Source organism: Macrotis lagotis, chromosome 2 (genome assembly GCF_037893015.1).
Source record: "Macrotis lagotis isolate mMagLag1 chromosome 2, bilby.v1.9.chrom.fasta, whole genome shotgun sequence".
NCBI classification, from domain to species: Eukaryota; Metazoa; Chordata; class Mammalia; order Peramelemorphia; family Peramelidae; genus Macrotis; species Macrotis lagotis.
In genome coordinates, this window is record NC_133659.1 from 150066604 (window position 1) to 150210782 (window position 144179).

At 35.6% G+C, this 144179-nt stretch overlaps 1 protein-coding gene across 1 annotated transcript; it reads right to left on the reverse strand.

Annotated features, from left to right (window-relative positions):
• Positions 1 to 48762: 48762 nt before the first annotated feature.
• On the reverse strand, positions 48763 to 103031 carry KCNK1 (potassium two pore domain channel subfamily K member 1). Its single transcript, XM_074222996.1, has 3 exons — positions 102662 to 103031; positions 51397 to 51792; positions 48763 to 49624 (listed from the first exon to the last, which is right to left on the reverse strand). The coding sequence occupies exons 1-3, from the start codon at positions 103014 to 103016 to the stop codon at positions 49365 to 49367; spliced, it is 1011 nt and encodes a 336-aa protein (XP_074079097.1). The 5' UTR covers positions 103017 to 103031; the 3' UTR covers positions 48763 to 49364.
• Between the last annotated feature and the right edge of the window lie 41148 nt (positions 103032 to 144179).

Here is a 144179-nt window from a genome sequence, read left to right on the forward strand (position 1 = left end):
GACTCAGATCAAATGCCACTGGTGTTTTTCTCCTCTGGATCAAAATCCTGTGCTGCAGTGCACCTCTGACCAGGAACTAAGAATCTAGGCCAGACCCGGGGGACTGGTGTGGACTACTGCAAGTACAACAGTTAGCTACAGCAAAAGACTGGACAATAACTTCTGTCAGCTAGATTCTCCTCCCACCATTACTAATACCCCATTGTTTAGATCAGAGATAGGATTCTCCCTAGGTAGGATATACAGACTCATGTAGGATATAATCATGCCATCCAATAATATCCTTCCTTTTCTCTCAATGGAGAACATCTTCACCTTGCCTCTATTCCTCCTTTCCATAAGGAGAGGGGCATAAGAAGGGGTGTCACTTACAGAATCAAGGGGAAGTTATAGGTATAGATTCCTGACTAGAGAATGAACAGATAGGAGAGAGATGGTGGAGATGAACTGGTCCAGTGTCTCTCCTTCTATCTTCTCTTCTCCCCTGGAGACATGTGATGTCCTGCTGTATCTTCTGAATCTGTTCCAAAAGGTCCTCTCCAACTTAGATGACTTGTTGGGATCTTCTCTTCTGGAAAAGAAACTGCTTAACATTTTACTCAGATCAAATCACATGTTTTCATCACAAGACAATGAGATTCTGAAGCTTATTACAATGTACATTTTGCCTTGTTCACTAATCATATTGACATATATTCTTCACTTTAATACAATAAACTTCCATTAGCATTTTACTACATGAGTAAACTCCCAATCACATTTACTGAAGCTTGTAACATATACATTCAACAAACATAGTACAAAAAGTACCCAGCATATGATTTAAAAATAAAACAATCTTAACCTTGTGCTCTCAAGGACCCAAACTCATTTAACCAAAATGAATTTTTTTCGAAAATGTTCCCAAATATGCTCAAATAGTTTTTCCTTTTCCTGATACACTTATCTGACTCACATTCCTTTCATTAAACTAGACCTTGAAACTATAATTATCTTAAATTTCTCATTCTTCTTCTTACCTAAATATCTCCTTTAACATAAAAATTAAGGAAACTTAATTCCTATCTTAACATGTAGCTGATAAATATCTTTAATAAAAATAAAAAAAACATGTAGCTGATAGCAGGTATCAGAGCCAACTCCTAACCTATCTCTTACTATTACATCCAATTCACCTAAAACTTCATTTTCTGGTTTGCTTAGTAACTATAAAGATCTAGGACATTAAAGAAAGATTCCTTTATATATATATAATTATTGAATTCAGTATCCAGACAGAGGTCATGTAAGTAGTCAAATGTATTAGGCCATATTTATTCTTTCAGGTGAGATATTATTCAAATGTCATTTTGGGGAAATCAAGTCAAATGGGTCCAACTTCAGGCCATACTAAGAAGCCACCCCTTTCGTTACACATCACCTGACATCTTTAACCCATTGGCTTCCTTGTCTCCAAGAATGTAACACTGACCCAGTAGCATTTCCTTTTGTTGACCATCCTGGTATCTGACATTAAAAAAGAGAAAACTTAATAATTACCTTGCTGTGTGGCCTTGGGCCAGTCACTTAACCCCATTGCCTTGCAAAAAAAAAAACTAAAAATAAATTAAAATTAAAAAATAAACATGCCATGATCTAAAATAGTTGTTTTACCTAATTAGAACTTCCAGTGAATACAATTCACTAAATTCCAATTATAGTCTTAAGGGGTTCCAGTTAATGAAACCCCTACATAAAGCTCTGAGTGTCCTTCCTGGGTCTTTGCCAAAACCAGGTATTCTAACTTTGACTGGCCCTACCAGCCTTGTCTCCTACCTCATACAACAGGCATCCTTTTGTCTGAAATCATATATACTCTATATCTCTATAAAGATGGTGTATCAGATTGCCCTAGAATAGAGAACCCTCCTTCTAGCCTACTATATTTTACAATAAAAAAAATAAATGTCTCCTTTTTCCAGGAGATTGCCTAAGCTAAATATTGTCCCAGAAAAATCTCAAATTATCTTTCTTGTGTTTATCTTTCTCATATTACTTAGGTGCTTTTACTCACAGCTTTGGAATATATGTGTATTATACATATACATACATAGATATGTGCGTATATTACATATATATATATATATATATCCAAAATATTTCCAATTCACATATATAGCTAGAAACTTCTCTGCATAATTTTTCTAACTACTAGTCATCTTTTTTTTCCTTTTAAGTTTTTGTAAGGCAACGGAGTTAAGTGCCTGCCCAAGGCCACACAGCTAGGTAATTATGAAGTTTCTGAGGCTGAATTTGAACTCAGGTACTCCTGATTCCAGGATTGGTGCTCTATCCACTGTACCACCTAGCCACTCATTACTAGCCATCCTTAACATACAAATTATTCTTTTTGTTTTTGCAAGACAATGGGGTTAAGTGACTTACCCAAGGTCACATTGCTAAGTAATCATTAAGTGACTGAGGCCTGATTTGAACTCAGGTTCTCCTGTCTCCAGGACCGGTGCTCTATCCACTGTGCCACCTAGCTGCCCCCTAACATACAAATTACTCCTCAGAATTCTTTAAATCCATTAGAACATCTTAGCCAACTTTAAATTTCCAACATGTGTTGTTAATTCCAATATAACAAAACAGCAAGAAGAATAAGACACAAATCACTAGATTGTACAAAACAATCCTTCCATTATTAATTATTCACGAACCCACAGATCTATCCCAGAAGGAGGTCATAATTTTTGATATTTCCCTTATTGTCCTTCAAAGCAATCACATGTCAATCCCAGGCTTTAAAAATTCAGTATTTAAATAAGAAGAGATAACCAAATATTACAAATATAATCTCTTTGCAGTTACAAAAGAGTATCACATAACTGATAAATACTCATCAATAAGTTACTTTACAGTGGGACCACATCAGCTGTCTGTAGTTACCAAGAGAGAAATTCACATTCATGACTTCTTTAAAATTGAACATACATTGTTAATTTACAATAATCATAAGATTTTTATTTAAACATCACATCCCCCTTAGAACAAAAGCAAAAAGAATTTCCCACTATCTTTACACTTTTGTCTTCCAGACCTCTTTACCTAGAACCTCTCAGAATCCAATCTCATATATATGTTACATTTAAAAACCCCAATAAAATTCTTATTTATGCTATAAATACTAGGTACTATTAATACATTTTCTTATTTTCAAATAATATATTAAGTAAAATTTGCTTATATATATATGTATATATATATATATATATATATATATATATATATAATTCCCTTCCACCAACATGGGATAAGACAAAATTATTATAAACTTTCCTCCTTTACCAACAAAAGACCTTATGAGATTGTTGATAATGTATTATCAATATCATTTAACATTTTTCATCACAGTATCTCCAGGGGCAGCTAGGTAGTACAGTGGATAAAGCACCGGCCCTGGAGTCAGGAGGACCTAAGTTCAAATCTGATCTTAGACATTTAACCCCATTGCCTTTCAAAAACAAAACAAACAAAAATGTCTTTATAATATAGTATAATTCCTCAAACATAGAAGTCAATTATTAAATATTTGTTGAGTTGCATATGAAGTATAAGAATTCAGTTCAACATGAGTTTAAAGACGACTGTACATAATAAAAGGAAAATGAGAGGCACTCTGTCAATGATAGAAAAAAAGTGAAATTTATATTATTGAAAATAATTACATTTTTCTGACACAATAGTAATGAAGCACTTTAACATTCAATCCCATTTAATTCTCCTTTCTAATAACACTTTGGGATGAGGCTAGAAAGGGTACATACAGAGAGGTAATCTTGAAGTCAGAAATGCTGCGGTCAAGAGATACTTATTGTATATATTGACTGTAAGACCATGAAAATATCTGGGAATGAAATCATGGTCATCAACAAATATATAAAAATTATGTATTGTAAATATTACCAATCTTGGTTTGCAAATGAATGATCTAAAGATCAGAGAGGTTAAGTTCATTGCTCAAAGATATATAGGTTGACTGGACTTGAATCCAGTAAATTTTATTTTAAATCCAGGAGTTTTTTCCTATCCCATGACATTACCAACTCTTATACACTGTAATTTAAAAAAAAAATAATGATTCTTAGAGAAAACATAGGTCTATATTTTCAGTGTTCAAATATATCTTATAATGTAGAGAAATAATATAGAAAACTAAGCTAACCATAAAGAAATTCTGAGAAATAAAAATGTGAAGAGAATATATTCCAGGAATAATAGTAGACTTGCATGTACACTTAACTATGAAGGATAGTTTGTAGCTCAGTTTGGCTGGAACATAGTTCTTGAAGGAAAATGAAATCATTCTTGAAAAGTTAATAGGAGTCAAATAGTCCATGAATTCTTAAATATAAGCTTAAGAGGGTTATCCCACACCTTCAATCCTAATCAACAAGTCATTCTTGAAGTGATACTTTTATTAGCTAAGTACATCTCTGTGATAAAATTACAGAATTGATCAAACATGCATAATTCCTCAGCATTTCAATTAAACCAAACAACCAACCAGTTAATATTCCTCTTACATATTAGTCATGTTTTGTTGTGTAAACACATTCATATAGATGATCGTTCAGATTATAAATTATAGAGGATTAGTGCTCTCCTGTGTGGGTAGATGGATATTTTTATTTTTATGCCCTAGATAAGCAACAAAGGTATATAGGAAATCAAAGAAAGTTGTGTGGTTAATGTTAGTAAATGCAGATAGGAAAAGAGCTCAATTTATGACCAAATAGATATTTCAGGCCTGGTGACTATCAAGAACTTTTCAGAAGACAATATAAGAGACAATCCTATGGCATAAAATTTTTCATTAATTTGTCTTCATCCTTGAATGCTGATATTATAATAATACCATGTTTTCTCTCTTTGTTTCTTTCTGGCAAGGAAATGGGGTTAAGTGATGTTATAAATGAAAGAAAAACCTGCTAGAGTGAGAGAAAATTGTAGATTTTATTCACGAATCCTACAGGATACAGGTGCCTCACTTAGTGTGAGCCATGAGGTGGGCTTATTGCAGCAGGTATTATATAGTCTTCAGAAACTCTTTCCCCTCCCACCTGGATTTTCATAGGCTCTCAGAATTTGAGTTATAGTTTAAGAGGTCCACCTATCCCATGATATGTCCCTAATATGATTCCCCCCCCCATCATAAGATGCATGATATGCTGATGAACCCAACCATCACAGGGGGTGTGTGGGATAATATTCAATTACCTAGTTTCACAAACCAAATTGCATCAGGTCAAGATCTCTAGGTCACTCTTGACCAGTTAAGGACTAATTTCTTCTAATCTTGGGTTTGAAATTTTTGGAATGGGATTAGGAAAACTCTCCCAGTTTTGTGAATGACTGGGGCCATTCCCCCTTTGTAATGGATTTCAAAGGGACCCCTCCACACACACCCTGTGAAGACCAACGATGCCCTCTATTACTCACAAGTGACTTGCCCAAGGTCCCAGAATTAAGTAGGTTTTAAGTGTCTGAGTCTGGATTTGAACTCAGATTCTCATGCCTTAGGGCCAGTGCTCTATCCAGTGTCACTTAGCTGCCACATGAACTGTGTTTTCTTAACTCCGTATTTGGTTAAGCTGAAGCCAATGTTTTTAAAAAACCCTCAGAACAACTTGTTTGTTGAGGGGGAGAGGGTTGATTTGGGATTGGGTAGGAAGAGGAGGAGGGGGAGGAGAATTAGAATAGACTCAGCTTAAATGATTTGCCTTTCTTTACTACCACTAAATAAGAGGTGGGACTTGAACAGGTCTTCATAACTCCAAGGTCATCTCTATATCTGCTATGCTATGTTGCCTTTCATATAGATATATCTTTTTGTATATCTTTCTACCTTTGAAGTAACAGATCTATATTAAAAACCTTCTGGAGGAAAAAAGAGTGAAAGAAAGAAAGAGAGGAAAGAAGGAAGGAAGGGAAGGACAAAGGGAGGGAAGGAAGGACGGAAAGAGGGAAGGAGAGGAGATAATGACTTCCTTGAGTTCAACCTTAAAAAAAATAATTTAATTAAACATGCATTAAACTCCAGAGTTTGTTCCTAATGAGGTACAAACATTAGCTTTTAAGAGTTTGTTCTCTGGGCCACTAGGTGGTGCAGTGTATAGAGCACCAACCTTGGAGTCAGGAGTACCTAAATTCAAATCTGGCCTCAGACACTTAATAATTACCTAGCTTTGTGGCCTTGGGCAAACCACTTACTTCCATTGCTTTGCAAGATCCTTAAAAAAAAAAAAAAGTTTGTTCTCAACAAAAATGGTTAACATACATGTTTACCAATATTTCTCTAAGTTAGGTGATTCCACAGGTATGTGATAGGGCCTGGCTAGAAAACCAGGCCCCAAAATGGAGATATAGAGAAGGATTCTTATACAATTCCACCATTAGAAGGCCGGTTCTGAAATTCTACTTTCTGGCTTTGTACATCAAGGGAGTAGATCTCAATTCAAAATGGTGTGGCCGGTGTTCAGTATCAAACATTCCATTTCGCAATTACGGTAAAGACCTCCACAAAGCAATGTGAATCTTCCCTTTCCAGGATGTTAGTGCCACCCAGTAACCAATGATACAATGGAGATTAGAGGTCAACTGAAGAAAGGAAGAAAGGGAGGGAGGAAGAAAGGAAGGAAGAGAAACAAAAGAATGAAGGAAAAAAAGAAAAGAAGTTTTAAAGAAAAAACATTTTCTCTTATTTTTTTTTAAAAAGAGAAATAGAATAATGGAAAGATGATTTAAAAACTTACATTGAAAACATTCTATATATTTAATCTGCCCTCCCATCTTGTTAAATTTAATGTTTAAATGTTTTCTTTTACATTTTTTAGTTATGCCTTTAGAAAGAGATTTTTGGAACAAATATCAATATGTCTCTAAGATGAGTAAGAACTGTGGCTAAGGGAAGTCTTTGGATATGGGGGAAAAGTTTTGGAAGGAAGGAATGAGGAAGGCACAAGGGAGTTTCCAAAAAAAAAGCAACCCTGATTAAGACAGAGAGGCTGTTAAGTATTAAGAAAGCCTTTTGGACTGAGAAAGTTGTCATAGAGAGTTGCATACCAACCTGGAAATACCCTTCATGACTGCCATCTCTTTTTCCTCTTTAGCCAACTTGAAGAAAAGATACAGTCATTTTTAGATGATTGTATCACAGCTTCCATCGCTTGAATATATTAGAATAACTAAAACCAATCCTAGTAGTTCATTCATTCTCTTATTTACTCAAAGAAAAAATATTAAGCACTTTTGTGGCAAATACTGAGTTATATCTTAGAAACATAAAAACTAAAATATCCTTGCTCTCAGCCAAGTTACATTCTTTTGGGAGAATCGGGATTTTAGGGGGGGTCAGCATACACATAAAGAAGTCAATACAAAACAATTTCTAAAATGATTAAATTCAACAAGCATTTTATTAAAGCACCCCCTGGGAGTAAAGCACTGTGTTGCTAATTATGGATGTATTAGTTGGTCTTTCATTCTCAAAGAAGACCATGAAATCAGCTAAGTAATGCAATAACATGCAAGGGATTTGAATTTCAGGGGGGTGGGGGTAGGAAAGGGTGTGTGCAAAGTCACCAGTCTCACTTTCTCCTCTAGTGTCACCTGGGTGACCAGATATGGATCAGATTACCCTGGATGCTAAGAGGGATCTTGAGACCTTGGTCTTTTAAAGCTAAGGTCTTTGTCAGGTCAAAGTTTGACCGAGACAATGACCATTCATCACATAGGTGAGGTAAGAGAGAGATGAGATCAGGAGGCCAATAATGATTGTGTTTACTTACTACAAAAAATAAATTAATTAATAAACTGTGAAAGGGCAAGACCCTCAAGGTTTCTCAGTAATTAAGGCAGGTAAGAAAAAAATGAAGTAAAAAAAAACCCCTCTTTTTTCATTAACAAAAAATCATTCAGTGGAGGAAGACCCTGGTCTTCCTGGTCAAAACAGAAATAATTGCTATTTACATTCATTCTGAGTCAATCTGGACCCAAAACAATGACCAAATGGGCTTAGCTAGAGAACCATAGTTGGTCAATCAGGGAGAGTCAAAGTAACTTGCATCTTGTAAACCCCAGATATGGATTGGGACAACTGGAGATGGCTTTTTTACAGATAATTATCTTTCAAGCTCTGGGGATATAAATAAGGTGGGGGGGAGATGGTATTTTCCCTCAAGAAGCTTGTAATCTAATGGAATAAGACCACACAAAAGGAAACTGGAAAATTGGAGAGCGGGCATAGTTGGAGAGAAAAGAAGGAAGGATAGATCTTTGGAATTATCAAAGAGGGGCATCTTGTTTTGCAGAATTCCAGCTAAGTTGCAAATAGAAAGTGGAGAATAGCACTAGCAACTGGAGGAATCAAGATAGAGCTCAGGTAGGACATGACACTAGAACTAGAGAGGAAGAGATATAAAATATCCTGTAAGATGATTAGCAAGTAGGTCTTTATGACTAGAATGCAGATCATGTAAAGGAAAGCACATAAATGTAGAATTTGTAAGAAGTTGTAGGTAGAATGTGAAAAGTTTCATATACTAAATAGGAATTTTTTTTCCCCTTAGAGGCAACTGGGAATCACTGGAGCTTCTTGAGTACAGAAGTGACACAATAAGACCTAGGTTTTTGGAATATGAATTTGGAAGCTATGAGGAGGATAAATTAGAACAGGGAAAGGGGAGGCCAGGAAATCAACTAGTGGTTTACTTCAATAGTCCAGATGAGAGGTGATAATGAATAAGCAAGTATAAAGTTTGAGATGGAGGGACTAGAAAGGTTGTTGACCTTGAGTGCTACATTGGGCTGAAATCATCCCAGGGTTGCTTTGGAAGGAGTCTGACTTCCAAATAAGAAACTTTCTAAGTCTGGTAAATCTATGCCCATGTATCTTTCAAATTTGGATACAAAGAGCAGTATGAAAAAAAATTGAGAACAAAAGGTAGGTAAGACTTGTAATATTCAGAAAACATCTTCCATACCTGGATGAGTAAGCCAAAGTACCAAATTATATTTACCTGTTCACTTCTCATTCCCGGTAACACCATCCCATAGCTCAAGAAGGAAATAAATCCCAGGGACTTCCTGACATAAGAATAACTAAAATTTATATTGCACTTTAAGGCATAAAAATGTTTTTATATACCTTATCTCATTTAATTCTAACATCTCTGAGATTTGGAGATGAGATAACTGAAGTTTGGTTAGAGAGAGATTATATAGACACATAAGTAGTAAATATTTGAAGTAGAATTCTAACCCATCTAACTCTTCATTATATTAAGTCCAGAACTTAGTCCATTATATTAGAGATATCAAATTTGCAGACTGGCTTTATGCAACCCACAACATTTTCAAGTAATACCCTACCCAAATTAATTCTGATCTAATTTTAATGTGTTGATACATTAATATAAAATATATATATATGTATGTTTACAATTATCATATAGGGATGTTTCTATATCTGTAATTATTATATATTTATGCAATTATAATTTATTATATTGTATATAGTTATAGCATATTATGTGCCTATATATAATTGATTATGTGTGCACAAGTCTGTGTTTTCTAAGTGGTCCATAGACATCCTTATGCATGGTGTCTCCTGTTTGTATTTGAAAACTATATCACACACTCTGAGAAAACTGTCTTTTGGAGGAGACTGGATAGTGCATACCAAAAAAAGAAATTTGAGCAAGAATGATCCATATTTCAAATTCATCCTATGAGCTATGTATGTAATGTAGCTTTCTGTTTGACAAGGTAAATTCACTCCTCCTGCACCTGATAAAGGTACCTGAATGTAGACACTTCAGTTTAACTACAATTCATTATTAATAAAAAAGGTACCAAATTGTGTCTACATGTTTATTTCTCTAAATTATATTCTCTGTGTGAATTCTTTTAATACTAGTTATGTATTATTATTATTTTTTAAAGAATGAATAGAAAAGTATACTGATCTCTCTTTTCCCTTCTGTCTGTCTGTCTCTATCTCTGGCCCTGTGCCTCTTTCATTTTGTGTTTCTTTGTTTCTGTCTGTGTCTTTCTGTTTCTGTCTCTGTCATTCTGTCCCTCTTTCTCTCTAGCCCCCCAAGGAGAGTTAGCTCCCTCCTTATGTATTTCACTCATCTCTACCCTTAAAGTTCCTTCCATCATGTGTAATTCTTTACTTTAAAAAAACAGTTGTGCTACTGATTTGTTTTTACTTCACAGTCATTTTTTAATATACTACTTCCTCAATGTTTTTCTTCTAACTAGAACCTAGGTCTCCCAATCTAGTGCCTTTTCCATTAGATCCTACTACTACATCTCTACCTGAGTAAGTGGAGAATCAGATACAAGAGAAATTTCTGCCTACTTTATAAGTCCTGTCATCTTTTACATTTTGCATATTAGTTGCCTGGATAAAGTCAGTGATTAAAATGATGGTGTCTACTAAACCAATTCTAACACGTCAGATGGAGGAATGAGAAGGAAAAGATGGAGCAGATAGCGGAGAAGAGGTTTGTCCAAGTGAATCAAAGGCTCTTTTGGAAAAGCTACTACACTTTATGTTAGGTTTTATACCTTAGTTTAATTTACTAGAAGATTTCCAAAGGAATTTTAGTGATTTGAGTCTGTGTGAACATAACTGATGATAGCCCACGAGGACAGTTTCCTCCCTTGTATAGAATTATAAATTCAGCTAGGAGACACAGTGGAAAGAGTACCAGGTCTGGAGTTAAGTGGACTTCTCTTCCTGAGTTCAAATCTGGCTTCAGATCCTTACTAGCTATATGAACCTTGCTACATCACAACCCTCTTTGCCTCGATTTCCTCATCTGTAAAATGAACTAGATAAAGAAATGACAAACCACTCCAGTATCTTTGCCAAGAAGATCTTAATGAAGTCATGAAGAGTCAGACAAGATTGAAAACTAACTAACTTAATTTATAAACAATTTAAAAATAATTTCTATTAAATCAGAGTCTCTGGCTTCCCTCTTTCCATACTTCTAAAGACACTCTCAGAACACAATTAAAATTGTATATTCTTATCAAGAGAAAATTACATATCTTTAACAAGATAACCCCAAAAGAAATCACAAAGAGGTTGGATACAATTGAACAGAAAGAAATTCAGAAAGGGAAGTAGAAACTATAAAAAGAAATAGAAAAAAAAAGACCTACCAGCTACATGATCTTGAATGGCATATATTTTTAGATTGAAATGGTAGGTGGGATCTGTAAGGATAGAATGCTACCAGAAAGTCTGGGAACCCTTATCTTTCTTTCTTCCACATAGGCCTATATGCCTTTCTATATATTCTGTTCATGAAGTTAATTCAAATGGAAGGGCCACATTACCATTGTGTGTAACAGACTTCCAGTAAAAAGTAAAGATGTGGAAGTTATATGAGTTTCAAACATCCTACAGAAAGAAATATGGATGCATCTCCAGATGTCAGGACTCTGGAGCAGTTATGTCTAACCCATGGTCCTTGGGTCACATGCAATCCTCATTGACCATTCACGTGGCTTGGTACCCATTGATACCCATTTTCATTGGTAATATGGGTTACATTGTAGTCATAAATACTTGACTTCAGTTGAGATAAGAACATTGAACACTTTTGTTGTCATTTTTGATTTTATGATCCTCTTCTTTTCTGGACTCTTCTTTGGTCTCCCCAGACTCCTCAAGAATAACTAACTCATCCCCTATGCACTCTACATATCTCTAACCATTAAAGTTCCTCCCATCTTATGTATGTCTTTACTTTTTAAAAAAGTTGTCCTGTTGTCTTCTGTTTTTATATCACAGTCATCTTTGGATTTACTACTTCTTAAACTCTACATCTAAGGATCAATTCAAATGCTATCTCTTACTTGAAACTTTCCCTGATACTCCCTTCTACATTCTCAGATGATCTTTCTTTCCCATTCCTCTTACCTGTGTCAGTAGTACTTTTACTTGACCTCTCTATTGTGCATATCACATTAATTGTGATAAAAGTTAACTTACATTTACATAATGAATTTATACAATTTCATTTGTATATATTGTATATTTATCTGTATGTATATATAAAGCTTCATAGACATCAATTAATTTATATTTACAGGCTATTAAAGTTATAAAATGAGCATATAAAATATAAATGTAAATAAAAGCTATCAAAGTTTAAAACAGCACCCAGAATTTTTGGAAATCCTGTATTTTTAAGTTATTTTACATACATTATTTCATTTAATCTTCACAACCCTAAGACATAGTGCAACTATAACTCCCAATTTATAGATATGGGAAATTGACATTTTAAAGAAGTTGAGTCGGGGCAGAGAGACAAGATGGTGGAGTAAGGTGAGGATTTGCCTGAGTTCTTCCCCAAACACTTCCAAATACCTTCAAATGATGACTCTAAACAAATCCTAGAGTGGCAGAACCCACAAAAAGACAGCCCAAGACAACTTAGAAGGAAGACAGTAAAGGCCTGTTGCAACAGGGTGAGGGTAGAGCACAGTCCAACATGGGTCACAACAAAATAAGAGAAAGCCACTGAAGGGAGCCACTGAAGTTGTCAGGAGAGTTGTGACCTTCTTCATAGGTCCAGGTCAGAAAGAGTGTTTATAGTCACTTACAGACCAGAGGACAAGTCAGGAGAGAAGTAAACATATCTATCCTTAGATCATACCACCTTAGAAGACCTGAAAACTTATAGGTCCCTAAAGGCATCTTTGAAAACAGCTACACAAAAGTCCTGAAGCTTGGGAGAGTGCACCCTCCACCATGAAAGCAGTCTACTTTAACAGAGTTAAAAGACAAGTAATAGGCTGGGAAAAAGAGAAAACAGAAAAAAATTGCTAAAAGAAAGTCACTATGGTGACAAGGAAGAGCAAAACACACTGAGAAGAAAACAAAGTCAAATATCCTTCATCCAAAGCCTCCAAGAAAAATATGAAATGGCCTCAGGCCATGGAAGATCTCAAAAAAGATTTTGAAAATCAAGTAAGAGAGGAAGAAGAAAAATTGGGAAGAGAAATGAGAGTAATGCAATAAAATCATGAAAAATGGGTAAATAGCTTGATAAAATAGATAAGGAAAACACCGGAAGAAAATAAAAACCTTAAAAAATGGACTAGGCCAAGAGGTAAAAGAGGTTCAAAAAGTCAATGACAAGAAGGATGCCTTAAAAAAGCAGAACTGTTCAAATGGAAACACAACAATTCACTGAAGATAAAACTTCTTAAAAAGTAGAATTGGTCAGAGGGGAGAACAATTGTAAAAGCTCATTGAAGAAAGTAATTCCTCAAAAAATTAGAACTGAGCAAATGCAAAGTAATGACTCTATGAGAAATAAAGAACAATAAACAAAACCAAAAAAATGAAGTAATAGAAGGCCATGTTAGAATAGAATAGAATAGAATAGAATAGAATAGAATAGAATATCATATTACTGGAAAAACAACTGATCTGAATAATAGATCAAGGAGAAATAATTTTAAAATTAATGGATCACCTGAAAGCCATGATCAACAAAAGTCTAAAAATCAATGTCCAAGAAATTATCAAGGTAATTCACCCTGATATTCTACAACCATTGGGTGAAAGAGAAATGCAAAGAATCTATCAATGAGTTTCTGAAATAAATTTCCAAATTAAAATTCTCCAGAATATTATATCCAATTTTCCCAGCTCACAGGTCAAAGAGATAATTTTGCAAGCAGCCGGAAAGAAATAATTTAAAAATGGGATGAACTCTCCCTTAAAATGTAAGCAAATAGCAGAGTGGATTAAAAATCAGAATCCTACAATATTCTGCTTACAAGAAACTCATTTGAAGCACAGAGATACATATAGAGTAAAGGTAAAAGGTTGGAGCAAAATATATTTTGCCTCAGCTGAAGTAAAAAAAGCAGGGGTAGCAATCCTTATCTCAGACAAAGCAGCAGCAAAAATAGAAAGCATTAAAAGAGATAAGGAAGGAAACTTTATCCTCCTAAAAGGTACCATAGACAATAAAGTCATTTCAATAAAGAATATATATGCACCCAGTGGGACAGCACCCAAATTCTTAGAGGAGAAGCTGAAAGAATTACAGGAAGACATAGACAGCAAAACTCTACTAGTGGGAGACCACAAGCTCCTGCTATCAGATCTAGATAAATCGAATCATAAAACAAAAAGAAAGAAATTAGGGAGGTAAATAGATTGTTAGAAAAATTAGATATGGTAGACTTATGGAGGAAACTGAATGGGGATAGAAAGGAATATACCTTTTTCTCAGCAGTACATGGAACTTATACAAAAATTGACCATGTACTAGGACATAAAAACCTAATGATCAACTGCAGAAAGGCAGAAATAGTGAATACATCTTTCTCAGATCACAATGCAATAAAAGTCATATGCAATACTGGGCCAAGGAGATATAGACCCAGAACAAATTGGAAACTGAATAACCTCATTTTAAAAAATGAGTGGGCCAAAAAACAAATTATAGAAAGAATTAACCATTTTATCCTAGATAATGATAATGATGAAACAACATACCAAAACCTATGGGATTCATTCAAAGCAACTCTCAGGGGATATATTATAGCTCTAAATGCTTATATGAATAAATTGGAGAAAGAGGAAATCAATGAACTAAACATGCAACTAAAAAAATTAGAGAAAGAACAAATCAAAAATCCCCAATCAAATACCAAATTAGAAATTCTAAAAATTAAAGGAGAAATTAATAAAATCAAAAGCAAAAAAAACTATCGAATTAATAAATAAAATCAAAAGTTGGTATTATGAAAAAACCAATAAAATTGATAAACCTCTGGTCAATTTGATTAAAACAAAGAAAGAAGAAAACCAAATTGCTAGTATTATAAATGAAAAAGATGAACTCACCACCAATGAGGAGGAAATTAAAGTAATAATTTGAAATTATTTTGGCCAACTCTATGCCAATAAATTTGATAATCTAAGTGAAATGGATGAATATTTACAAAAATATAAGTTGCCCAGGTTAAATGAAGAAGAGATTAAATACCTAAACAACCCTATCTGAGAAAAAGAAATTCAACAAGCCATTATTGAACTCCCTAAAAAAAAAATCTCCAGGGCCTGATGGATTCACAAGTGAATTCTACCAAACATTTAAGGAACAATTGGTTCCAATCCTATATAAACTCTTTGGAAAAATAGGGAAAGATGGAACTCTGCCTATCTCTTTCTATGAGACCAACATGGTACTGTTACCTAAACCAAGAAGAGTTAAAACAGAGAAAGAAAATTATAGACCTATTTTCCTGATGAATATAGATGCAAAAATCCTAAATAAAATCTCAGCAAAATGACTACAACAAGTCATCACAAGGATAATACATTATGATCAAGTAGGATTTATTCCAGGAATGCAGGATGTTTCAATATTAGGAAAACTGTTAGTATACTCAATTATATCAATAACAAACCTATCAGAAACCATATGATCATATCAATAGATGCTGAAAAAGCTTTTGACAAAATACAGCATCCATTCCTATTAAAAACACTAGAAAGTGTAGGAATAAATGGACTGCTCCTTAAAATAATTAGCAGTATCTATCTGAAACCATCAACAAGCATTTTATTCAATGGGGAGAGGCTAGAGGCATTCCCAATAAGATCAGGGGTTAAACAAGGGTGCCCATTATCACCACTACTATTCAATATTGTATTAGAAATGTTAGCATCAGCAATTAGAGAAGAAAAAGAAATTAAAGGAATTAGAATGGGGAAGGAAGAGACAAAACTCTTACTATTTGCAGATGACATGATGGTCTACCTAGAGAATCCCAAGAAATCATCTAAAAAAACTACTGGAAACAATTAGCAATTTTAGCAAAGTTGCAGGTTATAAAATAAACCCCCATAAATCCTCAACTTTCCTATATATGTCTAGCAAGAAACAGCAGGAAGAGCTAGAAAGAGAAATCCCATTCAAAGTAACCTCAGACAGTGTAAAATACTTGGGAGTCTATTTGCCAAGACAGACTCAGAATCTTTACGAAAACCATTATAAAACACTTCTCACACAAATTAAATCAGATTTAAATAACTGGGCAAATATCAACTGCTCATGGATAGGGAGAGCTAATATAATAAAAATGACAATTCTACCAAAACTAAACTACCCGTTTAGTGCCCTACCAATTAAAATTCCAAAAAATTACTTTAATGAGTTAGAAAAAATTGTAAGTAAATTCATATGGAGAAATAAAAAGTCAAGAATTTCCAGGAGCTTAATGAAAAAAAATGCAAACGAAGGTGGCTTAGCACTACCTGATCTAAAATTATATTATAAAGCATCAGTCATCAAAACTGTTTGGTATTGGCTAAGAAACAGAGTGGTGGACCAGTGGAATAGACTAGGTGTAAAAGTAGGAGAGGATCATAGTAATCTGCTGTTTGATAAACCCAAAGAGTCCAGCCATTGGGATAAAAACTCCCTCTTTGATAAAAACTGCTGGGATAATTGGAAATTAGTATGGAAGAAACTTAGATTAGACCAACACCTCACACCCTTTACCAAGATAAGATCCAAATGGTTACAGGAAATAGATATAAAAAAATACTATAAGCAAATTAGAAGATCCAGGACTAGTCTACCTGTCAGATCTATGGAAAGGGGAATAGTTTATGCCTAGGGAAGAATTGGAGAACATCACTAAAAACCAATTAGATAGGGGCAGCTAGGTGGCACAGTGGATAAAGCACCGGCCTTGGAGTCAGGAGTATCTGGGTTCAAATCCGGTCTAAGACACTTAATAATTGCCTAGCTGTGTGGCCTTGGGCAAGCTACTTAAACCCATTGCCTAGCAAAAACCTGAAAAAAGAAAACCAATTAGATGATTTCGATTACATTAAATTAAAAAGCTTTTGCACAGATAAAACCAATGTAATCAAGATCAAAAGAAAAGTAGTAAATTGGGAAACAATCTTTACAACTAATGATTCTGACAAAGGACTCATTTCTAAAATATATAGAGAACTGAGTCATATTTTTAAAACAAAAAGCCATTCCCCAATTGACAAATGGTCAAAGGATATGCAAAGGCAATTTACAGATGAGATCAAAGTAATCCATAGCCATATGAAAAAAATGCTATAAATCATTAATTATTAGAGAAATGCAAATTAAAGCTTCTCTGAGGTACCACCTCACACCTCTCAGATTGGCCAGTATGACCAGGAAGCATAATGATCATTGTTGGAAGGGATGTGGGAAATCTGGGACACTGTTACACTGTTGGTGGAGCTGTGAACTCATCCAACTCTTCTGCAGAGCTATTTGGAACTATGCCCAAAGGGCAAGAAAAATGTGCATACCCTTTGATCCCAGCAATACCACTACTGGGTCTATACCCTGAAGAGATGAGGAAAAAAGGGTAAAAACATTACTTGTACAAAAATATTTATAGCAGCCCTGTTTGTGGTGGCAAGGAATTGGAAATCAAGTAAATGTCCTTCAATTGGGGAGTGGCTTAGCAAACTGTGGTATATGTATGTCATGGAACACTACTGTTCTATTAGAAACCAGGAGGGATGGGATTTCAGGGAAGCCTGGAGGAATTTGCATGAACTGATGCTGAGTGAGATGAGCAGAACCAGAATAACACTGTACACCCTAACAGCAACATGGGAGTGATATTCAACCTTGAAGGACTTGCTCATCCCATCAGTGCAACAATTGGGAACAATTTTGAGTTGTCTGCAAAGGAGAGTACCATCTGTATCCAGATAAGGAGCTGTGGAGTTTGAACAAAGTACAAGGACTATTCCCTTTAATTTAGAAAAAAAAACAGATATCTTATTGCCTGATTTTGTTACCCCTAAGAATTCTATTCTCTTTAAGGATATGATTTCTCTCTCATCACACCCAAATTGGATCAAGATAAAACATGGAAACAAAGTAAAGACTGATGGAGTGCTATCTGTGGGGTGGGGGTGGGGGAGGGAAGCAAGATTGGGAGAAAATTGTAAAACTCAAATAATATCTTTAATAAAAAAAGAAAAAGAAAAAAATAATAAGTACAGGTCAAAGAAAAAAAAGAAATAATTTAAGCATGATGGAGTCACAGTAAGGATAACGCAATGTTTAGCAGATTTATACTCAGGATTAGAGGACTTGGAATATGATATTCCAGAGGGCAAAGGAATTAGTATTACAACAAAGAATCACCTACCCAAGAAATTTGAGTATAATCCATCGGGAAAAATGGATATTAAATGAAGTAAAAAACTTTCAAAAATTCTTGATGAAAAGACCAAAGTGAACAAAAAATTTGTCTTTCAAATAAAAACTCAAGAGAAGCAGAAAAAAGTAAAGAGGAGAGGGAAATAATAAGGGATTTAATAAGGTTAAATTAACATTTTTGAATGGGAAATGATACTGTTAACTCAAAGGAACTTTTTCATTATTAGGGCAGCTAGAAGGAATATATAGACAGACAGCACTAGTGTGAATTGTATATTAGGGGAGGATATTTAAAAATTATAATCAAAGAGTGAGAGAAGAATGTACTAGGAGAAAGAGAAAAGTGGAGATAGAATTAGTTATACTGGCTCACATAAAAAAGCCAAGAAAAACTTTTTCAGTGAAGGGGAAGATGAAGGAGGTCAGGAAAAATAAATGAACCTTATTCTCATCAGAATTGGCTTAAAGAGAGGTACCACCTCACACCTCTCAGACTGGCCAATATGTCCAGAAAGGACAATGATCAATATTGGAAGGGATGTGGGAAATCTGGGCCAATAATTCATTGTTGGTGGAGCTATGAACTCATTCTACCTTTCTGGAGAGCAATTTGGAATTATGTCCAAAGGGCAGTAAAAATGTGCATACCCTTTGATTCAGCAATACCACTACTGGGTCTATACCCTGAAGAGATTATGAAAAAGGATAAAAACATCACTTGTACAAAAATATTCCTAGCAGTCTTGTTTGTGTTGGCAAAGAATTGGAAATTGTGTGAACTTTCAATTGGGGAATGACTGAAAAAATTGTGGTATGTGTATGTTATAGAATTCTATTGTTCTATTAGAAACCAGGAGGGTTGAGGAATTCAGAGAAGCCTGGAAGGATTTGCATGAACTGATGCTGAGAGAGATGAACAGAACCAGAAAAACACTGCACACCCTAACAGCAACATAGGAGTAATGCTCAACCTTAATGGACTTGCTCATTTCATTAGTGCAACAATCAGGGACAATTTTAGGGTATCTGCGATGGAGAATGCCATCTGTATCCAAAGAAAGAATTGTGGAGTTTAAACAAAGACCAAAGACTATTATGTTTAATTTTTTTAAAAAATTATATTATTATGTAATTTTGTTATCTCTTATTTTTTTCCTTAAGGATATAATTTCTTTATCAACACATTCAATCTTGGTCAATGTACAGCATGGAAACAATGTAAAGATTGTCTTCTATGGGGGGTGAGGGGAGGGAAGCAAGATTAGGGGAAAAAATTGTAAAATTCAAAAAATAACAAAAAAAGAAAAAAGAATTGGCTCAATCAGAAAATAATATGCAGACTCAATGTAATATGGAAATCTGTTTTACCCTATAGGAAAGTAGAAGAAGGGGATAAGAGAAAGGGGGAGGGTGAGAGAAGGGGAGGGGGTAGTCAGAAACAAAACACTTTAAAGGAGGTTAAAAAAAGAGAATAGAATAAATGGAGAAGGGGGAAAAGGATGGAGAGAAATACAGCTAGCAATAGTAACTGTGAAAAAAATTTGAAGTTTTTCTGATAAATGCCTCATTTCTTAGACATAGAGAACTGAGTTAAATTTATAAAAATAAGAGCAATTCCCCGATTGATAAATGATCAAAGCATATGGAATTTTCAGATGGAGTCATCAAAGTTATCTATAGTCATATAAAAAATGCACTAACTCACCACTGATTGGAAAATGCAATGAGGTACTACCTCATATGTATTAGATGGGCTAATAGCATATGACATGTTGGAGATGACTTACAGTTGGCAGACTTGTGAACTGATTCAACCATTATGTAGGACAATTTTGAACTATGCCCAAAGAGCTATAAAACCATGAATATTCTTTCCCCTGGCAATGCCACTACTAGCTCCATATCCCCCCAAAAAAACCCTAAAAAAAGGACCTATATGTACAGAAATATTTATAGAGCTCTTTTATGGTGGCAGAGTTGCAAATTGAAGGGATGTTCATCAGAATGCCTGATCAAATTATAATATTTGATTTTGATGGAATGCCATTTTACTATTCTGCTATAAGAAATGATGAGCATGATGATCTCAGAAAACAAATATAAATAAGCAGATGCAAAGTGAAATGTACTGTGTACCAAATAGCAGCAATAGTGGAGGCTAATCAGCTATGAATAATTAAGTTATTCTCTGCAATGCAATGGTTCAAGACAACTCTAAAGGACTTATAATAAAAAATGTTATTCATCCCCAGATAAAGAACTGATCATGTTTGAATACAGATTCAAGTATACTTCTTTTATTTTTTTAGGGTTTTTTTGGTATATATTTTCTTCCATAACATGACTGTTATGGAAATGTTTTTTATGACTACACATGTATAACCTATATCAAATTGTTTATCTGCTTGATTAGGAATGGTGGAGAGAATAAGGGAAAGAATTTGGAACACAAAGTTTTGAAAATGAATGCTAAAATTTGTTTTTATATATAAATGAGGGGAAATAAAATACTATAAAAAATTTGAAAGCCTTCACAAAAATACAGATCCAAACAAAAAACAAAGGGATTTAGTCCCATGCTTAAGATACTACTCAATGATAGGGCCTGGGATCCAAATCAGTTTTTCTGACTCCTCATCTATGTGCATGTTTATATATTTTCAAATAACAGAAATTTATAAGACCAAAAGTTATTCTCTAATACATCAGTGGTCAAAGGATATAAACAATTCTGAAAAGAATAATGGAAATCTATTAATAATTATTTGTCCTTATCACTAATAAAAATAGAAATACATTTTTAAATTTTGAGATTTTATCTCATATCTTTAAAATTATCAGCAATGATGAAAAATAGTACAGTTATCCCTTCCACATAGCTGGGGTTAGGGAAGTGATGCCACCATTATCTGAAAAATCTGTGTAAAAATTTATGTTCCCCTACTTCATACCAGAGAAGAAGTCTGAATTATTATGGTACTAAAAATAATATACCAATATTATACAGCATTATTAGTATATTTTATGTATTTCTGAGTTTCTAAATCTTTTCTGTGATCCCTACTGGCCTTCACATGTCATTTGCGACTTCTGCAAAACTTCCCCAAAATTCCATTTATTTTCCATTTAATTTTATTAATATATTGAAACCATAATGTGGAAAGTCTTGATGTGAAAGGGATAACTATTATAGTTGACGTTGGAAATATAGGCACATTAATACATAGCTGGTAAAGTTGCGGTTTGCTTCAACCACCCTGGGAGTCAAATTGCAATTATGCAAAGAAAGTGATGAAAATTTCATACCCTTTGGTCCAGAGACCCCACTATTAGGCAAATAACCCAAAGAGATTAAAGATACTAAAGACTTTCTTTTGCTTTTCTTTGTATTGCCAGTGCACAATGGCTACCTAGCACAGAGTAGGCACTTAAAAATATTTATTGATATGCTGTTTGTCCAAATATTTATAGCTGCACTTTTTGAGGAAAAGAAAAGAACTAGAAACAAACCATGTGACCACTGAGTGGAGAATGACTAAGTAAATTTTGGCAAATGTTTGCAATGAAAAATTACTGCTTTATAGGAAACAATTATAATAGTGATATAAAAACAAACAAACAAAATTTTAAAGGACAGCTCTCCTCTAGGAATATGGGTGAAAAGCAAGATTTCCAGGCTTTGTTTGCGATCGGCCATCTTTTATCAAATATTTTTAGCACTGACCCAAATAAAGATTTTTGAGAATGAGTTTCTCAAAATTGTAGATAACACAAACCTGGGAGGGGTAGCTAATTTGTGATATGATGAAATTGGGATCCCAAAAGATATGTACAAATTACAATAAGTGGACTTGAGTTAAGAAGATATATAGATAATTAAGTTTTGCATTTAGATTGAAAAAATAAATTAAGAACATCTGAATTGGTTGGCAGGGGGAGTGGGGAGATGACAGAAATAGTTCAGGTGAACTGCAGGACTATAAGTTCACAATGAATCCACATAGTAATATAGTAACTAACATCCAAAAAGGAGGATGTTACAGTCCTACAATATTCTGCTTTAGTCTGATCACATTGGTAGCATGCAGTAAAAGCTACTACTATCATCCATGCAAGAAATGGAGTAATCTCAAAGGATAGTAATCAGGTACAAACTTTCCACCGAGGTTAAGTACATAGATTTATTCAGCAGAAGCCACTTCCTATAGGGCTAGATGTGCCTGCATTGTATTGGAGAATGCCTGCAAAAGGGACCAGATGCTTGCAAAAGCTTCAGGGAACACAGCTGCTCACAACTATCATTATGCATCCGTGTGCCCTTCATGTTTGTGTTAATAATGAGGCAGGAAAAATACATTCCTATATTTTGGAATCTGCAAGATGAAAGCATGAGTTAGGACTCTGTAGCAAGAGAAGTATTGTCTAGAAAAGGCTATCCCATCAATCTGTCCTTCAGTTCTTCATTCAGCTTTTAAATATTGTATCTTCTGATCCAAGATAACTCTAAGAAAAATTCATGAATAATTTCCCTAGAGAACACTCCCACTGTTTACCAATCATGATGGAGACTATGACACACCGTGGAGGATCAAGTAGACAACAGTAATTTAACCATAAATTACTAATAACTCTTGGAGGGGAGTTATCAAAGGAATAGCCAACTACAGGACATTACTCTAAATTTATCAATATATGGAAATATGCTTAACATAGTTATACACATATAACCAGATGAGATTACTCATTGTCAAGGGGAAATAAGTTCACAATGAATCCACATAGTAATATGGTAACCAACAATGTTACTAATGTTATATATATACATATATAACTAAATCAAATTGCTCACTTTCAAGGGGAGGGGGAAAAGGAAGGGAGAGAGGGAGGAAAATGTGGAATTTAAAATCTTGCAAACAATGAATGTTGAAAACTATCTTTAAATGTAATTGCAATTTTTTAAAAGATTCATATAAAAAAGTAAAAATAAAATCTATGCTAGGCTGACTTGTTCTTTAATATCCTTTTTTACATATCTAAGAAGGGCACCTCTTTTTTCTTTGAAACTTGAATAAAAGATAATGGCAGGTTCTAATGGCAATAAAGCTATCAGAGCTGGAGGCAATGGTGCATTTGCCACTGTCATATGCACTAAGTATTCCTATCATGTCAAAAATACTATTATTCCTTGCCATTCCTGTAGCTAACATGTTCAGTTTAGCCATATATCAACTAAACATCTAGATTTAGAAAGGGGCAGAGGGAAGAGGCCTCACTCTGCTAGTGTTTTTGTAATATACTAGACTTTTCATCTTTCAAAAAGAAGTAATTTGGGGTGGCTAGATGGCACAGTGGATAGCATACTGGCTCTGGAGTCAGGAGGACCTGAGTTCAAATCCTGCCTCAGACACTTGATACTATGTGACCTTGGGCAAGTCACTCAACCCCATTGCCTCACCCCCCCTGAAAAAAAACCCCAAAATGCAGTAAGTCATTCAGAAATTTATCAATTCATTTGTTATATAGCTTTCATGGAACTTAAAAGTACAAATTCATCACAGCTATATTGCAATCAGGATAGTTTAGGCAATGAAAAGCAGAAGAGCCCCCTCCAGCCCTGAGGAGTGAACTGCTTGACCCAGCCTAGTGAATGACATAACATGGCAATTGAGACAGAATGCCCTATAAGCAAGGGAGCACCTCATCCATTGACTGCTATGTGAAGAAAAGAAATAGGTGTTAGAGATGTTGGCAGCAATTACATTGAGCCCTCTTTCCCAAGGGACTGAGGTGGTAGAGAGGAGAGTATGTCCTGGCTCAAGAGGAGGAGATGATTGTATTTTAGACCTTGCTGTCTTTTCACTAGTTATATGTTTTTTTTATAAAAGTTTATAAATGAATTAAATCATAGTATTCATTATAAATGGCATTTACTAATAACATTAGGATAGAAATCACTAGTAATTGATATTGAAGAGAATGCACTAGAATGGGGTCTCAAACTTATAGCATTGGAAAGATCCCCTGAGGAAAATTTCTAAAATCCTGGGGAAGGAAGATATAGCTAGTTATACAGGTTAGGAGATTAAGTTCAGAGTCTTGACACACATGTTATATATGTCTAGTAAATATTGATGATGGGTTGATTGGATGGCTGATTGATTAAATGTGCCAAGGGAGACTTCTCAGCAGGATACAGGAAAGGAAAAAATGGTGTAATGGAAAATCAATGGATTTGGAGTCTTATTTTGTGAGACTTTAGAAAATTTATTTATTCTTTGTGGGCCTTAGCTTCCTCATTAATAAAATTAGTTTGAGCTTTGTGTCCCATGATTTTTTTAGGTTTTTTTTTTGTAAGGCAAACGGGATTAAGTGGCTTACCCAAGGCCACACAGCTAGGTAATTATTAAGTGTCTGAGACTGGATTTGAACCCAGGTACTCCTGACTCCAGGGCCGGTGCTTTATCCACTAAGCCACCTAGCCACCCTCTCCCATGATTTTTTGATGTAAAGAGATCAACCAATCTCATCAATGTGAATGTTCCTTCTAGTGATATATTTCTCTTGTCCAAATCCAAAAGTTCACCACTGGGGGCCTACGAAATGTCCTGGAGCCTTTTCTCATTTATTCTTGTTTTTGACATCTCAAAGATTTGAGTGAAGTACATGGACCCTTCAACTGTTATCTAGAACTCTCACCATTTGACCAACCCATTTTCTTTTTCTATCATATTGGTTTTATTATATCTTTAACTCCTTTTCTTCTTTGTGATTCTTTTAAAGTCATATGTTAGGCAGAGCCAAGATGGCAGAGTAAAGGCAGGGACTGTCCTTAGTTTTTTCCCAAACCCTTCCAATGCCTTTAAATTATTGTTCTAAACAAATTCTAGGATGACACATGGAATGAAACAATTTTTCAGCCCAAGACAACTTAGAAGATCAGAAGGAAAGTCCCAAAATGAATTGATTTGCCATGATAGGAATAACATTCCTTAACATTTGAAGTTTTGAAATGCTACTGGATAACCAAATAACAAATTGACAAGGATGTTGTCAGGTAAGGGTAGAATTAGATGACCTCTGAGATGCCTGCCAATTCTAAGACACTACAATTTGGTGGAAGTATAGAAACATGAGTTAGGGAATACTTAATTGACTTACAAGAAAGTGATCCTTTGTTTAAGATTTTGATTTGTTATCTTTCCATACAGGAACCCTAAGGATGGAATCTAAAGAAACTTTGATGAAAATCTTTATAGTTCAACCACAGGGGTTTTTTTATTAATATGCTCATAGAATTAGCACTATAAGGAACTTTAAAAATCACCAAGTCCAAATTCCTTTATTTTATAGATGAAGAATCTGAAGACCAGAGAGGTTACTCCTCCTTTAATGGGTTTTGATGACAAATTTCTTGTGTTTAACCTTCAATTTGCCTGACAGTTCCTTCTCAAGCTCCCTTGATTACTTATAGTATGTGTGACCCAAGGCTATATTCAGGGCCTCTTATTTTCCCAGCATTTTCTCACTTGTTAACATTTCTGTAAAATGATTCACATCTCTGTATATCCAGTCCTAGTTTCCACCTGAACTTGAGTCCTTTATTATAATTAGATATTATACATTTCAAAGGAAAAGCTAGCAATCTTTATGAAAAGAATGCTGCTCCAATTTTATACTTATCTGACAAGATATGTAACTACAGTCAAGATCATGAAAGACAAGTCAAAATGCTGCTGGAATTAATGGAAACAGGTAAATGGATATTTTGTAGGCATCTAAAATCAAACTCAATCTCTTTTCCATTAAACCCATTCCTTCTCCAAACTTCTCTACCACTATTCTTCCAGTTTCTGAGGTTTGCAGCTTTAGCAATATCCTTTACTCTTTATTCTCCTTCATCTCCAAATATGTAGATATTCATAAAGAAACTGTCTGATCAGTTGCCAAATCTTTCCATTTCTACATTTTATCTGCTCTTATATCTGTCCATTCTCACTATTCGTATAGGCACCACCTTAGTTCAGATGTTTCCCTGCCTCATATCTTTTCCCATTCCAATACATCCTCTACACAGTAGTAGAAATGATTTTCCTTAAGGACAAATCTGACTGTTATGCCCCTGCTCAATAAGTTCCAATTGCTCGCTGTTGCCTTTAGCATGATATAGAAACATGTTTGTTGATTTTTAAAGCCCTTCAGAACTCAATTTCAACCTAAGTCTTATACTACTCCAACTCCCACACTAGATGAAATGACTTCTATTCTTCATAGTTGGAACTCTATCTTGTCTCTGTACTTTTTGCACCAGCTAACTCCCATATCTGGAATGAACTTCATGTTCAACTCAGAGCTTAAACACAACCTTCTCTATAAAACCTTTCTGATTTGCCAAATGCTAGTGTCTTCCCACCTATATTGCATTTATTCTTATCAGCTGACATCTGTATTGTCTGTCTGAACAAATATATACTCAGTGAGAACAGATAGTTTCAATCTTTATATTTATATCACCAACAAGGAGCCAAATGCAGATTGTTCTTCTGTCATGGCTGATTCTTCGTGACCCCATGGACCCTACCATCTATGGGATTTTCTTGGAAAAGATAATGAAATGATTTGCTACTTTCTTCTCTGGATCATTTTATAGATCAAGAAACTGAAGCATACGGGTTGAAGAACTTGTCCAGGATCACTAAGTTAGTGAAGGTCTGAATTCAAGTCTTTCTGACTTCAGAGTCAGTATTCTATCCACTGAGCCATCTAGCTGCCTTCTTGTGCATAGATATGCATAGATAAATGCTTGTTGTTTGATTTCACAATTCCACATATAGGCTCTGGAGCTAGGATATGAACCCTTGGGTTCTTCCTGAATTCAAGAATAATATTCTATCTAATACTCTCTCACACATGATTACTTCTCTTAAAAAGCAAAACTGAGATAAGATACTCAAGAAATGTACTCCCAGATTCTAAAACTCAGCCCATATTGAAATTTTTTTAGACAAAATGGTGACATTAGATTTCTACTCTGAGTTTACTTTTTACTGGACAGGAAGCCTAAATGTCAGAGAACAGAAGTTGGAGTGGGGAATAGTCACTACCCAGGGTGGAGGTATGATTCAGAATATTCAGGATGTGAAATAATTATCTCATCCTCTAAAAATCATTCCCACCCTTTTCTTAGAGTTTACAGGCTTGAATCTACTTTCTCTTCTACCTAGACAGAACAATATTGGCATTGTTTTTTTGGCATGTGGTTTTAATAAAACAATTTCTTCAAGCAAAGAATTCAAGCAAAGCTATTCTTTCCAGAGAATGAATGGTCAAAATTCTCAGTGCCAACCTGGCTCATTAGCAGAATCATCAGTAGAAGATATAAAAGCTTCTTCTTGAGCTGCTGCTCTGTCTGGGGTGGGTTTGCCAATCACTTGTCTCACACATCCAAGATTCCCCACTGCATTTTTCTTTTAAACATGGGATGTGTTCATATTTCACAGGAGCCAAGGCTGAGTCAGAGGAAAATATGTTTCTGAGGAGAAAAAATATATGAGTACACCCACTTCAGAAGGCATTCAGTATCTGAGTTTGGAGGACTAATTATTGAAGATTTGGGGTGCCACCAAGCTGCATTATCTAGTTAGTAGCATATAGAAGGCAGAATATAGGGTTTGAAAAAAAGAAAAGAATTATAGAAAGCTGAACCTTAGGTGGAATCCAAAGTCAAGGAGAACTCCTTATTGATTTCACTTTTTTTAGAAAGGATAAATTTGACTCCACCTGCTTGGTAGCAAGAATATTCACAGTATCATCCCCTTTTCATCCCTGGCTCACCTGGTCACATAGGAAACAAATTGAGTAATAAAGGATCTTTTATTACTAATACTGAGCCCCATTCTGCCCTGAATCTGAGGACATGTACTGATTCTGGTATTATTATCATTTAAAATTCCCTCATAACCAATTCCAGTGCTAACCTTCTCCTGGAGAATTTGCCTATTAGTCCAGACTTCCCTACTCCATCCCTCCTCATTATTACTCTTAAGGAAGCTCTTTATTAACTGCTACAATAATCCTCTCTTAGGAGAATCAAACTCAGATCTGTTGGTCTTCTCATCTAGAGATGCCACAAAGGCATCTCTCGAAAGCCTGAATCCCAATTCCCTATTGTAGGTATTTCAAAATTCTGCCCCTGCATCAGTCAACACACCCAAAACAAAAGCTACTTGGGTAAAACTGATGTTTTCCTCTTTTAAATAATCCATCTCAGCAACCTGTAAATCAACATACAACAAAGTCTCAATGAGTGATTCTAATAAATTAGATCTTCCAACTTTAGAATAGTGGACCCCTTCTGCCCCTTCATAGCAGAGACATAGAAAAGTTTTTCCAAATGATGTGATTTGTTACATAATATTCTCCCCAGGGAAATCTGACACTCTCTAGAGCTCACTTTGTTCTTCATTGTAATACTGGCACCACTTTTTAGCAGCTAATGGGGACCCACTCATTTGTATCAGAACCTTAGAAGGAGGACAAGAGAAAGGGAGGATGGCCCTCTGCCAGAGCCTTGGGGAAGAGGAAGAAATAGTTCTTTCAACACTGCACCAATGGGAATGACTTCAAGATAAGAAATACTCTGGGTCTGTTATCAGAGATTTCCTTAATGTTCTCAGGACACATTAGCACTTGATAAATGTTTTATCTATAAGACTCAGGGATTCTTAAGTTTTTTGTGTCATTGACAATCTGATGAAGCTAAGAACTCTTCTCAGAATATTTTAAATGAATAATTTTTAGGATTACAAAAGAAACCAAAAGTCATTTATAACCTGCCTCCCATCAACCATCTTTATATACTTCTTCCACCTTCCACCTTGCCATGTTCTGTGTTCCAATGACACTGATCTCCTTACTTTTTCTCAAACAAAACATTTCATCTCTCAACTCCAGGCATTTTCATTGGATGGCTATCATTCCTGTAATGCTCTCCCTCTTTATCTCTTCCTTCTGAATTTCTTCAATTCCCAGTTAACACCTCACCTTCTGCTCAGAGCCTTTCCTGATCCCTCCTAATTCCAGTGCCTTTTCTCCATTAATTATTTCCAATTTATATTATATAGAGTTTGTTGCACTTAGTTATTTGCATGTTGTCTACTCCATTAGATTGTGAGCACCTTGAGAGCAGGGACTCTCCTTTACTTTTCTTTGAGTCTCCAGTGCTTAGCAGAGCTCCTATCACATAGCAGACACATAATAAATGTTTGTGGGTTGACAAAAGGTTAACATAGAGATTTTTTTTTCTGGATCCAAGTTTGCTGACTACTTGAAAATCTAAAAATGAGTTCTTTAGAGAATCCTCGACCCCAAGATTAAAGTTTTTGATCTACTTAGAAGAAGCAAAGCAAAAAGGATATTTAAGGATGGTTTTGAACTTCAGTTTCTGAGCATTTCTTTACTCAAACTTTGGCAGGAAACACAGAGCACTTAAAATAGAGCAACCAAGGAAATCTGATTAAAAAAAGTTAAAATGGCTTGTCACTTAAAGAAATATTTCTATGTCCTTGTACACTTCAGGGTCAGGTTCAGGGAGTTGATGAACTGCCAGAAGATGCTTCAGCAATATTTTCTGCCCAAAAGGAAGCAGATGGAATTGATACTTCAACCAGAGAGTCAAATTTTGGCATACCCCAAAAGTATTATATATAGTATATGAACTTTGTGATTTAATGTTATAATCTTATTACTAATATTTTATTTATATTTTTGCATCAAAACTCATTAGGGAAATTCATCTTCAGGTCTCTCTTTCTTTCCTCTCCCTTATTTGTGAATCAAAATTATATTTGTGTCAAAGACATAAGACAGGAATCCTTTACCTAGTTTTTTTTAACAGATTATGTAGTATTAAAATAATTGCTCTTTAAATGTTCTGTAGAATTCACTTATGTATCTATCTGTTTCAGATGGGTTGTTGTTGAGCCATTCAGTTTTGTCCAAACTCTTTGAGATCCCATGCTCTTCTGTCCTCCACTATCTCCCAAAGATTTTGAACTACAAATTTTTCTCCTTCTGTCCCTCCCTTCCCCTCTTCCTAAAAATAGCAGGCAATATGTTATAGGTTAATCATGTGCTATCATGTAAAAAGTCCCATATTAGTCATAGGTGCAAAAGAAGAAACAAAAGGAAAACATTTTTAAAAATAAAATGAAAGAAGTATGATTCAATTGGTATTCAGAGTTCATCAGTTCTTTAACTGTATTATGGACAGCACTTTCCTTTGCAAGTCCTTTGTATATGTCAAGGATCACTGTGTTGTTGATAAGACCTGAGTAATTCAAGAATGATCATTACACTATGTTGTTCATACTGTGTACAATGATTTCCTGATTCTTCCCATTGCACTTTGTAGCAGTTTGTATGAATCTTTTCAGGTTTTCTGAAATCTACCTGTCCATCACTTCTTATCACACAGTAATATTTCATATCATTCATGTACCATAGCACTTCAACCATTCTCCAACGGATGAGTATCCCTTTAATTTCCAATATTTTGTTGAACATATTTTCAGATTGCTCTCCAGAATGGTTAAATTATTTCACAATTCCAACAATTCATTAGTGTTGTACATCTTCTCCAACATTTGCCATTTTCTTTTCTTGTCATATCAGTCCCTCTAACAAGTGTGAAAACATCAGAGTTGTTTAATTTGCATTTTTCTACTCAAAAGTGATTTCAAGAACTTCCTCATATGCCTTTAGAGAGTTTTGATTTCTTCATCTGAAATCTGCCTGTCAATATACCATTTTTAATTAGGGATTCGTTTGTATTCTTATAAATTTGACTCAGTTCTCTATATATTTGAGAAATAAAGTCTTTGTTACAGACACCTGCTGTAAAGATTGTTTCCTGGCTTTCTGCTTTCCTTTTAAACTTGGTTGCATTGGTTTTGTTTATGTAAAAGTTTTTTTAATTTAATATAATTAAAATTATCTATTTATATTTTATAATGCTCTCTATCTTTTGTCTAGTCATGAAACTAACTCATTTAACTTCTTTCAGAATTATAGTAGTATTTTTTGTGATAGCAAATAAATTGAAGGAAAGGACATGCCTATTGACTTGGAAAAGGCTAATTAAATTGTAATATATATTATATCAATGAAATATCACTGCTTTGTAAGAAATAATGACTATAAAGAGCTTAGAAAAGGATGGGAAGATATATATATATATATATATATATATATATATATATATATATATATATGAACAATTATAAAGTAAAGAAATCAGAACCAGCAAATAAATATACATGACTACAACAATGGAAACAGAAAGAACAATAATATTTTAAAAAACCTGAACACTCTTGAGCAATGAAAATAACTAAGTTTGACTCTGAGGAGACATAAGAAATTTTCTTTACATCTCTCCCTTCCAGAGTGTGGGTGTGGAACATTGCAGATACTGTCAGACTTGGTAATATATTGGTTAACTTTGCTGAACTCTTTCTTTTTCTTTGGTATAGGAACATCCCTCTGGTTGGGAGATGAGGAAGGGGTATATATGTAGATTTTTAAAATCAGCAAAAAATTGAATATACCAAACATAATATCATTGGTAGTTGGTGATGAGATCTGTTCTAGGTAGCAGAGAATGTAACAAGGAGAGATTTGCTTTAGAAATGTTCTAGGGATTGAATCAACAAGTCTTATTAATTGATTAGATATGAACAGAGAGAACATGAGAAGAATTAAAGTTAGCCATGCGATTTTTTTTCAAAAAGGAAAAGGGTGAATGTTGGTGCTATTGGGAGCAGAAACATGCCTAAGTAGTAAGAGAATCAACTCTGTTTGGATGAGATACCAGTGGTTTTTACATAGAGGCATGAGTCTTGAAGTCAGTTAAATATGTTGATCTGGCCTAGAGCTCAAAAGAGAGGCCAAGACTATAGATCACATGTAAGAAGACTCATATTCATGAGCTCAAATGTGACCTCAGACACTTATTAGTTATGTGACCCTGGGCAAGTCACTTAACCCTATTTGCCAAGAAAACCCAAAATAAGATCATGAAGAGCTGGACATGCCTGAACAACAACAATAACAGTGCCAAGCACTGTGTCAAACTGTCCATTGTGCCATTAACTACCTCTAAAGGAAAGAATGTAGAGAAAGAAGATCCTGGGATAGAACCAGAAAAGATGAGGAACCAATAAAAAATCAGGAAAAAAGCAATATTTTCCCCCAATTGATAGTCAAAGGATATGAACAGGCAGTTTTCAGATTAAGAAATTAAATTTATCACTAGTCATATGACAAAATGCTCTAATCATTATTGACTAGAGAAAAGAAAATTGAAACAACTATGAGTTACCACCTCACACCTGCCGGATGGCTAAGATGACACAAAAGGAAAATCATCAAAATTGGAGGGGTTATGGGAAAACTAGGACACTAATGCACTGTTTATGGAGTTATGAACTGATCCAATCTTTCTGGACAGTAATTTGGAATGATGCCTAAAGGCCAATGTAACTGTGTATAACCTTTGATCCAGCAATACCACTCCTAGGTTTGTATCACAAAGAGATTATAAGAAAGGGAAAAATGTAAAGGCAAAGAATTGGAAATTGAAGGGATGGCTATCAATTGGGAAATGACTCAACAAATTGTGTTCTATGAATGTGGAGTATGATTGATCTATAAGAACACATGGGGGACAGCTAGGTGGTGCAATGGATAGAACACAAGCCTTTGAAGTCAGGAGCTTACTTCAGACCTCAGTTCAAATCTCAGCTGAGACACATAATAATCACCTAGCTGTGTGACTTTGGGCAAGTCACTTAACCCCATTGCCTACAATTGTAATAAATAAATAAAGTTTGTTATAAAAAAAGAAAAAAGAAATCACAAGTGATCAGACATCAGAAAAACATGGAAAGACTTGTATAAATTGATGCTGAGTAAAGTGAGCAGAACATTATGGACATTAACAGCAACAGTACACGATAATCAAATGTAATGGACTTGTTCTTCTTATTCATGATCAAAGACAACTCTAAAGAACTTGTGATGGAAAATATCCATATGCAAAGAAGGAACTATAGAGTCTGAATGCAGATCAAAACGTACTATCGTCCATTTAAAAATTTCATTTTAAGTTTAGAGTGTTTTCCTCTCATGGTTTTCCCCCCCTTTTCTTCTGATTCTTTTTTCATATATGGAAATATGTTTAACATAGTTATATGAGTCTAATCTATGTTAAATTACTCACTGGCAAGGGGAGGAGGAAGTGGGAGGGAGAAAAACATGGAGCTCAAAAAACCTACAAAAAATGAAAGTTGAAAACTATCTTTGTATATAGTTGGAAAAAATAAATAAACTTATTTAAGAAAGAGCAATTTTTTAACTAGCTGCACTTCTCTGGGATTTCTCTGACTTCTCCACATGCCCCCTTGGAAAGATCATTAAGGAAAGACTCATGATCCTTCAAGTGGTAGATGGGTGATACAGTGGTTAGAGTACCGGCCCAGGAGTCAAGTGTTCAGGTTTTTTATTATATTGTTCTTTCTGTTTCCATTGTTGCAGTCATGTATATTTATTTGATTTCTTCAGTCTATATTAGTTCATATATCTTTCCATCCTTCTCTAACTTCTTTATGGTCATCATTTCTTACAAAGCAGTGATATTTCATTGATATCATATATTACAATTTAATTAGCCATTTCCCAGTCAATAGACATGTCCTTTGTTTCAATTTATTTGCTATCACAAATATATTCTACTATAATTCTGAAAGGAGAAGTTAAATGAGTTATAGCTTCTAGACTAGACAAAAAATAGAGAGTAGATGTTTGGCCTCAGACACTAATTGTGTGTCCCTGGACAAGTCATTTAACATCAATTGTACTCCCAAAAATTGCTAGTCAGAAAGGGATGGAATAATGGGTACAGATGAAAGAATTAGTTCAAACAAAGAACAGGACATTTCCTTCCTCTGCAACCTAAGGAAGTTTGAGAGAATGAGTTATGAAGAGAATTGAGGACAGGAGGAAGGGGTTAATGGAACCCATGTGCAATGACTTCAGGCTTTTTTGGTGAAGTAAGAGTCTGAGTCATCCATTATAAGTGTGTGTGGGCAATCAGGAATGTCAGTAGACAGGAAAGGAGAGAATAAAAGGACTGGAGCAGAAATTATATGGAATGAGATAAGGGTGGAGTAGGATTACCAAACAGCAGCAAAAGCCCAGATGAGATTGTGTATCATGAATTTTAAGAGGGTGATATTAGCTCAGCTTTGTGATTTTCTCCATTGGCGTCCAAGTAGATAAAGTGAATAAATAGTAGAGAGCTTTCATATCTTGGGAAACCTAGGTGGCGCAGTTGATAAAGTGCTAGACCTGGAGCCAGGAAAACTCATTTTTATAAATTCAAATCTGGTCTCAGATACTAGTGTGACACTGGGCAAGTCACTTAACCTTGTTTGATTCAGTTTCCTCATCTGTAAAATGAGCTGGAGAAGGAAATTGCAAACCACTTCAGTATCCTGCCAAAAAAAAAATACCACATGGGGGTCACAAAGAGTTGGAAACAATTGAAATGGGTAACACCAAAAACTTCCCTATGTCCCTTGGATAAAGACTGGGTTTAATCTAGGATATGAATTTGTATTGAGTTTTCGGGTTTTAAAGTCTGGGATAAATACAAGAGTCACTAAGGTCCTTTCCAAATCTGAAATTCTGTGATTCTCTGCTAAATTCAAGAACAAAAATAGACCTCTGCCACCTCATTCCCTTCCAAGCACTCTATAAAATAGCTTCATTGACCTAATTACAGGTCCTGGATCATAGCATTCCAACTCTGGAGTTTTACATTGGCTGACTCCAATGCCTGGAATTTTTGGTGTTCTCAACTTCCAATGACTTCAAGAATTACCTGAATTCCCACCTTTGAGTGTAAAAACTACTGAGCTTCCCTTGCAGATTAATATATATATATATATATATATATATATATATAATATAATATATATATACACATATATACAGACACATAGAATCTTATATGTACCTAGATTTTTATTTCTCATTCCCCCACTCTCACCCCATTAGAAAGTATGTTCCTTGAGATCATTGTTCCTATTACCTTTCATTGTGTCCTTAGGGCTTACAACATATCCTGGAACATAGTAAACTTGATAAATATTTGTCAGTTGACTTACTAGAAAAGGTTCCTACTCAATGAACTGACAATTTCAGTTTGCTTAGGAAAGTAGTAAAATAAATCCAGGGTCAGAAGATAGTATGTGATGTGACAAAATTCTGTGTAGGAGTGACAGGGGAGGGAAGAGGGAACAAGAATATATCTGTTAAAAAGCATTCATCAAGACAGCAGTATTAGAACAAAGGGAGAAATATCTAGAAATGGATGTTGTGCTAGTACATAGCAGATGGCAGGGAGGGTGAAAGAGAGAAGAAAAAAAAATTAGAAACAGTGGGGACAGAGCTTTCACTGGCACCCAAGCAGATACCAAAATGCAAACTGGCACTGCAATAGGATAAGGCTAATAGAATGCCAGCTGATCATAGACAGCTCGCCCCCCCCAAAAAAAATCTCTACCCTGAACTGAGTGCCAATGTGGCAGTAAATCTGAGAAGCAAAATGGGAAGAAACTAATCATCACCTTGGCACCTTCAATGGTAGAAGGAGTAGAAATGGGATAGGTGAAAATGCAGTCCAGAACTTGACATTCACATGAAATAAATACCCTAATATTCAGCCAAGTTGTATACAGAGTAAAGGGCAAAAGGATCAGGGAGCATTAGATATTTGGGCTATTCTGTAGGAAAACTTCAACTCAATAAACATTTTTAAAATATCTATTATAGGGGCGGCTAGGTGGCACAGTGGATAGAGCATTGGCCCTGGAATCAGGAGTACCTGAGTTCAAATCCGACCTCAGACACTTAATAATTACCTAGCTGTGTGGCCTTGGCCAAGCCACTTAACCCCATTTGCCTTGCAAAAACATAAATGAATGAATGAATGAATGAATGAATGAAATATCTATTATATATATAAAAAAGACACTGAGCTAGGTGCTGGGTATCTGAAGACAAAATAGACTCTTCTCATAAGAACTTCACATTCTACTGGAGACAAAACATGGGGATCTATCTTTCTTTAAGACTAGTCTTCTGTCAGTCTCCATTGTTGATATTTCTGTTTATGTTTACACAAAATAATTCTTGTTTTTTGTTAATATTAAGTCTTTCTTTAGAAATTGGCTAGCTGTCTTTCAATGAGTGGTGAGAATAATGGATTTCAGGTCATCTGGAATTTCCAATGTCTGAAAAACATCTAAGGTGACCCCATATGCCACATTAGGGTACACTATGGCTATAATATCACAGAAGAAAGGCAACTTAGAATAGGGGACAGATCAAAGGCTTTGGTTCAGATCTCAACTCTGGAATTTACTGCCTGTATGATCTTGAGAAAATCACCACACCTTCCCAGACCTCAGTATCCTTAATTGTACAGTAAAGAATTTAGATTGGATGTTCTCTAGGGTTTCTTGCAGTTTCAGGTCTTTGATCTGTGATCCTGTGAAAATATGTCCTCTAGTAACAGTATGTGCCTATTAGTTAACATGCCAGGCATTATTTCAGTCAATCCTTTGAATGCAAAACTCCATTTACCAAAATTACATACTGGTTGGGTCCTAATATGTAAAATCATGAAAGTTTAGAAAATTTATAAATATACTGATCGGGTCTAAAAAGAGGTAAGTTATTTCCCCATAGCTACACATCTAGTTAAATTTCCAGACTTGGGAGTCCACAATACTCCACTGCTTTCATGATCAATGAATTTATGCCGTCATGAAATAACAGACTTTTAAAGTTTATAGGCAATTCAAAAATGATACTAACTTTAATGTATATTTTCCCCTCATGAAGAATTAGGAGTATTGATTTCTATCATTCTGGCTCAATTTCAAGATATAGAGGAAGAGAGTCAATCTCCATGGCTGAGATCTCTCTTTCTGCACAAAATAACAATGCTTCTTGTTAATAAAAACTTTTCTCTAGAAATCAAGCAGCTATCAACACTTATTTTATGTCTACTGTATGAAGATTCTCCGGGAGTATTTATATGGTAGATGAGTCAACTATCCCCAGCTTTCAAGGAAATCAGATATACAGAGAGAAACTAAACAAAATAGGAAATGCACATTCATGAATGCATTTAGAAATAATAAGAAAATTGTTCTGATTCTTCTTTCATAACATGATTAATATAGAAATATGGTTAACATAATAATACCTGTATAATCTATATTAAGGGGAAGGGGAGGGAAGAGAGGGAGAATAAAGTAAAACTCAAAACCTTACAAAAAATAATTGTTGAAAACTACTTTTTCATATAGTTGGGAAAGTAAATAAATTTATAAATTAAAAAAAGAAATGACAAACAAAATGTCTATGTAATCAATCATAAGCACGTGTCAATCATTGTCAAGGGCATTAGAGAAAGAAAGATCAAAAAACAATAGTCCCTATCTTTAAGAAATTTGTATTACATACAGAAAGAAATATTTGTTGGTTTTTGTTTGTTTTAATGCATAATGGGAGAAATATTTTTTGAATTAAATTGGGTGGTCAAGGTAGGATCATAAAAATACTTTATGAAAAAGATGACTCTTAAGCAGAACTTTTTGAAGAGATGAAGGTCACAGTCGGACAAAGGAGAAGTTGGTAGCTAAGCTTCCTCCCTGGGGGAATGCTGTTTCAGGTCTTCTTTAGGCAGTACAGAAGATAAGTCCAGGGAAATAATCATGGAACATCCTGTAGCTTGCCAGTTTTAACCTGACTGGAGAAGAGGAAGAGGGGAAGGGAGAGAATAAACATTTTTATACTGCTTAGAATATGGCAAGTACTTTACAATATTGCATATTATGTGGTCATTTATTATAGAAGCAATTAGGAATTATTTTAGGGCTCCAAAAAAAGGGAGTTCATGGTCAAAACTCTGGAGGGTTTTATATATTTTCCTTGAGGAATCCTTCCTGCTTCATGGGAAAGTTCAGACAAGGAGATTTCTGGTTCATCTGCTACTTACTAGGAATATGAGCTCTCAAAAATAACCCAGGTCTTACAAACAAAATAATTGACCATTTTATTAGGATTTTTGACAAGCATTCTTCAGTTTGTCATTTCACTGGAAGTCTAAGATTTGTCAATATAAGTTGGAACAATTAAAAAAACAAAGCCATTTCTTAGATTTTAATTAACTTACTAATCTTTCCAGCCAGGCTAGAAAATACCCCACATTACTAGTTAATGTAGCCTAAACAGAACAGGCTTATTTATTTTCCAAACTCAAAACTGGTCTGGCTTTGATGGTTTGGAATAAGTGAGCCAATTTCAGTCTCCTCACAGAAATATAATAATAGTCTCCAAAGACATCAGGGGAACCATCTGTATCAGACCCAAAATTAATTGCATTGTTTATTTGCATTTGAAAGTCCATTATTTTTCTATACTTGGCTGAACTGTATAGGGTTGCTATAGTGGAAAAAGCTTTGGATCTTGAATCAGAGGAATAATCCTAACTATGGATCTTGATTCCTGCATAGTCTAAGGTAATTTGACCTCTCCCTCAATCTAAAGTTTCTCCTCTTTTTCCAACTCTTTCCCCTCCTCTTCCTCTTCTTTTTCCTCCCGATAATGCTATGGTAGACTAAAATGTAGGAAATCAGAATGTATATAAGTTTAGATACAAATATAAGCTCAGTCAAATTTCAGGTGGCACAATATTAGAACAAAATCAAAGGATGTTTTTTGGAAAGATGGGTACACAGTGGGAATGAATCTAAACTTCTAGTCTGAAGCCAAGAGACGTGTGTGTGTGTGTGTGTGTGTGTGTGTGTGTGTGTGTGTGTGTGTGTGTGTGTGTGTGTTGGGAGGTAGGGCAGGGATAGGGGAAAAAAGAACAAATGGAACCAAGATAACATTAGCACATGAGCCTAATGTAGTCTACTGTTTGAAATAAGTAGAACAAATGATTGATTGGAGTTTCAGGAAGCAGGGAAATGAAGCAATAAGTATCAGTGATTGCCAGGTGGAGACTTAAATGATTCTTATGTGAGAAAAGAAATAGATTTGCCTTTCTTGGACCCAGAAGGCAGAACTCTGAGGGACTGGGTGAAATTTACAGGAAAGGACAATAGGGCACAAATATAAGGGGGGGGACCTCTAATAACATAATTGTCCAAAAGTGGAATGGGTTTCCTTCTTTATCACTGGTTTTCAAGGAAAAGTTAAGAGACTATTCATTAGGAATATTATAGACAAGGCTTCCTGCTTCAAGGTAGAGATGTGATTATATCTCAAGTCCCATTCAATTTTAGGATTCTAAGATTCTATGATCCTAAATGTACTTTTGAAGTCAATAAATGACAGGCTGCAGGCACTTTAGCATTGAAGGAAATGAAACTCAGAATATTGTCAAAGAACCATGGATAGTTATAGCTGTAAGTAACCTTAGCCATCATCTAGTTCAAGTCATTTTACAGATGAGAAAAGTAAAGCTCACTATAATGTCCAAAGGCAGTACTTGATACTTGTGAAGACATGAAGAGAATTAAGGTTCTCTTGGGATTTTGAACCCTGAAGATTGTGTTTCATTTCTTCAATGCCCCCAGGTATGTCTAGGACTATAAATACAAGCTAGGGATGTCAACTGAGGATGAAATTTCTATCCTGAAAATTCCCTGCCATGAAATTTCAGGTCTCAAACTTTTACCACCTTCCCCCAAAAATGTACAGAGAACTGAACAATGGGGAGCTCCAATGAGGAATAAAAGACATAGTGGGAAGAGCACAGGATCTGGAGGAATATGGGTTTGGATTCTGGCTCCAACATTGTGTGATCCTAGGAAAATTATTTAACCTCTCTAAGCCTCAGTTTCCCCACCTGTCAAATGGGGACATTAAAATTGGCTTTATTAGTTTCACTGAGTTGTTCAAAAGAATATATTTTACAAATTTTAAGGTGCTATGAAAATAATTCTTAAAAAGATAAATAAAACTTTTCTGAAGACCCTTTCTTGTTTTCAGAAAATTATTAATCTAGTTGGATTGAATAATCTCTTAAAAAGTCTTTCTTAATTTTTGATTCTGTGAGACATACATGAATAATAATGATACAGAAAGGAAGGAAACAAGTATTTATTAAGTTGATTTACTATATACCAGACACTGGGCTAATATTGTCTCATTTGAAATCCTTACAAGAAGGGATGTAGGAATATTGTTTTCTACATTTTACAGTTGAGGAAATAGAGACAAACAGGTTAGTGCCTTGCCAATGGTCACCCAAATAATCTGGATTCAAACCCGTCTTCCTGATAGCAAGCTCTGAGGGTACCACTTACCTGCCAGTAATATAGATGGCTATTAAGTGCTATTAAATGTCCAGGAGAGAAGGCATTTATTGATTAAAATTGGAAGTTCTTTGATTTTTTTAGGAGAAATCTGCAGTCCTCTAAGTCTCTCAGATTTTACCTGGAAGGTAATTGCTGAGTTCTTTGAAGTGATTTAGAGTGAAGACACCATAATTCCCTCCCAGAGCTACAGAGATCTTTGAGGAGAGGAAGTCATAACTAGAATAATCCCTCTTTTAATTCCTCCCCCTTCCCCTAAATAAATGAACAAATAAATAATCAAAACACAAGGAAATTAGTTTGTAGCCAGAAGACAATACCAATCAAAGAATAATAAGGGTTTGAGGTCAGAGGATCATTTAACTAATAATAATAATAATAATAAGCCAACACATATCAGGTTTGCATATTACAGATGATAAAAATTGACCACAGATTGTATTATGGATTGAAAGTGAAGAACTGGGAGGCACTGAGGCTGAGAAACAGCAAAATTTTAAGAGTAATGATGAAATGTGAATTCTGTTTTGTACACATTAAGTTTGATATATCAATGAGGGGGGTGGCTAGGTGGTGCAGTGGCCCTGGAGTCAGGAGTACCTGGATTCAAATCCAGTCTCAGACACTTAATAATTACCTAGCTGTGTGGCCTTGGGCAAGCCACTTAAAGCCAATCAATCAATGAGGCATCTAATTTAAAAAATGCAAAAGGAAATTAAATAAAAGGACAGGATATATAAATCCTGTAGTCATCTTCCAAAAGATATTAGTTGAACCTATCAGAAATGAAGAAGTTACCAAATGAGATAATATAGAGCAAACTCAAGATAGAGTCTTGAGGGAAAGGAGGTGGGGGATAATATGAATGGTTCCATATACAGCAAAGGAGACTGGGAAGTAATAAGATTGGTAGAATGGGAACTCAGAGTACAGTGTTATGAAAAATATTCAGTAGGAGAAGGTGATCAATAGTGGCAAATGATGAAGAAACATCAAGATTGAGTATTGATATCAAAATTGAGAAAAAACCCATTCAATTTCACAATTGTGAAATCATTTGTAATTTTAGAAACAGTTTTAGGTGAATCATGATCAGGAGTTGGATATCAGGAATTTAGAAAAATGTGAAAAGAGGAAATAGAGACATGGAGTAGGGGTAGCTTTTCTGAGTTTGGCTGAGGAAAGACAGAGGACAATAATTAACAGGGCCTGGTAAATTTTAGTAGGACCTGGTGAAGAAATTTTGTGGATGGGAAAAAACATTGGCATGTTTGTAGGTGGTAGATAATGAACTAGCTCAATAGATATATCAAATCAGATAATAAGCATTTTAAGCACCTACTGTGAGTCTGGTGCTCAGCACTTTATGACTTATTTGAGATTGAAGTAAAGGAAGAGAGAGTCACCAGAGTAGGGGTGATGACCCTGGAAGGTACTGAGCAGTAGATAGATTGGAGGTCACAGAGAAGAGTGAGAAAAGGTTTAGTAGTAGTAAAGCACAGGGAGAAATGGAACAGAGAAGGCTATGGTGAGATAAAGGCATTTCAGTCTTTGAACATAGAAGTAGAAGGAAGTCAATGGTAAAGGTCATCTGTATGTATAGCAGAAGTAAAATAGAACAGTAATGTCAAATTAAAATGGAAACTGGGGCCATACATAAGGGTGCCAGCAGACCCTTAGGTCTTTTAGTGTATTAAATAGAAACCTGTACATTTTTCTGTTTTATTCAACCATAGGTGTGTTTAGGATGTTTCTTTATATCTGGTCCTAGCTACTTCCTCTGAGTAGAAAGAGAAGAACAAAGGTTAATTTGTACTGAAGGGTGAACCAGTGTGCTCTTGATTCTAATATAAAATTCCCCACCACCTGGAAACCCTGGTAATTATTGAGAGAGTTGAGTCACCTGTTACCAAAGCCATAGATATTTGAGAAAAGACAATTGGTGGGCCACGTGACTGGACTAAAGTGGGGTTTATGTGTAGTTAAGAGGATAGGACCATCTTCACCCAAAACTGGACCATCTTTTCAAGTAAAATTGTTGCTGTTTAGCACCCTTAAGATGAAACTGAAGGGAAGTTGGTAGGGTTTATCTTTTGATATATAAATTGCAATGTTCCTTCCTGGGATATGCTGGAGACAACACCAACCCAGTAAGAAGCTTGTCAGATTTCTAGTGTGAACAATTACACATCAGAAATTGACCAGTTCTATAAATAAAGGTTTGATTCTTTGTTTTGAATATCTACATTTTTTTAAGGTGGAGAAAATATTAACAATACACATTAAACTTCAAAGTATCTCATCGATACTTTTTTTTCTAGAGTCAGTTATTAAGCATGCAGCAGCACAATCATGTTTCCTTCTCATCCACAGGGAAAACTGGGGTAGCTGTTACAGAATGGCCAGTAAGGAGACAGTGCTTTTGTTCTTTTCTTTTATATTATCTTAAAATTGCAAATTGATGTTGATTGGGGCAATATCTATATTTGGAGTGTCACAAAATCATCTGAGAGGGATGTGTATGGATATGCACTCTAAGAAGGAAAGTCTTTTGCTGTACCTTTAAACAGAAATATCTTTGCTGTGGTTAACTGATTTTACACACACCCAGCAAAGCCATCTATTTACTAGAAAGGTAATGATTCACAGTTATATTTATTTATAGTCATGTCAGAACACTTATTTTGAGTCATTGCTTCTTATGAATTTCCTTAAAATTTCTGTTTCCAAGCAAGCTCAAGGTTTCAGGTAAGTGGAATAGCTCAAATTGGATTTTTTAAAACTGTTCTATAAAAATATATTAGGTGTTTAAGTTACCCGCCAGCTCACTGATACTTACCTCCTAGTCCCTTCTTTTGTATCTACCAACTCCAGCACTGTAGGGCATAATTTCTACAAATGTAATTTTTACATGGAACTTTTTGTCAAAAGAATTGGTTTTCTTTCATTATGATTTGGGCACATATCTACAATGTGACACTCAAACACTGAGGCAAATATAATGAGGGATGTAAGAATAATTTTATTATATTGCACCTTAAATAATAAAGTACTTTACAATCAGTTCAACAATTATTCCACAAAATAGCCTTAAAAGTATCACTCACATCTATTATCTTCCTTGGATGCAGATGATGAGATTAATCGATTTAGAGACTTGATGTAAGTCCCACAGATGATGAATTGGAGGAGCAGGGGGGTGCAAACCAAGAGTTCCCTGACTCTCCTTTATTTTATGTTTATTATCCTGGGTCATTTAAATTTTTTTGAGAGTAGGAGAGTCATTCTCCAATAATTCATCATCTCAAATATATTTGTATAATGGTCTCATCAAGATTATGATCTGGACCTGCACTCTATATATCAATAAAGCAAAACTAAACTAGATGCCCTTCTTTTACTTGTTCCAATATCATCCTAGAGATACATTTTTGTCCTAACAACTTAGTGATTGCTTCAGTTTTTCTGTTTTTGTTTAGTCCCAGAAAAATGGTAAATGAATATTTTAAACAGTTTGATTATTTTCTTATTTTTTTAGGTTTTTGCAAGGCAAATAGGTTTAAGTGGCTTGCCCAAGGCCACACAGCTAGGTAATTATGAAGTGTCTGAGACCGGATTTGAACCCAGGCACTCCTGACTCCAAGGCCGGTGCTTTATCCACTACGCCACCTAGCTACCCCAAGTTTGATTCTTTTCTCAGTTTTCCAAGTTCTAGAAGAAAGAGGTGCATAAATGTATTGCATGGTAGAAGTAATTAAAGCATACCATTCTAAAAGCCCACTATGGGCTGTTATTTTCCTTACCAACAAGGTTTATATCCTGGTTTAGAATGACCAAGAGGACTAAGGATTTTCGCAGTGTACTCAGAGGCAACTGCAGTGACCTTTAAAGTCAACCATGGTCACTGCTGAATTTGTAATAATAATAGGCTTGGTTCCAGTTTTAAGGTCACAGTGTTCTAAATTGTGATGCACCACACAATGTAACTGGTTAGAAACAATAGAAAAGGGTCATGTTCGACTTTTTAATGCAGGTAAGCACATCTATGAGGGATATAGTAAAACTAAACATGTTTTGACATCATCTACTTAAGGAAATGAGTAATGAAACAATGTAAAAATTATGGGCAAAATATACTGATGCCTTGGTCCATAGAGACTTTGTGGTTAAGGTCTAAATTTCTGGTGCCTGAGGGATTTGCTATGTTATTAGTGCTTAACAAATTTCAAAAATTAAAAGATACTATGGAGAAAAAATCTACCCATGCCATGTATTTTTTAGAGCATCAGAGAGATAAAAGCAACCTCAAGAGATTGATTATCTAATTCATTCAACTGCATATAATACATTTTAGCTTACTTATTAAAAAGTTACTAAGCATAGTATCATTCTCAAGGACATAGGACATGTTAAGACTGCAACAACTTACTTATCTGGCATCATTTGGGAACCAACTGTTATTTTTAAGTGGATTTGTCAGATGCTTTGTCCCTTTTAAGCAACCAAACTTCCCCTCAAGAATTGTGCATTAAAAACTATTCCTTTTTTTTAGGTTTTTTCCAAGGCAAATGGGGTTAAGTGGCTTGCCCAAGGCCACACAGCTAGCTAATTATTAAGTGTCTGAGGCTGGATTTGAACTCAGGTACTCCTGACTCCAGGGTCAGTGCTCTATCCACTGCACCACCTAACTGCCCCAAAAAGTATTCTTCAAAGTGTGTTACATATTTGCTTTATTATACAGAATTTAAACTTTCCTTGATGACTAATGGCCATCAGTATGAACATACTCTTAAACAGCTATTTGAGCACACACTAAATAATTCTAATGCTATACTGTGGATTTCTTTATTGTGTCTATTATCTTTAAAATAGTTTTTCCATATCATTTATTCATCTTTTTAGCTACTTCTTGCCTCTTTTACTGTCTCTCTTCTCTTTTAATCTGTTCCAAGTTGGGGAATCAGAGAGTCAAATTTATTAGGGGCATGCCTAAGATAAGAGCAAGTAGACTATACCTGAGTGACAAGGGACCTTCAATATGAGTAAAGAATATAAAAGTTCACGTATGGACTTTGTAACATTTATTTTGGTTATTTAGAGTTTTGTTCTGTTTGCTTCCTTCTAGGTTCTTAGCTGAGATTTTGAAAGCTGAGGTTGACAGATAAGAAAATACTATTGTACAAGCCATTGAAGAAATAAGTAATGAACAACAAAGTAACAATTTCATACTTTCCTCCTCAAATGAAGAAGTGTTATGTGTGTCCAATTTGATAAAATAAAAGTTCTTGGGAAATAGGAACAAATATCTGCAAGAGAAACTAAAATATATTACATAGTAGTTTAGCTTTACTAAATATACAATAGGCATCTAAGGTTAATGGCAATGCTTTTATTATCTGTTTTTTTAATGAAACCAATTTTTTAAAGTAAATTCACAAAAGGATGATATGTTGAGCAGATGAACACATTTTCTAACATGAAATGCAAAGTGTTTATTTCACTTATTTCACCTAAAGCATACCATTTCTTTAAATTAAATTCACAGAGGGATGATATGTGGAGCAGATAAACACATTTTCTAACATGAAGTCCGAAGTGATTATTTTCACCTAATGACCATCAATCTCTTCTTATCATGAATGCTCTACAGAAAAAAGTGAATCACAATCAGGAAATAATATTTACAGAATTCTGAATTATAAACAATGACTACTACTGGCTCCTTAATGTTAATTCCTATTAACATAAGTGATTTGGGTAATCTGGATGATCATAAGGGATTTAAAAATCCTGATTTACATTTGCTGGTTTTTCCTTCACCTCAGGGTCTGAAAGTTCAAAATATACTTGATGTGGTCTTATTTATTTTCATAAAAGGCACATGAGGGTGGTATGTAGAAAGATGACCATGTCTGTTTTAGAGTGAATAATACTTAGTTGTCCATTCTAAACAACCCTCTACTGAATCATATCATCTTCAGGACAACTATTCAGTCTTTCCTCTGTTCAACCTATCCTCAAAGAATTTGTCTTAAAATATTCTAGGGCATACCTCTTATTCATAAATTTCCACATCTACACTCAAAAGGATATTTTCTTTCATTCTCAGAACATTTTGATTAAGATTTTGTCCATTCTCCTCATCAGAGGTTCATTAGTTTTACCACACCAGTCAACTTTCAAAACCATTTTTCCTCCCATAATTCTCCCTTCTTTTTCTAAGGACAACAATCTCTGCTATCCTGTCTTAGTAAAAAATGTCCTGATTCCAAAAAAATCTTGGAGCAATCTATCCATCTTCTTCAGAACCTACACCACCCTACAAACCATGAAACATTTTCCCATATGAGAGGGCATCAAATGGCAATCAGTGGGCACAATTCTAAAGTTATATCCTTTAAGACCCTATCAAAGCCTATAACCTAGTTCTAATACTGACTGCATTGTCTAGCATCCCACCCCATTCCTCCACTTATATAAAGACAATTAGAATTCTATTGATGACTGATGCAATGATATGTAGAAGAAACCCTTAAATTCTTACTGAAAAAGTAGTGTTTTTTGCTTCCCCCTCACTTTCACATACATAAAGAAATCACACTATAATTTAGAGATAATTAAAGAATGTATCAAGAATATATGGAACATGAAGTATTCTATTAATGCCATTTTGATCCCTAGTAACCTTTGCAACTCTTTTCCTCCTTCTGCTCCTCCTATTTCATCATTATTTATAAAGTCCTTTCTCTCTTGTACTAAAGCCAGACAGCTGTGGCTAACAAAAGCCATTTGCTGCATCTAATAAAATGTCAGTACACCACCCAAGTGTCGCTTATGATTACTTTGATTTATATTCTCCATCAGCACCAGCCTTCATTTTGTGCCAATCAGCGATGGATTGCATCCCCTTCATATCCAAACTGTGTTTCTCCATTCTCTCAATTTGTCATTTAGCCAATAACTTCCCTTGCATGGGGTCGTTTTCCTCTGCAAAGGCAAGGTGAATATGTAATGGAATACCAGGAAATATAATAAGTCTATGGAGGCAATGGGATTAAGTTTTAGGGAGATCTGAAAAAAGTCTTTGGATATAAGCCTTGAACAAAAAATTCTGCTGATGAAACCAGATGGATTCTACCAGTGGATTCTACCACTGACTCAACAGAATACCTTGGAATGGATTCTATTTCTATTTGAAAAAAATACATGGTTTTCTGAGAAATAAAAGTGCTCTGGAAACCAGAAGACCACCTTTTCAGAGACTGCCATGGAAGTGATTTCATGAGAAATATTGTGTGAGTGATTGTGTGTATGTGTATGTCTTTTAATATAGGTTAGCCCTTTCATAAAGAGGCCAAATTGTAACAAATTGGCTTGAAGTGAGTCACCTAAAAGTGCTAATTTTTTCTAACAGTCAAGTCCATGATCATTCTAATATCAGCATCCCTAAATAAACATACAAAAAAGATAAGAATTGCTTATCCTGTCACTGAGCATTAGTTAGCGCACGTAGTATGGTTTATTGAAAACTTCTAGTTTTATGGTTTCCACACAGGAATGAACAGAGCCCAGAGAGACACTGTTAGAGTTTTCCCTGACATAAAAGACATTAAGTCTAGCCACAGGCCATACATTTCTGTTTATTTTATCTTATGAATTTTAAACACTTAACTGAATTAATTTAACTGGACCTTTGTTTTATATTTTCTTGGTTGAAAGTTCTGTGCTTTTAAGAAATTAGATGGCTGCAAATCACAAAAAACCTTACAAAACTATTTTTTAGCAATCTCTACTTCTATACAAATGACATTCACTTCACTCCTTGGTCACAAAAAAAGAAACTTTTACAAATGTTTCAGACATTTCTCAAAATACCACTGCATAACACTGCAAGAGAAAAGCGTTTCTTGCAGTCCCACACTCTCTCTAATCAGTCCTAAACATAATTCTGTTTCATTCACTTATCAAATGCAGCAATTCTTGAATTATTTCTTATATAAAGAAATCTATCTACAGTTCTAGTCTAAGAAGTTTACTGAATTTTAGGGATCATATATATATATACATATATATTTATATGTACACAGGATATAAACATATTTATACTTTCTATGTACACATGTATCAGTTAAACATTCATTATAAATAGTAGGTCTTAACTTAGGTTCTAAAAAAATAATCACTTTGGATAGGTACATGCAAACAGTACAGAGGAATGTAATTATAAAACACATTGCTAAGCCACTCTCTTAAAGTTTTGCTATGAAGCTGCTAAATGATTCAAAGACATACCCAAAATTTCTCAATTAAATGTACAAAACTTGCTTCTCACCAAGCATTGTTAGCCTGTCCACAGTGTCACTGCTTCTGACATTTCTTCCCTATCTGCCAAGCCCAGTCTTGTTGTCACAGAACATCTTATATTTTGAGGTTCCATCTCCCCAGACACTACATTCCCCAACTGAGCCCAGGTTTGCTTTTATGTTTGTTTGTTTTTTAAATACTTCAAATAATGGATATCTGTTTGTGGCATCATCATCTTGGCTTTTACATTTCTATAAAAAATAAACAAAGGCTTTTCTATTTCTGACTTGCAGGGACATTAGTGTGCTAGGAGAATGGGAATGAGGGAATCCTACTTTTAATTGTTTGCTGAGCCATCAGAGTAAGTGGCTGCCTGAGCCGTCACAAAAGGCTCGTTCTGTTTCTGATCCTCTTTCAGGCCTGCAGCTTGGTCAGTGATGGAAGAGAATGAGAGCTGGTCATGTTCCATGATGTGGACTTGATCTTCATCCTTATCCTTCTTCACATAGAACATTTTTCTAAACTTTTTGAGCTCGTGGAGTTCACAGAAGGTTTCCAGAACTACCAGCATGGCAATGAGACCCAACAACAGGTAACCTAGGAGAGAAACAAGAGCATCTCTAAAGCACTATCCTCCGTGGTACTACATACCCCTGTATCCTTCCTCAAAACACCCAAACCACATGGAAAGCTGAAACTCATAGCTTGAGGAGGCAAACATATTGATTGGATTTTCATCATTATAAAAGGACCTTCATCACAAAATTTTTACAGAACTGAATGCTGTGAAATCAAAATGACTAAATTTGTTAAGATGAGAGAACTATGCTTCCTTGTCCTCTTTGCAGAGGTGGGATTAGGGTTGGGATTAGGGTTAACTGTGTACATGGTCAGGATCAGTCAATGTATTGGTTAGTTTTGCTGAAATGCTTTTTATTTTGTTACAAAGGATGATTTTTATGGGAAGGGGTGTAGAAAAGGATATTTTCAGAAATGAAGTGAATATTAAAATAAAAGATATCAATAAAAATTGAAATTTTCTTTATAATTTCAGAAGTCAAAGCCTAAAGAAATACTTTTTTTGAAAAGATAAAGAAAAATGTATGTTCATAGTTTCTGGTTTTTATGAGTACCAACTTTTCTGATTGCTATTTCCAAAGAAGCATGTTTACCAATATTTTTTGGATTATATGGTATCTAATAGAATGTAAGCTTCTTGAGAGGAAGTGCTATTTTTCCTTTTTTCTTTGTAACTCCAGCAAAATGCCTGATATCTATCCATCCATCCATCCATCTATTCATCCATCCATCCATCTATCTATCTAGATATAGAAAACTACTTAATAAATGCACTACTGATATAAGAATTATTCCCAGGAGACTATGATAGGGCTCTCCATTCCTGATTTATAAAGAGAAACAGGTCAAAAGAAGTACATTAAAGCTCGGTAATCCTTCACATTGCTATTTTAAGACAACTGAATGTTCTTGCTGGATGCTGAATTCTTAATCCATATTTTCCCTATGGAATAGAGATTTCGTAATAAAAATATAGTTTTAGTCAATGGAAAATTTATTCTAGAGTTATGCTAGAAATGAAATAGGTCTCTCTGTATTTATATTTTCACATAATCTATCAGCAGGTTGAAATTTTTTCTTGGTAATACTCTTGGCATATCACTTTTCAATTTAGCAATAGAATGATTATTCCTACTTATTATACTTAAACTATAGGGCAAAAAAAAAACCTCTGAATGAGCAGAGTAATACTTCAATAAAAAGTTGTTTTTTCCCCCAAGGGATGAGGCTTCAAAGGATAAAATAAAAATTCATTTTTAATAAAGACAAACTTTGGAGTCAGGAAGACTTGACATCAAATCCTACTGCCTGGGTCATCAAGCAAATTACCTACCCTCTCTGTGACTCAGTTTCCCATCTGGACTAAATAGTTTTCTTTCCAAGTCCTGATTTATGATCCTACCTCTCATACTGACCTTGAACTTGATGACCTCTCAGTGCTCCACTAATAACTAATACAAGATATAAATATTATCAGGATTGTAAGAATTATAAAGGGAGCTTTAATTTTCAGTAAGGATGACAATTTATTTTGATTTAATGAATTTTCCAAAGATAGTGAGAAAGTAGAGTAATAGTGGAAAGGAATAGAAAGGTGGGTACTGGGCAACTCTGAAAATGATTAAACCTTTGAAAGAAGGCCAACCATTAAAAAAATGGGGTGGACCTTGGGATATAAGGACAAGGAGAGGAAGAAAGAATGGAATCAGGTCAGGATTCAAGAAATTCAAGAAAGTAACCCAAATGTTACACACCCTCTGCTTGCTTTTATAAATGTCCAAGATACTTACATGTGATGCCTATCTTATACAGCTCCCTGAATTTCTGATTGTAGCCTTCACCAGGAACATAATCCCCTAGGCCAATGGTGCTCAAGGAAATGAAGCAAAAATAAAAGGATTCCAAAAAGTTCCAGTCATCTTCCAAGATGGAAAACACTGCTGCTGGGATAAAGAAGAAGCAGGACACAGTCACGAAGCCAAGTAGAACAGCATGAATGATGGCAACCACCTGTTTGGAGAATCCCCAGCGGATATGGAAATAGAGCACAGGTCTCCGGGTAACGTGAACGGTGATACGTTGAACCACTGCAGTCAGGAACAGGAGGGTGAAGGGGATGCCAATGACAGAATAGATGATGCAGAAGGCCTTACCTCCATCTGATAAAGGTACTGTGTGTCCATAACCTGGGAGAATAAAAATGAAACTAAGATTAGAATAAGAAAGAACATAAAATAAATTGAGGACTTTCCTGACCCTTGGTAAGCTCACTGATTTCTAGATAGACCTACTAATCACTTTAGCCTTTCTGGAAATAATTTGGTTTTGAAATTAAAGGTATTTTGAGATCAAGGTTCTCTTTGTTTTAACAGTCATGCTCATTCATTAGTATCTAATGCTAATATTTCCTTATTGGGTAAGAAAAATCTATCCTGGGACAGACTCCCTGAACTGTCTGTTCTCATAAAGAGACTTGTTCCCACTAGAGAAGGTCACAGCAATCTGCAAGACCAACATAAGAGGTTTTTCTTGATTAGGGTTGACTTGCACGTTCACTCCACTCTTAAAATAGCTTTAATACAGTGCCTTAGGCACTTTGCATTTATTACCTCATAGGATTTTATAAGTCAACCCACACAGCTAGGTAATTATTGAGTGTCTGAGGCCGGATTTGAACTCAGGTACTCCTGATTTCTGGGCCGGTGATCTTTCTACTGTGCCATCTAGCCACCCCAAACAGTATATATTTTTTTAGATTTTTGCAATGCAATCGGTTTAAATGACTTGCCCAAGGTCACACAGCTAGGTGTCTAAGGTCTATTCAGTACTCTATTCAAAAAGACACAAAATGATTAAATAATTCTCCAAAAATTAGAAAGCTGATAATGTTGGAGATCCAATTCAGACTTAGTTCACTATTAATATTAAGGCCAAGGGGCAGCTTGGTGGCACAGTGGATAAAGTACCAGCCCTGGAGTCAGGAATACCTGGGTTCAAATCTGGCCTCAGACACTTAATAATTACCTAGCTGTGCGGCCTTAGGCAAGCCACTTAACCCCATTTGCCTTGCAAAAAAAAAAAACCTAAAAAAAATATCAAGGCCAATATTGTTTCCACTATACCATGTTGTCTAATTTCAGGTTAAAGCCACAGTTCGCTGAAGTCAAAAATATTCATTCAATATTCCAACTGAACTAAATAGCAAAGGAAGGTAAGCAAAATTTATCAAGTCATTGACACACTGCGTCAAAGATCCGAAGCACTTTACAGATACAATTTCTCATTGAAAACTCTTTGAGGTAATTAGTATAAGTATAATCCTCATAATCCAAAATATCTATGACTTCATTAGTTAGGATGATATTCTCTCCACTGATTCAAATGACTGTGACCCTCCTCAAACAAAAAAATTACCTGATAATTAAACCAACATGCTTTCCACTGATAAGCCCTTCTAAACTGGATATCAAGTCATACCAAGCTTGTAAGCCATGGTAAGGTTGACATTCTGCTAGGAATATCTTCAAGAATACAGAGTTACAGGGGCAGCTAGGTACCGCAGTGGATAGAGCACCAGCCCTAGAGTCAGGAGTACCTGAGTTCAAATCAGGCCTCAGACACTTAATAATTACCTAGCCATGTGGCCTTGGGCAAGCCACTTAGCCCCATTTCCTTGCAAAAACTAAAAACAAAAACAAAAACTATAGTGGAACTCATCTTGAATGCAAAGCCTTTATCCCCATCCACCTCAGTTTCCTCATCAGTAAAAAGAAGATAAATGATAACACACCTATCTCCCAGGGTTGTTGCAAACATTAAATGACATACTGTACCCTCTCCCACTGTACTCTCTTGGGAAGTTTAATCCTTTCAATTTCAGAATTACTATGCAGGAACTGTGCCACCCTAATAGGAGAATATGTCTCACTACTTACTGACTCTCTAGTCAGCCTCAGGCATACCTCATATTTCCCTCCCCACCCATCCCTTTCAGATTATCTACCTTCTAATTTGTATACATTTTAGGTTACAGGGTTACATGTCATTTCTCCAAAAAGAGTGCAAGTTGCTTGAAGATAGGGACTGGTTTTTTTGCCTTTCTTATATTCTTGGCACTTAGCATCGCATACTTAATAAACACTTGTTGCTTGACTAACATTTATTTTCTTTCCTTCTAATGTAAGGTACATAGTATACATATTTTTTCCCTCAATTTGCACTAAAGGAAACTAAATATCAGGGAAATTAAATTTTTTTAGTTATTTTGTTAGTTTTTGTTATTTTGTTAGTTATTTTGTTATTTTGTTAGTTATTACATTAGTTATTATTATTATTATTATTATTATTACATTAGTTATTATGTGATTGTGCTGAGATTTAAATTCAAATTTTCTCATTCCTAGTCCAGTGAAACTCTTCATTCTCTGAGCTTGTTTTGTGATCTCAAATGCTGGAAAATTAAGAATTTTTTTTGCCAAAACTTGTTTCACTAACATTTGTTAATATTAAAATAAATTGAAATCGATTCAAGAAATAATCAGCTTATAGACAATACTTTTACTTCTTACAAAACTATAGAACTGTAACTTTTTTCTTAGCAATGATGCAGTTAATTAAAATTTAAAAATTAATGAGGGGGGAAGCTAGGTGGTGCAGTGGATTGAGCACCAGTCCTGGAGTCAGGGGGACCTGAGTCCAAATATGACCTCATATACTTAATAACTACCCAGCTGTGTGACCTTGGGCAAGTCACTTAACTCCACTGCCTTGCAAAAACTAAAAAAAAATGAATGAATAAATGAATAAAAGTATCTAAGTTCTTACTATGTGCCATCACCTAGGGCACAGTGGATAGAGTGTTGGGACTGGTGTCAAGAAGACTCATCTTCCTGAGTTCAAATCTGGCATCAGACATTTGCTAGTGTTACCCTTGTCAAGTCACTTAATTGTTTGTCTCAGTTCCATCATCTGTAAAATGATCTAGAAATGGAAATGGGAAACCATTCTTGCCAAGAAAACCTCAAATGGGGGCACAAAGAGTCAGACACAATTTCAAAACAACTGAGCAACAATAAAATGTGCCTTCACTATGTATATTAACTTTTCCACCAAGAGATTAGAAAAAGCAACCTTGGTGAGAGTCTTTTTCTTCTCCTGGGGTCTATATAAACAATTTTAGTTAATGGAAAACAAAATGCAAAATTTACATCTCAATTGAATTGCCTGCAAATTTAAAGTGCAACATATTAGAAGAATCATTCCATGCAATGAATCTATAACAATTTCTCCATATTAGATAACTTAATGCATCAGATGGAAACCTTCAGGCTTGCTTGAATTTTAATGAAGTAATGAATAATTTATCCAAGTTCAATCAATTAAACCCCTAAATAAATCATGTTGCAGTTCTTTTCTCTCTTTTTTAAAATTTATAATACTATTCTAAATGATTATAATACTATTCTAAATGATTACCAAGCATGAAGACTTTTAAATAACACAATAAAAAGTTATTCGGTGACTTTTACCTTTTTTTAATCTCAATGTTCATATAATTTTTGGCCTAGGAAGTTGTCCATGAAAATAAACCCTGGAAAATGGTTTAAAAATATTCATTTAATCCAACCCATATCTACATTAGATTCTCAGTTGAAAGGGACCTCAAAGACCAACTAACAGATTTTGTGAATCACAAACCTCATTTTGTTTAGTCTATTGAAGTCTATGGTTCATTCTCAGAATAATATTTTGTTTTTGACATTCATAATTGAGGAAATGCTAAAATTTTAAAGATTAGTAAAAATAAATTTCATCTAAGTTCACAGACCCTACCTATCTACCCAAGCTTCTATGGAAACCAGTATAAGAATTCCTGATGTAATCTAACTCATATATGAACAAAAATTCATCCCCTTTGTATCATCCTGAAATAATTAGTCACTCAGTCTTTGTGTGGAAAAACCTTTAGTGATGAGATACCTACAATCACCTTTGGCAATCCACTTTTAGAACATTCTAAGGATTAGGAAATTCTTCTTCACACCCATTCAAAATCTTCCTCTCTAGAATTCTCTACAACCCATTGCTCCTTCTGGTGGGAGATCCTTGGTCCTCCCCTCCTCCCTCAATCCCATCCCTCTAATATTGTCTTCCATTTATATTTTATATATCATATATTTCATAATTGTTTTCATATAGTCTCCTACATTAAACTATAAACTCCTTAAGAACATATTTTGCCTGTACTTATTGGTACTTAGCAATGCTTACCTATTGCCAGATCCTAACTCCTAACTCTGTCCTGTGGGTCCAAGCAAAACAAATCTAATCCTCTTCCATCTAGGGATTTATAGCCCAGGGAAGAAAAGACTTTAGGGAGAGTGGCTGAAGTAGGGAGAGTGGCTGAAGTAGGGAGAGTGGCTGAGGTGGGGAATGTGGAACCTGAGAGCAGTCTACAAGTAGTTAGAGGCCTTGTCACCTTGTAAAGGAGTAAGATTTTTTTTCCTATTTGAGTATTATCAGGAACAGTAGATGGGAATCTCAAGAATAGAACGTTAATAATTACAGCTGTTCAAGAATATCCTAAGTAAAGATTCCTCCTCATTGAAGGCCTTCAAAAGGTCATTTGGTGAATACCTTCTTTCAGGTCTTAAATCTATTATGTTAGATCTAATTATCAGATTCTGTTATCTCAAGATAGATATGCTGTTTCTCCATCCCCCCCCCTTAATTATCTTTCTTTCTTTCTTCTCCTACCAGTTCCTAATAAACAAAAAACACTCTTTTCTCCAGGTTAAACATTCCCTCCATCATTCCTCATGTGGCATGTAGAACAGTACCCTCATCACCCAAGGGACACACTCTAACATAGCAGCTCCCCTTCTTGTGGGAAGGCCAAACTGAAAAACAATTATCCGAGACATAATCTGACTTGTTTTCAATGTTCTATATCTAGTACATTAAAAAACAAAAAAGTCATACAAATACTTCCATAAAATGACTTCTTCATTGTCAGATAAGTTTTGCAGAAGGACCAGTCTGTAGGAGTACTGTTTAATCAATTAACAGCCATTTATTAAGTACTTACTTTGTGCCAGATGTTGTACTAAATTCTGAGGATAAAAGAGAAAGGCAAAAATACATGTCCCCTTCCCACCACTCACATTCTAATAGGGGAGATGTGAAAAATTAGGCACCCATAAGATATATGTGAGAAATTCCTGAGTGTTTGGTTTCCACATGATATGAGAGACTACTGTTAGGATCTGTCAGAATAGTACATTACCAAGGCCTTGGGTTATTGATTAGAATGAAAAGACATAAGCCTATGTGCAGGAATGTGGAAGTGAAACAAAGGAAAAAGTGATCAAAGAAATGACCCCAACCAGTCACTAAGCTGGAGGAGGTCCCCTAAACTGACATGAAGGTGCCTTGGCCAGGGGGAGGGCAAAAACCAACTTGAACTAATCAGGAGTTCACCTAGGGGTCCCTGACCTTTCACAAGTGTGCTTGCTTAAGAAATCTCAAGCATCTTAATGTACACTCCCCCTGTTAGAGTGAGAGACAACAGAATAACATTAGTCATATAAGCAGGGGCGGGGAACATGTTAAAGGGTATCATGGGGTGAGTGTATCTTTTAGATTGTATACCTAATGATGAGGGCCTATCAGAAGGTTCCTAGCATAAGGTTGGAAATTCAGGGTGCTCCCTATTAGGGGACTGTCTGTTCCTGCAGGAAAGTTAAACCTTTCAATCACTCTACTGTGTTTCATTATTATGAACATTTATAACAATATAGATGACAAAAATCAGAGGGAGTCCCATGAGAAAGTCACTAGCAGTAATATTCCTTGGAAAGAAGATTCATCTCATTCAATAAAACTTCATTTAATCTGAACTAAGAAATGGGACAGTCAGGAGCAAGAAAAAGTTTGAAAGCCATATAGCTTCCTATTCTACTGAATTAATCACAGTTATATCAGAGCCTCCCTATATTACCCTTGGAGTCTGTGTCATTGGAATACATAATCTTTGAGAATATATAAAAATGCTATTCTGCTAGCATTCCTGGAGATTGATCCACTTCGGACAGAGTTCAAGACAGATACATTATGATAAGTTCTAGGTAAGAGAAAGCTGTGTTTCTTTATATTGAGAGAGGTTTAGTTCAGTGGATTTAAGAAGGTATTGACAGATGTACTCAGGTTATATGGTTCTGCTAAGAAAGGTGTAGATGACCCTTTTCTCTTGTGAGATAGCTAGGTCATCTTAGGAGCTGAGCAACAAGGAACCTAATAGCTAGACTAAAATGGAGTTTGTCCCAGTTGACTCACACCAGAATTGTATGGAATACAAGCAACAAAATTCCTTGAACAATTGAAGGGGTGAACTTGACTCAAAAGATTTAGTGATTCTCCCAATTGCTAATATTAATGTACATGTTATATTCTCTTATTATAACATTAAAATCCTTGATGATGGAATTTATTTTATTTTTGTCTTTATATCTCTAACACCTAACATTGTGAATTACAGTAACAGGTGCTTTTGTTGTCTTTTCTGTCATGTCTGACTCTTCATGACACCATTGGGGGTTTTCTTGTCAGCGTGCCACATGATCATTAAATTTTGTGGTAGAACTGTACAAGATTTAGGGAGACTTTAGAGTGTAAGGCATCCTTACACCATTATAGCTATCTACTTTCCTAAATGACTAAGGGAAATAAGTTTCATTATAAATAAAACAACACTAAGTTTCTTATAAATCTTTTTCTCTTTTTTTCCCTTTCCTTTTTGGTTCTGTATTAAATTTGGAATCTCATTTCAGCCAAATTACTAACCTGGAAAAAAAAACTGATCTCTTAGTTTTCTCATCTGTAACACACACTGGAAAACTGTAATCCAAAATTTAATTAAAATTTGCTAATCTACTTCTTTACCTCAAAACCAGGGGTGACAATTATTAGCTGACAGCTAAACAAAGAATCTATATAAGGTCAAAATAACATAGGTTTCATACTTGAGATAATTTTGTCTTACAAGCAAATGGAATCCTTTCTAATAATCAATGAATGACTCCTTTTTAAGTACAAACTGCCAGCTAACACTGTCTCATACAATAGGGCACCTCAATCTTAAGATTTATTTGAGAATATAAATTCCTGAACTTATGCTTAATTTAAATGCAATTTCTCACTCCTTACATTTTTGTCTTAATGAGAGAAAGTATATTTGGCAACTTCTGACTTTTTCATTTGCATTTCACTTTTCTATTCATTTAATGATATCTCATAGATCCATTTCCCCCATCCCTTTTACTTATTTCTTTCATGGTCTTTGCTGATATCCAGAGGGCAGACAGGATCTATCTCAGACTGATTCACAATATGACAATCTCCAAGATTCCTTCAAGGACTGTCTTCACATCCTTGAGGTAAATACTTACCCTTTAATTCATCAATGGGTTTGAGACCTACCAGATACCCTCAATATGGTTTAGTCCACCTGCAGAGGTTTTACTGGGGTATGACTGCTACGCATGCTACAGCTTCTTGCAGCCACCACCAGTGAGAGCTAGGTGACAAGGGGACAGCAAAGGTATATTAGCAACCCTGAAAAAGGCTCAGTAAGCCTTCAAATCCAGAGTGCCAGTCCTCCCTGAATACCAATACAAAGTCAATAAGATGAATTAAAATGAACTACAGGTTCCTGATGTTTTTCACAGGAAATCCCTGTGACCACATTGATGCTGATGGGAAGAGTAGGCAGGGGAATAGGATCATTGAGAAATTATCAATGCTCTTTGCCATGTTAGGACTATGCTAAGAATGATGGCTTCATTTGAGATGATACAGGACTGAACTGAATAGGAATAAATGTATTTTCCAAGATGGGCAGAAGGATACGTGTCATCCAAACAAAAATATTACTAAGTCCTAAGAAAGGAATTAGGACTAAGTTCCCAATAGGCAATCGTTTGAAATAGAATTTTTCAAGAAACTATTGCATCAGTGAGGGGGAGTTGTATAAAGATCAGGTGACTGTTAGAAAAAAACAGAAAAGGTGTTGAAAAATTACTAGTGGCAAACCACCACCTCAATAGGAAATGTAAATAGGATAAAAATAGTTTTTGTTATAAAGATGCAAATGACTTTGAGAAGTGAGGTTTCTAAGGCAATTACTAGTGTAAGTAAAATGTAGTTTTAGGACTTGCTCAGCAAGGATTAGGACTAGAACATCTGAAGTGCAAATGGCTCCAATAGTAGAATGCTAATCATGTTTCCAGTCCCTGCGCCTCTCTCCTCATATAAAATATTTATTTATATAAATAATAATAGAGATAGTCAAGATCTTTCAGTGTTCAGTTGGTTTTCAGTCATGTCTACCTCTTTGTGACCCTATTTGGTGTTTTCCTGTCAGGCACTAGAGGGGTTTTGCCATTTTCTTCTTCTTCAGCTCATTTTATAGATGAGAAATTGAGGTAGACAGGATTGAGTGACTTAACCAGGGTCACATAACTAGTAAGTGTCTGAGATCTGATTTGAACTCAAGATGAATCTTCCTGATTCTGTCTAATACTCTATCCACTGATCCAAAGGAGAATAAATTAGATGAACAATAAAGATACCTCTCACTCCCAAGATGAAAAGAAAATTTCAGTTCAACAGCACAAGTAACTAAGACATGTATTGGAATTAGTGACTTCACAGTTATCTTAAAATTGTTCTTTCTGCAGTTGCTGGTGGTTACATGGAAAAGTCAGAGCTTGGTACAAATCTGAATTAGCTGGTACTTCTCACAAATCCAGATTGTTGGCCTCTTTACACTCCAGTCTCCATAACTTCATTCAGCAACCCCTAACACAGATCCACTTTCATGGTTACTCCCCTAGCAGTATAGATGAAATCACTCTATAACTTAAAAGATGGTTTTGTGTTGTTGTGGCCAAATTACAACCTGGTAATGAGTTAACTTTGCTGGGCTGAGTCTCCCTAATAGACCATTTGACACTAGATCCATACTAGAATTCTTTCCATATTCTTAGGCTGGAGACTAATACTATACTAGCATTGCACAAGAACCCAGGGTCTAGGGGCGGCTAGGTGGCATAGTGGATAAAGCACCGGCCTTGGAGTCAGGAGTACCTGGGTTCAAATCCAGTCTCAGACACTTAATAATTACCTAGCTGTGTGGCCTTGGGCAAGCCACTTAACCCCGTTTGCCTTGCAAAAACCTTAAAAAAAAGAACCCAGGGTCACCTCCACATTCATAATGAGACATCAGGGGACTATAGTAGATAAAAATAGTGCTTATTACAGAAACTATAAAACCAAACAGCAGCTTCTATAAATGTAACAATCAATTTGACTGGTCAGCAAAGGCCCTCCCTAAGACCTTACATACATAGTACTGAGCCAGTACATTCTGAATTTTACTTATAATTGGCATTAAACTTTCTAGCTGACTTTTATTTTATTTAATCACTAGCATTTCTCCACACCTACCCCCTTTTTTCTAGTACATGGTCTTTTGCCGTTTTATTAAAAAAACTGTTTTACAAGTTCCTCTCTTTGACTTATTTGGAGCCAAAGCAAAACATACGTTCCTGTAGTTCTGATTGTGGAAGAAGCATAGTAGAATGTGGAAGGGTGCGGTGGGGGTGGGATAGAGGGAGGCGAAATATGATGTGTGGGTCTCTGGATAGTACAGTGGTTAAATTGTTGTACTTGGGATCAGGAAGATCTGAGTTCGAATATTGCCTCACCCTTATTAGCTGACTAGCTGGGTAACCCTGGACTAGTTACTTAGATTCTTTAACCCTTAGGTTTCTTTATTAAATTGGGGATATTAATAGCACTTATCTCATAGGGTTTTTGTGCATATCAAATGAGATAACAAATATGAAGTGCTATATAAACACTAAGTATATTATTACCACTACTTCAAAAGGTGATAAGAATAATATTAATTACCACTTATCTATATGTCTACTTTTCCCATCTGTATAAAATCTGCGAATCAGCATGGGATAATGGAGAGAGAGGCAAATCAGAAAGCCAGGGAGACCTTGGTTCAAGTCCTCCAACTGACACATACTAGCTAAATGCCCCTAAGCAAGTAACTTCAGCTCAAAATGCACTAGAAAATATTCCAAGACTATATACATTGCAAGGAATGTGCTGGATTGTATAGTCAGAGAAAGTTGCCTTTGTTGGTAATTCTTTAGACTACTGAAATCATATACATTGCCTTTATCTTTGTAAAATATTTTATAAAATAAAGATGCAGTTGTATCTGAATATCACATGATAAGTACATGAGAAAGGAATAGGCAGGATTTCACCAACTATAATATATCTACAGTCATAAAACTGACTGGAAGGCATTGGAGATACAAGAAACCACCATGCTCACTGTTCACTGACCATAAATAACCTGATTTGAGTGCAGCAAAACACTACCTTTATGGCTCCCCTTGAAGTACTTTACCAAACATATATAAATATGGTTCAAGATTCCTTTCAAGATTTAAAATAGATACCTGATGATACTTTTTATTAATATCCAACAGATTATAAGACAGGAGGTCATATACTCAAAAAGTATTTCCTACTGCCAAAGAAGATGTCTGTGAAGAACCATATTGAAAAAAGTTTCCTATAGAAGGCAAAATAATACAGATTCTCCTGTCTATGCATAACCTCATAACCTGATAACTTCAAGTCCTAGAATGAGACCCATAATCACTCAAGACTTTGGTCTAACTATCCAAATGAGAAAAACCAATTGGACAAAGAATATCTATGATCTAATGATCTTATTATATGATGTGTGATTGGAAGGAGCCCCTACACAGCTAATCCATCAGTACAGACATCCTAGAAGGACAATGATGATAGAAAATAGCTTGGAACCTAGCCTTGGGTGTGTGCCCTTTGGAAGATTCAATGGACAAGGTCAAAAATCATATGGGATGGAAGGGTGTTAGATCAGGATTTAACTACCATTGGGTAGTAGGATGAGATCATAATGAAAAAGTACAAGGAAAGTAAAATGAACCTGAAATAATATCATCTGGTCTAATCCTCACAATTCACAGTTGAAGTACTTAAAGCCCAAAGTTAAGTTATTTACCAAAAAAAATAAATAAATAAAAAGCCATGCTGGGAATTATATGAGGGGTCAGGATTAGACTTCAGGTTATCTGATTCATAAGAGAAAAAAAAAATTTCCCCCACTGAGTCACATCATTTCCTTTCTGTTTTATAGGAATTTTTTTCCAGATATGATTTCATTAGGGTAGACAAATTCCCAATATGGAATTACCTCTACAGATGTAGATTGGCACATATTCTGCAATTTGTAGTCAAAGAGAGTTAATGAGAACATTTCAGACCCAGTGTTAGAGATGGGACTTGATCCTTGAACTGAATTCTTCCTGTCAGTCCATTTCTCAACTAGGTGCCTACCACTCCCCTCACAAAGCAATATACATACATACATATATCTACATGTGCATGTATGTAAAATTATGTCTAGACAACTTATTATTTGTATATCTATGTGTATATGCATAAATATACTTGTTTAGTGCATATATGTGTATATAATATACATAGTATATGAATATGCACACTGCATAGTACATGTTTAGGCATAAGTGTGTGTGTTTATTAAAATGAAATATAATTTTGCATCCTGGATGACTTCTAGGTTATGAATATTTTCATAGGATAATATTTAGATCTGGAAGGGATCAGAAAACAGATAAATTATTGACTTGCTCAAAGTTATACAGATAGTTTAAGTATCAGAATTGGGATTAAAACCTAAACCACTGGTCTTCAAATCAAACCCAGTCCTTACCCTCTCTACTACACCATATTTTCCATATACCAAAGGTTTTTGCAGCTCACATTTTCTAAATACACTATTTCATAAGATAGTCTGACATTTAATTTTCCAAGTACTTTACCTTCTGTTGCCTGCCTGCCCCAGGGGCACACAAAAGACAGATGCTACCTGTCTCTTTCATTTTCTCTCTTCTTCTCAGACCATTGAAGGCCATGCTGGCATGCCAGCAAAAACCGTTGATGCCAAGTGCTCTAGGCCACAAAAAATGAGGGGACAATTTATATGGAATCAACATTAGCCTACAACTTCATCAAATATGAACATACATGAGGCAGCTTGTGGTGGGCATCTTTCCTGAAGTTAAATTTTATATCCATTCTCTATAAGGAGAATAAGATTAATATGACTTTTAACATGGACAAAAAATGGTTTTATCCAGGTAAGAAATTTACTGAACATTATCTCTTTTATTTCTGAAAGATGCTAAAAGGGATCAAAAGTTCAGAAAAAGATCAATACCTTTGGTCAACACAAAAGAATAAGTTCTAAGCATTTTTATTTTTATATTCTTAGAATTCTAGGTACTCATGTAATTATGAAAATATCAATATCCCCTCTTGAAGTCTGGTAATTATGTCACAGTCTCCTTATATATTACTATTGCCATGGACAGATTAAGGACAGGAATATCCAAAATAACAGCTCATATGAGAAATGTTGATTTAATTTCTTTTCATCAGAGCTGAATTAAACTCACTATTTGCAAAACCTGTCTCCTCTGGTTCATATGCATAAGGCTAAATGGGTGCCTCTTACTACCATTCACATTTTCAGTTAGAGTTTCAATTTCATAGATGTAATGTTTTCCTTTTGTTTTGTATTATGTTATTTCAGGGTAGAAAAAAATAAGGCAGTAGATTGTGTGACTTTTTTCAGCTCCGATAAGAACAAGAAAAAGAATAGAGAAAAAGGAAGAAAATAATAAGAGACTTATAAACTAGATATGATTGGGGAGATAGGAAAGAGGTGTAACAAAAAGGTCACATATTAGAATGATACCAAAACATGTCAACATACATAAATATCAACTCTGGCTTAGATAAATGTTTGAAATGTGGACATGTTTCCTTCATAAAAAATGATAAAAGCCAAATACAAAAGCATATAATTTGGGAAATATTCACATTTTCACATTATAAAAGAAACTGAAGAGGATCTCTTTAAATAATATGCCCATCTATGGTATGTTAAAAATGAACTCTCAATTTTTGAGTAACAGATCTAATGTATAAAAAAGTACATTTCCATAAAGTCTATAAAAAATCCAGAAAAGGAAAGGCATCAAGTTTTCCTCTAGTAATATACAAAATTGCCTGGTCCATTGTGCTTAGTTCATAGAGGGAGTGAGAAGACCACATTGTTAAATATTTACTTGCCTAATCTAATAAAAGTCTATTACATTTACTAATTAACCACCTTGAAGCTTTGAAAGCCTCCCTTTTTTGGCAGCTGGAGAAAATAGGTTATTGTGTGTAGCAGATACACAATAAAGTAATCTACTTGAAAAGTTCAGCTATCTCTTGTTTGTTTTGTTTTTTTGAGGTTTGAAAAAGAAGGTATATCTGCATAAATAACTCCCTAACAATGAAAGTTTTAAATAAATTGAACTCTTCCATGGGAAACAGAGGCTTGACACAATATAATTTCTACACTGAAATCAAAATAATGATTTTTAGTGGGGTTCTCTAGAATGCAACTTGAAAAACTACATTTTATATGATTTAAGGCTTATAAAGGATGGTAGTTAAACTTAGTTATTGTAGTAGTTATTTCACTGTTCTGCCCTGCCCACCATCTGCTTGAGTTCTGACATCTGCTTACCTACCTGTTTCTCATATATTATGGTAATATATCTTTTTTGTTTTGCAAACCAATGAGGTTCAGTGGCTTACTCAGGGTCACAAAGCTGGTAATTATCAAGTGTCTGAGACCACATTTGAACTCAGGTCTTCCTGATTCTGGTACCCATGCCCTATCCACAGCACTACCTACCTGCTTCTTGTTGTACAATAATCTTGTCTTCTGTGGTCCTGGCCACCGATCAACTCTATTACTATGGACCCATATATAACCTTCCCTGTCACAGCATTCTAGGTCCTGTCTCAAATCTGATATTAAAAGGAAACAGAAGCTCCTCTTTCTCTATTCCCATGACTATCTCTTGCTGACATAGGCAGGAGTAATGTTTTTAAACAAAGTTCATTTAATTAAACCAACTAATAGAAGCAACTAGAGCTAAGTAGATAGTGTATTAGATTTGGAGTCAGGAAGATGTGAGTTTGAATCTCAGATGCTTACTAATTGTGTGCCTCTGGGCAGGTCACTTAATCTGTTTCTCTCTGTTTTGTCATCTATAAAATGCAGATTAAAAATAGCAACTATTTTCCAGGGTCATTGTGAGGAACAGTGATAATAATGTATGTATGTACAAACCTAATATGCAACGCAAATTTATGTTTGTACAGAACTTTAAGGGTTACACAATATTCTATACATGTGATTTTATTTATTATTTATAATAACCCTATGGTGTATACATAGCAGTACAATTAGTATTATCATCATTTTACCAATGAGGAAGAACTGAAGCTCAAAGAGATCACATGATCACATAGCTTAGATAGTTGTTGTTCTTTGTCCCCCATGATTGTCCCATGTTGCCATGACAAGCAAGTGAACTGGATTTGACTGACAGGGTGCTGTGCTAAGACACCACTGTCATCTGGATATAGTGGCCAGGTATGAATCAGGATGACTAGATAGCCCTGGATACAAGGTTGTGAACTTGAATGAATGGAAGATTGGTGGCTTTCTCAATTGTAACAGAAGAATTCAGAAGTTGGATTGGTTGGAAAGAGAATTCTTTTCTGGACATGTTGAGCCTGAGATACCTTAAGGAACACAAGTTAAAAAATCTGTTGCATAATAATCATAATAATACCAAGAACAGTAGCATTGGCATTTAAATAGACTTTAAGTTTGCAACTTTATAAATATCATCTTATTTGATTTTCACAGTGATAGTTGTTATTTTTATCCCTATTTGGGAGATGAGGAAACAGAGGCAAAGAGAGGTTATAACAGTAACTTTCCCAGGTCACATAGCTTTTGAATTTTCTAAAGTCCAGGGCTCTATTCACCATGCCCTGCCAAGTTAACTGATGATATGGGCCTGGAGTTCTGGTGACAAGAGCATAACACAAAGACACAACAACTGAATTCAAAGGAGATGATGAAGGAATAGAGAACAGAAGGTAAAAAGAAGAGGGTTTAGTATAGAACTTTTGGGTACACCCACAGTTAGGGTGACAATAACTATGTGTCTTATTTGTACATAATTGTTTGCAAGTTGTTTCCTCTTTTAAATAATGGCTTCTTGAGAGTAAGAACTGGGTCTTTTGCCTTTCTGTCTCTAGTACTTTAGCACAGTACTGACACATAGCTAATACTTAATAAATCCTTGTTAAAAGATAATCTCAAAGGACTAATAATGAATACTTTATGCCTATTATGAACTGTTATTATTTGAATACAGACTGAAGCATGCAATTTTGCACTTTCCTTCTTTTTCTTTTACTTGGTATTATTTTACAAAATGATTAATATGAAAATATTTTGCATGCTTGTACATTTATAGCCTATATTTGATTGCTTACTATCCAGGGAGTAGTGAGGAGAAGAAAGGAGTCAACAATAGGATTTGGAACTAAAAACTTTAAAAAAAATCTTTAAAAATTTTTAACTATAATGGGGGAGGGGAAAATAAAATATATTTTAAAAATGAATGCTTATTTGACCCAGCAATACCACTATTGGGTCTGTACCCTGAAGAGATTATGAAAAAGGGTAAAAACATCACTTGTACAAAAATATTCATAGCAGCCCTGTTTGTGGTGGCAAAAAATTGGAAATCAAGTAAATGTCCTTCAACTGAGGAACAAACTGTGGTATACATATGTCATGGAATACTATTGTTCTATTAGAAACCAGGAGGGATGCGAATTCAGGGAAGCCTGGAAGGATTTGCATGAACTGATGCTAAGCAAGATGAGCAGAACCAGAAAAATATTGTACACTCTAATAGCAACATGGGGGTGATGATCAACCTTGATGGACTTGCTCATCCCTTCAGTGCAACAACCAGGGACAATTTTGGGGCTGTCTGCTATGGAGAATACCATCTGTATCCAGAGAAAGAATTGTGGAGTTTGAACAAAGACCAAAGACTATTACCTTCAATTTAGAAAAAAAATATCTCATTATGCAATTCTGCTATCTCTTATACTTTATTTTTCTTCCTTAAAGATATGATTTCTATCTTATCACATTCAACTGAGATCAATGTATAACAGGGAACCAATAAAAAGACTAACAATGCCTTCTGTGGGGGTGGGGGGAGGAAAGCAAGAATGGGGGAAATTTGTAAAACTCAAATTAAATCTTTCTTAAAAAAAATAAATGCTTATTCACTTGACTTGATCTGAATGATGCTTCAACAAAGAAGACTCAGAAAGAATTATCAGGTAAAAAGAGAATTGAGCACAGTGTGATGCAAAGCTAGAGGGGAGAGTCTCCAGGAGGAGACTGTCAAATGCAATAGAGGTCAAGAAGGATGTAGATTCAAGAAGAGACCATTTACCATAAACAAAATTATTACTGACTATTCTACAAAGTCATCAACACAGGAAGAATACTCACAGTTTCCACTTTATTCAAGCTAGTGTCCTGTTCACATTTCCTTCTCCTATCACATCAGAAGGAAAAAGTATACCACATTTCAAAAAACTGCTGACCTAGAAAAAGCTAGGTTCTCTCTCATAGGACCCAACAAGCCTTCAGCATCTTAAAGAAGTAGTCCCACCTGCGGCTGAATTCTGCATTTGATTTCTAAATGTTAACACTGACCCATGTCTTGCTCATTTCAATGTATAATGTAACTGAGAGAAACCAGGCCGGAGTGTTAGGAAGCACCATCAAAATAGAACAGCAGATCATGTCTTCAAGTCACACTGTCTACATGGCATTGCCTCTACCTTTGACTTCCCTGAGGGACTGCTTTAGGTTTGACATCATCATCTGGCAGACATTGTCACAGAGGGTTTAAAGTTATAATATGTTAAAGGCTTCCTAATAATGTCCTTTTAAAACAGGGTTTAAATTCATGCTGTCGGCATTTTACCCCAGGCTTGAATGCTGTGCAGACAACAGAGTACTTAAATTGTCATTCCCCAGGGATAGTCTTGGAATAGCGCCCAGTGGGAAAGACTGCCTTAGTGTGCAAGGATGGTGACAAGCAGGAGTTAGTCTCTTTGCAAGAAATCTCCTGCCCTTAGAAGTCAAAGCAATTCCCTTACACCCTAGGCAAATGGGGTTAGACTAGACCTAGAACCCCATGTAAAGAGGCCTGAAGGTTTGAATTTAAATCAACTTCCTAACCCATTTTCAAGTGGATCCTAAATTATTAATATAAATTCATTTTGGTGTCCTAGGGGCTGCTGTTGACCCTGTACAACCTGATATTCTTTAAGATGGAATTAATAATTCTTGAGCAATATATTTCTGATCAGAAGTTTGTCTCTTAACCTTTTACTAAGGGTTATAAAATGCAGTCCTACAATGTTGACTTCACCTGTGTCAATGCTATCTGGTTATCACAATGTTAGTACCTAAAATAAACGGAGAGAAAATCCTGTTGTTTGCAAAAATTTACTCTGCAGCACAAGTGGGATTCATGTCAAAAGGAATTTTCAGTAAATATTGTAAGATTTGAGAGAATTATAGTTGTAAAACCATGTAATCTATGTGAAATCTCATTGGTTGGCCACCTAAACTTTTATTGCTCTTTGTCTAACTTGTATAATAATTCCCCAAAATGTTGGGTCAATGTTGGCATTTGTAAGGATGCCATCCACCCATGGTTTCCAATAAGATCCTAGTAAATTAAACTTCATTTATAAAACTTTGTTGTTTTGCTTTAGCCAAAAGGAAATTATGGTTTACAACCCAAAGTTGTCAGTCCACCTTGGCTAGGAACTGGTACTCCCTGAGGAGCCAAGAAAAGATTTAGCAAGGCAAAACTGAACTCATCTGTGTGATCAAAATTCTAGTGAAGAAATATGAGTTAATGCTTAGTATCACAGGATTTGAGAGCTGGAAAGGACCTTAGCAGTTGAAATCACAGATCAAAGGAGACCTCACCAGGACATAAAAAGGATTCAGCTTCTATTGGAGGATCTCTTTTAAAAAAAAAAATAAAATAAAAGGACCTCACCACCTCTAGAGGCAGCCCATGAAATTGTTATATACTTCTAATTAGTAGAAAGGTTTTCCTGTTTGTAAAGGTAATTTACAGATGAGATCAAAGCAATCCATAGTCACATGAAAAACTGCTCTAAATCATTACTGATTAGAGAAATGCAAATTAAAGCTTCTCTGAGGTACCACCTCACACCTCTCAGACTGGCCAATATGACCGGAAAGAACAATGATCAATGTTGGAAGGGATGTGGGAAATCTGGGACACTATTACATTGTTGGCAGAACTGTGAACTCATCCAACCTTTCTGGAGAGCAATTTGGAACTATACCCAAAGGGCAACAAAAATGTGCATACCCTTTGATCTAGCAATACCACTACTGGGTCTATACCCTGAAGAGATGAAGAAAAAAGGGTAAAAACATCACTTGTACAAAAATATTCATAGCAGCTCTGTTTGTGCTGGCAAAGAATTGGAAATCAAGTAAATGTCCTCCAATTGGGGAATGGCTTAGCAAACTCTGGTATATGTATGTCATGGAATACTATTGTTCTATTAGAAACCAGGAGGGATGGGGATTCAGGGAAGACTGGAGGGATTTGCATGCTGAGTGAGATGAGCAGAACCAGAAAAACACTGTACACCCTAACAGCAACATGGGGGGTGAAGATCAGCATTGATGGACTTGCTCATTCCACAGTGCAACAATCAGGGACAATTTTGGGCTGTCTTCCAATGGACAATACCATCTGTATCCAAAGAAAGAACTGTGGAGTTTGAACAAAGACCAAGGACTATTAACTTTAATTTAGAAAAAAAAAACTGATATCTTATTATCTGATCCTGCTATCTCTTATACTTTGTTTCTTCCTTAAGGATATGATTTCTCTCTCATCACATTTAATTTGAACCAATGTATAACATTGAAACAATGTAAAGACTGGCAAATTGCCTTCTGTGGGGGGTGGGGGTAGGGAAGTAAGATTAGGGGGAAAATTGTAAAACTCAAATAAAATCTTTAAGTACAAAAAAAAAGAAAGGTTTTCCTGGCATCAAACATTAATTTGGATTCTAACTTCCAACCACTGCTCTTGGCTCTGCCACCCCTACCTCAATCAAACAGAACAAGTTATCTCTTGTTTTTCAAGGATGTGATAATCCTTAAAGTATCTGAAGACAATTATCAAGTTACTACTTGATAATTTCTGAGCTAAACATACTCATTTCCTTCAGTCTACTCTCACTTCCTCACCATAGATCTCAGCTTTATCTTGGCAGAGGGACTCAAAGTAGCTCAATGAATTTATGAGCTATTCCATGTGGTTTACCCAAGTTGGCCAGATCAGCGGAGAGTTCTGACAAAAGTGATCCCCTGGAGAAAGAAATGGCCATCCATTCCAGTATCTTTGCCAAGAAAACTCCAAATGGGGTCACAAAAAGTCAAACCTGACTAAAATGAACAATAACAACATTATATCATGTAATGGACTCAAGATTTTTCACCATCTTGGTTCCTATTCTCTGGACACTCTTAGAATTTATCAGTGTCCTTAAACTGTGATGCTCAGAAGAAAGTACAATTCTTCAGAAGATTGTCTAATTTAGACAGAGTACAATGAGACAATCATCTCCTAGTTCCTAGAAGCCATGCCCTTTAAAATGCTACCAAAGGTTTTTTTGACTGCCATCTCACATTGCTGACTCATTTTGATCTATAAGTCTACTAAAATTCTTCAGTCTTTCTCCAAACCAGTACTACATATGTGTGTGTGTGTCTCCCTAACTTTTTACTATGTGAAGTTAATTTTTTTGTACCAAAGTTTAAATCAGAATCTTCAGACCCCTCTATTTATTAATTCTAGCACTGCTGAACCTCAGTCCTACATCTCCAGACTCAACAGTAACTAAACTTAAACTGAACTATAGGATGGAAATACATAGCAAAAAGAGGAACCACTGCTTGTCAACATCTGGTTATTCTTTGCTTACCCACTAAGGCAATTTTTATATCTCTTTGTGCTAAATTTCAACTCATCAATTTGAGCCCAGTGCTCTTAACTCATCAATCTTTTGGGACAGACTTTGTCATCTACTATGTTAGCAATCCCTCTCAGCTTTATGTCTTCTGCCAAAATAATGAGTATAGCATTTTTGCCTCTGTGCAAATCATTGATAAAAGTATTAAATAACCCAGGGTCAAGCAACAGATCTCTAAAATCTTTGGGTTCTTCCCCTGGAGATATCTTGTCACACTGACATTGAACCACCCACACGAAGAAAATATGTAATACTTATCTATACTTAGATATGAAAAGAATAATTGATTAAATATATAGAAAATTCCTACAATGACAGATTTCAGAGCTCAAAGACTCAAGCTGTCATTTATTTCCTTTTGTCATCTAGAGACTCCTGCACTGAGTCCCTTCTAATTTATCCCTTATGTAATCATCCAAGTACTGTTTGAACACTTGTAGAATTGATGAGTTCAAGAAATCACGAATTTCTCTTTACTGTTTTGTCTGTTGGGGGGGGTGGTCATGGAAAATGAGAATTAGAAAGAACTTTAATACTTATTTGCTTAATACTTTTTTCCTAAATATTGAAGTGCTAAAACTAAAAATTACCAAGATGACCAATCTCAAGTAAATAAAATAAATTACCAAGATGACCAATCTCAAATAAATAATTAAAGTAACATATATTTTAAAGGAAAGCCATTTTTATTTTAGAACAATTTAGCCACCATTTTGTGGTCAATCTACACGCTCTGGGGTTAGAATAGTTTGACTCCAAGTGTTTAAAGAAATTAGTTATATATCCAAAGATATGTCAGGGATTGTGTTTACATACATATATTCATAGAAATACTTTGTATACAGTAGGTATTTAATATTAATCCAATTAATTTGTTGAAGATCACAAAAATCTTCATGAGACTCCTCAGATATTATATGTAGTGCTAATTTTTATAATGGGGGTATGGCCTTGTGATTTCATTAATGTTCAGAACTGATAAATTCTTTTACTCAATGCAGTCTCTGCTTGTCATCAGCTTACTGATGCAGCTCTGGAATTTAGGGTATTCCCTGAAGGAATCAAGAGTTCACGTGACTTGTTCAGGAATGCCTTTCTGGAATTTGCACTCTACCCATTATACAATATTGTCTCTTAGAATCCAATACCTAGATTACTTAATTTAAGGTAGAACATGAAAGTACTGTCTCTTCTAAGCTTCTAGAGAAGTCCTCAATATGAGGTCCTTGGAGGACTTTTTTTGTGACAATTGTATGCCAATATAATTAGTTTCCTTTCTAATTATAATCCCATGTATTTGTTCCTTGTGCTTAAGAACATTATTCTGAGAAGGGGCCCACAGGTTTCACCAGACAGCCAAAGAGGTTTATGGCAGCAAAAAAAAAAGACAATAAACCTTGCTCTAGATTGGAGATAGAAGGGTGGCCATAGCAGATAGTAGTAAACAAAATGGAATTGATAAGGGATAACATATGAAATGCCATCATGAGTCACAAGCTATCAATATAAAGAACTATAATTAACCAAATTGATTGTATATAATCAAAATGAGATCTATCAAGGGGATTTTATATTATGTGGCAGAAGTATGTGAAGAATGAAATGATTTAATTAAAAAACAAAACATGATATTTCATTTACAAAATTAACCCGTTAATATGTGGATGTTCATTATAAGTGTGTATAATATTTTTTGTTTGTTTAACATTGGGTCATTTTTTTCCTCAATAGTCTTAGTGTCTATAGTCATTGATTTTTTTTTTTGGTAAGGTGATCAGGGTTAAGAGACTTTTCCAGGGTCACATAGTCAGTAAAAGTCAAGTATCTGAGGCCATATTTGATCTCAGATCCTCCTGATGTCAGGGCTAATTTTCCACCTAGTTGCAACCCCCCTTTTTTGTTTGTTTTAAAATGATTATCTTTTAAGAGGAAATTCCAAATACTTACAATTCAGTTATATACAAATATTTTATGGTCATACAACTAATAAATGTTAAAGCCAGAATTTGAACCCAAGTTTCTTTGACTCTAAGTCCAGTACTCTTGCTATAGAAGAATAGTGGAATTGATAGAACACTAGACTTGAAGTCAGGAAGATCTGGGTTCAGAATTGCTTAAGAAATCATGTGTAGAAAGATTTCAGAAAAACCTAAAAAGACTTATATGAACTGATGCTAAGTGAAGTCAATAGAACCAGGAGATCACTATACACCTTAACAGCACCATTATGTGGTGATCACCTATGAAAGATTTAGCTCTTCTTAGCAGTACAGTGATCAAATCAACCCGACAAGTCTGGTGTTAGAAATGCCATCTAAATTCAAAAAAGGAACTATAAAGCCTGAATGCAGACCAAAGCATATATTATGTTTTTTTCTCATTTTCCTTTTAGTTCTGATTCTTCTTTTACAATATGACTAATATGGAAATATGTTTAACATGACTGTACATGTATAACCTCTCTTAGATTATTTGTTGTCATGGGGTGGGGAGAGAGGGGGAAGGAAAGAAAGAAGAAAAATGTGGTGCTCAAATCTTACCAAAAAATGAATGTAGAGAACCATCTTTACATGTAATTAGAAAAAAAATTAAAATTTTAAAAAAAGAGAAGACATAGTTTGAAATCCTTCTATAGATATTGTGTGACATTTGGCAAGTAAATTAACCTCTTTGAGTTAAAGAGAACCTCAAAATAAAATTATTTTGATGCAAAATCCTTGTAATCCCTCCGTTAATAGACAATTATTTATTAGGCACTTGCATATATAAAGTGCTTTTTAATTTATGTCAACAAAAGTCATGTTTTAATAGGGAACATTGTGTTTCAGGAAAGAAATAATTTCTAAAATTATGTTTAGAATTTAGTGCTTCAAGTTCCTAAGATTAAGAGAATGTTCTGGCAAAGACCAGGAAAGATTAAATCAAATTAGGAAGTACCAATCATGAGATTATAGAATATCTTTTAAAAGAATGCATTTTGTGGTGAGATCAAGGGACTTTCCAATGTCACCTAGAAGAGGCTAACTGAAAACACTGCCAATGAAGGTTATCTGTAACTTTAGAAGTGACTCAGTAGAAAAATGGGTTGATATGACAAAGGTGACATTGTATCATATGCAAACAAAAAGATGCCAGTGCTCATGCAGTCAGGAACAATAGAGCTTCAGACAAAGAATGTGCCAGTTTAACTGACACTCAACGGAGGAATATACTATATCTCTGGCCGACCAACTGGCTGTTCTTTGAGTGGAGTAAGATCACTCTTTAGGTTGCAGTGCAGCATAGATAAAAGACCCCACGCTCTGTGATTTCAATCTATTTCTGTCAAGCAGTCTTCTATTTATTATTTCCTGGGTACTTCAGTAATGAGAAGATAATATCCTGAATAGCAGAGATGAGTATTTCAGTATAGAAAAATTAAAACTTAAAATGAATAAATTGACACTTTTACCATAAACCAGTCTTTTATAAATTTTGTCAAGATGAAAAGGGAAAATGAATCAAATTTGTAAATCTGAAAAGTAAAAGACTAGTTAGACCACAGACCCCAGTAAATTGAGCATAGTCTATCTAGGGGAACTTAACCAACCAGATAGCTTTTCTTTTTCTTACTATAATTAGATGAAAGACAAGGATTTTATGATTATGTGATGTGTAATTTTATCCAAGAAGTTTCTTAAAAAATAAAAGTCTAGCCCAAAATTAGTCACTGCATGTTTTCCAAGTAGTTTTCTAAGAGTAAAACAGACACATCTAGGTGGTGCAATGGATAGAATTCCAGGTCTGGAATCAGGAAGAACTGAGTTCAAATTCATTCTCAAATATTTGCAACCTGTGTGATCCTGGTCAAGTCACTTAATGCTATTTGGCCCAGTTTCCTCATCTGTAAAAGGAACTGGAGAAGGAAATGGTTAATTGCTCCAGTATCTCTGCCAAGAAAACTAGACATGGTCATGAAGTATTGGAAATGACTGAAACAATTGAATAAGAACAAAACAGATACAAGAATCAATAGTCAAAGTGTTCATTATTTGCTTGGAACTGTGGGAGGTACTGTATTTGTATTTCCCCTGCCTGGTACAGAGTAAGCCCTTAAATTAATGTTTTTAGATTGATCAACTGATTGGCAAAATGGAAAATTTTCACTGGTCAAGAATCAGTTAAAGAACGACATCAAAAGGGACAGATAGGTGTCACAGTGTATAGAGCACCAGCCCTGGAACAAAGGAGGTCCTGAGTTCAAATTTGACCTCAGACACTTAACAATTACCTCGCCATGTGACTTTGGGCGAGTCACTTAACCCCACTGCCTTGCAAAAAAAAGTCATAAAGGAGCTAGTATAATGTATAATTCAGGATTAAGTCTCTTGCCTATGGAGTCAGAGCACCAGGATTCAATTTCCATCTCTCAAACTTAACTATCTGTGTGACTTGAGGAAAGTCACTTAACTATTCTGATCTTTAGTTTCTTCATGTATAAAATGAGAAACATCACACTAGATAGTCTCTGAGGTCCTTTTTTAACTTTACAAGGACATGAATTGATTTCCTAGACGTTTTATTTGTTTGTGTTGCCTCTTTCCTCAATAACAAAATTTTGGGATTAAAAAAAATACACACCACACACTACTTTTGAATTTCTAAAAAGCCAGTGCAGAAATCATAAGCAGGGAACAAATGTCAACATTACTGAATTTTTAAAATAACAAGTATCTTTACCCCTCATTAGGAATGAACCTTTTGCACTTCCAGAACTGAGGGATAGGCACTGCTTAGCCCTACTTCTAGATTCTCTGAAAGTTTAAAGTGGCTAGTTGCCATTTTCCTCCCTGGCGGGGGAAATAAAAAAATTTATTATCATCATAACATTTATGGGACTTTTCTGGTAAATTTTCAATTCTTTTGGCAAAAGGAAGAAGTTAAACATTAATGAAAATACTCTTTGGTTTGAAAGTAAAAGAATTGGAGGTTCATGATGTTGAGCAAGATGAGCGGAACCAAAAGAACATTGTACACCCTAACAGCAACATGGGGGTGATGATCAATCTTAATTGACTTGCTCATTCAATCAGTGCAACAATCAGGCACAATTTCGGGGTATCTGCGATAGAAAATACCATCTGTATCCAGAGAAAGAATTGTGGAGTTTGAACAAAGACCAAAGACTATTACCTTCAATTTAAAAAAAAAAAAAACCATTATCGAGGTGGCTAGGTTGCACAGTTGATAGAGAGCACTGGCCCTGGAGTGAGGAGTCCTTGAGTTCAAATCTGGCCTCAGACACTTAATAATTACCTAGCTGTGTGATATTGAGCAAGCCACTTAATCCTACTGCCTTGCAAAAAAACCTTAAAAAAAGGTTTTGTTTTTGTTTTTTAGATTTTTGCAGGGCAAATGGGGTTAAGTGGCTTGCCCAAGGCCACACAGCTAGGTAATTATTAAGTGTCTGACACTGGATTTGAACCCAGGTACTCCTGACTCCAGAGCCGGTGCTTTATCCACTGTACCACCTAACCACCTGAAAAAGTTATCTTATTATGTAATTTTGCTGTCTCTTATACTTTATTTTTTTTCCTTAAGGATATGATTTCTCTCTCATCACATTCAACTTAGATAAATGTATACCATGGGAATAATGTAAAGACTAACAGACTGCCTTGTGTGGGGGGTAGGGGGAGGGAAGCAGGATTAGGGGAAAAATGTAAAATTCAAAATAAATAAAATCTTTCTAAAAAGAAAAAAAAAGAATTGGAGGTTCAGAAGACTTGAGTCAAAACCCTGACTCTGAATGACCTTGGGTCATTTTATTAATTAACTTCATTTAATTAACTTCTTGGGGCCTTATTTCCAGATGATTTTTAAACCTCCTTCTGGCTCTTAATTTTGTGAATACATCATCTCAACAAAAATTACATAGCTCACAGATATTTGTTTTGCCAGTGAAATTGAAAAATAATGCTTTAAAAAAAAAAGATAACCAATAACAGTTTTGAGAAAATTCTGATATTCACCTAGAAGATCATGCTAAGGAATACCTTAGGTTTGTCAAGGTGCAATTATTAGTACATATATTTTGTATGTCAGCAGTTAAATTAAGAACAGTGGGCTGAAAAAAAGACTTTCGAAACCAAAGGTAAAGGCACCTGATATGGTTTTTATTTCTAAAGTCATCTATTTGTTGTACCTCCTGCTTCTGAGACCAGAAATAAAAGGACAGGTTCAAAGAAAAAACAGACTTTAAAAAGTCACTGGGTCTCATACATAGAATATTCTATTACTACTTATGATTTGAGCTTTGGGGGATGGTAAAATGTAGATATTGAATTAATTAGGCAAATCTTTCCACTCAAGGAAAATAAATGGCCAAGATTATGTTTACCTCAACATCTAATTATGACTATATTCAGAGGGAGAGAAAGGAAAGAATGAAGGAGGGAAGGAAAAAGGGAAGAAAGAGAGGGAGGGAAGGAGGGATGAAGGGAAGAAAGAAGGAAGGAGGGAGGAAAGAAGGAGGGTAGGATATTCTTACCCTTTATCATGATAAAAGACAGTAATCTTTTAAAAAATGTTTTTTTTAAAAAACAATTGCTTTCTCTCCTCTGGCATATAAGCTGACATGATATATTTGATTAGGAATTTTTCATTATAAATATTTACGTTTTCTAAATAAGATGTAAATTCAATTATCATTCGTGATCATTTTTAGACCAACAAATTATAAACATATTAAAGAAGACTAACTCATAGGAATTTCTCAGGGTCTTAGTTCCCTTAGCTACCAGTTGACTAGGTGACCCAAAATATAACCATTCAGCTTTGGAATTCTTGGACTCTCACTCAATCAAATCCAAAGCACAGTAGAACTCCATAGGTTTATTTACAGAATTGGTTAGCTGCACAGTCAGACCTGACCCACACTCTGCACATCTTATTAATGTGACTTGAAGTGAATACTTGGCATATAAAGAACTATCTATTATAAAATAGCTTTGAAGAATTTTTTCTGCTCAATTGTCCAAACTCTGACTATGAGAATGAGTCCAATATCCATTTGCTTTCTAGTTCCCAGTTGTTTTCAGTCAAATTTGACTTCTGGGTTCAGTGAGGACACTATATATGAAACTAGTCGTTAAACTACCAATCACCATAAGCAACTGAGTAGGTAAACAACACTTCTCTGATGCTTAAAGGTTTTTACCACAAACGTTTTCTCACAATTCAGACTCTCCTTGGGAATGGTTTCTTAAATGTGCCTTTATACAAATTTCAAAGGGAAATGTGTAAAATACCTGTAATCAGATTTCCTTCACCAGGAGAGTATTATTTCCCCTAACAAAATAAAATGTCACTTTCTGATACCTCCTGCAGTTTTCTGAAGTTATTTTTTTTCTCAACCTCTGGTTCACCTTTCAATAGAAATCAAGAGTTAGAATGAATCAGCTGAATTCAATCTAAATACCAGGTCAAAGGCAAAGACAAGTTGCCTAAGGGTTTCTTTGAGAATCCAGCAAAGACAATTTCAAAAGCTACTTTCTTCAACTACCTGCTAGGCAACAAATCTTCAGAATTAAACCTTTACCAGAGTACACTGTCCAGCTACTAGTCTTCAAAATACTCAAGAACTATAAGAATTACAAAGGAAGCACAAGAGGGGGCAGGGACAGGGCAGGGGAAAGGGGAAATAGAAGTCAAATTTATCAATGGATTATTATTTCTACTTGCCATAAATATCACTAAAGAATATTTTCTTTCATAAATTATAGCATTTGCCTTTTTCCTTCCATACCACTAGTTTTTCCCTCTTTCTGACCTGGATATAAATTCCCCCACACATTTAAAATCTGTAACAGAGAAATCTTGCCATCATGGCTTCAGAAAGTCAGAAAAATAGCTTGGAAACCAACTGTAAAGTCCTGTGTTTAAGTTCTTCTTTTACATTAGGTTAGTTGTATATTATTTAAGACTCAGTTTCCTCAGGGGTAAAAAGGGAATTCTACTATTTATATGCTGCATAGTAGCTATGACCCCTTCTCCACCAGAAGGCAAGATACTAAGAAGAAAAACTGCAAGGAAGCTGCTATCCTGTATCTGTAGAAGGAGTTTTCATATTATAAGTTCCCAGAAAAAGAAATTGTAATAAGCACAATATAACTATCCTTTTATTTATTTGTGCATAAAAATGTTCAAAGTTATCTAGTGTCAAGAAAGAAAAGTTCACTTACAGTAGGAAATTTATATTAAACTTTTTTGGTGTTATGAATTACTTTGAAAATCCTATGCTCCCTATCTTAGAACAATGTTTTTTAATACATTAAATAAGATACATGACTACAAAGGAAACCAAATTTACATACAATTACTAAAAACTTATATTTTTGATGGTTTTATTTTTTCCAATTACACGTAAGGAAAAATTTTAACATTCATTTTAAAAAATTTTGAGCCTCAAATTTTCACATTCTCTCACCTCTTTTCTCCCTCGTTCTCTCACCTCTTTTCTCCCTCGTTCTCTCACCTCTTTTCTCCCTCGTTCTCTCACCTCTTTTCTCCCTTGTTCTCTCACCTCTCCTCTCCCTAAACAAACAAAAAAATTAAAGCCAAGTTCATGGACTCCAGGTTAAGAACCCCTGAGAGAAAATCAGAGGGAAAAGCTTCATAAAGATAGATAGCACCTGCACTAAGCCTAAAAGGAAAGAATTTCAAAAGGTAGAAATATAAGGAGTAATCATTTCAACCATAGTATGCACAAAGTCAGAGACAAGAAGGAGCAGGATGAACTCAGAAAATATTCTCTCGAATCATAGGGAAAAGTAAACATCATGACATGGAAAAGAGGGAAGAGAAAGATAAGAGTGGCAATGAATAGTGAGCAGTGTGGTGCAGAGTCAATTATGGGGAGTTGTAAATGCAAAGGTTGAAAACACAGACTGGAACTAGACTTTGAAGAATTTTGAATAACAGGTCAAGGAATAAATGTTTTAGCAAGTATTGGGAAATGTCTGAAGATTTTGTAATGTTGTGCTTTGTTTTGTTTTTCATCATGGAACTGCTGCTGCTGCTGCCTGAAAGATTAAACAGGAAATTCTCAAGCATCATAACAAAGGATGGATTGTAGAGGGGAGAGATGAAAAAAGGATGGGAAATAGGTGAGTGATAGGAGGCCTGAAATAGAAATAATATTTATATAGGACTTTAAAGTTTATGAAGCATTTGACATATATTTTCTTATTTAACACTTACAATAACCCAGTGGAATAGTTACTATACAAATTATTATCACTAGTTTACTGATGAAGAAACAAACTTAGAAATTGTGACTTACCATCATCATATATATTTATGTATGTATGTAATGTATACATGGGTATCCAGACATACAATAGGTATTCATGTATCTACAATACTCAATAGACATAAATACCATGTATATACTACATAATCTTATATACTATATTTAACTATATATCTATATTGAGTGTCCACATGACATGTATATGCACACTATATATAATACATATCTATTAAGTACCTATATAGGTATAGTTTTGTCTATGAATATATATCTAAAAAGCATTTTGCATATAATATATATACACACAACACACATATAGATAGCTATATAATGTGTATATCTATTTCTATATACTGCTTTATAGATTATTGTTATTATTTATATATTATATAATTTATATTATTATTTATATATCATTTATTTAAATAGTATATTAGACATATAAAGGGTATAAAGGAAGATACCATATGGATAATATTATACTACTACAAATATATTATAAGAGAATTTAAATTTCTATCTTCCTAATTTCCTGTCACTCTTTTATAGCATATTGCTCTTACAGACAAATTGCTATATTATATTTTCAAGAAAATATTTGGAAAAAGACAGCCTGAGCAATTTGTCAGGGCCTTATTTTCACTTTTTTATTGAAAAGGCAAAAAAAAATAACTATATAATGAGTTATTTTTTTAAGAAATAATCTTTCAATTGATTTGATAGAAATTCAAGGATATAAGCCTTATTTTCAATTTTTTTAATTGGAAAGGCAAAAAAAGTCACTATGTGATGGATTATTCTTTTAAGAAATAATCTTTCAACTGATTTTTGACAGAAATTCAAGGTTATAAGCCTGATTCTGTTTCTTCTGATCTTAAGTATCATCAGTTTACTCCTGGTATCATTACCCAGGTGTCTACATTTATCCAATATGGGGAGCTAAAAGTTGTAGAGAGACCAAGCTGTTTAGCTGGATCATGTGAATCCTTCCCTTTCTAAAAATATTTTCTGGCTTGGAACTCTTTCCAGAGTGTTTCTCAATTTAGTCATCTACTCCCATGGAAGAGCAATAGTACATTTCTCCTACCCTACTGAAGTCACCAGCTGGCATCCCCCAAGCCCAGCACCTGTGCAATATGGCAGCTCAGCCTGGAAAAGGCACAAGTCTGATGATCTTCCTCAAGAGCAGGCAGCCAGCAAAGAGAGAGCTCAAGGTCTGCAGCCATTCTATTTGAATCTCCTCAACGCCTTCATGGTTTTCAGGCAGCCGCAGTGCAGGAGCCTGAGGCAGAGTTCGCTGCAGTGCTTCAATCCACTCCTGCTTAGAATGAGGTTTCCTCAGTTTTGCTAAGAATTCTTTGTGTGTTGTTTGTTATATTTTGTTTTTGTTTTGCTTCAAAGTGACTTAGAGAACTTATCAAGCTGCAAAGCTTGATAATGACAACTTCCTTATTCTAAAAACCTCAAACACAATTCAGTGTGATACCACAAAGACATATAAATGAGGTCACTTATACAGGCAAGCAGGAAGACAGAGGTGACAAGCAGCTTTCTTTTTACCTTCTGTGTCTCTCACCCAGGCACATCTAGTATAGAACATCAGAACTATAAGATATCTTTAAGATCATGTAGTCTAACACTCTCATATTTCAGATGAGGAAACTGAGGCTCAAAAGTGAAATATCTCATTGGAAAAACAACTGACTTGGAAAACAGATTCAGGAAACATAATTTAAAAAATATTGGGTTAGGGAAGCTATGTGGTGCAGTGGATAGAGCACTGACCCTGGAGTCAGGAGTACCTGAGTTCAAATCCAGCCTCAGACACTTAATAATCACCTAGCTATGTGGCCTTGGGCAAGCCACTTAACCCCATGTGCCTTGCAAAAAAACTAAAACTAAAATAAAATAAAATAAAATAAAACAAAATAATAAAATAAAAAAATAAAATTATTGGGTTACCTAAAAGTCATGACCAGGAAAAGAAACTGAGGCTCAGGGAGAATTAATATAATCAAATATTTAAATCTGGAAGGAACCTTAAATAGGGGTATGCTGGAGTCAGCTTGGACCTAAGAATGATTGTTAAATTTTCAGTAAACTAACAACCATTAAAAATATAGGCCTGATTTGTTATTGTGTTGATTGTCTGGATTAGAAGATTAATGGAGCAATGTTGATAGTGCAGACTCAACTTTAAAATATATTGCATGTTTTGAGAGAGGCAGTTTTTAAGCACTATTCACCCATTCATTTTACAGATGAGGAAATTGAGGCTGAGAAAGGTTAAATTATTTGCCCGATGTCATATAGGTGGTAAGAGGCAGTCAAGATGCAAAACCAGGTACCTTGTCTCCCAAAGTCACAGCTTTTTCCACTAAATCCCAGATATTTTCCTTAACTTGCCCAAGGTCACATAGCTAGTTGGTAGCCACAGCTGGGACCATAACCCAAGTCTACAGAAAAATGGAATTCAGTGATCGTTCCACTACTGGTTTTGTTTATCATTGAAGGCATTTAAAAGAACAAACTTAAATGCATTGATTTAAGGGGGAAAAGGAATTAAGAATTTCACTTCCAAAGTGAATCCTAGTGGTTTCAGAAAGTTTGTCCATGTAAAACATTCATTTGCTATAAGCCCTCTTGCTTTACCTAGGTAGCTCAGTCCACTCAAATTAAATAAATGGGAGTCCTAGTGTAATTTCTCGTGTAGGAACTTGTTGATACAATAAAAGGTGCCCTGTCTTTGCAGAGAAAAGATCAAGGGTTAAAGCTGACCCTTATCACTTATTACTGTATGACCCTGGACAAGTTATTTCACTTGTAAAATAAGGTTGACTGGCCTAGAGGGCCTCTTATGATCATATTCTAGGTGTGAATATGCCCCTATAATTTCCATACCTTTTGAAACTTACATCTAAATAAACTCCTCAGAACCATCAGATCACTGATTAATCGATCAATCAACATTCAGTAAAAGTCTATTTTGAACCAGAAAAACTGATCTTGTCTTGAACTTTAAAGCAGCCCAAGGGCAGGTGCATCTAGTCCGTCTCAAGAGCTAAATACAGTTATCTTAAAGAAAAAGTGAATTATTCGGGAAGTTTGCTGGTTCTGGATCTAAAGAAGTCAGTAATCTTTGTTCAAAAGGAATGAGGAAGAAGTTGATAGAAGAGAGGAACAATATGGAAACTGATAGGGAAATAAGATAATTTTTAAGAAGAATTTTTGAAAGGCTTTCTTTCTTTCCATCTTTTCTTACCATGTTTCCTTATCTTACACATGAAACCAAGGGTTAATGAGCTCTGTGTACCCACAAACCTGTTTGACAAAGTTGATCAGTTAAAACCTACTTTTCTTGTTGTTACATACAAGTTGTGACTTGTCAGATAGGTATCTAATATATCTCTAATTCTACATCTATCTATAAATGTTTTAGATGTCTAAAATGTCTATAATGACAAAGAGGCTTAACCATCCCAAGGCCCCAATCTTTTATTTATTAAGGCACATCAAAAAAAGTCATGAGATACTTTCTCTTCTATACACCATAAATAAAATCCTGTCTCCCTGAGTTACACATTGAGCTTATTGCCTTTGTAAAGTCTTAAAGGGGTGGGAATTCACTAGAAGTACTTAACAATCACAGTCCCAATACCTGCTCATCCCGTAGAAACATCTCTTAGGCCTGTCTTCAATTCACTCAACACTCAACTGCTGATCCACTGCACCAGCCCCCCTTTTGTCCTCCTACACCTTGTATCTTTTGCCCCTTCATTTCCAGCTCTGTTTTATATGTTTTCTTCTGCCATTAGAATATAAACTCCTTTTGAATGTCTGCCTGAAAGAGTTCTTAAGCTAGTTAGGGTGACAACATAATTTAAAAAAATGCGACATTCCCACAGATTGAACTTTTCTATTGATAGAATGCTGATGTGGTCACTGAAAAGAGTAAAAGATTGATTGTTGATGAGGCAAAATAACTGTGATAAAATAGCTTCTTCTGTTCAGTCATTTTTCAGTCATGTTGAGCTCTGGTAACCCCAGGAATTTTCTTTGCAAAGATATTCGAGTGGTTTGCCATTTCCTTCCCCTGCTCTTTTTACTGGTGAGGAAACTGAGGAAAACAAGGTTGGGTGACTTGCCCAGGGTCATACAGCTAGTACATGTCTAAGGACAGATTTGAACTCAGGTTCACTTCTTTTTCAACAGGAATTAACTTTTTTTAATGAGATGAACCCCTTTGTCAGTATAGTGAAGCTCATTGGCTTCTCAAGAAAGAATCCATAGACCGTCTCAAAATAAAGTTTTTAAATGCATAAGTACCTAAGTACAAAGAAAACCAATTTCATCAAAATAAAATTATATATGTGTACATGAATATGTATTAGAATATATCATATATACTTTAATAACTATAATATCAGACATATATACATATACATATATATGACCATACATATACACGCAAACACAAAATTACAGACCTCCTCAGATGAAGAAGCTATGCTCTAAAGCAGATGTGTCAAAGTCCATTCATGAGGCTTTTTAATTATTTTTATTTTTTTATTATTATGGTCAGTAGAAATATGGATACCATTATAATCATAAATAAATATTTTATGTGGCCTTTGATGTTGGGTGATGGAGCCCAGAAGGACTAAAAGTGGGACACCCTGCTCTAAAGGAATTGCCTACCAGTGTTTTACATGTATTCATTAACCAGCTTCTCCATCTCTGTGGAACTGAGCCAGATGGCAAAAGCCTGGAGCACAGTCACTGTTAAAATAGAACATTTTTAACTTTAAAGAAATCAGACATTTCTTCGATGAACTGATTAATCTGGACAAAATGACAGCCTCTTCCCTATTTATAAATACACTTCAATGGTGCAGGCCAGATACTCTGCCACACAGAAAAACACAATCAGGCCTAATTTTTAGGGGTTCCCCTGAACTCAAACTTCAGTTTTTCCACTGTTAATTCCTATAAGGAAATTTGAAAGCCAGGAAATCCCATCTATCAACAACAGGAGGGTTATTAACAGTGACCAAGTATACAAGGCTTTCTCATAATTCAAATTTTTCCCAAAGAAGAAACTTGGGCTGTTGATAACTTAAACCTAAATAATTTGTGTTTAAAACAATAATGTAAAAATCACATGTGTCGTGTTTCCGGTCCATTAATTCACATTATCTCTCCCACAAAAAAGTGAACCTGATAGAGTCCCTATATTGTACTATGCTAGGCCCTCAGCCTCATTGTTCTCAAGTTTCCTCATCTGTAAAAAGATGATACTAACACCTCTAGCAAAAAAACAGAAAAATCAATCCTGAGTTTTGCCACAGATACCTGCTAGTCAACATTATTCACCAAATCATCTTGTATGGTGGCCTGCATACTTGGTTGAGAGAACTTAAAGGGAAAAGAAAGAACAAGGTACAACAAAACATTGGCAAAATTTGAGCAGAAAACTCCACAAAAATACAAATTTGATGATATCACTCCTCTGTTCAGAAAAAAAAAATTTAGTTCTCTCTTATCTCTGAAATTTATGCAAATTACTATGTTTCACACCTAAAAGCCTTCTTTGATCTGACTTCTTCCATCTATATGACTTCTTCCTCCAGCACCTGTCAGACTTTCTTCCCCCCGCCCCGCAAAACACACACACATTGTTCTTTTTCACTCAACTCTGAAGTCCAGTCTGCATTTCAGGCAGATTTATAGTTCCTCTTATTCTGTACTATATGACATTTTCAATTTTATTTACACAAACTGATGTTTTTTCCCATTAAGTTGTAATCTCCTTGAGTTTAGGTCTGGCCCATTTGTTGTTGTTGAGTCATTTTTCGGTTTTCTGCAAATCTTTGTGACCCCTCTATGAGTTTCCTTGGCAAAGATACTGGAGTGGCCTGCCATTTCCTTCTCCAGTTCATTTTATATATGAGGAAACTGAGACACCAGGATGAGGTGATTTATCCAAGATCACCCAGTTAGTATCTGAGTTCAGCCTTGAACTCAGGAAGATGAATCTTCTTGATTTACCGCCATATTTCTAGGCAACCATGTTCTCAACTTCAGTGTCATAATTAATGCTTCAACTCCCACTTACTCCAATGTACGTATTTAGTTGCCCAAACTAGTCATTTCTACCACCTTAACATCTCTCAAATATAATTCCCTTCTTTCCACTCACACAATCAAATGCCCACCTCTCACCTGGATTGTTACCAAAGCCTCTCAAATAGTCTATGCTCAAGTCTCTCCCTATTCTCTAATACATCCTTCACACAGCTAACAAAGTGATTTTTTTTTGTTGCTGTTGTCATTTAGTCGTTTCAGTCATGTCTGATTCTTCATGACCCTATTTGAAGTTTGACAAAGATACTTGAGTGGCTTGCCATTTCATTTCCAGCTCATTTTTCAGATGAGAAACTGAGACAAAAAGGGTGTGCCCAGGGTCATACAGCTCATATTTGTCTGAGGCTAAATTTGAATTTAGGAAGATGAATCTAAGTCACCAAGCTGCCCAAAATAACCACTAACATGGGAAGAACTCTCCTCCTCTGGGGCTTCAACCAAATGGCTGGTTCCTCCATAAGTCTTTAATTTAAGATAGAGGTCCAGGCCAAGCAGTATGCATTCTTTCTAGGTTGTACTACTTATTCATTTCACAAGTCTTTCTCTGTAATGCCGCCCCCATTCTTCCCTCCACTATGGGAGTATCTCCTTCTTTTCAACTCTCTTGTATGTCTTATCTCCCCCACTAGAATCTAAGCTCTTCTAGACAAGACCTGTCTGCTTTTGTTTATATTCTCAGCACTTAGTATAGTGACTTGTACTTAGTAAGCACCTAATGTTTTTTGACTATTAGATATAAAGATAAAGAGATAGGAGATAGTAATAGAGATACAGAAGCAGAGATAGGGATAGAGAAGAGAGTTAAGAAATCAATTATCTCTCCATTTTACACATACTGAAACCAAGACCCAGAGAAGCTAAATGACTCATCCAAAAACCACAGAGGAACTAAATTTCAGAGCCATTATTTGAATCCAGGACCCTGATGACAAATTTAGTACTTTACACATAACATCATACTACCTCCTTCACTTTTTTGTAGTTGCTTTAGGATCACTGATTTTTGAGCTAGAAAGGAATTTAGAGACCATAGAATCCAAAGCCCTCATTTCTCAATGAAGAAGCTGAGTTGCATGTAGGTTTGAAAAGTGATTATGTGTTAAGATGATTGCTATGAAAATTCTGTTTTTTCTGTAGATCTGTTTGAATCCTTGTGCTTATAGGGTAAGTAAAAGTGAGCTGCCTGTGCCAATATTACATGTTGAAATGAAGGAGGTGGGGAAACTCAAGAAAGGTGGGAATAAGAAACACTGAAGTGAAAACAAAGTAAAGTATAACTGGGTTACCTCAGTGACCAACAGATTAAAAACCAGAGCAAAAACAGACTGTGAGCAAAGAAACTGGACAGCCTACAAGGAGAAAAAAGTCATCAAAGTAACAGAACTTGAAAATAATGTCCCATGTCAACCTCTGCAGATAATATCAACCTTTTAAAGAAGTTCCAACAGTTCCTTTCTATCTGTTGAGTTCTATTTTGTTTTTAAATACTAGATATTGAGGCCAAGTGGGTCCTGGACAAAGGAATTACAACACATTGACCATTCCAAAATACAATAATTTCAACACTAAAAGGAGAAAATAATAGAAATAGTATCTTTCCATGAAGTGAGAGGTGCATCTGTTTAATTTTGTCTGTGGGTGAGTTGCTATTTTTCTGAAGCGGCTACTGTCAGAACATAGGGTGGTGGGTGTGGAATGATGTGGGCTTCATTTCTTGCCTAGCATTTTAACAAAACAATGGAAATGTTATCATCCTCCCCAAATGAAAATGACTCAGTTTGAAATGTAGGCAGCTGTAGAACAGTCTCTCAAAGTTCTTTAATTAACTTAATCCACTTAAACATGGTTCTTAAATAAATGAGTGCCTTGGCAACTAAACAGCAGAAATTTTGTTACAATTTTCAGCTGGTAGTTTAGTTAGAGGTATAATGAAATAGCACATATCAAGTAAGGGAACCCAGGTCAATTCATATCTCATACTACATGTGTGAACTTGGACAAGTCACTTAACTTCTCTGGGTTTCAGATTATTATTGTTGTTGCTATTATTATTATTAAACATTATTATACCAATTACTTGTCTTCTACCTCATTGTTCAACTTTAACTGCTTTCTCCAAAATTGCCAATGATCTTTTAATCCCCAGACTGAATGGTCTTTTCTCAATCTTCATCCCTCTTAAATACTGTCAGATTACATTTTTCTCTTTTACATTTTCTTTCTACCCATAAATCTACTAAGTCTCCTTTGCTAGAACCTCATCTTACATCTCCTTTGCTAGATATTCATTAATTGTGAATATGCCTTGTTCATGAAACAGTCAGGAGATTTTGAATGCCAAAAAAAAGCTGGTGACATCATCAGACTTCTGCTTTAGGAAAATCACTTTAGTGGCTGAATGAAAAGATGAAAACTGTATTATAATATTATCAAATAAACAGTATCAAAAAATAAGAGGTCAAGGAGAATGAGGATTGAGAAAAGGTTGAATTTGGCAGCTAAGAGATCATTAGTAATTCTGGAGGGAACAATTTTGTAGAAAGGATAAGTTAAGAAGTCAGAAGTCAGGGGTTAGGAAAAGAGTGGAGAGAAAGTGGAGTCATCTATTGTGGAAGACCTTTTCAAGGAGATTAGTTACAAAGAATAGAAAAGATAAAGAAAATTTTGAGGTTGGAAGGGTCAGTGAGGATTTTTTTTTCAAGATAGGGAAGACATGAGCATGTTTGTAGGCAATAGGAAATAAGCCAGTAAAAAGGGAGAGATTGAAAATAAGTAAGAGAAAAGAAATGACAGTCTGTTGGAGGAGAGAGGATGTTACGGGATTACCTGAATGAGTAGAAGAGTTAATCTTGGTAAAGAGTAAGGCCACTTCATTGTGCAAAAAAAGGGTGAAGGAGAAGAAAGTGGCAGAAGAAACCTAAGTGATAAGAGATGAAGGAGAGGAGAAAAGAGATGGCAATTAACCTCAATTTTTTTTTTTGTAAAATGAGACAATCATCTTAAAAGACTGATGAGTGAGAACTATGGAAGGTAGGCTGATGAAGGATTAAGCTCCAGGCAAAAAGGGTATAGTACTGGTAAACTAGCTGAGGTAGTCAATAGATCCTGAATATATTGGGTCTGTAGTTCTGGAATCAGGCAAATTTGAGTTCAAAACCTGAGTTAGTAGCCTTTGCCCCTGGACAAATCAAATAATCTTTGTGTCTCAGTTTCCTTATATGTAAAGTGAGAATAATAATAATAAGCACCTATCTAGTTCCCAGGTTTATTGAAAAGATCAAATGAAACTTAATAAATGTTTGATCCTTTCTTTCTCCACAGTGACTATCATTATTATATTTCACCTTGACAGAATTAATATAATGAGAGGAAAGCTATCTTAGAAACCATTAGTAATATATTCATGTATAGATTATTTTTTACTTCAAACATTAGTTCAATAGTTTAATAAATTTGGGATAACTCAAATTTCTCCCCCCCTTGAAAGTCATGCCAATATTTAAAAATTTAGGAAACACGGCATAATGCTCAAATGTTCAGGCCTCCAGGGCAGATAATCTGTGTTAGTCTTACTTTGCTCTCTACATAAGGAAATCTATATCTGCTCCTTGGGAAACAATCAGTATTATGATGGCATCTTTATCATATCTTTAGGTATTGCTAGTTTTAATTTTAACATATTCAGTTGATCTTTTATCCAAATAGATTTCATTTGATGAAAAATTGTAGAATTAAATTCAAACTAAGTCAGGATGTTTCTATTAAGTACTGTTATTAAACATGGGGGAGGGGAGGATACAACTGTCAGCAAAAAAGAAAGACAGTCCCTGCTTTCAGGGTACTAATATTTCAATGGGGAGGTGGTGAAATGTGGTCAAGTATGGAAAACATAGGAGGCTGGTCTGGGCCCTTCCCTAAAATGGAGATTCTCCAAAGAGCTCACAAAAGGAAGAAGCCATCAACTAGCATTTGTTAAATGCCTACATTGTATCAGGTGCTATGCTAAGTTCTGGGGGATACAAAGAAAGGTAAAAAAAACAGTCCCTGTTCTCAAACAGTCCATAGTCTAACAGAGGAACCAAAATAATTATGTACAAACAGGATATATGCAGAAAAAATTGGAAGCAACCTCAGAGGGCTACATGAAGTTAAAGGAAGACTGAGGAAGGCTTCCTGTGGAATGTGCGACTTTCACTGAGACTTCATGGAAGCCAGGACTCCAAGATGTGGAAGGAAAAACTCAAGACATGGGAGACAGTGAAAATGCTCAGAGATGGAAGAGAAACTATCCATTTCAAGGAACAGAAAAAAGAATAAACTATAAGATTAGAAAGGTGGGAGGTGACCAGATTATGAAGGACTTTAAAAGTCAAGCAAGATTTTATATTTGATCCTAGAGGTAATAGGTAGCTATTGAAATTCACTGAATAGGGGGAGGGGGTGGGTGATAAAGTCAGATCTGAATTACAGAAGATCAATTTGACAGCTAAATAAAGGATAGACTGCAGGGTAGAGAGAGATTGGGGCAAAGAGACCAAGTGGTACTCTTTTATGATGAAACAGGTTTGAAACGATGTGGCCTGCACCAAGGAAGTGCAGTGCCAGAGAAGAGAAAAGGACATATATGAAAATGGTGTACAAGATAGAAATGATGGGACTTGACCACTAATCAAAGATGACACCTAATTGTGAACCCCTTTTGATTGAAGATGGTGGTGTCCTGGGCAGTAATAGGAGAGTTTGGATTATTTATTATCTTTCTTTGCAACCTCATCAATTAGCACCATGCCTGGTGCTAAATATATACTTACTGACTGACATAAGGGAAAAGAAACATAATTATGTCCCCAAGTTACTCTATACAGTCCAGATCACTTAGTGGTTGTGGTAGCATACCTACATATTTTGGAGATGACTGCACAATTATCTGACATCCAACAAGCTACATGGAACCCAGGAAATTGTGGCAATAACCATGCTGCCAAAGATAGAGTATTAATTGTTTCAATTCCTCATAAGTATTGTTGAAACAGTATATTATGTAAACTTGGCCATTACTGATCACTCTCCACCATACTACCTTGGTATCGTTGGCACAGGAGGATTTCTTCAATAACACAATGACAAAGTGGAAAGATTCCTGGATTTGGAGTCAGAAGATAATGGCTTCAAATCCCAACTTTGTCATTTAGTTTTACATTGTCAGATTTTGGGTGAGCTGCTTCACTTCTTTTGGTCTTAGTTGCTTCTATATGATCCTAAAATCCTCTCCCCACCATCTCCAATATACTAAATTATACTAAATACTAAATTAGAGTATACTCAATTAGATCCCTCTAGTTGCTAGCCAGTCTCAAGTGAACCTACTTAAGACTAAAGGAACTCAGTCACCAGGTTGATTAAATAGCCCTTGAGTGACAAATGAGATCTTTGTCACATTCAGATCATTAGCTGCAAATGAGTAGATGACTGAAACCTATTTGAGGGTTCTAATGTTTCCATAGTGGTTTTAGTCCAGTGAGATTTATCTCTTTGACAGAGCATCTCAAAGGTGAACAAGTCTTAGAGTAAATATGGTCGAGTTCATTTAGTGTGGAAATACCTCTTGCATCACACAACTCCTGTTTCTATTATGTAACATTTTGGATTAACTATATTTAGTAAAATGAAAAACAAAAATAATTTTACTTAGGAACAAAGATTTTAGAACTAAAAGAAGCTGTTATACCTCATTTTAGAGCTGAGGGAATAGAGGTCCAGAAAGGATAAGTGATTGCCCATGGTTACACTTTTAATAAATAGACGGGGTAGAATAAACTCAAGGTTTTCTGATTCCAAGTGAAATTCTCTTTTGCAGTTTAAAAAAAAAACCTCTTTATATTCTTTACAATTCTTTTGCTTTTTCTCCTCTGATTTCACCTACCCTCCCCTAAGGATCATATAATTCTGCAGCACCTAGATCTTCCTCATTTGTCATAAAAGTTTCACATGAAGACAAACAGGTCAATTTGTTTAGTCTACATGGTGAGTAACAAATGAGAACTTTGTCATATTCAGATCATTAGTTTCAGCTGAGTAGATGACACTGAAACCTGTTAAAGAGGTCTAGTCTCCATAGTGGTTTTTAATCCAGTGAGTTTTTTTTTTCAACAGACTATCCCAAGGTGGACAATTACAAACTATCTCATTCCTATTTCTTGCATAAATTTTGCATAAATTTATATTGAAGATTACCAATAGAAGTAAGTCATTCCTAACTTTGTATTGGAAGTAGTTTTTGAAGTAGGTGGAAACTGCCCAAAATAAAATTGGAGAAAAGACAAATATTATCACTTCTAAATCATATATTTATAAAAAATACTTTAAGCAAGAGCAAAAGAAGTAGAAAGAGTAAAAAGGTATTCCCCCTATAATGAAAATGATCCTCTTTTTAAACTAAAGCCTTTACTTTCTTCAAAGAAGTTAATGTCAGAATAGTCAGCATAAAATAAAATTTGAATATTTTTCTGTGAGCAAGCAGATATTAACAAATTGGAAAATAAAACACAATTAATTAATCTCTTCATTAGGCAATCAACTCACTTTCTAACAAATTAAGAAATGAAATCATTAACACAGATAATTTTTAAAAACCTATCAACCACTGATGGAACAGTCCTCCAAAGAGGAATGTAGCACAATATCCGGTACATGTTTTTTATAAATTAATTCATTCATTCCCTCCATCCATTCATTCAGGAAAGGAAAGGAAAGGAAAGTTTTCGTCTTTCATTAGGTATTTTCCCCTCTCTTTGTCTTTCACTTTTGTCTCCACTTTTAGAAGTAAGCCAGGGAAGTTAGTAAGCAGAAATGAGGAGAGAGAGCATTCTATGACTTGGGGGGACAATCAGAGAAAACAGGGTCCCATTTATTCAAGGCACTGTGTTTACAAGGCAAATAGTAATATTGCTGTTGTTTAGTTATTTCAGTTTTGATCAACTCTTGATGACCTAATTTGGAGCTTTATTGGCAAAGATACTGAAGTAGCTTGCCATTTCCTTTTCCAGCTCATTTTTTGAGGAAACTGAGGCAAACAGGGTTAAGTGACTTGCCCAGGGTCACACAGATAGTAAGTGTCTGAGGCTAGATTTGAACTCAGGAAGATAATCTTTCTGACTCCAAGCCTAGTGATCAATCTACTGTACCACCTAGCTGCCTTGGCACATAGTAAAGTGCTTAATAAATGCTTCTTTATTTACTTATTAATATAGGTCCTGCAATTTGTGAGTTTACAATCAAACAGGGTAAACACCTCTGAGGAAAAAAAAAGATATTCATAGTGGGGGGGGAATATGATTTCCAAGTCAGAAGGCCTGAGTTAAAATTGTACCTCCATTCTTAATACCTAAATGACCTTGTTATTTAATTGTCCAGGACCCCAGTTCCCTCATAAAATAAAGAGGCTGGACCAGATGGACTAGAGACAATTCCACATGTAAGATTCCATGACAAGGGCTTTTCACTGAATGCACATGGACTTAAAACAAAAAAAAATGAGTTGCAATATATTTTTCTTGATTATTTTATATATTTTATTTTATGCATTTAAAAGCATTCTGCAAAGGCATCTATAGGTTTCTCCAGAATGCCAGTGAGGTACAAGATATATACACACATACATATATATATATATATATATATATATATATATATATATATACATACATATAGTTAAGAACCCCTGGCATATGATATATGTTAATCAATAAGGACAAGGAAAGATAAATCTGTAAGTTGGGGACAGGAATATAGGAGAGGCATTAGGAAATTAGAGAAAGAATACCTAAAGGGCAACCCCATCAACTTTTTAATTCAGTGAGTAGTCTATGTCTCATGCAGCCCTGCAAAGGGTCACCCTATTAACTTTGTAATAGATAGATTATATCTCATGAAAGTAATTTTCAAGCAGATAAAGAATTGATTGAATAAAGATTTTGCATGGACTTACATATGAAAAAAGAGTACTAAGAAAACCTTTTTTCCTGATAAAATACAGAGATTTAGCAACTTTTTGGATCAAGTGATGTTTCCTGAATTCATAATGTCAGTACATTTCTCACTAAAAACGGGAAAATCACATAAGGTAATTGTTATTCATGTCATCTGAAAACAGCCTTACTTACATCATATTTCTAAAGTATTTTTCCTGATCATTGCTACAGATCATTTCAGACTGTAAAGTAGATTGTATTTTCTCATAAGATCAATGTCAACTTTGGGGTTTGCATTCATGATAAGCTCATAACCTAAGTGAATGTCATTTTGTCCTAGATCATATTCTTTTTTTCTCTATACTCTATTAGATAGATGGATGGCTGGATGGCTGGCTGGACAGATAAACAGACAGACAGACTGACAGACAGATGGATGATAGATACATAGATAAATAGGAACTCTATACCCTATGGGTTCATTTATTAGGTAGTAGAGGGCTAAACTTAAAGTCAAAAAGAACTAAATTCAAATCCAATCTCGGACGATGATTAACTATGTTACCCTGCATAAGTCATTTAACTTATTTTTATTTCAGTTTACTCACTTGTAAAACAATTTCCCAGTATTGCTTTGAGGTGAATTGGAATAATATTTGTGAAATGTCATGCAAATTTTAAAGTGTTATATAAATGCTAACTATAATTTTTTAAAAAATAAGGATAAAACAATTATGAGAGTTTAAATTTTTAATGGTAAAAGTTTATACCAAGATTTTAAAGTAAGAGTAAAGGTATATTAATATTATGACTATCTGAAACCTGAAAAGGTATTTGGGGTAGTAGTTATTTTCTAGACAATAGAAGATTTGTTTTTTTAAGCAACAGTTATAATATATTTAAACATTTGAAAACATGAAATGCCTTTTCTATAATGCATTGAGGATTTTCCTGGACCTGAATATCCTAAATATAATGATTCAAAGTCATTATTAGGAAGTCAATTAGTATATTATACACTAATATTATGGGGCCCTTAGTTTTTGGTGAGCTATATAGAATCATAGATCACTGACTATTAAAAGCAGGAAGTACCATGAGAGATGATCTAGTCCTTTATTCTGCAAATAAGGAAACTAAAACTCAGAGAAGTGACTTACCCAAGATTATAAAGTTAACATGGCCATCAGGAGCAGCCCCATCTCTTCCTCATCAAGTTATTTGCTATTTTTAAACTAGATAAACTAGGAAACCAGATAACAAAACTAGTTATAATTATATCTTACAGGAATATGAATGAGGATCTGTAGTTTTCTATGAATAAAAGGCCTCTGTGGCAGTGTTGAAGGCTTTTTCTTATTTGTGTATACATATTATTTATATTTTATATTTAAATACTTTATATATGTATCTGTATGTGTGTATATGGTATTAAAAAATAATCTAACCTGGACACTAACCTTATAGAATTGACCACACCTTTGAGATCACCTTCAATTTACATTGTACATTTATTTCATATTATTCATACATATAGATGTACATATATATGTATATATGTAGTTACTTGTATGACATCTCTCTAATTAAAGGATGAACACCTTGAGGATAGAGACTACTTTGTTTTTTTCCTTTTTTTAATATTCCTACATAGGATATGGCACCTCTTAAATACTTAATAAATACTTGTTGGTGAATAATTTAAAGTTGGAGGTAGACATACTGAATGTCAGGCCAAATAAAGATTATTAGGAAACTAGTGGAGATGAATCATTTTGCATAATATTTTGTTGACAGATATCAGTGCCTCTCATTAGAAGACAGAAAAATATTTAGCAGGTCATTGACTTGGAATTTGATAAAGGGCTTCAGAATATCTCACAGAATTGTTAAAAACAAGTATACAAAATATTTTGATAACATCCATTACTGCTTTCTGGTGGAAAATCAGAATGGCTAATAGGGTTAAAATGAAATTATTGTAGTGCATTATCTACTAGGTACTTAATGTCTGTTGACTTAAATTGGCTGGAATTGAGTAGACTCAGATTTAGAGCTATAAGGCACTTTAGTGACAATTGAGTCTCCTTATACAGAGGAAAAAGTCAAATTTGAATGCAGTTCCTCTCCTCCTATATTGGAGTTCTCTTTCTACTATACTATATAATTGAACATAAATTAATAGGAAATTAATAGAACAACAGCAAAAGGGATTGCCCATATTTGGACTTTGAATACACATTTAATTATAATGATTCACTCATTCCCAGAAAGTTGGCTCTGCTTTGGAAAGATAATGAAAACATCAAATCTACTATAAAATTATGTCAGTCTCAATTTGGGGGTTAAGAAAAAGACTGCTTAAAGAGTTATATTGCAATTAAAATATAAATTGGAGAGGGAGGGTGCAGGAGGGTGCATATCTTCTCATATGTTACCTCAGCATGACCTCCTTAATTTTTTTATTGTTTTTTTGAATTTTACAATTCCCCCCCATCTCTCTTCCCTCCCCCCCCCCACAGAAGGCAATGTCTTTATATTGTTTCCATGCTATACATTGATCAAAATTGAATGTGTTGAAAGAGAAATCATATACTTAAGGAAAAAATAAAACATGAGATAGCAAAATTACATAAGATACCCTTTTCATCTCCTTAATTTTTGAGAAATCTCTGGATAAATGTATGTGGAAAATACTATAATTTGTAAAATGGCATCATTTAAAGCATCTCTTTCAAGAGGGCCAAGTAGTTTTACCCTATTCTCCTTTAGATAGTTCCTTAGTTGTGAGGCCAAATCTTATTCCAGTTCTTCTGATTCCAAATCCATGGTTCTTTTCCTTTTAGAACAGCTGCTTATAAAAACAAGAATTATATCCCTGACCTTTCAGTGAAGAGTTTGTTCCAAGTTAAACCACACAGTCTTTCAAGTTCCTTTCTTAAATGCAGCCTTGTTCTTTTAAGGATAGAAGTACTTTATGACAATTGGGTTAGGCTTTGGTCTTGAAACTGATAAATACCAACAATACTATCTTTTAAATTACTATATAGTTACTATTTGAGAAGATTCAGGAATTAACTGTAACAAAGGGCCAACCTAAATCATCCAAGATAGATCCCTACTAATGTGATTTTGAAAATCTTGAGAGTTGATTCTTCTTAGGAAAGGGTAATGAAAGTCATATATCACCCTGAAAGGAAATTCTAAACAAATATTCCAATCCATTTTGAATTATTTTTCTCCTTCAGGAATGCAATGTCAACCTACACAGTATTTCCTCCTAAGAATGAAATGATTCCTTTGTCACAAAACCCTTGCTTAGAAAGCATATCAAGTATTCAAAGATGTTAGTATAATGGAAATAGAATACAGTATTACTGTAGGTATCTTGGTATAGAGTAAAATGAATTAGTCTAGGATTCCAAAGTTTACCATACTCTTGCACTTTTGTTCAGTAGCTATATATCCTAGGATAAATCACTTAACCTTCAGTATTTTATCTATACTCATTATTTTTATTTAAATTCATCTTCAATATTTTTTATCTACTCCTAGCTCAAACATTAAATTTTCCATGAAGGCTTCCCTGATTTCTCAGTTGTTTAAAATTTCTCCCAATCCCAGATTTCATTTTCAGCTTTTTTTTAGGGTTTTGCAAGGAAAATGGGGTTAAATGGCTTGCCCAAGGCCACACAGTTAGGCAATTATTAAGTGTCTGAGGCCGGATTTGAACCCAGGTACTCCTGACTCAAGGACCAGTGCTCTATCCACTGTACCACCTAGCAGCCCCTATTTCCAGCTATTTAAAAAACTACTCTAACTCATTCATCTTTTATTTCTTTATTTCTTTGTAGCTCAGTTTATGTATGAACAAATAAATGAATAAAAAAGTATTTATTAGAATTGGCAATAGAAATACAATTAAAAAACTTAATCCAATATGAGCTATTTAAAAAAAACAACAAAATTGGAGAAAAAATAGTAATTTTTACTCAGTATTTCCAAGTTCAGGAGAGTATCTTCAAGTATTGAAAATTTTGTCAAATTCATGGAAGTAGTATATCAGTCACATATATAGTGACTCCTTTCAAGAGGTTACATTCCAAGGGGAGGGGATAACACATAAAACTTTAGGACAGCAAGTATGTGATTGATTACATGTGTGTGAGTGTGAGTGTCCCTGCTTGAACCATAAGTAAACTTTATTGAAAACAAACTCTTCTCTATCCCCTCTTCAGTACCAATGCTCTGCTCCCAACTGGTATTTAACAAAGTTTGATGATCCTTTGATGATCCTCTATTGATAAATATTTAGCTACATTCACAGAAGAATTAATTGACCAAAGACTTGGTGAGAATAAAATGTTACTGTTTTTATACTGGTAATGGCAATATTAAATTTAAACTTCAACAAAAGTTATACATACTATCTAAAGCAGGTGTTCTTAATCTTGGATCCACAGATCCTCCCATCATAGGTTATAGCCCAACTATCCCTAAATCCCCTAAATCATGTTATTGATCTATCATGTACTAATTTACCTAAATCATTCTTGAAACTCCATGAAAAATATTCTCCCAAATTAAAATCTAAGGGCAATTTCAAGGGCAGGATGACTGATTTTAATTACAGTATAAGGTAGTTTAAGTGAGATGCAATTCTAGGAGACAGTAATGGTACTTTTTAAGCATATTTCAATGTTCTATTATTCATCATATACTTTGACCCTATCTCCCTGGATTTGGACAAAAAGATACTCTACAGCAGGAATTCTTAATTTATGGATTCTTAATCCATAACTATACATATATGTGCATATATATATAATTTAAAGTTGAAGTATATATATATATACATGTAAAACTGTTCAATATAATTTACTTCCTCTATAATCCTGTAATTACTTTATATCTTAATTTGTAGATGTATGAACAAATAAATGAAAAGAAAACATATTTATTAGAACTGGCAACAGAAATAGAAATAGAAATGCAATTTTTAAAAAATGATACAGTTATTCATTATTCTGAGGATGGGCCTCTAGATTTTACCAAATTACCAGAGCATTACATTATACTTACACACACACACACAGAGACAAGTTCTAATCCAGGATACTATCTCCTCTGGCTAAGAGGGAATCAGCATTATTTAATCATGCAGTCTTTTTCATTACCCAAGAAACTTCTGTCAGCCTGATTCCCTGGGCTAGGTTCTATGACCCTTCATCCATTTTTTTCATGAGGAAGTTTTTTCACTTTCAAGTTTGCACATCAGCACAGTGATCTTCCAATGATCACAAATATCAGAACTAACAACTATGAATGAAGTATAGCCTTTTTTTAAATAAATGGTACACTTTCAATTTGACATTAAAATCCCCAACTCTCTAAATGACTGTGAAACAAGTTTTTAGAAAAGTTTACCCCTTAGTTCAATCTTGCATTGGAGATGTTCCAAGCCAAGAAACTGTTCCTTTTAGTTAATTTATCCTTAAATGCTCCCTATAACTATTTCAGCAATGAACTCTCTTATTTTTGAAGTGGAAAACTTAATCCAATATGAGCTCTTTAAAAAAATGGAAAAAAAATAGCAATTTGTACTCAGTATTTGCAAGTTCAGGAGAGTATCTCCAAATATAGAACATTTTGTCAAATTCATGAAAGATTATATCAGTCATATAAAAGCCCATGTTTACAAAAGAAAACTGTTTGCAAACAGAGTAAGCTCTTGCAAACTAAGGCAGGAAGAGAGATGTTTTACATATTAAGAACCTGAAAATTCTTTTTTGTTTTGCCAGGTTTGAAATGCTAATGGTACTATGAAAGAGCTGGAAGTAATAATTACCAGCATTGTTTCTTTATAATTGAGTAGTACAAAAACATTCTACTCATTTGTAAGGCTCCACAAGGCCTACAAAAACAAATATTTTTGCACAGGGAAGTTTTATTGATAACTCAAAATGAATGTATCCAAATGGAAAAAGCTAATATTTCTCAAGGGGACAATGGAGTAGGATCAGATAAGAATTGTAGATCACACTGCTACTTTGAAGGGGGTGGAAGAAGAAAGTAGTCTTGGGAAAAGGAATTATTGACTTTCTTAGATATCAAGTCTGTCTTGCTTTAGATTTGATTTAACAATTGTTTTTTCAAGATTATCATGAGAAAAAATTCTGTCTCTCCTTTCTTCAGGATGACACTATCTATATACGAGTCTAGTATATGACTTGTTCTTGTATCACTTATTCATTAGCACATTAAAAAATAATTATCCAAGGCTCATAGATACACTTTAGGAAAAAATACTCATATTATTCCAAAATGTCCAGATTTGAAATGAACTAGGTGACTTCTGACATCCCCTTCTATGCTGAGACTTTGATTCACTGTAAGTTCAAAGCTTCTAAGGACAGATTTGGGGTGAGGCCCACGAGTGTTATGGGAGAGATCCATATTAATTAAGTTGCCTAAAAGATTCAACTAGACTGGAAATCAGTTGAACCAAGTTGTGAAGTGGACTAGAGCATTAATTTAAGCTTTGCGACTTTGGCCAAGTCACAATCTCTCTATTACTCAGTTACCTCATCCACAGAGGGAAGAGACCGGATGACACGTCCTCTACAATTCCCTGCAGTTCTGGCATTCTGATTCTTTACTTGGCTAAAAACTGATGCTATTTTCCTAGTAAATTCTGACCCTGAGAAAGTGTGACATGTCATCCATTCCACAACAGTACAGTTCAGCAGTTCTGGGGTCACGCCGGGTCCACATCTTTCCCTTAAGGAAGCCTCTCCACCGATGAGCCACTGGCCTAGTTGTGCAGTGCAGGGGATGGTTCCGAGTTTAAGGATAACCCAGAACATCCGATGCTCAAAACTGCTGAATCAGTTCTGTGCCCTCATTTCGACAGATCACGAGCAATTAAGACGCTCCCTTCCCGGCCTCTAACTTTGAAAAGAAAGCCCATCCTTCCTGTCCTCACAGAGGTCAGCTGTAAAGGTAATCCTCCAAAGACTCTCAGCCAAGAATGCATCAAAGAAAAAAGGCTGGGCTCTATGCCGCTCTCGCAGCATCCCTGAGGATCGTTACCTATGACATTCCGTTAAATATGACATTGGCTTTCTGGTTTGGGATAGAAAAGCGGGTGAGATCACTCCCACTTCGAACACTGCCCGGTCTCGGGCTGTGCTGGGAGCTGTGGTTTTCTCACCCAGCCCTAAAAGCATGCAGCAGGAAGGGGCCGCTCAGTCCAGTTTCCCCACGGTCCGGGCCGGGAGCAGCAGCACCCAACTCCTTGGCTCTCGGCCCGGGCTTTCCTGTCCTGTCTGGCCCCCCTCTGACGGCCCCGGGCTGGCGGCGGGGAGGGAGGGTGCGGGCTCGGGCCCCCCGGTGGGGGCCAGGCAGAAGGGAGCGGGGGAAGGGGCCAGGCCCCCCTACCTGTGGTGGAGAGCACGGTGCTGGCGAAGAAGAGCGCCGAGGTGAAGTCCCAGTTCCAGTTGCCCGAGGCGTTGCCCAGCACCGACACGCCGTAGTTGCTGGCCTCCAGCACCCGCGCCAGGAACTGCTCCAGCTGCGGCTCCGACAGGCACTTGTGCTCCTCCAGAAAGCGCTGCTTCAGCTTGCGCAGCTCCTGGCGCAGCAGGTCCTCGTAGGGCAGCTCCACCGACGAGAAGACCACGGCGCCGAAGACCAGGTAGAGCAGGTAGCCCAGCACCAGGAAGGCGAAGCACCAGGCGGAGCGGTGCCTCTCCACCAGCCGCACGCAGGAGCTGCCGGCCAGGGACTGCAGCATCTTCCCCGGAGCCCCGGGGAGGCCGGGCCGGGGCCTCGCTCCCTGCCGCACGGACGGGCTCCCACCCTCGGGCGGGCGCGCGGGCGCCGCAGTGGGAGGGGGCGAGGAGCCCCCCGAGGCGCCGCCCGCCCCCCGGCCCGCCTTCGGAGGCAGCGCCCGAAGTTTGAGAGGCCCCCTCGGCGGGCGCCCCCGACCCTCCCGGCCCCGGCTCCCTTTGTGCGCCTGGGCTCCCCTCCTGATTGGCTGGCTCGGGTTTCTTTTTTCCTCTCTCCCTCGCTCGCTCGCCTTCTTTTCCTGTTTCCTTTCTGTATAAAAAGCCCCAGATGATGTGGCGCTGACGTGGTTCCCCGGCTCAGGTAACCAGCGAGTCCGAGGAGTCTCCGGGTCTGGGACTGAACTTGTGTGAGGGAGAGACCAGCCCCGGCGGCCCTCCTGCCCGTTGGTCCCCACCCCACAGCCCTGGCACAAAGGTGTCTGGCTAAGCCTACCTTTTCCGATTCCCCACCCTGCCTGTGGCAGAAAGAAGTTATCTGATAAACGCAGGAGAGGAGGGGCTCTGCCACAGATAGTGTGAATTTATAAAAGTTAGGGAAAACGGAACTTCATGGACAAAACTACAGGACCTACTCGTGTCCAAATTCATTTTCTCTAAAATAGTGATTGGGGGCGGCTAGGTGCCGCAGCGGATAGAGCACCAGGAGTACCTGAGTTCAAATCCGACCCCAGACACTTACTAATTACCTAGCTGTGTGGCCTTGCGCAAGCCACTTAACCCCATTGCCTTGCAAAAACCTAAAAAAATTAAAAAGAAGAATTAATTTACTGGGGCAGCTAGGTGGCACCAGCCCTGGAGTCAGGAGTATCTGAGTTCAAATCCGGCCTCGGACACTTACTAATTACCTAGCTGTGTAACCTTGGGCAAGCTACTTAACCATTGCTTTGCAAAGACCTTAAAATAAAATAAAATATTGATTGGCACGCGCACACACAGCGCTTCTGCTGTGTGGGGGAGAGAGCTATAGTTTAGTATATTAGAGTTTAGAGGTCATGCAATCTCATCGGTTTTTACAGATAAAAAAAATTCAGTGTGAAAAGTAAAGTTTTTGAAAGTTTATCTTTCTGATTCCTAAGCCTTTTACATTAAATTGTGAACTTCTTGGAAGCGGGGACTTTTTTTTTCTTTTGGCATCCAGTTCCATATTGGCAGTTTGCTGAAAGTCTGACTTCAGAGAAGAGATATGAGAAGGCGTCTCCTAATTCCTTTGGAGAGGTGGGAGGCCCGCGGGTGTAGAACATTACATATAGTTTCAGATGTTTTCAATTTTTTTATTTATTACCCTGATTTGCTTCCCTTGCTCTTTTTCTTTTTTCTTTTTAAGTTTTTTGCAAGGCAATGAATGGAGTTAAGTGGCTTGCCCAAGGCCACACAGCTAGGTAATTATTAAGTGTCTGGGGTCCGATTTGAACTCAGGTACTCCTGACTCCAGGGCTACTGTGCCACCTAGCCACCCCACTCTTTTTCTTTAAAAATATATTTGTTATATGAATGACTCTTAGAAGGGAGGAAGGGGCATTTTGGTCATAAAAAAACAGAAGACATCAATTAAATTATATTTTAAAAATTAATGATTGTTGACTGAGTGACTAAAAAAAATTCGCCTTGAACAAAAATCAAAACTTAAGCTTTCAACTTGAAAGCAACTTGTAAGCATTCATTTATCTCAGCAATTTATAAAAATTGCTTATTTTATAGCATTTCAGGGAGCATGTGCATAAATTGCTGACTACATAGAAGTTATGAGATTTTTTCTGTTTATGCTGAGCCCTCTCATGAAATGGTACAATGTAATTTCCAATCATCTGTCAAGATTCTGGTGATTGCTACAAGAGTGGCTTATAAGGGAATCAAAAAACTTCAACAAAGATGAGAAAGGAAAAGAAAGAACAATGAAAGACCTTGACTGCATTGAAATTTCACAATGATTATTACATCCTTAACCAGGTTAAATTGCCTATTGTCTTCCTGTGTTTTACTTTTTCTTTTAGCTTAAGTAATTTTCCTTTTGAAAGAGACCAAGCTTTTGTTTTATTCAGCACCTAGAGCAATATCCATATTATTTCAGTAAAGGAGTATGAGGCAAGAGGACATTGTGTGACCTTAATTCATAGAGAAGTTAATTAGTTAGAGAAGCCAGTTTGTCTACACATAGACAAACAGTTGTGACACTATAGTTCTTTTTACTTTTAGAGATGCCTGTGTTTTACATCTAGAAAAGAATGCATTTCTGTCCAATACTGCCTTTCCTTCCAGTGTTGCACTACAGAGACAGAAACCAATCCTGAATTGTTTCCAGAGGTGGTCTTCTATCAAGGTATAAAAACCATTCATGAAGCTAGAGGTCTGCCTACTTCTCAGTTGTCAAAGGCTAAATGGATCTTTCTTAGACTTCTAAACAAGGATCCAGAATTTCCACAGATATCATTGGCTTCCAGATTTTGCCTGAACCATTAGACTAGAGTCAAGTTGTCTCTTCTCCTTTCATCAACTATCCAGACGTTCACCTAACTTCTGGGATTGGGGAATCAGCACAATTGCAGATTTTTATTCCTGGGATAAAATCTATATCCCACTTCAATTTTCTACTTTACCTCAAATCTCACACAGTCCTGACTCTCCAAGGCCTATTACTAACCTATATAAAAGGTGCTATGCCTCAAAGTACCCTCTGGCAAGACTGGATCTGATTTTCCTTATCCCTTAGCTCTTTCAACCCCATAGTACTAATAAAAAAAAAAAGAGGAAAGAGGAAGAAAAGAGAATAGGTTAGGAATCAGGAAGAGAGTGGAGAGGTAACTTGGTTAGAAAAGAAATACAGGTTAAAAGGTTAAAAGTTTTAGAGGAAAAATATATGCTTGACATGACCCCTTATGTAGAAAATGAGAGAATAATTAACTTCTGATTCCCAACTTACTCTTTAATATAACTGGTTGAACAGGCATGCATAAAGAGCTTCCCTTTTTGTCTGTGTGCATGAGCTTGCTCAGTTCTTAGATACTTTAGGAAAGATAAATTCCTTAGGTGCATCATGGCTGGCTATGGTGATTCAGTGCTGAAGGCCATTTTGAGTATGATGAAGCAGTCCCTGAGACCACTAACCCTGGTCCATCTGGCCAAAGATTAGGAACTTTGATGTAGATAGTACCAAGTTGAAATGCCTATAGTCCCACAGTGAACTTTATATTCTATTGAGCTATGTTAAGAATAGCTATGTTACTGAATCTTGCTTCAATTTTTTCTGTCATCATGTCCTTAAAGTATTTTGTATTATGCCTTCTTTTTGTGCATACCTGTCCCATATTCTGATTCCTCCTGTATATTGAGTACCTTTCTACTATCCATTTAGAGAACCTAGACACAATCCAGAACATGTGTTTAAGTCAATTATTCTCAGAGCACTTAGATGAAGATAAAATGAGCTAAAATGTGTAATAAAAAAGTCAGAAATATTAAGCATCTTGCTTGCTAGTAATTGTCAGAGGCTTTCACTCTAGCCAGGCCTTCTTTCCATTATAACACACCTCCTCCCATGACTCAGGTATCCTTTCAGCTGACAAGTTATTCCCTAAAGCATAGACATTTAGGCCTTCACTTGAAGAGAGGAGAGATCTGTTTAATCTTGCTGTTGAAGTTGAGCCATTTCATTATTTCAAAACAAAATTAAGCTGAAAAGATATAACAAGGTCACTTCCAAACAAAGACATTAGGAAAGGGAAGAGTAAAATAGTAATGACCGTTTCCCTTCACCGTGAAAGGAGCTATCACCACCTTTTCAGGACTAGTCAGATGAAGAAGAGTAGATTTTGTGTGTCCCCACTTCTCAAAAAAAATCACCAATTGCCTCTTGCCTTCTTGCTCTCACTCAAATTTCCCCCCCACCTCTCCAGATCTGAGAGACAATGCCTTCCATCTCCATTTCCTAAAGTCCCTGGCTTCTTGCCAAAGACAGCTCAAGTATTACACATCTCTTTCCCAAAGCCTCTCCTGTCATACTGCCATACTCATACACTGGTTAAGGTTTTCTACCTCTTTACATAATTTTGTTTTTACCTTTCTGTGTCCTTGAAGCAGGGTCGTATGGGAACAATCCTATTTCTGGAGTCAAAGGAACTCAGGTGGAGACCAAGCGATGTCACTTCCTAGCTGGGTGACTTTTCCTGTCCAGGCCTCAGTTATATATCCTTGATAAAATGATGGGAGTGTACTCAGTGGTTTCCTAGGTCTCTCAAATCTTGAAAATAAATTACCAAATAATTCACATAGGTAGTATGCCAACTGTTAACCTTTAAGAATAAAATCAAATAAAATAAATCAAAAAGGCACAGATATTATGGCAAAATCTTTACACCAACTGTCATCTCTGAAAAATTAACCAAAAAAAATGGTTAAATAAGAAAATATCATTAGGAAGTTAAGGGGTAGCTATCAGTCATTTTCATCTTGATAGAAATTTATTTAATAGATTTGTTTTCCCAGCACCCAGTGAAAGTACCAAAAAAAAAAAAGAGGAATTTTAGTGGTAGGGAGAAAAGAAAGGATCAAAAGATTATCTTGGAGTTTGAGACATATCTAAGGAGATCAGACCTAAGAGGGAAGGATATAATAGAAAGACTCAGGTGGGTAGACAGGCAGGGCAGGTAGGATGAAAGTTCTGAGTAATCATGAGTCACCAGAAAGGGAAAAATGAGAAGTAAAAAAGGAATTCAAAACAAGATATCAGATAGGAAAGGAAGAAGTAGGGCAAAGATTAGACCTGAGAAATACCCATACAGGTGTGTGCTTCATAAATAGGTGTGCACAGAAAGATCCTGGGTTTACAGTTAAACATAGTGACAGCTGTGCTCTTTTCCCCATTTCTAGATTCCCAAAAGTTGCCTGATAGCCAGGCACATAACTGCTGAGTAACCTGACTTATGACGAGAAGTTGAAATAGAACTGGATAGATTAGGTTCATCTTTACTTTGACTACTTCTTATTCCTTTTGGACATCAGGTGGTTCACATGAGTGACTTGGAAAGAATTGCTGGGAATGTCCAAGGAAAGAAGTTGGATAATTATTATGATGTCAAGTGATTCATTTAATTCAATTCAATTCAATGAATATTTATTAAGTGTAATAGTAGGGATAAACTCTACCAGAGTTCCTACCATGTAGATGATGCTAGATTTTGGTTTTTTTTTTTTTTGTTTGTTTTTGTTGAGGAGTTTTCTCCCCGCTAAAAGACAAATGAGCAATCCTTGACACTTGTTTATTCCGGAGCTTAGGCTGTTGAGATAGCTTCCCAGCAATCTAAGGTTATAAAAGAGGCTAACCCACATGAACATCTCAGACTTGATATGGATGTCTCACTCTTTGGGGAAATGCTGATTCTTACTACCCAGACCTTTTCCTAAACAGAAATAAGGGAAACTGAATCTACCTGAACCAGTGCTGTATCCCAGATGAGTATTCTTTCCAAGCTATGGCTGACTAGATCTTTTGTTATGTTATGTTCAATTCATGAATATCTCAATACATGAATATCTCAATTTTTTCTAATTTCAAACCTGAACTGCCGAGTCAACCTTTATGAGGCCAGGCTTGCAAGTGTTTACTGTATGGAGAGCACTGCTAGCTAAGGGACACTCTCACATAGAAACATTAGACTGAACTTCTTGAGAACAGGGATTATTTTTTTGTATTTCTTATATTCCCAAAACTTTTAAGAGTGCCTAGCACATGGTATGAATTAACATGTTAAATTTAATAATTTAAACATTTGATAAATTATTATTGACTGAAACAATCAAGTTCATTCTCATTTTATCAGTGAAGAAAGTGAGGCACGGAGAGGTGAAGGACTTGCCTTGTCTGAGAAAGGATTTGAACCTCTTTTTTTTCTTGGGCCCAAGTTCAGTGCTCTAGCCACCACATGTTCTATGTCTTATTTTATAGTGGGTTGAGAAAGTGAGGGGGAGGAGAGGAAAAGGATTTAAGGAGAAGAAACAAGTATCATAAACTATAATATAAAATAATGTATTTTCAGTGTATTAAGGAAGAATAAAACAAAATATCATATGACATCTGAAGGGGAAAGTCTTGGAAAATCAATGACTTGGAAAATCAAGGGAGGCTTTGGAGGAAACAGAGTTTGAGATAAGATATAAAGAAAGAGTAGAAATTCAATAGATGAAGAGGGTGAGGAGGTATCATGATAGAAAAATTAACAGGAGTCACTGACCTGAGTGGCATCAACATTGCCCCTTCTATTCTGGGGAAAGGGCAGACAGACCTAAGTGGCACTTGTGCATTGACTTTCTCAGCTTCACCCATCTATATAGAAAACCACCCTTTTATTGAAGGCTATTTGTATACAAAGCACAACAATATTTTATAAACTACTGGGTATGCATATTACACACATCAGCAGAAAAAACAATAGGATGCAGTGTCATGCTCATGATCTTTGCTGCAGTGGACTGAATTCAGTTGGGGCTACAATTCCTGCTCTAGGCAGGAAGCCAATACTTTTGACCCTCAGTAAATCTGGTTAATTGTCCAACTGTAGTAATTTCTATTCCACTGAAGTAGGAGTACTGAGATTTACCCCCCCCCCAGTTCTGCTGAGTTTAATAAATGGGGCAATTCTTCAGGTTTAATTATTGAATATCATTCACTTATCAGTAGATTACTCATGTTATTATCCCAAGGTGTAATGACACTTTCATCTTATTACCAATTTGCACATAATCACTTCCATCTACAAAAATTCTTCTATTTTTCAAGGCACAATTCAAAGTAAACATTCTACAATGTTTTTTTCCCTAATTACCCCAAATGGAAATGATACATCTTGTGGAACTCCTTCACTATTTTCCATACATCCTTTCTAATGTATTATTACTGACTTATACAGTTAGCTATTTTTTTCATGTTTACAAATCTTGTTTCCTAAACTAGCTTGCTAGCTCTTGGAAGGAAAATAACATGTCTTAAAACAACAATGAGGTATCACCCCACACCTATCAGATTGACTAAGATGAAGAAAAAGGAAAATGATCAATGTTGGAGAGGTTGTGGGAGAATTGGGACATTGATGCACTGGTGGTGGAGTTGTACACTGATCCAACTATTCTGGAGAGCAATAGGGAACTATGCCCAAAGTACAAAAACCCTTCATACCCTTTGACCCAACAATTCCAATTTTAGGTCTATATCCAGAAGAAATGATTAAAAATGGGAAAAGTCCTATATGTTCCAAAATACTCATAGCAGCTCTTTTTGTAGTGTCAAAGAATTGGAAATTGAGGGGATGCCCATAAATTGAGGAATGGTCAAACAAGTTATGATAAACTAATACTATGGAATATTATTGTTCTATAAGAAACCATAAATGGTCAAACTCTAGAGAAGCAATGGAATGACTTATAGTATCTGATACTGAGAGAAGAAAGCAGAACCAAGAGCACAATGTACACATTAACAACAACATTGTGAGATGATCAACCCTGATGGAGGCAACTCCTCTCAGCAGTTCAGAGAGCTTAGGCCAACTGTATTAGACTGGCTATGGACGATGTTATCAACATGCAGAGGAAGAAAAAAAAAAAAAAAATAAACAAAAAAAGAATCCAACCTTTCAGAATCTGATGAATACTTTACAAAATTAGCTCTTATGTATCTCTTTCCCTTAATCCTAATTCCTCATACCAAAAATAACTAATCTGCAAACATGTTTATCAAAAATATGCATGTTTAATGCTAAACTGATTGTTCCCTGCTGAGGGGAGTGGGGTGGGAAGGGAGGGTAGAAAGAAATTTGGTAACTTAAAAATTTATATATGCATATGGATAAAAAAAAAAGAAATTAATTTAAAAAAAAGAACATAGCAAGTCTTAGTACCCTCTATATCTCTCATGATTCTTATCTTGGTACTTTAAGAGAGATCATTACTTGTACATTGATTGATTGATTAAAAAGAAGCCAAGAGCAGGGTCAAGATGATAGTTTAGAATCAGTAGACCAGCCAAATTCTTCCAGCAGTCCCCAAGAGACAACATTAACACAATGCCTCAAATCAGATTTTAGAGTGACAGAATCAAGAAAAGGTTGGTTAAGGTATTTTTCCAGTCTAAGACTATTTAAAAGAAGAGAATAGTGTGAAAATTAGAATTTTAAAGAATTTTTTCTATTTTTTTTTCTAATCGAAAACAAGCCCAAACATGAAATCCTAGAATAGGTAGGGATAAGAGCAGTAGAAGAAAAATTGGTGGGGGGGCGCAATGGATAGAGCGCTGGCCCTGCAGTCAGGAGGAACTGAGTTCAAATTTGACCTCAGATACTTAATAATTATCTAGCTGTGTGACCTTAGGCAAGTCCCATAACCTCATTGCCTTAAATAAATTTAAAAAAAAATTTTTAAAAAGAGAAAAACCAGGGAAAGATAGGAGAGTGATGTAATAATCATGAAAAGAGAGTTAATAGCTTGATAAAAAAGATACAAAAAACAACTGAAGTAAAGAACACCTCAAAAAACACAATTAGCCTAATAGTAAAAGAGACATAAAAATCCACTGAAGAAAAGAATGCCTTAAAAGTTAAAATTGGGCAAGAGGAATCCAATGATTCCATGAGATACTAAGAAGCAAAAAAGCAAAGTCAAAATAATGAAAAAATAAAAGAAAATGTGAATCATTTCATCAGATAAACAACTGAATGTTGTTGGAATTACTTGCCTACCTGAAAGCCCTGACTGAAAAAGAGACTACACATCATGTTTCAAAAGAAAATTCTCCAATTTATTAAAGCCATAGAGTAAAATGAAATTTGAAAAAAAAAAACCCACCTGAAGGACATCCTCAAATGAAACCCCCTAGAAATATTCCACTTCTAGGCAAATTACAGAGCACTTAGGTCAAGAAAAAAATATTGTTAAGCAGTCATAAAGCAACAATTCAATTTCATGGAGCCATAGTCAGGAGCACACAAGATTTATCAGCTTCCTTGTTAAAGGATTGGAGGACTTGGAATATAATATTCTAGAATGCAAAGGAGCTAGGATTACAAACAAAAATAACCTACCCAGCTCAACTGAATATATTCCTTCCAGAGAAAAATGTATATTTAAGGAGACTTTCAAGTATTCCTGATTAAAAGACCATCGCTGAATAAAAAAAAAAAGTCAAGCACAAAATTCAAGAGAAGCATAAAAAGGTTACTGTATTGGTAGATCAGGAGAGACAATTGAGGAAAATATGATGGAATGGTAAAGCTCTCTGGCTTTCCCACATTCTCAGTGACTGGTATAGAACTCTATGTGTATAAATGTGTGTATTTATGTATCTATGTTTATATTTTCAGAGACAAGGAACAAGAGGATCCTAGGCATTAGAATGTGCTAAAGAAAGTGGGGGGGGGAATGGAATACTACATATTGGGAACAGCAAGCATTCTATTTTTTCTAGCATGTAGAATGCATGAGAAGAAATAATGTATAATCAGCCTTGAATGATAGGAAGAAACCAGATTATGAAGGAGGTTGAAATGCTAAACATAGCACTGGTATTTCATCTTAGAAGAAATAGAGAACCATTGAGGAAGAGAAGCTGTGTGCCTTTAGGAATACCATTTGCCAACTATGGGAAGACCAATATGTGCCAGATGAAAAACTTCAACTTAGGTCTTTCTGATTCCAAGGCCAATATTCTATACATTACACCCATTCTGGTGTCCTTAACTTATCTTATAATGTAATTCTTAGTTTATGTATAAGTCCCTGAAGTGTGTTCCTCAAAAATTTCATCCATAACATCATATCTGATGCATCATTCAGATTCAGAGACTAATAAGAAAGTAAATTTCTGAGGAGAGCTTACCAAGTCCCAAAATCAGTGGTGTAGAGATGAGAACCAGAGGAAAACAGAGATGACTAAATATATTTTTTAACAATCTATCTGTGCCAAATACTCTACTCAGAGAATCCTTGAGATGCAGTTGTGGCAAGGAACAAAATAAGTTCTCATAAAGGAATTTAAACCAATTGCAAAGAAGTCATTGAATAAGTAGAAAAAATACAATTTTTATAGAGTATTAGGAAATCTGTTCATCTGAAGATAGGCAAACCTATCATAAACATGACTTAGAATCATATTTAGACTTCAAATGAGCCTTAGTGATCTTCTAGTCCAAATCTCTCATTTAATAGAGTAGAAAAGTATAACCAAGAGAGAGTAAGACATTGATTCATGGACATACTTACTAATGCTAGATGAACTCTGCCCATAAAACATTTTTAAATAAAGTTCTCAAAGCTTACCATTTTTACAGACCACTTTCCAATGAATTCATCATTTTGTTACTGTTTATTTCAGATTCAATTCAGTATTTCTGTTTGCATCGGTATTGCTCCAGAAGGGAGGCTGATGATGCCCAAATTTTCTATAGCAGAATGACCTCTATAAAGGTCATTAAAATTGTACATAAGGATCTCTGTAAGCCACATGTTGACTTAGAAAACCATTGCTAATGTATTTTTATTTATTTTGTTAAATATTTCTCAATTATATTTCAACCTGGTTTGGATTGCATTTGGGAATGGTATGGGTCTCATAAAGCCCAATCTCTGTATTTGACACCTGTTCTGGAAAGAAGGCAAAACAATAAATATATTGAAGGGGTAGGGATAGAAAGAAAATAATGCATCTTTTAAGTATTTTATTTTTATCTATGAAAAAAAGAAAAATCAAAATTTATTATATAAGTATTGATACTGGTACCCTCACTCAAGTTACATGTCACATTAACATACCCTACCTTCCCAGAAGCTATGAGAACTCAAAAAAAATAGAATACATACTAACATGATAACTTTCATAAGGACTAGCATGCTCAGAAGACAGGAGAGATTTGAGTTGTAAATAGTAAGCCTTCTGAACTTCCTGAAAGTCCTATGCATCTGAGGTTAGTCACTTGGAATAATTGACTTAATTTGGTTCTGCTTTAACAACTCCTTAATGAACAGTAGTAGAGAGTATCCTTATCTGTCCTTTATCAGCATCTGTCTTGTGCCATATACTCATAATCCTTATCTCTCTTCTTCTTTCTATTCCCACATTTACCTCTCCAGGGCTAGGTGCCAGGATACAGAATTGGTCAGCTGGATTCAGGATATGATGTGTGGGACTGGATTTTGACAGGCTTTCATGTAACCTCCTCATGTCTGGGACACAAATTGTCACCAGAGGAGAGATGCAGTAAGTTCTCTTAACTGGAAGCACTGACACAAAACTGATGTGTAACAACAAAGTTGAGGGTCATTAGGCTGGAGGGTGGAGAGGGAAGAAATTAGTGAAAGTTCTGAATAGGAATTACAGTGAGATACCTTGTTTTTCCTTTACTGACCTGTGTTCTCCTTAGTCCCTAAAGAGACTGCTTAGAAAGTCAGTTACTGTAAAGTGAGTGTTTTTGTTTTGGGTTTGCTTTGAATTTTTAACTGAAGGGATAAATTAACATGAATGGTATTGGAATAATTATTAACCATGGAGGACCAAAAGGTGTAAGATTAAGGAAGTAGAAATTGTTTGGAGCAGAGTTCAGACTAAGTTTTTTTATTTTTTGCTAATTTGATTTTATTGGCAAAAGCTCACATACACACACACACACACACACACACACACACACACAAACACACACACAGCTATATATCCATATCTCTATCTATCTATATGGCATGTCAGTCTTGTACATACATAGACATATAAGAGGTAAATGTGAAATACACAAAAAAGACTAGGGTCTGCCCATGTAGGTGCCCATGGACAGATATGTGAGTGTAAGACAAAGGAGTTGACCCTAACCTGATCAGACCTGAGATTAGATCAGGACTGCCCCATCTGGTTCCCAGTTGATATAGGGTCTGCTCAAGGAGGTTCATGCATATTACTGTACACTCCTCTGTGCTCATTAGTATAGTGAGCAGGGTGAGGAAAACATATAGGCTGAATATGTCAATTAGATTGTGACCCAGCCAGTGATTGGAGAGGAACATATAAGACTGGACATTGTTGTAATTTGGGGCCTCCTTTCATTAGGAGAATAGGTTCTACTTTGCAAAGAATGAATAAAAAACATTTTAATCACTCGGGACTAAGTATTTTTTTTAGGTTTTTGCCAGGCAAATGGGGTTAAGTGGTTTGCCCAAGGCCACACAGGTAATTATTAAGTATCTGAAGGTGGATTTGAACTCAGGTATGCCTGACTCCAGGGCTGGTGCTCCATCCACTGCACCACCTAGCTGCCCCTAGCCTAAGTATTTATAATGACAAGTCATTGATAATAGGATCTATAGGTTTCACTCTACTGCCAAAGTAGTCCTTGAAATACAAAATAAAGTCAAGAAATCCTGACCTAGAGAAATTCAATCCTCTTTATCTTTCTCTATTAAATATTTTATTTTTCCAATGATATGCAATAGTAGTTTTCCTTTTTTAAGTTGATATTTTATTTTTCCAAATACTTGTTATGAACTTTTTCAACATTCATCCATATACATATGTATATTTTTAAGCAACAAAATTTCCTTTCACCCTCCCTTCCCACTCCCCTCCCTTCAGCAGCAGTCAGGTTAATAGTATATGTACACATTTATGTTAAACATGTTTACAAATTAGTCATTTTTGATATAAGGAATTAGGATTAAGGGAAAGAAATACATAAGAGATATTTTTTAAAAAGTAAATGTAGGATTCATCAGAATTGGAAAGGTTTTTTTCCTGTGTTTTGTTTTTCTTCCTCTGGCTGGGGATAGCATTGTCCATAGTTGATCTAATAGGGTTGTCCTAGCTCTCTGAACTGCTGAGAGGAGCTGCATCCATTAATGTTGATTATTTCACAATGTTGTTGTTAATGTGTACATTGTGCTCTTGGTTCTGCTTTCTTCTCTCAGTATTAGATACTGTAATTCATTCCATGCTTTCCTAGAGTTTGACCATTTATGCTTTCTTATAGAACAATAGTTTTCCATAATATTCATATACGGTAACTTGTTTGACCATTCCTCAATTGATGGGCATCCCCTCAATTTCTGATTCTTTGCCAACTACAAAAAGAGCTGCTATGAATATTTTGGAACATGTGGATTTTTCCCATTTTTTTATGATTTCTTCTAGATTTAGACCTAGAATTGGAATTGTTGGGTCAAAGGGTATAATCAGCTTTATAGCTTTTGGGGCATAGTTCCATATTGCTCTCCAAAATGACTGGATCTGTGTACAACTCCACCAGCAATGCATCGATGTCCCAATTTTCCCACAACCTTGCCAACACTGATCACTTTTTTCTCATCTTAGCCAATCTGATAGGTATAAGTTATAGCTGTTTTAATTTGCATTTCTCTAATCAAAAATGATTGCAGTATTTTTTCAAATAATGTTTTACTTTCTTCATTTGAAAATTATTCCTATCTGTTGACTATTTATCAATTGAGGAATGACTTGTAACCTCATAAATTTCGTGCAATTCTCTATATATTTTAGAAATGAGACCTTTATTAGAACTCCCATTTGTGAAGATTGTTTCCCACTTTCTGCTTTCCTTCTAATTTTGGCAGCATTGATTTTATTAGTGTAAAATATAGTCAAAATAATTCATTTTGCAGTTTATAATGTATTTCTATTTCTTTTGGTCATAAATTTGTCTCCTTTCCATAGATCTGATACATAATTTCTTGGTCTATTAATTTATCTGTGGTGTCTCCCTTTATGTCTAAATCCTATACCCATTTTGACCTTATTTTCTTATAAGGTGTGAAATGTGAATCTATGCCTAGTTTTTGTCATTCTATTTTCTAGTTTTCCCAACAATATTTGTCAAATAGTGAGACAATGGTAGATTTAACAATCTTTTTTCTTTTGACCAGGCTTGAGTTTTACATTTTTTCCCTCCCTCCCTCCCTTCTCTCCCTCCTTCTCTAACAGAGAGCAATCTAATATAAGCTTTATATATAACTATGATAAGTAAAGATTCATATTAATCATGTTGGGAAAGAAAAATCAAATCTAACAGAAAAAAATTGAGAAAGAAAAAAAGACATAATACAAAAGACAACTTTTAAAAATGAAGGACAGTGGGGCGGAGCCAAGATGGCAACAAGAACAGATCGTGTCTTAGGCGCTCTCTCATAAAACTCATAAGCTAAGGACTCTAACTAAACTTTCAAGAGACAGAACCCACAGAGTGACCCAGTGTGGCAGCTCTCCTACTTAAGGTAACCTGGAAAAGAGCAGAAAGACGCTGCTCCCCGGGGTCGGAGGGGTGGCCCACCAGAGGGAAAGAACTTCAGCCTCCTGGAGGCAGCCCCAGGGCATTGGGAGCTGCGGCTGGGGGGGGGGGGGGAGTCTCCAGAGCTACACCCCAGGGAGCACTAAGCTCAAATTGGGGGAACAGCGGGGGACCTCTGCCAGAGCTAGCACATAAATCCCAGCCCTCAGGGCACACAGCCAGCAGCATGGCCAGACAAGTTCCAGGAACCAGAAGCAGGCAGAGCCAGTAAGCAAGAGCCCCCAGGGCATGAGCCCATTGAACCTAGGAAGAAAGAGAGACTGCAGAGCTCTGCCCCTGGAACAAGACTCTGGGGCTCTGACCACATTCAGATCCTGATTGCAGTCTAGGCCCCCCCCCATAGACAGCAGCCCCCCCCCCCCAGCCCCATGGCAGAGGTGGGGCATATGGTCATTCACAGACCAGGAGGGAGGATAGAGCCTCTCACACTGAGACCCTTGTGGGAGTGTCCCAAAAGCTCAGGAAACACTCCCAAACCAGGCTCAGGCTGGGAAAATGAGCAAGCAGAGAAATAAGAGGAACACCATTGAGAAATATTTTGCATATGAGCCCAAGAAGGATCAAAATACTCAGTCTGAAGATGACGAAGCACAAGCTCCTGCATCTGAAGACTCCAAGAAAAACAGAAATTGGGCTCAGGCTATGACAGAGCTCAAAAAAGACTTTGAAAATCAAATGAGGGAGTTAGAAGAAAAATTGGGAAAAGAAATGAGAGAGATGCAGGAAAAAACATGAAAATGAAGTCAGCAGCTTAGTCAAGGAAATCCAAAAACCTGCTGGAGAAAATAGCATGCTAAAAACCAGCTTAGGTCAAATGGATAAAACAGTTCAAAAAGTTATTGAGAAGAATGCTTTAAAAAGTAAAATTGGCCAGATGGAAAAAGAGATAAGAAAACTCTCTGAGGAGAACAAATCCTTCAGACAGAGAATAGAATTCAGGGAGACTGATGAATTTACCAGAAATCAGGAATCAATACTTTAAAACCAAAAAAATGAAAAATTAGAAGAAAATGTGAAATATCTCATTGAAAAAACAACTGATATGGAAAACATACTTAGGAAAGATAATTTAAAAATTATTGGAATACCTGAAAGTCATGATCAGGAAAAGAACCTTGACATCATTTTCAAAGAATTACTACAGGAAAATTGCCCTGATATTCTAGAAGCAGAGGGCAAAATAGAAATGGAGAGAATCCACTGATCCCCGGAGAAAGGGATCCCAAAAGACCAACCCCTAGGAATATTATAGCCAAGTTCCAGAACTCCCAAGTCAAAGAGAAAATATTACAAGCAGCTAGAAGGACACAGTTCAAATATCGTGGAGCTGCAGTCAGGATCACACAGGACTTAGCAGCAACTACACTGGAAGCTCGTAGGGCTTGGAATATAATATACTGGAAGGCAAAAGAGCTTAGAATGCAACCAAGAATCAACTACCCAGCAGGGCTGAATGTCTTCTTCCAGGGAAAAAAATGGACTTTCAATGAACCAGGGGAATTTCAAATGTTCCTGTTGGAATGGCCAGAGCTGAACAGAAGGTTTGATCTTCAGATTCAGGACTCAGGTGAAGCATAGAGATTGGAGGAGAAGGGGGAAATATGAGGGACTTGATGATGAACTGCATGTATTCCTGCATAGAAAAATGACACTGATAATACTCATATGAACCTCAGTTAATAGAGCAGGTAGAGGGAGCTTTTATAGTTGAAACACATGAGAAAGCTGAATTTGAAGATAAAATATGGTGTAAAAATGGAGTCAATAAAAAAAATGGAAATGTAATGGGATAAAGAAAAAGGAGAGGGGGGAATAGGCCAAAATATCTCATATAATAAGATTTTTCTTTATTACAATGAGCTTCTGCAATGATATGGAAGGGAGGAAGGCAAGGGGGAATGAGGGAATCTTTGCTCTCAGCAGAGGTGGCTAAGAGAGGAAACAGCATATATACTCAATAGGGTATAGGCATCTGGAGTAAGAAGGAGAGGGCAGGGACAGGGGAAGGTGGGGATGTGAGTGATGGAGGAGAGGATGGACCATGGGGGGAGAGTGGTCAGATATAACACATTTTCTTTTTTACTTCTTGCAAGGGCTGGGATTAGATGGCCTGTCCAGGACCATAGGGCCAGGTGGATGCTGGGCCTAAGGGGTGGTATGGGGGCTCAGTGCCTCTTGGCCCCAGAGCCAGGGATCTGTCTGCTGCACCACTCAGCTACCCTACAGCAGAGTCAGAGTGAAAGGAGAGAGAAAATATAGTACATGGTAGTGGAGAAATACGAAAGGAGGGAGTTGTGATCAGCAATGGCAATGGTGGAAAAATATGGAAGTAACTTTAGTGATGGACTTACCATAAAGAATGTGATCCACCCGCAACAGAGTTGTTGGTGTTGGAACAAAGACTCAAGCACATTTTTTTATTATTATTATTTTGGGGGGGTTCAGGGCAAATGGGGCTGGGTGGCCTGCCTGGGGCCACATAGCAGGGTGATCATTGGGTGTCTGAGGCCAGATTTGGACCCGGGTGCTCCTGGCTCAAGGGCCAATGCTCTGTCTGCCACTCAGGCACCCCCTACTATTATTACTATTTTATTTTATTTTGGGTCTTTTTTTTTTTTGGTTTTTGCAGGGCAGTGGGGTTCAGATGGCTTGCATGTCACATGGCTGGGTGATTGTTGGATGTATGGGGCTGGATGTGGACTTGAGTGCTCATGGCTCCAGGGCTGGTGCTCCGTCCATTGAGCCACCTGGCCATACCTACAATTATTACTATTATTTTTTAATTTTAATTTTTTTCTCTCCCCTTTATCGCTCAAGCAAGTCTATATTTATGGGGGGAGGGGGTATTTCATTTACTCTTACACAAGAATATTTTATTAATGTAAAAAAACATTATTTGTACAAAAAGAAAATAAATGTTAAATAAAAAAATTTTTAAAAAATGAAGCACAGTATGATTTTCTCTACATTTAAATTCCACAGTTGTTCTCTGGATATGAATGGCAGCACTTCTGAGAACTAAAGAGAAGTTTTTGAGTTTCAAGTTTTTCTCAAGTGTTGGGAGCCAGGGTCTCTAAGCTGTTTGACACAGTTGCAGCAAGAAGACTCAAGGCAGTCACACTGCCTGATGGAACATTTCCTTCTTCGATATATATATGGATTTCATGCATACCAATATTTATAGGTTTATTATTGATTACAATATTTGCTCACCCTAAAAGTAGAATGACTATAAAGGAAGGATTTCAGAAAAATTCCTTGAATAAAACAGATTATAAATAAACTCTGTCCAAATTTAACAGGACTGCCTCTCCATGAGGCACACAAAAGGCTTTAACATTATCAAATCTCTGGAAAACCCAACACTGGGAATTCCAAGGAGATGTCAGAATATATACAGGGAAAACAGATACAAGATGGGTCAGATAGAATTCCAGAGAAATTAATAGTTTTGTCCCCCCCCTTACCATACACAGGAATATATGAAAAAGATGGTGAGAAAATAGTTAGTACAGGTGACCAATATGTGAACTCCAGCAGCCTTAGTTTCATGGGAAAGAATAAAAAAGTCACGGAAACTGTGGTTTCTACCAACAAGGCCTGAAAGAAAAATTGGTTATTGTAAGAGTTAATGGATGGGTGGACAAGCATAAAGACCCTCACTAATAGATTTTACACAAAAAATATAAAATATTTTCCATTAAAAGAATTGCTTAATTAATAACTTTAAATGAATTAACAATTATACAGTGTAGTAATAGATAAGGTAACAGACAGGTTGAGGTCATCATGGTCTAAGTAGGGATAAGAAATCAATTAACTATATGATTATTAATTAAACTTGTAATCACATGATTAAAACTTGTAACCATATGAACTATATGATTGATGATGAAAACTGTACACTTTTGAAACCAAGGAAATGATCTTAGCTTGCTTGCTTGAAACATACATGATTCTGAGGCTATAAATATAAATCCAAGCAGCTGAGTCAGTCAACCTGCTCCTGCCTTTTACCACCTTGTTGACTCAACTCATTTTGCTGACTCTATCCCTCCTGTCAGGTTCCAAGGACCCCCGCGGAGGCTGGACCCCCCCCACCCCCACCCCGCACTCAAGATTAGGGAGAAAAAATATGTTATCTGTTCTATTGCTGACCTTCACTTTTTCTTTGAGAAATCTGAAATCTAACAATTACAATATTAATATTTTTATTTCTTTTTTTTGAACCATTCTGAGATTTCTGGTGGCTGTTGTTATATAGTCTGAGAAATCTGAAATTTCTTTTTTTGTAATATACTTTATTTTACTTTATTATTATTTTTTAAGGTTTTTTGCAAGGCAATGAGGTTAACTGGCTTGCCCAAGGCCACACAGCTAGGTAATTATTAAGTGTCTGAGGGCGGATTTGAACTCAGGTACTCCTGACTCCAGGGCCAGTGCTCTATCTACTGCACCACCTAGCTGCCCCTTTAATATACTTTAGACATTTTATTTTCCTTCACAACATAATACTCAGAATGCTATAAGGTCCTTTTAAAAACATTTTTGCTCATTTTCTTTTTCCATCTTCAATTGTCTCACAGTATATGTTTGAGAACCAGGTGTACTTTCAGGCTTTCTTCCTTGGATTTCTTTTGGTTTTGCAGGCTTTAAAAAGTGCCTCTGGCTTTTCCCTGTGCTATTTGACTTTCCACCTTTTGTTGCTGTGGCTTGTGTCTTTTATCTCCTGCACAGACCATTGATGCTGGTCAGATTTAAACTCCTTAAGTTGAAGCCTCTCTTGAAGTAAATTTCATGGGTGATGACAGCCCATAGCTAGGGTTTTTAGGCCCCACTTTTGGAATCATGGAAAACCTTGTGCTATTCTTCCCTATTATCCTCCTCACCACTCTCCACCTCAGTTATATTCATTTCTTTCATGTGATTCTGTGCTATTTGTAGGTGCAGGGGAGAAGGCCAGTGATGAAAAATGAGTTACTGCTCTGTGAGATGGGACAGGCACCACTTCAGTCACATTATGAACACAGAAGCCTGTGAGGATGTCACCCGTACTTTTCAGGGAAAGGGAAGAACTGAGAGTGAGGACGGTGAATGTGAGCTTCAAGTACTTGAGTTTTATGATGTTATTTCAATATTTCATATCATTCTTAATAAATTTTACATTTACCTTCTTTGTGTGCTATTTCTCCCTTCATATTTTGTTATTCTGGCTTTAATTATTAAATATTTAGTGTTTATCTCCTTTGGAGGTTGTTAGCTTAAAGGGCTCTACTGAAAATAACTATTGCACAATCTTGCTGATCCTCTGACTCTTACAAGGTAATTTGGTTGCAATCTTAGTAAAATTAATATACTCATAAAAACACAACTGTGTAGAGTTATTTACAGGCAGTTTATTTTCTTTTTTGTTTGTTTTTATTTATACATCTGACATTATATTTATCAGATGAATATTTAACTGGAAAAAAGCATAAACAAAATACCATAGTCAAGAAGGTAAAAAAAAAGAAAGATTTCTGAATTATGAAACTAAATTATGAAACTCCAATTAAGAATTATGAAACTCAATTATGAAATTATGAAACTCAAAATTATGAAACTCAATTTTCTTCACATTTTCAAAGTAAATTTACATATAATTATATTAATAACAACATGTATATAGTACCTTCTATGTGTCGAGCACCAATACCATCTCATTTGATCTTCACATCAACCTGAGGAGAGAGATGGTATTATTATTATTTCCATTTTATAGATGAGGAAATTGAAGCTGAGTGACTTACCCAGAGTCACACAGCTACTAAGGGTCTTAGGCCAAATTGAATGGAGATCTATCTGATTTCAGCTTCAATATTATCCAATGCATCATCCATTGCATTCCTCATATAAATAAGGAAACTAATGCCCCAAAAAATTTAAGTACTTTTTTCCTAAGGTAAAATAGTTAGTCACAGTCCAAGTTTATACTTAACTTCTCATTCCTAGCACACTGATCTGTTTCCATTTTGTCTTCTTTTCTGTATCTGACAGCCTCTGACAAGAGGCAAGACAGAGAAGCTTAGAACATTTGTGGGCAGCCTATCCTATTTTAATATTTCCTTGCTATTTCCCTCTTTGTGCTTATCTTTTCTCTCACTATTGAACATTTCTGGTGTGGGACAGTAGGGTCAATGTTAACTCAGGAACAAGAGGAGATTAAAGGAAAAATGAAGAAATGCACAATTTATCTGAGAGAAGAGACATAAATGTTATTATATGATACATATGCCTATATATATATATATATATATATATACATAGACACACATAAACACACTTAAATTGATTAATTAAAAACTAATTTATTGTCTTGTCTAGAAATCCTAAAACTACATACTAATTACAGGTGGTTACATACCTCTAAGATGCTTCCATCAAAACACAGACCATTTAGTCCAATGCCTTCATTTTATACCTAAGAAAGCTGAAGCCTAGAGAGGTTCAGTTTGCTCAGTTATCTGGATGTTGAATTTCAGTGGTGGAATGTGAACTTCATAGTCTGTACTTTCTCTAATCCACCAGATTATCTCCACATGTGACCCTATTTCATATACCTGAATTTATGAGATATTATGACCCAAATGATTGTAATGGAGTCACTGGTCTCAAGTAGGCAGACCTGAATAGATTTAAAGCAGCATGCTCATTGAACTTGGCAAGTAATATGGTATTCTTCTTTGGAGTAGAGTCCTTTAGGCAAATGGATCCTTTGTTGAGGTTTCTACGTACAGTAGATCTTTAATTAGGGAAACTAGTCCTATTTGAAACCAAATGAAATTCAGTTAAATGAATTAAGTACCTACCAGGTTCAAGGCACCATCTTAGGTGGCTTCCCATCCAGCCTCCCTTCCCCTCAAGGAGCTAATATCATGGAAGATCTTTCCTTCTCAGTGATAGTAACCCCCCTATCCTACCTGAGTCCTTTGTGATGATGGAGGGCTGAAGATTTTGCTTTCTCAGATAAAAATTGCAAACAACCTGGCATTAAAACATGGTAGAGTGGTTTCCACTTAAATATACAGCAGCAGGTATCTGGGTAAGTCCCTTGTGCTAGATAAGTCTAGCTTGGTGCTAGATACCTACCCATCCTAATTCAGAGATGGTTCTGAACAGAGTAAGTAAGGACTAAGTGCATATCAGAAAGGTTTTGGCAGTAGGGATTAGAATAGTATCATATTTAGCATACAGGTAGACTTCCATATTCTCAGCTTATCTCTAAGTATAATATCCCATATTTATTGCTATTGGCATTTGTTTTCCTGACAACCCTATGAGACATGTAGTATGAAGATTATTAACTTCATGGGATCAGAGAAGTTAAGGGGCTTGCCTAAAGTTAGTGGCAGAGCCCAAACTTGAGCCAAGTTCTCATGACTCTCAATCACTCTTCTTTCTCCCATAAAAGTTGATCTCACATTTGATGAAGGACTGGGGACCCCCAGTAGGACCAATTAAATAAAGTAATATAGGTTAAGAACAGAAAGGTCAATTCTAGGAATTCACTAAAACATCTATCTTATTCACTGTGGGAAACTAGCTTTGGTAAATGTGCATGTCAAAGTAATAATTGTTCAATTGTGCAGTCACAGTATATTATATAATATTTATTGATAATTTGGAATAAAAACATCCTTTATAAATAAAAATTTATGCTGCTACTTTAACATGTACTTTTGACTCTATGTATTTAATTTTTTATCTTTGTCCATATTTAATTTTGTTATTATGATATTCAGATCAAAATATAGGCATATAAATAGAGCAATAAGAAGATTCATCAAGTCCTTCTCATTGGATAAAATATGCAAGTCATTTGTTCTTTGAAGCTCTAATCACCAAAGCCAACTGACTCCTCTGCAACTTATAATATCAGGAAAATATCTGGGGTGCTGAGATTCAAAGTGACTTGCCCAGAGTCATTTTAACTAGGAATGGGACTTTAACTCAGGTTTTCCAGACTCCAAGTACAGCTCTTTATTAGCTATGATATACTAATTCTTCTCTCTTTTTTTTTTAATTAGAAGACCTCTGATGCCCCTTACAACTGTAAAAACAACATTTTCCCATTAGTTGGGAAAAACTGAATGACATCAGGGAAGATATTCATTTAACTAGCCACATTAAAACAAATACCTTTGTATAATTAGTGGAGAGAGTGAAAAATGAGTGTCATGATATAGGAAGGCAATGATGCATGCCTTTCATTTGGGTTTATAAACCTTTCTGAGATGTATCTTTCTACTATGACTGTCATTAAAGCCAAGAATCAAAATAACCTGAATTAGGACCTAGAATTCAAATGGGTATAACACAAAGTTTTAAATAAATATTTTCAAAAATAATGAAGCATATTCAATTACATTGCTATCACTAAAATATTATTATTGATACATTAACTTTTGTATCATTAAGAAATGTTATTTTTTTATTTTTTATTAAAGATTTTATTTATTTTGTTTTACAATTCCCCCATCTTACTTCCCTCCCCTCACCCCCCCACAGAAAGCAATTTGTCAGTCTTTACTTTGTTTCCATGTTGTACATTGATCCAAATTGAGTGTGATGAGAGAGAAATCATATCCTTAAGGAAGAAACAAAAAGCATAAGAGCTAACAAGATCAGACAATAAGATATCTGTTTTTTTCTAAAGGGAATAGTCCTTGAACTTTGTTAGATCGCCACAGTTCTTTATATGGATACAGATGGTATTCTCCATTGCAGACAGCTCAAAATTGTCCCTGATTGTTGCACTGATGGAATGAGCAAGTCCATCAAGACTGATCATCACCCGCATGTTGCTGTTAGGGTATACAGTGTTTTTCTGGTTCTGCTCATCTCGCTCGGCATCACTTTATACAAATCCCTCCAGGCTTCCTTGAATTTCCATCTCTCCTGCTTTCTTCTTTTTTATTAAATTTTTTAAAGATTTTATTTGAGTTTTGAGTTTTACAATTCCCCCATCTTACTTCCCTCCCCCCACCCCACCCCCATAGAAAGCAATCTGTCAGTCTATATTTTGTTTCCATGTTGTACACTGATCCAAATTGAGTGTGATGAGAGAGAAATCGAATCCTTAAGGAAGAAATAAAAAGTTTAAGAGATAACAAGATCAGACAATAAGATATCTGTTTTTTTCTAAATTAAAGGGAATAGTCCTTGAAATTTGTTCAAACTCCATGGCTCTTTATCTGGATACAGATGGTATTCTCCATTGCAGACAGCCCAAAATTGTCCCTGGTTGTTGCACTGATGGAATGAGCAAGTCCATCAAGGTTGAATATCACCCCCATGTTGCAGTTAGGGTGTACAAGTATTTTTCTGGTTCTACTCATCTTGCTCAGCATCAGTTCATGCAAATCCCTCCAGGCTTCCCTCAATTCCCATCCCTCCTGGTTTCTAATAGAACAATAGTGTTCCATGACATACATATACCACAGTTTGCTAAGCCATTCCCCAATTGAAGGACATTTACTTGATTTCCAATTCTTTGCCACCACAAACAGGGCTGCTATGAATATTTTTGTACAAGTGATGCTTTTACCCTTTTTCATCACCGCTTCAGGGTATAGACCCAGTAGTGGTATTGCTGGATCAAAGGGTATGCACATTTTTCTTGCCCTTTGGGCATAGTTCCAAATTTCTTTCCAGAAAGGTTGGATGAGTTAACAGTTCCACCAAAAGTGTAATAGTGTCCAAGATTTCCCACAACCCTTCCAACAATGATCATTATCCTTTCTGATCATATTGGCCAGTCTGAGAGGTGTGAGGTGGTACCTCAGAGAAGCTTTAAGTTGCATTTCTCTAATGATTAATGATTTAGAGCAATTTTTCATATGACTATGGACTGCTTTGATAGTTTGCAACATTCATTTTTAATAATGTTTTGAGCTCCACATTTCCCCCTCTTTCCTTTTCCTCCCCTATGTCCCCACCCCCTGACAGCAAGCAATTAGATATAGGTTATACATGTACAACCATGTTAAGCATATTTCCATATTAGTTATATTATGAAAGAAGAATCAGAACAAAAGAGAAAAAAAACCTTGAAAAGGAAAAACATAAAACAAATTTTTAAAATTGAAATAGTATTCTTTGATCTGTATTCAGACACCATAGTTTCTTCTCTAGTGTGGATGTTATTTTCTATCATAAGTCCCTTAGAATTGTCTGATCATTATACTGCTGAGAAGAGCTAAGTCCATCATAGTTCATCATCACACAATGTGACTGGTAATATGTACAATGTTCTAGTTGGATTCACTTTACTCAATTTCAGTTCATGTAAGTCTTTCCAGGTTTTTCTGAAGTCTGCTCATTCATGCTTTTTTTTTTTTAGATTTTTCAAGGCAATGGGGTTAAGTGGCTTGCCCAAGGCCACAAGGTAATTATCAAGTGTCTGAGGTGGGATTTGAACCCAGGTACTCCTGACTCCAAGGCAGTTGCTCTATTCACTGCGCCACCTAGCCGCCCATCATTCATGCTTTCTTACAGAACAATAGTACTCCACCACATTCATATACCATAATTTGTTTGGCCATTTCCCAATTTATGGGCATCTCTGTAATTTCAAATTCTTTGACATTATAAAAAGAGTTGCTATAAATATTTTAGTACATATAGCTCTTTTCCCCTTTTTTATGATCTCCTTTGGAATCAGACTAATTGTGGTATTGCTAAATCAAAAGGTATGCATAGTTTATTGCCCTTTGGGCATAGTTCCCAATAACTCTCCAGAATGGTTGGATCAGTTCACAACTTCACCAACAAGGCATTAGTGTCCTGGTTTTACCACACCCCCTCCAACACTGGTCATTTTCTTTTGTCATATTGCCCAGTCTGATAGAGTTAGGTGATACCTCTGAGTTATTTTAATTTTCATTTCTCTAATCAATAATGATTTAGAGTATTTTTCATATCCTTTGATTGGTTATGAATTGGGGAAGTGAATGACTCTTGCTAGACTGCCTTAATAATGTTTTAATGTTTCAGGTCCATTACTTAGGGCCCTTACCAATGATTCAATCAAGTAAATATATAGCTTCAAATCCCAGAGTAAAATATAAGAATAGAAATATAGGAAGAAGGGCAGGTTACAAAGAGAATTAAAAGTCAAATAGATAAGTTTACATTTTATTTTGCACTATACAAAGTCAGCTTTGTATTAAGCTTTAACTTGGAATTTTAACTTCCTCATTTACTTTCACCAAGGCCAAAGCATTTTTAGTACATTTACACCATAGGAGAATTTTCTATTTTTTTCATTGAATTTCTTGAGTACATTTACAAGATAATGATCATGAGTGTAAAGGTCAAGTAAAGCATTCAATATGATGTTTTGTCTTAACTCTACTAAGATAGATGCTTAGAGTCTTATCTCAAATCTGGTTTTATTCACTAATGAAAGAAGCAGCAGCAATCATATTTATTTTGCCCCAGGAAGTGAAGAACATTTAGTGAAAATGTTATGCTTTATTTAAGGAATTTAAACTATTAATTGGTCACCATCAGTCATTTTGTTTTCAAGTAGTAATTAATATTATATAACTTCTGCAGTTTATTCAGAGCCTACTATGTGCAGGGAGAGGTAGGTGCATGGCTCAGTAGACTGAGTGCCAAGCCTGGAGTCAGGAAGACTCTTCCTCCTGAGTTCAAATGGGCCCTCTGATACTTACTAGCTATGTGACCTAGGGCAAGTTGCCTAACCCTGTTTTCCTCAGTTTCTTCATCGGTTAAATGAACTAGAGAAGGAAATGGCAAGCTACTCCATATCTTTAACAAGAAAACCCCAAGTGGGTTCACAAAGAGTCAGACATGAATGGAAATGACTGATCAATAACACTTTTTTGTGTATAAGTCTTGTTCTTAACTAGATTACTAGTTCTTAAACAGGGTAGCTAGATGATATCCATAGATAGAACACCAGATAGGAGTCAGGTAAACCTGAGTTCAAATCTAGACTTAAACATTTACTAACTATGTGACACTGAGCAAGTTACCTAACTTCTATTTATCTGAATTTTCTCATCTGTAAATGAAGTAGAGGAAGATATGGCAAAATATTCCAGTATCTTTAAGGGGTAGCTAAGGTGGCAGAATGAGTACAGTACTAGGCTTGGACTCCAAAACATTCATCTTCCTGAGTTCAAATATGGCCTCAGACACTGATTGTGTGACCTTAAGCAAGTCACTTAACCCTATTTGCCTCAGTTTTTTCATCTATACAATGAATTGAAGAAGAAGAAAATGGCAAAACACTTCAATAACTTTGGCAATAAAATCCCAAATGATGTTATAATCAGCTGGACATAACTGACTGAAAAAAATGTGCAAGATTTTGCTAGACTGCTAGGGATTACTTAAACGAATATTAAATATTTCTCCCCCTGACTTTATATTCTGTTGAGAGATAGAACCTGTACACAAATAAGTTAACACAAATAATTTGAGGAAGGTGGTATCAGAACAGAGCATTGAAATAAGAGGCAGAGAGATATAATGTTTCAGGCTCAAGTTACAACTTGGCTAAGTGTATGAGGATAGGAGATGCATGGTGGTTTTGGAGTTATCTGAATAGAAAATTTGACTTTCAGATAAAAAGTCAAGAGAAAAATGGTAAATATAAGAGATATAATATGGTTAATTTGTTTATATTCCTATGTGGGAAAATGATACATGTAACTTCCAAGAACTGTATTATGATGATGATGATGATGATGATGATGATGATGACAATTAGAGTCTGTACAAGCAAAGGGAATGGATATGAGTTGGTTATTTTGGTTATGAAGGGGTGAGAAAGGAGGAAAAGGAGAAGGATGGGTATAAAAATAACTTTTATACTGGAGGCATGGCAGGCAAAGCTTGAAGTCTAATCTCATTGGATTCAAAGAAAAAAGACTTAAATGTATACTCTCAGTGAATATACAAAGCTATCTTAGGCAGCAAGGAAGAAGGACTAAAAGAGAAAGAATAAGAAAAAGGTATTAAAAGGAAGGGAACATTAATGGAGCAATTAGTTAAAAGTAAAACAGATTATTGAGGAGGGAAAGGATAAAAAGAGAAGGATAAACAGAAGAAAATGATGATGATGATGATGATGATGATGATGATGTTTATCCTTCATTATCAAAGAAGATCATGACATCAGGAAGATGATGCCATGATAAGCACATGATTTGAATTTGAGTGAGGGGCTGCTGTGCTGTCACCACCCTCACTTTCTCCACCAGAGTCATGTGGGTCCAGTGGCTAGAGATGAGTCAGTATGAGTGGAGATGACCCTGGGTTCAAGGTAATGAGGGTAAAGTGACTTGCCCAAGGTCACACAGCTAGTAACTGTGAAGTGATTGAGGCTGGAATCGAACTCCTGATTCGTAATCCAGTGCTCTATTCACTGTGTCACCTAGCTGCCAATAGAAGAAAATAGGATGGAGGGGAATACACAGTTAGTAATCATAACTGTGGATGTGAATATGATGAATTCATCCAAAAAACAGAACAGACTGCAGAATGGAATAGAAACTACAATAAAACAATAAATATGATGCTTACAAGAGACACTTGAAAAAGAGTTAAATTAAGAGGTTGGAGTAGAATCTGTTATACTTCATCTGGAGTATAAAAGGCAGTGGTAGTAATTAAGAAATCAGGCACAGCAAAATCAGAAATAAACCAAATTAAAAGAAATAATAAGGGAAACCATATTTTGCTACAAGACACCATGAACATAAAAGAATATTAAAAATTATGCTGTCTCTCTGAGAAGGTCTTCATTTCTCAAATATTTAAGAAACAATCAAATTTATAAAATTAAGAGCTATTCCCCAATTGATAAATGGTCAGAGGATATGAAACAACAGGTTTTTTTAAAGGTTTTAGTTGAGTTTTACAATTTTTCTCCCAATCTTACTTCCATCTCCCACCCCCACCCCCCCATGGAAAACAATCTGTCAGTCTTTATTTTGTTTCCATGTTGTACATGGATACAAATTGACTGTGATGAGAGAGAAATCACATCCTTAAGGAAGAAACAAAAAGTATAAGAGAAAACAAGATCAGACAATAAAATATCTGTTTTTTTTCTAAATTAAAGGGAATAGTCCTTGAAATTTGTTCAAACTCCATGGCTCTTTATGTGGATACAGATGGAATTCTCCACTGCAGACAGCCCAAAATTGTCCCTGGTTGTTGGACTGATGTAATGAGCAAATCCATCAAAGTTGAACATTGCCCCCATGTTGCTGTTAGTGTGTACAGTGTTTCTCTGGTTCTGCTCATCTCACTCAGCATCAGTTCATGCAAATCCCTCCACGCTTCCCTGAATTCCCATTCCTCCTGGTTTCCAATAGAACAATAGTGTTCCATGACATACATATACTACAGTTTGCTAAGCCATTCCCCAATTGAAGGACATTTACTTGATTTCCAATTCTTTGCCACCACAAACAGGGCTGCTATGAATATTTTTGTACAAGTGATGTTTTTACCCTTTTTCATCATCTCTTCAGTAGTGGTATTGCTGGATCAAAGGGTATGCACATTTTTGTTGCCTTTTGGGCGTAGTTCCAAATTTCTCTGTAGAAAGGTTGGATGAGTTCACAGCTCCACCAACAATGTAATAGTGTCCCAGATTTCCCACAACCCTTCCAACAATGGTCATTATCCTTTCTGGTCACATTGGCCAGTCTGAGAGCTGTGAGGTGGTACCTCAGAGAAGATTTGATTTACATTTCTCTAATAATTAATGGTTTAGAGCAATTTTTCATATGACTATGGATTTCTTTGATCTCCTCATCCTTAAATTGCCTTTGCATAGCCTTTGACTATTTGTCAATTGGGGAATGGCTTTTTTTTTTAAATATGACTCAGGGGTGGTTAGGTGGTGTAGTGGATAAAGCACTGGCCTTAGAGTCAGGAGTACCTGGGTTCAAATCTGGTCTCAGACACTTAGTAATTACCTAGCTGTGTGGCCTTGGGCAAGCCACTTAAACCCATTTGCCTTGCAAAACCTAAAAACAAAAATACAACTCAGTTCTCTGCATATTTTAGAAATGAGTCCTTTGTCAGAATCATTAGTTGTAAAGATTGTTTCCCAATTTACTACATTTCTTTTGATCTTGGTTAATGTAATCGAAATCATCTAGTTTGTTTTTAGTGATGTTCTCCATTTCTTCCTTAGTCACAAACTGCTCCCCTTTCCATAGATCTGACAGGTAAACTAGTCCTTGATCTTCTAATTTACTTATAGTATTGTTTTTTATGTCTAAATCCTGTATTCATTTGGATCTTATCTGGGTAAAGGGTATTAAGTGTTGGTCTAATCTAAGTTTCTTCCATGCTAACTTCCAATTTTCCCAGCAGTTTTTATCAAAGAGAGTTTTTATCCCAATAGCTGGACTCTTTGGGTTTATCAAACAGCAGATTGCTGTAATCATCTCCTGCTTTTGCACCTGGTCTATTCCACTGGCCCACTGCTCTATTTCTTAGCTAATACCAAACAGTTTTGATGACTGATGCTTTATAGCATAATTTTAGATCAGGTAGGGCTAATCCCCCTTCTTTTGCACCTTATTTCATTAAATTCCTAGAAATTCTTGACTTTTTATTTCTCCATATGAATTTAGTTACAATTTTTTCTAACTCATTAAAGTAATTTTTTGGAATTTTGATTGGTAAGGCACTAAACAGGTAGTTTAGTTTTGGTAGGATTGTCATTTTTATTATATTAGCTCTACCTATCCATGAGCAGTGGATATTTCCCCAGTTATTTAAATTTGATTTAATTTGTGTGAGAAGTGTTTTATAATTGTTTTCAAAAATTTCTGAGTCTGTCTTGGCAAATAGACTCCCAGATATTTTATAGTATCTGAAGTTAATTTGAATGGAATTTCTCTTTCTATCTCTTCCTGTTGTATCTTGCTAGACATATATAGAAAAGTTGGATTTATGAGGGTTTATTTTATAACCTGCAACTTTGCTAAAATTGCTAATTGTTTCCAGTAGTTTTTTTGGATGATTTCTTAGGATTCTCTAGGTAGACCATCAGGTCATCTGCAAAGAGTGAGGGTTTTGCCTCTTCCTTCCCAATTCTAATTCCTTCAATTTCTTTTTTTTCCCTCTAATTGCTGAAGCTAACATTTCTAAAACAATATTGAATAGTAGTGGTGATAATGGGCATCCTTGTTTCATCTGGATCTTATTTGGAATGCCTCTAGCCTCTCCCCATTGAATATAATGCTTGTTGATGGTTTCAAATAGATACTGCTACTTATTCTAAGGAACAGTCCATTTATTCCTGTACTCTAGTGTTTTTAGTAGGAATGGATGCTGTATTTTGTCAAAAGCTTTCTCAGCATCTATTGATATGATCATATAATTTCTGATAGGTTTGTTGTTGATATAATTGAGTATACTAACAGTTTTCTTAATATTGAACCAACCCTGCATTCCTGGGATGAATCCTACTTGATCATAATGTGTTATACTAGTGATAACTTGTTGTAATCATTTTGCTAAGATTTTATTTAAGATTTCTGCATCTATATTCATTAGGGAGATAGGTCTATAATTTTCTTTCTCTTAACTCTTCCTGGTTTAGGTATCAGCACCATATTGTAAATGATAGTTTTTAGAAGAAATCAAAGTTATCTTTAGTTATAAGAAAAAATATTCTACATTACAATTAGGGAAATGAAAATTTAAACAAGTCTGAGTTACCACCTCACACTTATCACAAATGACAAATACTTGAAGGGATGTGGGAAAATAGATACCCTAATGGATTAGTGATGGAATTATGAATTGATCCAAACATTCTGAAGAATAATTTGCAACTTTGTCCAAAGTTGCATGCATATTATACATGCTCTTTCACCCAGCAATGCCATTAATAGGTGTGTATCCTAAAGAGATCAGAGAAAAAGGGCTTAAATGTACAAAAATATTTATAGCAGCTCTTTTTGTGATGACAAGGAATTAGAAATGTTCGTCAATTTGGGAATGGCTGAACAAGGTTGGGTATATGATTGTGATTAATCACTATTGTACTATAAGAAATGTTAGAAAAACTTGGGAAAACCTACTTGAACTGATGAAGAGTGAAGTGAATAAAATGAGAAAATCATTGAACAAGGTAATAGCAATATGTGAGGATGATCACTTGTAAAAACTTAACTTTTCCAGTCATTACAATGAAACAAGACAATTTGGAAGGACTCATATTTACTTCCAGAGAAAAAAACAGATGAACTCTTAACTACAAATTGAAGTGCAATTTTCCCACCTTCTTTATTTTTCTTGCTTTCTTTTTGATAGCATAGTTAATATGGAAATACATTTGACATGATTTCACATGTATAATAATTATTATAATGCTTGTGTTCTCAGTGGATGAAGGAGAAGTAGGAGGGAGGAAGAGAATGGGGAATTCAAAAAAATTTTAAAGAAAAATAAAAATAAATATTTTTTAAATAAATTTTTAATGACTTTAAGATATATGTAGAGTTTGCAAAAGTCCAAAATCTGTTATTTGTGATGTTTTAGGTTCAGAAATGGATTGTTTTTGTGTGTTAATTATGGTTCTGTTTTTTGTATTGTGTTAACTTGAGACAAGGTGGCCAAAGTGCCAGAAATATTTTTTAAAAGGGAAAGGAATGCAAATCTATTAAATACCTACTATGTCTAGGGCATTATGCAAATATGATCTCATTTTTATCTTCCCAACAACCCTGTAAGATAGGTACTATTGATAAAACTGAGGCAAAGAGAGGCTAAATGAGATTCCCAGGGACATATAGCTAGTTCTGTCCAAAGTTATATTTAAACTTGGACCTTCCTGACTGCAGGTCTTATACTTTATTCATTGTGTTCCCTAGCTGCCAGTGCACAGAAAAAAAAGAAAAACAAGACCAGAAGGAAATACTGATAAATAGGACAGTTTTGAAATATTATATGTCTTTTATACTAAAAGGATCAAGTTACATAACAGAGATTCATAATTTTGTGGAGGTACCTATTTTGTGTTCTTTGCATATAAAAATTCTCATTTTATTTTTAATTATTTATTTTAAAAATTAATTTAAAATTTTGAAAGAGATGGCAATGATTGTTTACTGAAAGTCTGAGGAGCAATTAGATGAATCTGGAATGTAGTCAAACTGGTTACAAGTATTTCATCTGTGTTCCTCTCAGTTCTCCATTTCAGTCTGATGAAATATTTCACTGACTCCTATAATTATGTCTAGTAAATAATAAGTGATAGAAATGAATTCATGATGATGTTTTCCTTTTTTTGTAAACTTTTCACCATTCTTTTGTTTTTATGTAAACTTATAATTCCCCTAGTCCAATCCCTTAGGAAGCTAAGAGAGAGGGAGGCTATCCATTGGCTATAATATGTTCTCACTTTCATGACTAGCTCCTAATTTTCCCCATTCTGTCTTCACAGGTACCAGTATCTGAATGGTTTACATTTGACAGAGGGCAAAAGGAAAAACTATTTCTAGGGTTTGTTTACTGGGCAATGGTCATGAGCTTTATTTGGACTTCAGTTCTTGTTCTGCTGTATCAAGGTAGCAGAGCAATGTTTTGAGGAGATGGAGGAAGTTCTGCAACTTGGTACTAAAAATGGCTTGGGACTCATGCATGCTAACAACCCCTACATTTTCCACAAGTTACTGAATAGGATTGCACACCCACTTTCCACATGTACCTCTCCCTACTTTCCAGCTCAGCCTAGACTGCATATTTTGCTTTTTCTTTATTTGAAAATGGTTTCATTGCTTGCCTAAAAATATTTATTAAGAGAGTAGGGACCCAGTGTGACTTGTTCTGACTATATCAATTCTTATATTTGGTTAATGCTTCATAAATTATGAAATAGATTTAGTTTTTCATGTAGATTATTAAATATTAAACTCTGTGAAATAATTTAATAAATGTATGATCATGTATGCAAAATTGTTCAGTGAAATTACAATTTGTAAAAAGTCTGATTATAAATAAAGTTCAAAATTTAAAAGGCTAAAAAACCCTGTAAAATGTAAGATAGTCATTTATGCAATAGCTTTTTGGGGTCCCCAAATGCCTTTTGTTGCTACTGATCTGTTTGAATATTTAAGAACTTACTATATGTCTAGTAAATAAAGTAGAGACTATAAAGAAGCATAAAATGATTTTGAGGGACTTACAGTCTTATTTAGGAGTTGCAGTAGATTGAGCACTGGCCTTGGGTTCAGGAGGACTGGACTCAGTCACTTGATACTGTGGGATCTTAGGCAAGTCATTTAACCCTTGATTGTCTCCCATCCAGGGCTAACTCCAGTTGTACTGACTCATATCTAGCCACTGGATCCAGATGGTTCTGGGGAGAAAGTGAGGCTGGTGACTCAGCATAGCTCCCCCCCCCCCACCGTAAAATCCAATTCATGTGCTTATTATGGCATCCCCTCACTGTTGTCATACTCTTCTTTTAGATTTGTCCCTGGACAAACATCAGTCTTCAGTAAGTGCTACATATACATCAAAAGGCAAAATAACTACAAAGGTAATAGGTGATAGGCTGCTCTAAGAGAGGTTCCAGGAATAGGGAATTGATAGTCCCATAGTACTCTGCCTTTGTCAGACTACATCCAGAGCCTTGTGCTCAGTTCTGGGCACCTCAGGGAAAGAGGAACTCTGACAAATTAGAGAATATCTGGAAAAATCAAGAAGGATAGGCAAGGTTTCAAGGTTTCAAGACCATGAGATATGCAACATTAGCTTGTAGAGAAATAATACCAAGGGGTGACCATAAGGGGCTGTCATGTGGAAGGATTAAACTCCTGTTTAGGGCAGCTACAGGAACCATAAGTGAAGATATAAGGAGGCACCATTTTTTTCAGGAAGTATTGAGTCCTCAATTACAAGACTACAATGATTAGTAAATTGTGAGAAATGTAGGGTGTTTGACTTCCACAGAATGTAAGAGGAAATTGTTCATTTAAAAATAAATATAAATATACATGACAAAGACTGGGATCTGCCTGTGGGCTGTAGTGCCTACCTGCAACTATATCCATATAAGACCAAAAGACAGACAAAAGAATTAACCCTAACCTGATCAGATTTGAGATTAGCCCAAGCCTCCTCCATCTGGTCCAGAGTTGAGCTAGGGGCTCTGTCCTTCACAAGTGCCCCTGCTTAATGAAGTCCATACATCGAACTATAAATTGCCCCTATGCTCATCATTATAATGACCAGGGCAGGGATATGGGGGTGGGTATATTGATTAGATTGCAACCCTGATGGTTCAGACCAATGACTGGCTCAGAGGGAAGGAGAATGCTTTTCAAACTGCATTTTAAGACTAGATGTTGTCACAATTCGGGACCTTTCCCACTAGGGTTTTGAAACAGTCCTTTTCTAAGAAAAGTTAATTAATAAAAAAACTATTTTAATTACTCTGGACTGCGTTTTTATAATTATGAGCCATTTATAGCATGAGTTTAGTTCAATAAGCATTTATTCAATGGTTATGGTGAGGGTTATATGGGCTAGCTGGTTTCTGAAAGCTAGGAAGCATTTGTAGAAGTGGCAATCTCTGATAAACAAACTTCCTCTTTATCTTGCCTGAAAATCATTCCTCTTACTTCCTGGCCACCTCCACCTCTTGCCCTGAAGCTGTCTGTCTCTATCTAGCTGCCTGCTCCTAACTGCCTCTTCTCTTTTTGTGTTGTTTTTCTCTATTAGAATGTAAGCTATTAGGGGCAGGGGATTGTCTTGCTTGTTTGAAGTTATATTGTTTCTCCCTCCCTTAGGAAAATGTCTCTTTTATTAATAATTCTACTATTTACATCTTGCGTTTTTTCCCCTTTAATTCATTATGTTTTATTGACTAAGGAGAAAGAGAACAACATAATAGACCATGGGGGTCTACAATAGTCCCTCTGTGACCATAGGTAATTGTATTGGTCTAAGTATGAGGCAATGAGGTCATAGTCTCCAATAGTGGTTGTGAGCATACAAAAAAAAATTGATGAATATCATTGATATGAGATATCTCAAGAATTGTTTATCAATTGTTTTGCTATTTTTGTTAGAAGTTTTCTTTTCTTAATTTTTGATTTTTGCAAGGCAATGGGATTAAGTAACTTGCCCAAGGTCACATAACTATAGTAAGTATTAAGTGTATGAGGTCAAATTTGAACTCAGGTTTTTCTGACTCCAGGGCTCTATCAACTGCACCACCTAGGAGAGAACTCTTCAGAGACAGAGCTCTTGTCTGTTACTTTTTGTTTATACCCTTTAGGGCAGGAGAAGGTTTAGTAGGTATATTGAAGTTATATTCTATAGAAGTTATGAAGTTATATTCTATAGAAGGTCAGACATTCGTGATGACCGTCCCTGGTAGCATATACATTGGAGAATACCTGGATCCAAGTGCTAAAACAGTCCCCAAGGACCACAAACACCAGAAAGGTGTTTGTTTGTATGTCCTCCCTCAGCTGTCTCTTTTCTCTTCTGGACTACCAGTGAGTCACTCACTCTCTCTAAATTACATCCACATGGTCTGGCCATGAGGCTGGAACAATATGGCCCCAGTTCATTGTGATTGGATCTATGTTGATCTAAGCTTCTCCTCTCCATGGGCTTTTTCTCCCTTTTTTTCTTCTAAGTTTTTTTTCTTTTTTCCCTTTTCCTCTTTAACTTGATTACTCCTTTTCCAACTTCTAACTACCAATATGGCCCCAGCTCCATGTGGATGGATTTGTGTTGATCAAAGCTTCTTTTTTTTTCCTTTTAAGCACTTTAGCCTTTCTAAACCTCAACATCTGCTTTTCAGACTGTCCTTTAAGTAACTCATTATCTTGCTAGGGGCAGCTAGGAGTTAGGTGGTACAGTGGATAGAGGACTGACCTAGGCGTCAGGAGGCTGGGAGTTCAAATCTAACCACAGACTCTAGACAGTCTTGATAGCCCCTGATGCAGGGGAAAGATGTAGATGGCTTTTTTTTTTGTTTTTTTAGGTTTTTGCAAGGCAAATGGGGTTAAGTGGCTTGCCCAAGACCACACATCTAGGTAATTATTAAGTGTCTGAGACCAGATTTGAACCCAGGTACTCCTGACTCCAAGGCTGGTGCTTTATCCACCACGCCGCCTAGCCGCCCCTTATAGATGGTTTTGAATGTAGAAACTGAGTGGAGATGTAAATTGACTACCATGGAAAAGATACAGAGAATTATGATTGTAATAGAAACAAAATCTGTAATCTTAAAGGCAGCTGATCTTATCAAATTGGGTAGAGATCCTCATTCTTGATGTAAATCAATTACCATTGATTCATTGTTTAGTGTAAAATTTGTATCCTGATCACTTTAGGCTTTACCATCTACCTAATTCAGGGTCCAGTAAATCTGGGTGGGACCTCTGCTCAGGACCAATCTTCTCTGTGCAAGTCTTCTCTGACTCCCTGGTCCAGTCAAACCTAGCTTGACCTCTTTTGTCTCTGACTTTCTTTACCTACCATTTTCTTATGTGTTATAACTTCTTTTAATAAATTTTGTTTTACTTCCACCCTTGCTTTCCTGAGTTTGACTAGACAGATCAAACTCAAGTAGCCAGCAGCTACATTACTAGCTGTGTGACCTTGGGCAAGTCACTTAACCCTAATTGCCTCCCATTTAGTCTTACTGATCCAAATTGGGTCACTGGACCTAGATGGCTCTGGAGGAGAAAGTGAGGTTGGTGACTTAACACAGCATCCCTCACTGAAATTCAAATTATATACTTGTCATGGTATCACCTGTCTGGTGTGTCATGGTCTTCTTTGATAACAAAGTACATACATTATGATCATTATTATCTAGCTGCTTCTCCAAAGAACCTAGCCTGTGAATTTTTTTGTTTGGTTTTTTTTTTTTGGTGGGTAATGGGGTTAAGTGACTTACCTAAGGTCAAATTTGAATTCAGGTCTTCCTGACTCCCGGGTTGGTGCTTTAGCCTCTGAACCATCTAACTACCCCCAACCTGTGAACTTTTGTTGCAACTTGGAAACTGTTTGAGCAACCTGTGAATTAAAATTTAAACCTCTCTTACCTCCAGGATCAGATGGTTTGTGAGTTTTTCACTTAGAAAGAACCAATCACCTATCATCACTAGGATGGGTACTTGTTCAAGGATAATCATTCATTTCTCTTTCAAGCACTCAGTCTCATTATGGTTCATACAATAAAACAGTTTTATTTATTAATTTGTAAATACAGAAAAGGCTCATCTTGAGCCCTAAACAGCCAAAACATCCCTATCTTCCCTTCCCCCCTCCTAGCTCTTCTCCCCTCCCCCCCCAGTTCAACATATTGAATTACTTTACCCAGAAATCTGTATTATGTCTATGACTCGTTGGCACTTCCCTCAATGTCCCATTTGTCTATATTGCATTACTCCCTTCCTGGTGACTCTAACCAAGTAACACTTTTTGGTATATCCTACATCCTTTTAGCTCTTCCCTCAGTGTGCAGCAGGTAATGGACACTCCTTTTCTTTTTAAATTCTTGTAGTTTATAGTTCTGCCTATCAAGCTCTTGTCATTTGCTAAAACTTCTGTCTTTATACACCCCACAGGAAAATGTGAACCAGAATAATAGCTTTCCCTCACTCATTCCCTAGGGTAAATAGGAAATAAATGTAAGGAGGGCCTGAAAAACTATCTTTGGAGTTTCTTTAGTCCTCCTTGGGTAACAAAGCCTTCTTTAGGGACTTACCTTAGGTCTCCTTGCCCTCAATTATATTAGCCTCTATATTATATTATATTATATTAATTATATTATATTATGTTATATTATGTTATATTGTTATATTATGTTATGTTATGCTATATTATGTTATATCATGTTTCTTATATTATATTATGTTTGTTATGTTATGTCATGTCATGTTATATTGTATCATATCGTATCATATCATATCATATCATATCATATTATATTATTACACTAGCCTCAGGTGCTCTAATCCATTCTTCACTTCTTATCCTACAGCTGGTGCATATAGGAGCTTAGAGGATATCTAGCCTCATTTTATGAGGAAATTGTGGAAATAAGAGCCTTTGTGTCTTAGAAAGTGATTAAAATGATTAGAATTCCCAAGGGAGGGGTGGCTAGATGGTAAAGTGGATAGAGCACAGGCCCTGGAGCCAGGAGTACCTGAGTTCAAATCTTACCTCAGACACTTAATAATTACCTAGCTGTGTGGCCTTGGGCAAGCCACTTGACTCCATTGCCTTGCAAAAACTTTTAAAAAAAAGTTCCAAGGAACCAAGCTATTCTTGTATAGCACAACTTGCATCATATTGTCTCTATTAAGACATTGAAGATAAACACAAGAGAATGTGTACAGACTAAGTCTTTTATGTAAATATAAATCAGACTTGTAACCAATATTAGAAATGTGACTATGGGAAAACAAAACAGCCACAAAAATGGGAGAGGAGGGAACAAAAGGAAATCATGTCCTACTTTTTTTCTATATCTTATTATCTCACTCATCCATCATATCTAAGTTAAAGTCCACTTTTCTCACAATATCAATCAATGCTGCATTGTTCCCTTATTAAGAAAAAAATTACTTAAAAAAATCAAGGAAATCTTTTAAAAAATTCTTAATGTAACCTTCTCAAGCTTTACTCCCCTCCCCCCAACTCTACAATTTGACTACATTGCCTGCCTGCTCTTCCTTGAATATCTCTCAACTCTATGCTGCTTTGTACTGGCTCTTCTCATGCCTTCTTCAGCCTTGTCACCTTACCTTTCAGTTTTACTTACTTCCCTCTAGGTTCATCTCAAATCCTATCTTTTACAGGTCTTTTCTAGGCTTCCCAGCAGTCAATACTTTTTTCTTCTAAATTGTCTTCATCTGTTCTGCATACATGTTGAATTGCTTTAGGTGGCAAAAAATCAAATAGTGCCTCAATGAATTCAACACTATTGGGAGAGACAATAAGCCCCACACATACATTTGTATATATAGTTATATATTATATAGAACTTGCACATGCAAGGCATGTTCTATCTCTCCCATTACTTCATATGTTTCTTAAGAGCAAGGACTTTTGTTTTATTTTATTTTCAAAAATTTTCCTTTGTATTCCTTGTCCCTTAGTACAGAACCAGACCTATAAGTAAGCACTCACTAAGAACTTTTCAAGAGATGGATTAAAATGTTTTATCATTTTTGATATCTTGGTCAAAATTTATAGGACATTCATTCATTTCTATATCTAAGATGATTTTAGAAAGGTATGTCTTATAAAATACTCTGCCCTTCTAGCTTTCCTTATTCTTACCCATTTGAAAAAGGTTTTTAATAAGGAGACATTTGATTCTTTTCTCCGCCATTTTTCTCTTACCTACAGATTACCTTGGTTCTGCATATTATAATATTTAATCTATTTAGGGGAGGCAATAAGGAATAGACCAATAATTTATCAGTGAAGGGAATTCCTTGGGTAGGATTTCTTTTTGTCACTGTAGGTTAATCATCAACCAATCATTCAATAAGAATTTAATAAGTACCACTATGAGGCACTCTACTGGGTTAGGGATAAACAGAAAAAAAAAGAAAACATCCTTACCCTCAACAGGCTTGGATTCTACTGGGAGAGACAACATATATGCATATATATTTATCTGTTATAGATAATATTTATAAATAAATAGAATGAAGTCACTAGTTGGTTGGTGGGTTGTTGTCCTTCATTCTCAAAGAAGACCAAAATGACATCACTATGATGGAGTCAAAGTACAAAGTACAAAGCAAGGACTAGCTGATCACACTAATTTGAACTCATAAGACTCTACCACAGGTCAGGAACAAATAATCTATATGAACATTTGGAGTGAAGATGTCTCTCGGTTTGTGTATCTGGGACAAGGAGGGGAGGATCATGAAAGACATCCTAGGGAGAAAATTTTTGAGTTGAGGTTTTTTTTTTATATTTTGTTTATATTTCCAATTACATGCAACAGTGTTTTAAATGATCATTTTTGCAAGGTTTTGATTTTTGTAATTTTTTCCTTTCCTCCTTTCCCTCCCTCATCCTCCTGACAGAAAGCAATCTAATATAGGCTATATATGTAAAGAAGAAGAATCAAATCAAATCAGAAAAACAAAGACCATTAGAGAAAAAAAACATAATACACAAGACAGTTTCTAAAAATTGAAGGTAGTAAACTTTGGTCTACATTTAAACTCCACAGTTCTTTTTCTGGATATGAATGGCATTTTTCATCACAAACTTTTTAGAATTGTCTTTGATTGTTGTACTGCTGAAATGATCAGCTCCATCCAAATTGATCATCACCCAAAGTTGCTGTTATTGTATATAATATTCTTTTGGTTCTGCTCACTTCACTATGCATAAGTTCTTTCAAGTCTTTCCAGGCAATTCTGAAGTCTGGTCCCTTGTGATGTCATATAGAAAAATAGTGTTCCATCACATATACCATTCCCCAATTGATGGGCATCCCCTTAATTTCTTTGCCACAATGAAAATAGCTGCTATAAATATTTTTGGCACATATGATTTTTTTTTTACCCTTTTTCATGATTTGAGCTGAAGGATTTTGAAGGAAACTTAAGATTCTAAGAGATATAGTCTAAGGAGGGAGTATGTGTTAAGCATAGTGGACTTCTTGCACAAACCTATAGATAGGAACTTGTATGTAATTTATATATTCAATTAATAAACATTAATTAGGCACCAATTTAT

Bases quoted from the DNA above. Each gene is read 5' to 3' on its own strand.
- KCNK1 (XM_074222996.1), bottom strand. From the start codon at position 103,016: ATGCTGCAGTCCCTGGCCGGCAGCTCCTGCGTGCGGCTGGTGGAGAGG. The intron at 51,793-102,661 runs GTAGGGGGGCCT...TTATTCTCCCAG, and splicing joins CACCGTGCTCTCCACCACAG to GTTATGGACACACAGTACCT. The intron at 49,625-51,396 runs GTAAGTATCTTG...TTTCTCTCCTAG, and splicing joins GTATAAGATAGGCATCACAT to GTTACCTGTTGTTGGGTCTC.